Source organism: Ranitomeya imitator, chromosome 9 (genome assembly GCF_032444005.1).
Source record: "Ranitomeya imitator isolate aRanImi1 chromosome 9, aRanImi1.pri, whole genome shotgun sequence".
Classification (NCBI taxonomy): domain Eukaryota; kingdom Metazoa; phylum Chordata; class Amphibia; order Anura; family Dendrobatidae; genus Ranitomeya; species Ranitomeya imitator.
The window spans coordinates 157616728-157760906 of record NC_091290.1 but is presented as its reverse complement, the minus strand read 5'-3'; the positions used below and the strand labels follow the sequence as shown (position 1 = coordinate 157760906).

Sequence of the window (144179 nt, the reverse complement as noted above, 5' to 3'; positions counted from 1 at the left end):
ATTAAGGTACATGGCAGAAGTGTCCTCTGTCCCTTCTTTTATGTATTGATAATGAAACATCTGGCAATAGCCATTAGAAAGAACCCTAGCATTCATGGTATTCCAGTTGGGGTTGGGCAATGTAAATCAGCTTTATATGCAGATGACCTCTTCATGCTTAAGGCTAGGTTCACATTGCGTTAGGGCAGACCATTTAGTGCATAGTGATACGTACTGCGCTAACGCAATGTCCCAAAAGGGATCGCGTTTGCCGATCCCGCTAGCGCAGAATGGACCTTGGACGCTGCAAGCAGCGTGCGCAGTCTGTCCAAAACTATCGGGACATCGCTAGCGCGTGCCGAAAATGGCATGCGCTAGAGATCCGTTACATGGCGTTAATTGCGACAATTTCGCCATGTAACGGAGTCCGCTAGCGTTAACCCATTAACGCAATGTGAACCTAGCCTAAATCACAGCCTCGCATTTTCTTCCCCTCCATATTCAAAGAATGAGATATTTGGCTATCTTAGCAATTTTAAAGAGATGAAGTTCAACATCTTAAAGATAATTTTCCCTTTAAATGGCAGGAAAAAGCATTAAGCTACTTGGGGGTAACCGTCACGGCAAATCACACGTAACTATATTCTTAAAACTTCCAACCCCTTCTGGATAAGACTTTGATAGACATATAGCTATGATAAGCAGAAGCTCTCATGGTTCGGCCGTCTTAATGCGATAAAAATGGATGTACTGCCTCAATATTTTCCTGAGAGTTACTCCAATTCCTCCTCCTTTCTTTTCCAGAATCCAATAAGCCATCTCGAGATATGTGTAGTGGGGTGGTAGACCCCGGATTGCATGGGTATTTTATATAGGCACAAAGGCTCAGGGGGGCTGGTCTTCCAAATGGTATCAGAAAGCCACACTTGACACGCATGCTAGACTGGCAGTACCACAGTCCGGACAAACAATGGGTGGGAATAGAACAAGATAGCTCTAAAATTCCCCTCCATAACCTCCCCTGGATCAGCCCTAAAAGTAGGTCAATTAAATTCTGAAGCTGACCTCTTTAAAGATACACTTAGAGGATGGGAAACCAGCAGAGGCTCTCTGTCCTTAGACAGTGGACCACTTACATCTCTCTTCTCTAATCTGGAGTTTCCCCTGGGGGTGGAGAGGGATCATTTTCTTGGGTAGGACAGAAGGGACAAAAATAGATGCTTTCATGTCCTTAAGGGTTCGGCCATGCCTGCTTTCGAATCAGTGCAGCTGTTAGAGGGCGGGGGTCTTCTGATTGGTTGGAATACCTCAAACTAAAATCCTTCCTCTCTACAGAGGGAGCAGGCTCATACGCCTCCCTTACTACGCCGTTTGAAAAGCTTTTCCTGTTAGGGTCGCCGCCTGCACTAGCTGTCTCCTTAATATAGGCTCTTTTGAACCAAAATAAAGACGAGTTCCCCAAGTAGGTGGAGGGGTGAGTTGATACGTCAGAGGCGGAGTGGAGGAAGGCTTTCATATATACGCACATAAATTCTCCATTGCCTGTGCCGCACAGGAAAATTACAAAACTCTCACCAGGTGGTATCGCTGTCCTGATGTCTTACGTGCCGCTTTTCCCTCAGTCTCCGATAGGTGTTAACGTTGTGGAGTAGAGAGAGGTACCATGCTACACAATTGGTGAGGATGTAAGCATATTAAACCATTTTGGGATTGTCTTTTCTGCTTATCAAGCCATTAGCGGTCATTCGGTGACCAACTACCCCCAGGTGGCTTTATTATCTATCCTCCCGGGCTCGTTTCGCTTCCAGAAAAAGGGACTCCTAAGATTCTGCTTTACTGCTGCGCACGCTGTGATCTCAAGACATTAGAAATCCTCCCAATCTCCTAATGTGTTTGAATGGGTTAAGGAGATGACCAGCCTTCAAAGAAGGGAGGAATTGTCCGCTGAGGTTAATGGTTCAATGGAGAAATATCTGCAGGTTTGGAGTCCTTGGATGTTGTGTATGGACTCAGGATTTTCAGTCCCTCTGTTCTAAACCATAAGGAAGATAGATTGAAGAATATGGGTCAGACGGACCTCACAATAGGGGTGTAAGTTGTCTCCTTTCATAGCAGACTCTACGGTTAATCCTCAGTTTTCTTTCTCCCCTTATTCCTCTTCTTCGTCTCATTCTTTCGTGTTTATACATTACTTGCAGTGACCTAGCTCCTCTTGTTTGGGTCGCTCTCTTTCAGCGGATACTTCATATGTATTGACAAAAAGTCACACAGTCTCCCTGGAGAGGGGATACCTACATCAGCCTAGGATTTATTTTTCTTTTCAGATTTAGTTGGACTTGATTGTAAGTTACTTTTGACCGGAAGGTTCTATTATTTCGGGACTTGTTGGCTACAGGTCTTGATACACTGTTGTACATGAGATTTCTTTCTGTACTCCATAATTGTTATGTTGCTGAATCCTTTGTTACTTGATTGTTCTGATTTTCTTTTCAATGAAAACCAGATTAAACATAATGACAATGTTCTTTTGTTTGGAGGGAGATGTCGGGGCCCTGTTTTACTCATCCAAGTCCACAGCCCTTGGCAGCTTTTCAAAGTCTCGGAAATGAAGTAGCATTTCACAGTAACACAGTCCTGTCAGGTCCCCTATAAAGGGGTCATCCAGCAGTTTAGGGTTAATACTTTACCCCTGGTATATAAGCTTTGATTAGAGCAGCGGGGGTCCCACTATCGGCAGTGGATCAGCAGTTTGTGGTCCGCTTCCCTGAGCCATGTGTGTTTAGTAGCCTTATGAAGCCTCAGCACCGACACGTCGTCCGCTGCCTCTTCTCACTGGAGCCCCAGCCATAGTCAGACCCCCACAGCCTGTACTACAGGGAAGTCGGCAATTCCACAAGGACGGAGGACTCCTTTATATTTCTGTGTTAGTTACTTGTCGCCGATTCATCAAATCTACGAGATTTTATTTCCCCATTTCACTCATTTGTAAGAAAATCCATTAACCACCTTCTTATCAATAAGGCTATGTGCACACGTTGCGGATTAGCCTTAGTTATTTCTGCTGTGGATTTTGCCTCTCCTGGAAGAAAATGCAGCTGTGGATTTTGTGCGGATCCGCAGTGTTTTTGCTGCGTTTTTTTTGCGGATTTGCTGCGGTTGTTACCCCTGCGGATTTCTATAATGGAATGGGTACAAAAACGCTGCAGATTCGCAAAAAAAAGTGACATGCTATTACTTTTAAACCGCAGCGTTTCCGCAGTGGATTTTCCGCAAAGTGTGCACAGCTTTTTTTTCTCATTGATTTACATTGCACTGTAAATCAATTGCAGATCTGCAGCGTTTCTGCACAGCAAAAAACGCTGCGGATCCGCAGAGAATCCGCAACGTGTGCACATAGCCTTATACAGGAAAAGACGCTAGTGAACAACACTGGAGACCCCCAGACAGTGTCGGACTGCGGAAACAAGGGACCACCAGTAACATTGAATTTTGGGGGCCCCCCCATTTTTCATCTGCATGCAAATATTATTATACCTTTGTTCACAAATTTACCTATATAATAATAAGCTGGGTAGTGTGGTTAATGAATGATGAGATGCTGCTTTTCTCTGTACAGAGTGAATCAAGTGAATTATGCCAAGTACTGCCCATACAGTGGTGTTGGGGGCCCAGATCTACACAGAGGCCCACCGGGGATTCCCCTGTTACACTGTGGGCCAGTCCGAGCCTGCCCCCCAGATACAAAGTACGCAGGGGCTGAAGTATGGTGGGTGTCACACGGGCAGCAGTACAGGGCGCAGGGGGCCATTGCTATACGCTAAAGGGCTGCAGGGCCCATGGACTTGTCCGGTACAGGGGCCTCCTGAGACATCACTGCCCGCAGCCCTGTGACACGGAGAGACCTGCAGGCCAGGAGCACCCAGCCCGCCAGCAGCCCTGTGACACCCGCAGGCCAGGAGCACCCAGCCCGCCCGCGACCCTGTGACACTCGCAGGCCAGGAGCTCCCAGCCCTGTGACACCCGCAGGCCAGGAGCTCCCAGCCCTGTGACACCCGCAGGCCAGGAGCTCCCAGCCCGCCCTCAGCCCTGTGACACCCGCAGGCCAGGAGCTCCCAGCCCGCCCGCAGCCCTGTGACACCCTCAGGCCAGGAGCACCCAGCCCGCCCGCGACCCTTTGACACCCGCAGGCCAGGAGCACGCAGCCCGCCCTCAGCCCTGTGACATCCGCAGGCCAGGAGCCCTCAGCTCGCCCTCAGCCCTGTGACACCCGCAGGCCAGGAGCCCTCAGCCCTGTGACACCCGCAGGCCAGGAGCCCTCAGCTCGCCCTCAGCCCTGTGACACTCGCAGGCCAGGAGCACCCAGCCCGCCCTCAGCCCTGTGACACCCGCAGGCCAGGAGCACCCAGCCCGCCCTCAGCCCTGTGACACCCGCAGGCCAGGAGCACCCAGCCCGCCCTCAGCCCTGTGACACCCGCAGGCCAGGAGCCCTCAGCCCTGTGACACCCGCAAGCCAGGAGCCCTCAGCTCGCCCTCAGCCCTGTGACACCGCCGGCCAGGAGCACCCAGCCCGCCCTCAGCCCTATGACACCCGCAGGCCAGGAGCACCCAGCCCGCCCTCAGCCCTGTGACACCCGCAGGCCAGGAGCACCCAGCCCGCCCTCAGCCCTGTGACACCCGCAGGCCAGGAGCACCCAGCCCGCCCTCAGCCCTGTGACACCCGCAGGCCAGGAGCCCTCAGCCCTGTGACACCCGCAGCCCTGTGACACCCACAGGCCAGGAGCCCTCAGCCCTGTGACACCCGCAGGCCAGGAGCCCTCAGCTCGCCCTCAGCCCTGTGACACCCGCAGGCCAGGAGCCCTCAGCTCGCCCTCAGCCCTGTGACACCCGCAGGCCAGGAGCCCTCAGCCCTGTGACACCCGCAGCCCTGTGACACCCACAGGCCAGGAGCCCTCAGCCCTGTGACACCCGCAGGCCAGGAGCCCTCAGCTCGCCCTCAGCCCTGTGACACCCGCAGGCCAGGAGCCCTCAGCTCGCCCTCAGCCCTGTGACACCCGCAGGCCAGGAGCCCTCAGCCCTGTGACACCCGCAGGCCAGGAGCACCCAGCACGCCCTCAGCCCTGTGACACCCGCAGGCCAGGAGCCCTGTGACACCCGCAGGCCAGGAGCACCCAGCCCGCCCTCAGCCCTGTGACACCTGCAGGCCAGGAGCCCTCAGCCCTGTGACACCCGCAGGCCAGGAGCCCTCAGCTCGCCCGCAGCCCTGTGACACCCGCAGGCCAGGAGCCCTCAGCCCTGTGACACCCGCAGGCCAGGAGCACCCAGTCCGCCCGCAGCCCTGTGACACCCGCAGGCCAGGAGCCCTCAGCTCGCCCTCAGCCCTGTGACACCCGCAGGCCAGGAGCCCTCAGCTCGCCCTCAGCCCTGTGACACCCGCAGGCCAGGAGCCCTCAGCCCACCCTCAGCCCTGTGACACCCGCAGGCCAGGAGCACCCAGCCCGCCCTCAGCCCTGTGACACCCGCAGGCCAGGAGCCCTCAGCCCGCCCGCAGCCCTGTGACACCCGCAGGCCAGGAGCCCTCAGCCCGCCCTCAGCCCTGTGACACCCGCAGGCCAGGAGCCCTCAGCCCACCCTCAGCCCTGTGACACCCGCAGGCCAGGAGCACCCAGCCCGCCCGCAGCCCTGTGACACCCGCAGGCCAGGAGCCCTCAGCTCGCCCTCAGCCCTGTGACACCCGCAGGCCAGGAGCCCTCAGCCCGCCCTCAGCCCTGTGACACCCGCAGGCCAGGAGCCCTCAGCTCGCCCTCAGCCCTGTGACACCCGCAGGCCAGGAGCACCCAGCCCGCCCTCAGCCCTGTGACACCCGCAGGCCAGGAGCCCTCAGCTCGCCCTCAGCCCTGTGACACCCGCAGGCCAGGAGCCCTCAGCCCTGTGACACCCGCAGCCCTGTGACACCCGCAGGCCAGGAGCCCTCAGCCCTGTGACACCCGCAGCCCTGTGACACCCGCAGGCCAGGAGCCCTCAGCCCTGTGACACCCGCAGGCCAGGAGCCCTCAGCTCGCCCGCAGCCCTGTGACATCCGCAGGCCAGGAGCACCCAGCCCGCCCGCAGCCCTGTGACACCCGCAGGCCAGGAGCCCTCAGCCCTGTGACACCCGCAGGCCAGGAGCACCCAGCCCGCCCTCAGCCCTGTGACACCCGCAGGCCAGGAGCACCCAGCCCGCCCTCAGCCCTGTGACACCCGCAGGCCAGGAGCACCCAGCCCGCCCTCAGCCCTGTGACACCCGCAGGCCAGGAGCCCTCAGCCCTGTGACACCCGCAGCCCTGTGACACCCGCAGGCCAGGAGCCCTCAGCCCTGTGACACCCGCAGGCCAGGAGCCCTCAGCTCGCCCTCAGCCCTGTGACACCCGCAGGCCAGGAGCCCTCAGCTCGCCCTCAGCCCTGTGACACCCGCAGGCCAGGAGCCCTCAGCTCGCCCTCAGCCCTGTGACACCCGCAGGCCAGGAGCACCCAGCCCGCCCTCAGCCCTGTGACACCCGCAGGCCAGGAGCCCTGTGACACCCGCAGGCCAGGAGCACCCAGCCCGCCCTCAGCCCTGTGACACCTGCAGGCCAGGAGCCCTCAGCTCGCCCTCAGCCCTGTGACACCCGCAGGCCAAGAGCCCTCAGCTCGCCCTCAGCCCTGTGACACCCGCAGGCCAGGAGCACCCAGCCCGCCCTCAGCCCTGTGACACCCGCAGGCCAGGAGCCCTGTGACACCCGCAGGCCAGGAGCACCCAGCCCGCCCTCAGCCCTGTGACACCCGCAGGCCAGGAGCCCTCAGCTCGCCCGCAGCCCTGTGACACCCGCAGGCCAGGAGCCCTCAGCCCTGTGACACCCGCAGGCCAGGAGCACCCAGCCCGCCCGCAGCCCTGTGACACCCGCAGGCCAGGAGCCCTCAGCTCGCCCTCAGCCCTGTGACACCCGCAGGCCAGGAGCCCTCAGCTCGCCCTCAGCCCTGTGACACCCGCAGGCCAGGAGCACCCAGCCCGCCCTCAGCCCTGTGACACCCGCAGGCCAGGAGCCCTCAGCCCGCCCGCAGCCCTGTGACACCCGCAGGCCAGGAGCCCTCAGCCCTGTGACACCCGCAGGCCAGGAGCACCCAGCCCGCCCGCAGCCCTGTGACACCCGCAGGCCAGGAGCCCTCAGCTCGCCCTCAGCCCTGTGACACCCGCAGGCCAGGAGCCCTCAGCCCTGTGACACCCGCAGGCCAGGAGCCCTCAGCCCTGTGACACCCGCAGCCCTGTGACACCCGCAGGCCAGGAGCCCTCAGCCCTGTGACACCCGCAGCCCTGTGACACCCGCAGGCCAGGAGCCCTCAGCCCTGTGACACCCGCAGGCCAGGAGCCCTCAGCTCGGCCGCAGCCCTGTGACACCCGCAGGCCAGGAGCACCCAGCCCGCCCGCAGCCCTGTGACACCCGCAGGCCAGGAGCCCTCAGCCCTGTGACACCCGCAGGCCAGGAGCCCTCAGCCCTGTGACACCCGCAGGCCAGGAGCCCTCAGCCCTGTGACACCCGCAGGCCAGGAGCCCTCAGCCCTGTGACACCCGCAGGCCAGGAGCCCTCAGCCCTGTGACACCCGCAGGCCAGGAGCCCTCAGCCCTGTGACACCCGCAGGCCAGGAGCCCTCAGCCCTGTGACACCCGCAGGCCAGGAGCCCTCAGCCCTGTGACACCCGCAGGCCAGGACACGCACCCGCCCGCCGGTCCTCCGCACTGACAAGGAGCGGCAGAGCGACACTCACATTATGGCGGCGGTGCCGCACTTTCCGCCTCACAGTCCCTGCACCTCCCGCACTCACACCTCATACAGTGGGAGCCGCCGTCTAATTATTCCTCCAGTCCGCGACGGACTGTATAATGAGAGTAGGGGTGGCCAGGCTGTTGTCATGACGACAGCTGAGTTGTGGCGATCATCCACTAGAGCGAGTCAGAACCACAAGATTAGGTCTTTGAGCAGGAGCCATTTTGTTGAGGACCGTTATTTTTTTTTTACTTTTTTCTTCATTTTATAGGACAATTATTGATGAACTGAGACATTATTGCCCAGTATGGCCACAATCACTGCAATGTTCTCGTGCAAATGATGCAATAAGGACAAACTGAAATAGCAGATCCCGGCTGGTGTAAGCTAAAGCCCTGTTCACACGATCCCGTAGTTTCCATTCTGCGTTTCTGTTTTTCCATACTATCAGGACAATGGAATTAAAGGCATATTGCCAAGTGTGAAAGTTATCAGCTGGCCATGGAATAGGAGTTAACGTCCCTGTTGCTGGGGTCTGACCTCTGGGGTCCCACTATTCCGGAGATCAGGGCTCTGTGGTGGCCCATCAATGGCCCCTCCGCGCCCTTCATTCTTATGGGAGTGCCGATGATCAGCCCATAAGAATGAATGGAGGAGCAGTGCAGGTTACCAGAGCTCGGACTCTCAGCATCATGGGGGTCCCAGCTGTCAGACCCCCAGAGATCAGGTTAACTTCCAACCTTGACAATACCCAATTCAAAGGGTTAACCCTATGGGAGACATGTACGGCACATCCTCCATCATGGCCTGGCTCCAGCCTCTAGAGATGAGAAACAGCAGTACTATTAGAAAGCCAGGAGTGGGTGATAATGCAGAAGAGGGGACGGGTTTCTATTCTACTTTTCCTCTGATTGTTCCACTCCTGGTTTGGCTACAAATACTGAGGTAAAATACTGACCAAATACTGACCGTGTGAACATGGCCTTAGGCGTTTTTGCCACCTTGTGACTGGACAGTGAATAGTCCTGGTTTTGGCTACAAATACTGAGGTAAAATACTGACCAAATACTGACCGTGTGAACGTGGCCTTAGGCGTTTTTGCCACCTTGTGACTGGACAGTGAATAGTCCTGGTTTTGGCTACAAATACTGAGGTAAAATACTGACCAAATACTGACCGTGTGAACATGGCCTTAGGCGTTTTTGCCACCTTGTGACTGGACAGTGAATAGTCCTGGTTTTGGCTACAAATACTGAGGTAAAATACTGACCAAATACTGACCGTGTGAACGTGGCCTTAGGCGTTTTTGCCACCTTGTGACTGGACAGTGAATAGTCCTGGTTTTGGCTACAAATACTGAGGTAAAATACTGACCAAATACTGACCGTGTGAAAGTGGCCTTGGGCATTTTTGCCACCTTTTCACTGGACAGTGAATAGTCCTGGTTTTGGCTACAAGTACTGAGGTAAAATACTGACCAAATACTGACCGTGTGAACATGGCCTTAGGCGTACCTCCCAACCGTCCCTCATTGTGCGGGACTTTCCCGGATTTGACTCTTTGCCCCGCTGTCCAGCGCAGGACGCTCTCATCCTGGAGACAGCAGGAGAACTCAGTCACACCCCCTTTTGTTAGGCCACGCCCCTTCCCCATGTTCCTGCGTCTCCCAGCGTCACTGGTCAGAGAGGGGGAGAGAGGGGACACTTCTAGTTTGAGGTAACAGCCGAACAGCCTGGGTGCCGGCGGCAATGTGAGCAGCAGACCAGTGTGAGTGGACTGGAGCTGCTAATGCCTGGCTAGTGGAATGGTGCTTGGAATGAGTGGGGCTGAGCAGGGAGGGACGGACACCCTCACAGCCTCCCTCTGTTTGCCTCCACTGCTCAGTGCTCACTGCTGTGTTATCTGCAGATCAGTGTGAGTGAGATGGATGACTGACACGTCTGTCTCCCTGGGAGAGGGTGACAACACGACGCTATTGTGGCTGCTATTAACTTCATAAAACGGGCTAAACCAAAAGCCCCTGTGACAGTCTGACACTGTAATGTAGCAGAGCCGTGTGTGTACAAGGTGTATGAAACGGAGCAGCGTGTGAAAGGTGTATGGAGCAGAGTCGTGTGTGTAAGACGTGTACGGAGCCGTGTGTACGGAGCGGAGCAGCATGTGTACGAGGTGTGCGGAGCAGAGCCATGTGTGTACAAAGTATACGGAGTGGAGCAGCGTGTGCAATGTGTATGGAGTGGAGCCATGTGTGTATAAGGTGTATGGAGCTGAGCCGTGTGTGTGCAATGTGTACGGAGTGGAGCCGTGTGTGTGCGAGGTGTACGGAGTGGAGCCGTGTGTGTGCGAGGTGTACGGAGTGGAGCCGTGTGTGTGCGAGGTGTACGGAGTGGAGCCGTGTGTGTGCGAGGTGTACGGAGTGGAGCCGTGTGTGTGCGAGGTGTACGGAGTGGAGCCGTGTGTGTGCGAGGTGTACGGAGCAGAGCCGTGTGTGTGCGAGGTGTACGGAGCAGAGCCGTGTGTGTACGAGGTGTACGGAGTGGAGCCGTGTGTGTGCGAGGTGTACGGAGTGGAGCCGTGTGTGTGCAATGTGTACGGAGTGGAGCCGTGTGTGTGCAATGTGTACGGAGTGGAGCCGTGTGTGTGCGAGGTGTACGGAGCAGAGCCGTGTGTGTACGAGGTGTACGGAGTGGAGCCGTGTGTGTGCGAGGTGTACGGAGTGGAGCCGTGTGTGTATGAGGCGTACAGAGCGGAGCCGCATGTGCAAGGTGTATGGAATGGAGTAGTGTGTGTACGAGGTGTACGGAGCAGAGCCGCATGTGCAAGGTGTATTGAGCGGAGCCATGTGTGTACAAGATGTATGGAGAGGAGCCGTGTGTATGAGGTGTACGGAGCAGAGCTGTGTGTGTATAAGGTGAATGGAGCGGAGCCGTGTGTGTACGAAGTGTATGGAGTGGAACCGTGTGTGTACAAGGTGTATGGGGAGGAGCCGTATGTATGAGGTGTACAGAGCGGAGCCGTGTGTGTACGGAGCGGAGCTGCATATGCAAGGTGTATGGAGCGGAGTCGTGTGTGTACGAGGTGTATTGAGCGGAGTCGCATGTGTACGGAGCGGACGCTGGCTGTGTCAGATCGGAGCAGATATTGCTCCTCGCTCTGACACGGACCGGCACAGGAGACACGGAGGTCTTTATCAGTGGCATATCACAGCTGCAGCGACGTGAGCAGTCAGTGGCGCAGCTGGATGACACCATTCAGCGCCGTGGGTGTGGAAGCTGCCAGCTGCTGCGAGGGAGTGCGGTGAAAGGTGTCTGTGTGTAGTGATGGAGAAAGCAATGATGGGGGTGGGGTAACCATGTGTGGCCAGTATACTGTACCCAGCATTATGTGTGGCCATTATTCTATACCCAGCATCGTGTGGGGCCATTATACTGTATGGACCATCACGTGGGGCAAGTATGCTGTATGCAGCATCATGTGGGGCCGTTATACAGTATGGAGCATAATGTGGCCAATGGCCATTGTACAGTATGGAGCGTCATGTGTGGCCATTATACAGTATGGAGCGTCATGTGTGGCCATTATACAGTATGGAGCGTCGTGTGTGGCCATTGTACAGTATGGAGCATCCTGTGTGGCCATTGTACACTATGAAGCGTCGTGTGTGGGGCCATTGTACAGTATGGAGCGTCGTGTGTGGCCATTGTACACTATGGAGCGTCGTGTGTGGGGCCATTGTACAGTATGGAGCGTCGTGTGGAGCCATTGTACACTATGGAGCGTCGTGTGTGGCCATTGTACACTATGGAGCGTTGTGTGTGGCCATTGTACACTATGGACCGTCGTGTGTGGCCATTGTACACTATGGAGCGTCTTGTGTGGCCATTGTCCAGTATGGAGCGTCGTGTGTGGCCATTGTACAGTGTGGAGCGTTGTGGGTGTGGCCATTGTACAGTATGAAGCGTTGTGTGGCCGTTATACAGTATGGAGCGTAGTGTGGGGCCATTGTACAGTATGGAGCGTCGTGTGTGTGGCCATTGTACAGTATGGAGCGTTGTGTGTGGCCGTTATACAGTATGGAGCGTCGTGTGGGGCCATTGTACAGTATGGAGCGTCGTGTGTGTGGCCATTGTACAGTATGGAGCGTCGTGTGTGTGGCCATTGTCCAGTATGGAGCGTCGTGTGTGGCCATTGTCCAGTATGGAGCGTCGTGTGTGGGGCCATTGTACAGTATGGAGCGTCGTGTGGGGCCATTATACAGTATGGAGCGTCGTGTGGGGCCATTGTACAGTATGGAGCGTCGTGTGTGGCCATTGTCCAGTATGGAGCGTCGTGTGGGGCCATTGTACAGTATGGAGCATCATGTGTGTGGCTATTGTACAGTATGGAGCGTCGTGTGGGGCCATTGTACAGTATGGAGCGTCGTGTGTGTGGCTATTGTACAGTATGGAGCGTCGTGTGGGGCCATTGTACAGTATGGAGCGTCGTGTGTGGGGCCATTGTACAGTATGGAGCGTCGTGTGGGGCCATTGTACAGTATGGAGCGTCGTGTGTGTGGCCATTGTACAGTATGGAGCGTCGTGTGGGGCCATTGTACAGTATGGAGCGTCGTGTGGGGTCATTGTACAGTATGGAGCGTTGTGTGTGGGGCCATTGTACAGTATGGAGCGTCGTGTGTGTGGCCATTGTACAGTATGGAGCGTCGTGTGGGGCCATTGTACAGTATGGAGCGTCGTGTGGGGCCATTGTTCAGTATGGAGCGTCGTGTGTGTGGCCATTGTACAGTATGGAGCGTCTTGTGTGGCCATTGTCCAGTATGGAGCGTCGTGTGTGGCCATTGTCCAGTATGGAGCGTCGTGTGTGGCCATTGTACAGTATGGAGCGTCGTGTGTGGGGCCATTGTACAGTATGGAGCGTCGTGTGTGTGGCCATTGTCCAGTATGGAGCGTCGTGTGTGGCCATTGTCCAGTATGGAGCGTCGTGTGTGGCCATTGTACAGTATGGAGCGTCGTGTGTGGGGCCATTGTACAGTATGGAGCGTCGTGTGTGGGGCCATTGTACAGTATGGAGCGTCGTGTGTGGGGCCATTGTACAGTATGGAGCGTCGTGTGGGGCCATTGTACAGTATGGAGCGTCGTGTGTGTGGCCATTGTACAGTATGGAGCGTCGTGTGTGGGGCCATTGTACAGTATGGAGCGTCGTGTGTGTGGCCATTGTACAGTATGGAGCGTCGTGTGTGTGGCCATTGTACAGTATGGAGCATCATGTGTGTGGCCATTGTACAGTATGGAGCGTCGTGTGGGGCCATTGTATAGTATGGAGCATCGTGTGGGGCCATTGTCCAGTATGGAGCATCGTGTGTGGCCATTGTACAGTATGGAGCGTCGTGTATGGCCATATTTTTTTGTTTATAATTATTGTTTACGAAACATTGTGATCAGCAGTGCTAAATGGGTGTGGTTGGGGCGTGGCTAGTTGTGAAATGGGTGTGGTCAGGGGTGTGGCCTAAAATTTGCCGCTACGCGCTGACTTTGTCCCTCTTTCCCTTACTCGAAAGTTGGGAGGTATGCCTTAGGCGTTTTTGCCATCTTTTGACTGGACAGTGAATAGTCCTGGTTTTGGCTACAAGTACTGAGGTAAAATACTGACCAAATACTGACCGTGTGAACATGGCCTTGGGCGTTTTTGCCACCTTTTCACTGGACAGTGAATAGTCCTGGTTTTGGCTACAAATACTGAGGTAAAATACTGACCGTGTGAACATGGCCTTAGGCGTTTTTGCCACCTTGTGACTGGACAGTGAATAGTCCTGGTTTTGGCTACAAATACCGAGGTAAAATACTGACCAAATACGAAACGTGTGAACGTGGCCTTAGACTTTTTTGCCACCTTTTGACTGGACAGCGAATAGTCCTGGTTTTGGCTACAAAGGTAAAATACCGACCAAATACTGACCGTGTGAACGTGGCCTTGGGCGTTTTTGCCTCCTTTTCACTGGACAGTGAATAGTCCTGGTTTTGGCTACAAATACTGAGGTCAAATACTGACCGTGTGAACGTGGCCTTAGGCGTTTTTGCCTCCTTTTGACTGGACAGTGAATAGTTCTGGTTTTGGCTACAGAGGTAAAATACCGACCAAATACTGACCGTGTGAACGTGGCCTTAGGTGTTTTTGCCTCCTTTTGACTGGACAGTGAATAGTCCTGGTTTTGGCTACAAATACTGAAGTAAAATACTGACCGTGTGAACGTGGCCTTAGGCGTTTTTGCCTCCTTTTGACTGGACAGTGAATAGTCCTGGTTTTGGCTACAAAGGTAATATAACGACCAAATACTGACCGTGTGAACGTGGCCTTAGGCGTTTGTACCACCTTTTGACTGGACAGTGAATAGTCCTGGTTTTGGCTACAAATACCGAGGTAAAATACTGACCAAATACTTAATGTGTGAACGTGGCCTTAGGCGTTTTTGCCACCTTTTGACTGGACAGTGAATAGTCCTGGTTTTGGCTACAAGTACTGAGGTAAAATACTGACCAAATACTGACCGTGTGAACGTGGCCTTAGGCGGTTTTGCCACCTTTTGACTGGACAGTGAATAGTCCTGGTTTTGGCTACATATACTGAGGTAAAATACTGACCAAATACTGACCGTGTGAACGTGGCCTTGGGCGTTTTTGCCACCTTTTCACTGGATAGTGAATAGTCCTGGTTTTGGCTACAGATACTGAGGTAAAATACTGACCGTGTGAACGTGGCCTTAGGTGTTTTTGCCACCTTGTGACTGGACAGTGAATAGTCCTGGTTTTGGCTACAAATACTGAGGTAAAATACTGACCAAATACTGACCGTGTGAACGTGGCCTTAGGCGTTTTTGCCACCTTGTGACTGGACAGTGAATATTCCTGGTTTTGGCTACAAATACTGAGGGAAAATACTGACCGTGTGAACGTGGCCTTGGGAGTTTTTGCCACCTTTTCACTGGACAGTGAATAGTCCTGGTTTTGGCTACAAATACTGAGGTAAAATACTGACCAAATACTGACCGTGTGAACGTGGCCTTAGGCGTTTTTGCCACCTTTTGACTGGACAGTGAATAGTCCTGGTTTTGGCTACAAATACTGAGGTAAAATACTGACCAAATACTGACCATGTGAACATGGCCTTAGGTGTTTTTGCCACCTTTTGACTGGACAGTGAATAGTCCTGGTTTTGGCTACAAATACTAAGGTAAAATACTGACCAAATACTGACCGTGTGAACGTGGCCTTAGGCGTTTTTGCCACCTTTAGACTGGACAGTGAATAGTCCTGGTTTTGGCTACAAATACCGAGGTAAAATACTGACCAAATACGGAACGTGTGAACGTGGCCTTAGGCGTTTTTGTCACCTTTTGACTGGACAGTGAATAGTCCTGGTTTTGGCTACAAATACTGAGGTAAAATATTGACCAAATACTGACCGTGTGAACGTGGCCTTGGGCGTTTTTGCCACCTTTTCACTGGATAGTGAATAGTCCTGGTTTTGGCTACAGATACTGAGGTAAAATACTGACCAAATACTGACCGTGTGAACGTGGCCTTAGGTGTTTTTGCCACCTTGTGACTGGACAGTGAATAGTCCTGGTTTTGGCTACAAATACTGAGGTAAAATACTGACCAAATACTGACCGTGTGAACGTGGCCTTGGCCGTTTTTGCCACCTTTTCACTGGACAGTGAATAGTCCTGGTTTTGGCTACAGATACTGAGGTAAAATACTGACCAAATACTGACCGTGTGAACGTGGCCTTAGGTGTTTTTGCCACCTTGTGACTGGACAGTGAATAGTCCTGGTTTTGGCTACAAATACTGAAGTAAAATACTGACCAAATACTGACCGTGTGAACGTGGCCTTGGGCGTTTTTGCCACCTTTTCACTGGATATTGAATAGTCCTGGTTTTGGCTACAGATACTGAGGTAAAATACTGACCAAATACTGACCGTGTGAACGTGGCCTTAGGTGTTTTTGCCACCTTGTGACTGGACAGTGAATAGTCCTGGTTTTGGCTACAAATACTGAGGTAAAATACTGACCAAATACTGACCGTGTGAACGTGGCCTTGGCCGTTTTTGCCACCTTTTCACTGGACAGTGAATAGTCCTGGTTTGGGCTACAAATACTGAGGTAAAATACTGACGGTGTGAATATGGCCTTAGGCGTTTTTGCCTCCTTTTGACTGGATAGTGAATAGTCCTGGTTTTGGCTACAAATACTGAGGTAAAATACTGACCAAATACTGACCATGTGAACATGGCCTTAGGTGTTTTTGCCACCTTTTGACTGGACAGTGAATAGTCCTGGTTTTGGCTACAAATACTGAGGTAAAATACTGACCAAATACTGACCATGTGAACGAGCCTTAGGTGTTTTTGCCACCTTTTGACTGGACAGTGAATAGTCCTGCTTTTGGCTACAAATACTGAGGTAAAATTCTGACCAAATACTGACCTTGTGAACGTGGCCTTGGGCGTTTTTGCCACCTTTTCACTGGACAGTGAATAGTCCTGGTTTTGGCTACAAATACTGAGGTAAAATGCTGACGGTGTGAATATGGCCTTAGGCGTTTTTGCCTCCTTTTGACTGGACAGTGAATAGTCCTGGTTTTCGCTACAAATACCGAGGTAAAATACTGACCAAATACTGACCGTGTGAACGTGGCCTTGGGCGTTTTTGCCACCTTTTCACTGGACAGTGAATAGTCCTGGTTTTGGCTACAAATACTGAGGTAAAATACTGACCAAATACTGACCATGTGAACATGGCCTTAGGTGTTTTTGCCACCTTTTGACTGGACAGTGAATAGTCCTGGTTTTGGCTACAAATACTGAGGTAAAATACTGACCAAATACTGACCATGTGAACATGGCCTTAGGTATTTTTGCCACCTTTTGACTGGACAGTGAATAGTCCTGCTTTTGGCTACAAATACTGAGGTAAAATACTGACCAAATACTGACCTTGTGAACGTGGCCTTGGGCGTTTTTGCCACCTTTTCACTGGACAGTGAATAGTCCTGGTTTTGGCTACAAATACTGAGGTAAAATGCTGACGGTGTGAATATGGCCTTAGGCGTTTTTGCCTCCTTTTGACTGGACAGTGAATAGTCCTGGTTTTCGCTACAAATACCGAGGTAAAATACTGACCAAATACTGACCGTGTGAACGTGGCCTTAGGCGTTTTTGCCACCTTTTCACTGGACAGTGAATAGTCCTGGTTTTGGCTACAAATACTGAGGTAAAATACTGACCAAATACTGACCATGTGAACATGGCCTTAGGTGTTTTTGCCACCTTTTGACTGGACAGTGAATAGTCCTGGTTTTGGCTACAAATACTGAGGTAAAATACTGACCAAATACTGACCATGTGAACATGGCCTTAGGTATTTTTGCCACCTTTTGACTGGACAGTGAATAGTCCTGCTTTTGGCTACAAATACTGAGGTAAAATACTGGCCAAATACTGACCGTGTGAACGTGGCCTTGGGCGTTTTTGCCACCTTTTCACTGGACAGTGAATAGTCCTGGTTTTGGCTACAAATACTGAGGTAAAATACTGACCAACTACTGACCGTGTGAACGTGGCCTTAGGCGTTTGTGCCACCTTGTGACTGGACAGTGAATATTCTTGGTTTTGGCTACAAATACTGAGGGAAAATACTGACCGTGTGAACGTGGCCTTGGGCGTTTTTGCCACCTTTTCACTGGATAGTGAATAGTCCTGGTTTTGGCTACAGATACTGAGGTAAAATACTGACCAAATACTGACCGTGTGAACGTGGCCTTAGGTGTTTTTGCCACCTTGTGACTGGACAGTGAATAGTCCTGGTTTTGGCTACAAATACTGAGGTAAAATACTGACCAAATACTGACCGTGTGAACGTGGCCTTGGCCGTTTTTGCCACCTTTTCACTGGACAGTGAATAGTCCTGGTTTTGGCTACAGATACTGAGGTAAAATACTGACCAAATACTGACCGTGTGAACGTGGCCTTAGGTGTTTTTGCCACCTTGTGACTGGACAGTGAATAGTCCTGGTTTTGGCTACAAATACTGAAGTAAAATACTGACCAAATACTGACCGTGTGAACGTGGCCTTGGGCGTTTTTGCCACCTTTTCACTGGATATTGAATAGTCCTGGTTTTGACTACAGATACTGAGGTAAAATACTGACCAAATACTGACCGTGTGAACGTGGCCTTAGGTGTTTTTGCCACCTTGTGACTGGACAGTGAATAGTCCTGGTTTTGGCTACAAATACTGAGGTAAAATACTGACCAAATACTGACCGTGTGAACGTGGCCTTGGCCGTTTTTGCCACCTTTTCACTGGACAGTGAATAGTCCTGGTTTGGGCTACAAATACTGAGGTAAAATACTGACGGTGTGAATATGGCCTTAGGCGTTTTTGCCTCCTTTTGACTGGATAGTGAATAGTCCTGGTTTTGGCTACAAATACTGAGGTAAAATACTGACCAAATACTGACCATGTGAACATGGCCTTAGGTGTTTTTGCCACCTTTTGACTGGACAGTGAATAGTCCTGGTTTTGGCTACAAATACTGAGGTAAAATACTGACCAAATACTGACCATGTGAACATGGCCTTAGGTGTTTTTGCCACCTTTTGACTGGACAGTGAATAGTCCTGCTTTTGGCTACAAATACTGAGGTAAAATTCTGACCAAATACTGACCTTGTGAACGTGGCCTTGGGCGTTTTTGCCACCTTTTCACTGGACAGTGAATAGTCCTGGTTTTGGCTACAAATACTGAGGTAAAATGCTGACGGTGTGAATATGGCCTTAGGCGTTTTTGCCTCCTTTTGACTGGACAGTGAATAGTCCTGGTTTTCGCTACAAATACCGAGGTAAAATACTGACCAAATACTGACCGTGTGAACGTGGCCTTGGGCGTTTTTGCCACCTTTTCACTGGACAGTGAATAGTCCTGGTTTTGGCTACAAATACTGAGGTAAAATACTGACCAAATACTGACCATGTGAACATGGCCTTAGGTGTTTTTGCCACCTTTTGACTGGACAGTGAATAGTCCTGGTTTTGGCTACAAATACTGAGGTAAAATACTGACCAAATACTGACCATGTGAACATGGCCTTAGGTATTTTTGCCACCTTTTGACTGGACAGTGAATAGTCCTGCTTTTGGCTACAAATACTGAGGTAAAATACTGACCAAATACTGACCTTGTGAACGTGGCCTTGGGCGTTTTTGCCACCTTTTCACTGGACAGTGAATAGTCCTGGTTTTGGCTACAAATACTGAGGTAAAATGCTGACGGTGTGAATATGGCCTTAGGCGTTTTTGCCTCCTTTTGACTGGACAGTGAATAGTCCTGGTTTTCGCTACAAATACCGAGGTAAAATACTGACCAAATACTGACCGTGTGAACGTGGCCTTAGGCGTTTTTGCCACCTTTTCACTGGACATTGAATAGTCCTGGTTTTGGCTACAAATACTGAGGTAAAATACTGGCCAAATACTGACCGTGTGAACGTGGCCTTGGGCGTTTTTGCCACCTTTTCACTGGACAGTGAATAGTCCTGGTTTTGGCTACAAATACTGAGGTAAAATACTGACCAACTACTGACCGTGTGAACGTGGCCTTAGGCGTTTGTGCCACCTTGTGACTGGACAGTGAATATTCTTGGTTTTGGCTACAAATACTGAGGGAAAATACTGACCGTGTGAACGTGGCCTTGGGCGTTTTTGCCACCTTTTCACTGGACAGTGAATAGTCCTGGTTTTGTCTACAAATATCGAGGTAAAATACTGACCAAATACTGACCGTGTGAACGTGGCCTTAGGCGTTTTTGCCACCTTTTGACTGGACAGTGAATAGTCCTGGTTTTGGCTACAAATACTGAGGTAAAATACTGACCAAATACTGACCGTGTGAACATGGCCTTAGGCGTTTTTGCCACCTTTTGACTGGACAGTGAATAGTCCTGGTTTTGGCTACAAATACCGAGGTAAAATACTGACCAAATATGGAACGTGTGAATATGGCCTTAGGCGTTTTTGCCTCCTTTTGACTGGACAGTGAATAGTCCTGGTTTTGGCTACAAAGTTAAAATACCGACTAAATACTGACCGTGTGAACGTGGCCTTAGGCGTTTTTGCCTCCTTTTGACTGGACAGTGAATAGTCCTGGTTTTGGCTACAAATACTGAGGTAAAATACTGACCAAATACTGACCGTGTGAATATGGCCTTAGGCGTTTTTGCCTCCTTTTGACTGGACAGTGAATAGTCCTGGTTTTGGCTATAAATACCGAGGTAAAATACTGACCATATACAGAACGTGTCAACGTGGCCTTAGGCGTTTTTGCCACCTTTTGACTTGACAGTGAATAGTCCTGGTTTTGGCTACAAAGGTAAAATACTGACCAAATACTGACCGTGTGAACGTGGCCTTAGACGTTTTTGCCACCTTTTGACTGGACAGTGAATAGTCCTGGTTTTGGCTACAAATACTGAGGTAAAATACTGACCAAATACTGACCGTGTGAACATGGCCTTAGACGTTTTTGCCACCTTTTGACTGGACAGTGAATAGTCCTGGTTTTGGCTACAAATACTGAGGTGAAATACCGACCAAATACTGACCGTGTGAACGTGGCCTTAGACGTTTTTGCCACCTTTTGACTGGACAGTGAATAGTCCTGGTTTTGGCTACAAATACTGAGGTAAAATACTGACCAAATACTGACCATGTGAACATGGCCTTAGACGTTTTTGCCACCTTTTGACTGGACAGTGAATAGTCCTGGTTTTGTCTACAAATACTGAGGTAAAATACTGACCAAATACTGACCGTGTGAATATGGCCTTAGGCGTTTTTGCCTCCTTTTGACTGGACAGTGAATAGTCCTGGTTTTGGCTACAAATACCGAGGTAAAATACTGACCAAATACGGAACGTGTCAACGTGGCCTTAGACGTTTTTGCCACCTTTTGACTGGACAGTGAATAGTCCTGGTTTTGGCTACAAATACTGAGGTAAAATACTTTCCAAATACTGATTATGTGAACGTGGCCTTAGACATTTTTGCCACCTTTTGACTGGACAGTGAATAATCCTTGTTTTGTCTACAAATACTGAGGTAAAATACTGACCAAATACTGAACGTGTGAACATGGTCTTAGGTGTTTTTGCCTCCTTTTGACTGGACAGTGAATAGTCCTGGTTTGAAGCGGTTTTTTTTTATCAGTAGCCGCTTCTAACTAGTGACGTGCACTTGTCTCTTTTGCCCAACAAACGTTTTTCAAAACCTAAAGCAGAATAAAAATGCCGAGGACTTTTTACAATAGAATGGAATAAGAAGAGTCTTTCAAGGTTTTTTATGCAGCAATTTTTGAGCCATTTTTGTTCAGGAGCTTCAAAACACCCCTCAAAAACCGATGGCTCCCATTCATCAAAGTTTTTAGGCCAGAATTTTTTACATTTTCTCTTTACTTTATTCAAGCTCTGACAAAGGCTGAACAAAGCTGGGGGGGGCAGGGGCATGATAACCCTCGCTCATCAGACTCATGACAAGCAGTGACGTTAATTTCATCAGAAATCTTACTCCAGTCTGTGACTGGAGTAAGATTACTGGTGAGGAGTTTGAAAGCACATACCACTGGCACCTTACCTTACTCAATAACAGGCGTGCACCTCTTAAAGGGAACCTGTCATCCCCAAAATCGAAGGTGAGCTAAGCCCACCGGCATCAGGGGCTTATCTCCAGCATTCTGTAATGCATTCTGTAATGCTGTAGATAAGCCCCCGATGTATCCTGAAAGATGAGAAAAAGAGGTTAGATTATACTCACCCAGGGGCGGTCCCGCTGCGGTCCCGTCGGGTGGGTGTCGCGGTCCGGGCCCTCCCATCTTCTTACGATGACGTCCTCTTCTTGTCTTCATGCTCTGGCGCAGGCGTACTTTATCTCCCTGTTGAGGGCAGAGCAAAGTACTGCAGTGCGCAGGTGCTGGGCCTCTCTGACCTTTCCCGGCGCCTGCGCACTGCAGTACTTTGCTCTGCCCTCAACAGGGCAGACACAGTACACCTGCACCGGAACCTGAAGACAAGAAGAAGACGTCATCGTAAGAAGATGGGAGGGCCCGGACCGCGACACCCATCCGACCGGACCGCAGCGGACCGCCCCTGGGTGAGTATAATCTAACCTCTTTTTCTCCTCTTTCAGGATACATCGGCGGCTTATCTACAGCATTACAGAATGCATTACAGAATGCTGGAGATAAGCCCCTGATGCCGGTGGGCTTAGCTCACCTTCGATTTTTGGGGTGACAGGTTCCCTTTAATGCCTCTAACTCCAGCACATCCAGGCATAGAGACCGTGCATTAAAAGTCTGGAAGCATAGGTGACTGTGTGTGCATATACCCTTATCGCTCTGTATAAATTGTGTTACATGTGCATGAGCTCTATGACTGATTGGAAAAAAGTACTGCAATACATTAGAAGTAGAATAAAAAAATAAACCTTTTTTGTCAAAAAGTTCTTTTAATGTGCAAAAGTAGTAAAAATATAAAAATTCTTAAGTTTTTGATCAGGATTTCACATATCGAGTTCCTTCCACTAGGTGGTGCTGTGGTTCAGGTTATGGTTTGCGGTATTTTATAAGCTCCAGGGGCCTTCTAGTAATAATAATAATAATCTTTATTTTTATATAGCGCTAACATATTCCGCAGCGCTTTACAGTTTGCACACATTATCGTCGCTGTCCCCGTTGGGGCTCACAATCTAAATTCCCTATCAGTATGTCTTTACAATGTGGGAGGAAACCGGAGTACCCGGAGGAAACCCACGCAAACACGGAGAGAACATACAAACTCTTTACATAGTAACATAGTTAGTAAGGCCGAAAAAAGACATTTGTCCATCCAGTTCAGCCTATATTCCATCATAATAAATCCCCAGATCTACGTCCTTCTACAGAACCTAATTGTATGATACAATATTGTTCTGCTCCAGGAAGACATCCAGGCCTCTCTTGAGCCCCTCGACTGAGTTCGCCATCACCACCTCCTCAGGCAAGCAATTCCAGATTCTCACTGCCCTAACAGTAAAGAATCCTCTTCTATGTTGGTGGAAAAACCTTCTCTCCTCCAGACGCAAAGAATGCCCCCTTGTGCCCGTCACCTTTTTTGGTATAAACAGATCCTCAGCGAGATATTTGTACTGTCCCCTTATATACTTATACATGGTTATTAGATCGCCCCTCAGTCGTCTTTTTTCTAGACTAAATAATCCTAATTTCGCTAATCTATCTGGGTATTGTAGTTCTCCCATCCCCTTTATTAATTTTGTTGCCCTCCTTTGTACTCTCTCTAGTTCCATTATATCCTTCCTGAGCACCGGTGCCCAAAACTGGACACAGTACTCCATGTGCGGTCTAACTAGGGATTTGTACAGAGGCAGTATAATGCTCTCATCATGTGTATCCAGACCTCTTTTAATGCACCCCATGATCCTGTTTGCCTTGGCAGCTGCTGCCTGGCACTGGCTGCTCCAGGTAAGTTTATCATTAACTAGGATCCCCAAGTCCTTCTCCCTGTCAGATTTACCCAGTGGTTTCCCATTCAGTGTGTAATGGTGATATTGATTCCCTCTTCCCATGTGTATAACCTTACATTTATCATTGTTAAACCTCATCTGCCACCTTTCAGCCCAAGTTTCCAACTTATCCAGATCCATCTGTAGCAGAATACTATCTTCTCTTGTATTAACTGCTTTACATAGTTTTGTATCATCTGCAAATATCGATATTTTACTGTGTAAACCTTCTACCAGATCATTAATGAATATGTTGAAGAGAACAGGTCCCAATACTGACCCCTGCGGTACCCCACTGGTCACAGCGACCCAGTTAGAGACTATACCATTTATAACCACCCTCTGCTTTCTATCACTAAGCCAGTTACTAACCCATTTACACACATTTTCCCCCAGACCAAGCATTCTCATTTTGTGTACCAACCTCTTGTGCGGCACGGTATCAAACGCTTTGGAAAAATCGAGATATACCACGTCCAATGACTCACCGTGGTCCAGTCTATAGCTTACCTCTTCATAAAAACTGATTAGATTGGTTTGACAGGAGCGATTTCTCATAAACCCATGCTGATATGGAGTTAAACAGTTATTCTCATTGAGATAATCCAGAATAACATCCCTCAGAAACCCTTCAAATATTTTACCAACAATAGAGGTTAGACTTACTGGCCTATAATTTCCAGGTTCACTTTTAGAGCCCTTTTTGAATATTGGCACCACATTTGCTATGCGCCAATCCTGCGGAACAGACCCTGTCGCTATAGAGTCCCTAAAAATAAGAAATAATGGTTTATCTATTACATTACTTAGTTCTCTTAGTACTCGTGGGTGTATGCCATCTGGACCCGGAGATTTATCTATTTTAATCTTATTTAGCCGGTTTTGCACCTCTTCTTGGGTTAGATTGGTGACCCTTAATATAGGGTTTTCATTGTTTCTTGGGATTTCACCTAGCATTTCATTTTCCACCGTGAATACCGTGGAGAAGAAGGTGTTTAATATGTTAGCTTTTTCCTCGTCATCTACAACCATTCTTTCCTCACTATTTTTTAAGGGGCCTACATTTTCAGTTTTTATTCTTTTACTATTGATATAGTTGAAGAACAGTTTGGGATTAGTTGTACTCTCCTTAGCAATGTGCTTCTCTGTTTCCTTTTTGGCAGCTTTAATTAGTTTTTTAGATAAAGTATTTTTCTCCCTATAGTTTTTTAGAGCTTCAATGGTGCCATCCTGCTTTAGTAGTGCAAATGCTTTCTTTTTACTGTTAATTGCCTGTCTTACTTCTTTGTTTAGCCACATTGGGTTTTTCCTATTTCTAGTCCTTTTATTCCCACAAGGTATAAACCGCTTACACTGCCTATTTAGGATGTTCTTAAACATTTTCCATTTATTATCTGTATTCTTATTTCTGAGGATATTGTCCCAGTCTACCAGATTAAGGGCATCTCTAAGCTGGTCAAACTTTGCCTTCCTAAAGTTCAGTGTTTTTGTGACTCCCTGACAAGTCCCCCTAGTGAAAGACAGGTGAAACTGTACAATATTGTGGTCGCTATTTCCTAGATGCCCGACCACCTGCAGATTTGTTATTCTGTCAGGTCTATTAGATAGTATTAGGTCTAAAAGTGCTGCTCCTCTGGTTGGATTCTGCACCAATTGTGAAAGATAATTTTTGTTGGTTATTAACAGAAACCTGTTGCCTTTATGGGTTTCACAGGTTTCTGTTTCCCAGTTAATATCCGGGTAGTTAAAGTCCCCCATAACCAGGACCTCATTATGGGTTGCAGCTTCATCTATCTGCTTTAGAAGTAGACTTTCCATGCTTTCTGTTATATTTGGGGGTTTGTAACAGACCCCAATGAGAATTTTGTTACCATTTTTCCCTCCATGAATTTCGACCCATATGGACTCGACATCCTCATTTCCTTCGCTAATATCCTCCCTTAAAGTGGACTTTAGACAAGACTTTACATAGAGACAAACCCCTCCTCCTCTCCGATTTTTACGATCCTTTCTAAACAGACTGTAACCCTGTAAGTTAACTGCCCAGTCATAGCTTTCATCTAACCATGTCTCGGTTATTCCCACTATGTCAAAGTTACCTGTAGATATTTCTGCTTCTAGTTCTTCCATCTTGTTTGTCAGGCTTCTGGCGTTTGCGAGCATGCAGTTTAGAGGATTTTGTTTTGTTCCAATCTCCTCGCTGTGGATTGTTTTAGAAATGTTCTTACCTCCCTTCTGAGTATGTTTTCCTGGATCTTCTTTGTTCAAGTCTAATGTTTTTCTTCCCGTCCCCTCTTCTTCTAGTTTAACGCCCTCCTGATGAGTGTAGCGAGTCTTCTGGCGAATGTGTGTTTCCCAGGTTTGTTGAGGTGTAGTCCGTCTCTGGCGAGGAGTCCATCGTACAAGTAATTCACACCGTGGTCCAGGAATCCGAATCCTTGTTGTCTGCACCATCGTCTTAGCCAGTTGTTTGCATCAAGGATCCTGTTCCATCTCCTGGTGCCATGCCCGTCTACTGGAAGGATAGAAGAAAAAACTACCTGTGCATCCAGTTCCTTTACTTTCTTCCCCAACTCTTCAAAGTCTTTGCAGATTGTCGGTAGGTCCTTCCTTGCCGTGTCATTGGTGCCAACATGTATCAGAAGAAATGGGTGGACGTCCTTGGAGCTGAAGAGCTTTGGTATCCTATCGGTCACATCCTTGATCATCGCACCTGGAAGGCAGCATACTTCTCTTGCAGTTATGTCCGGTCTGCAGATGGCTGCTTCTGTGCCTCTCAGTAGTGAGTCTCCCACCACCACCACTCTTCGCACCACCACTCTTCTTTGCAGATGTTGTCCTGGGTGGGATTAGAACCCAGGACTCCAGCGCTGCAAGGCTGGAGAGGTCATTCTATCTGATAAACACCTCCCCATTACTAACACCAGGGCTTGATGCCAGTTGTGTTTTTGGACAATTCACAGCTGACATCAACTCCAAGAACCTTCATCCAGAATGCCAATGCACCAAGTCGTCGGGAAGAGCGAAGGTGAAGCTCCAGAATTGGATCATCTAATGTGATGTGCCAATTGTACAGTGGATTGTATTATAATATATGGAACACTATTGGGAGCATTATACTATATGGAGAGGTATGGGATGTATTATACTATATGGAGGACTAAGGGAAAAGTGTTATACTATATGGAAGACTACGGGGCACATTATACTATATGGATGACTTTGGGGTGTGCATTTTTCTATGTGGAGGATTATGGGGCACATTATACTACACAAAAGAATATGGGGTGTGCATTATTCTATGTGGAGGTCTATGGGGCACATTATACCATATGGAGGACTATGGGGTGTGCGTTATGCTATATGGAGGACAATGGGATGCATTATACTAAATTAGTAAAATGCTGCCTATTCATTGATTGATTGGATTGTTTAAGCAGCAACAGAAATCATTGTTCTCAGCAGCACATCGCCGGGGAAAAAAGCAGATATGCTGCTGATAACATGATACTGTATGGGGACAGATTGATCTACTAGTGATCGTTCTGTGCCCATCATTCTTCCTCTGCTGGTGTATGGAGGCTAGGAAACAAGTGTTGAATGACTTCAGTATTCTTGATCACACTAGTTTAGGCCGGTTTCACACGTCAGTGTCTCCGGTACGTAAGGTGACAGTTTCCTCACGTACCGGAGCCACTGACACACGTAGACACATAAAAATCAATGCATCTGTGCAGATGTCATTGATTTTTTGCGGACCGTGTCTCCGTGTGCCAAACACGGAGACATGTCAGTGTTCGTGGGAGCGCATGTATTACACGGACCCATTAAAGTCAATGGGTCCATGTAAAACACGTACCGCACACGGAGGTTGTTCGTGTGCAGTCCGTGTGTCGTGCAGGAGACAGCGCTACATTAAGCGCTGTCCCCCCCACTGGTACTGAAGCCGCGATTCATATCTTCCCTGCAGCAGCGTTTGATAGATCTTTATTTTAACCCCTTTCTGCCATTAGACGTACTATTCCGTCCATGTGGGGTGGGCTTTACTTCCCACGGACGGAATAGTACGTCATAGGCGATCGGCCGCGCTCACGGGGGGAGCGCGGCCGATCACGGCCGTGTGTCAGCTGCTTATCGCAGCTGACATACGGCACTATGTGCCAGGAGCGGTCACGGACCGCCCCCGGCACATTAACCCCCGGCACACCGCGATCAAACATGATCGCGATGTGCCGGCGGTGCAGGGAAGCATCGCACAGGGAGGGGGCTCCCTGCGGGCTTCCCTGAGACCCCCGCAGCAACGCGATGTGATCGCGTTGCTCCGGGGGTCTCCTACCTCCCTCCCTGCAGAAATTCCCGGATCCAAGATGGCCGCGGATCCGGGTCCTGCAGGGAGGGAGGTGGCTTACCAAGTGCCTGCTCAGAGCAGGCACTTGGTAACGCTGCACTGCTCTCGGACAGATCGGTGATCTGTCAGAGTGCTGTGCAAACTGGCAGATCACCAATCTGTATTGTCCCCCCCTGGGACAAAGTAAAAAAGTTAAAAAAAATTTGTACAAGTGTGTAAAAAAAAAAAAAATCCTAAATAATGAAAAAAAAAAAAAATATTATTCTATTATTATTATTATGCTGATTATGGGCAGCACGGTGGCACAGTGGTTAGCACTGCAGCCTTGCAGCGCTGGGGTCCTGGGTTCTAATCCCACCTTGGACAACATCTGCAAAGAGTTTGTATGTTCTCTCCGTGCTTGCGTGGGTTTCCTCCGGGCACTCCGGTTTCCTCCCACACTCCAAAGACATACTGATAGGGAATTTAGATTGTGAGCCCCATCGGGGACAGCGATGATAATGTGATAAACTGTGAAGCGCTGCGGAATATGTTAGCGCTATATAAAAATAAAGATTATTTATTATTATTATTATTATTCCCATAAATAGTAACATAGTAACATAGTTAGTAAGGCCGAAAAAAGACATTTGTCCATCCAGTTCAGCCTATATTCCATCATAATAAATCCCCAGATCTACGTCCTTCTACAGAACCTAATAATTGTATGATACAATATTGTTCTGCTCCAGGAAGACATCCAGGCCTCTCTTGAACCCCTCGACTGAGTTCGCCATCACCACCTCCTCAGGCAAGCAATTCCAGATTCTCACTGCCCTAACAGTAAAGAATCCTCTTCTATGTTGGTGGAAAAACCTTCTCTCCTCCAGACGCAAAGAATGCCCCCTTGTGCCCGTCACCTTCCTTGGTATAAACAGATCCTCAGCGAGATATTTGTATTGTCCCCTTATATACTTATACATGGTTATTAGATCGCCCCTCAGTCGTCTTTTTTCTAGACTAAATAATCCTAATTATACATTTCTTTATCTAAATAAAAAAAAAAAAAACAATAAAAGTACACATATTTAGTATCGCCGCGTCCGTAACGACCCGACCTATAAAACTGGCCCACTAGTTAACCCCTTCAGTAAACACCGTGAGAAAAAAAAAAAAAAACGAGACAAAAAACAATGCTTTATTATCATACCGCCGAACAAAAAGTGGAATAACACGCGATCAAAAAGACAGATATAAAAAACCAGGATACCGCTGAAAGCGTCATCTTGTCCCGCAAAAAACGAGCCGCCATACAGCAACATCAGCAAAAAAATAAAAAAGTTATAGTCCTCAGAATAAAGCGATGCAAAAATAATTATTTTTTCTATAAAATAGTTTTTATTGTATAAAAGCGCCAAAACATTAAAAAAATGATATAAATGAGGTGTCGCTGTAATCGTACTGACCCGAAGAATAAAACTGCTTTATCAATTTTACCAAACGCGGAACGGTATAAACGCCTCCCCCAAAAGAAATTCATGAATAGCTGGTTTTTGGTAATTCTGCCTCACAAAAATCGGAATAAAAAGCGATCAAAAAATGTCACGTGCCCGAAAATGTTACCAATAAAAATGTCAACTCGTCCCGCAAAAAACAAGACCTCACATGATTCTGTGGACCAAAATATGGAAAAATTATAGCTCTCGAAATGTGGTAACGCAAAAAATATTTTTTGCAATAAAAAGCGTCTTTCAGTGTGTGACGGCTGCCAATCATAAAAATCCGCTAAAAAACCCGCTATAAAAGTAAATCAAACCCCCATCATCACCCCCTTAGTTAGGGAAAAATAAAAAAAATTTAAAAAAATGTATTTATTTCCATTTTCCCATTAGGGTTAGGGTTAGGGCTAGGGTTAGGGCTAGGGTTAGGGCTAGGGTTAGGGCTAGGGTTAGGGCTAGGGTTAGGGCTATGGCTAGGGTTAGGGCTAGGGCTAGGGTTAGGGCTAAGGCTAGGGCTAGGGTTAAGGCTACAGTTAGGGTTAAGGCTACAGTTAGGGCTGGGGCTAAAGTTAGGGTTAGGGTTTGGATTACATTTGCGGTTGGGAATAGGGTTGGGATTAGGGTTAGGGGTGTGTCTGGGTTAGAGGTGTGGTTAGGGTTACCGTTGGAATTAGGGTTAGGGGTGTGTTTGGATTAGGGTTTCAGTTATAATTTGGAGGTTTCCACTGTTTAGACACATCAGGGGCTCTCCAAACGCGACATGGCGTCCGATCTCAATTCCAGCCAATTCTGCGTTGAAAAAGTAAAACAGTGCTCCTTCCCTTCCGAGCTCTCCCGTGTGTCCAAACAGGAGTTTACCCCAACATATGGGGTATCAGCGTACTCAGGACAAATTGGACAACAACTTTTGGGGTCCAATTTCTCCTGTTACCCTTGGGAAAATACAAAACTGGGGGCTAAAAAATAATTTTTGTAGGAAAAAAAAAGATTTTTTATTTTCACGGCTCGGCGTTATAAACTGTAGTGAAACACTTGGGGGCTCAAAGTTCTCACAACACATCTAGATAAGTTCGTGGGGGGGTCTAGTTTCCAATATGGGGTCACTTGTGGGGGGTTTCTACTGTTTAGGTACATTAGGGGCTCTGCAAACGCAATGTGACGCCTGCAGACCATTCCATCTAAGTCTGCATTCCAAATGGCGCTCCTTCCCTTCCGAGCCCTCCCATGCGCCCAAACGGTGGATCCCCCCCACATATGGGGCATCAGCGCACTCAGGACAAATTGGACAACAACTTTTGGGGTCCAATTTCTCCTGTTACCCTCGAGAAAATACAAAACTGGGGGCTAAAAAATAATTTTGGGGAGATTTTTTTTTTTTTCACGGCTCTGCGTTAGAAACTGTAGTGAAACACTTGGGGGCTCAAAGTTCTCACAACACATCTAGATAAGTTCCTTGGGGGGGTCTAGTTTCCAATATGGGGTCACTTGTGGGGGGTTTCTACTGTTTAGGTACATTAGGGGCTCTGCAAACGCAATGTGACGCCTGCAGACCATTCCATCTAAGTCTGTATTCCAAATGGCGCTCCTTCCCTTCCGAGCCCTCCCATGCGCCCAAACGGTGGTTCCCCCCCCACATATGGGGTATCAGCGCAGTCAGGACAAATTGCACAACAACTTTTGGGGTCCAATTTCGCCTGTTACCCTTGGGAAAATACAAAACTGGGGACTAAAAAATAATTTTTGTGGGAAAAATTTTTTGTTTTATTGTTACGGCTCTGCATTATAAACTTCTGTGAAGCTCTTGGTGGGTCAAAGTGCTCACCACACATCTAGATAAGTTCCTTAGGGGGTCTACTTTCCAAAATGGTGTCACTTGTGGGGGGTTTCAATGTTTAGGCACATCAGTGGCTCTCCAAACGCAACATGGCGTCTCATCTCAATTCCTGTGAATTTTGCATTGAAAAGTCAAACGGCGCTCCTTCCCTTCCGAGCTCTCCCATGCGCCCAAACAGTGGTTTAACCCCACATATGGGGTATCAGCGTATTCAGGACAAATTGTACAACAACTTTTTGGTTCCAATTTCTTCTCTTACCATTGGGAAAATAAAAAATTGGGGGCGAAAAGATAATTAATGTGAAAAAAAAATGATTTTTTATTTTTACGGTTCTGCACTATAAACTTCTGTGAAGCACTTGGTGGGTCAAAGTGCTCACCACACCTCTAGATCAGTTCCTTAGGGGGTCTACTTTCCAAAATGGTGTCACTTGTGGGGGGTTTCAATGTTTAGGCACATCAGTGGCTCTTCAAACGCAACATGGCGTCCCATCTCAATTCCTGTCAATTTTGCATTGAAAAGTCAAACGGCGCTCCTTCCCTTCCGAGCTCTCCCATGCGCCCAAACAGTGGTTTAACCCCACATATCGGGTATCAGCGTACTCAGGACAAATTGTGCAACAACTTTTTGGTTCCAATTTCTTCTCTTACCATTGGGAAAATAAAAAATTGGGGGCGAAAAGATAATTTTTGTGAAAAAAACTGATTTTTTATTTTTTACGGTTCTGCATTATAAACTTCTGTGAAGCACTTGGTGGGTCAAAGTGCTCACCACACCTCTAGATAAGTTCCTTAGGGGGTCTACTTTCCAAAATGGTGTCACTTGTGGGGGGTTTCAATGTTTAGGCACATCAGGGGCTCTCCAAACGCAACATGGCGTCCCATCTCAATTCTAGTCAATTTTGCATTAAAAAGTCAAATGGCACTCCTTCGCTTCCAAGATCTGTCATGCGCCCAAACAGTGGTTTACCCCCACATGTGGGGTATTGGCATACTCAGGACAAATTGTACAACAAGGTTTGGGGTCCATTTTCTCCTGTAACCCTTGGTAAAATAAAACAAATTGGAGCTGAAGTAAATTTTTTGTGAAAAAAAGTTAAATGTTAATTTTTATTTAAACATTCCAAAAATTCCTGTGAAACACCTGAAGGGTTAATAAACTTCCTGAATGTGGTTTTGAGCACCTTGAGGGGTGCAGTTTTTAGAATGGTGTCAGACTTGGGTATTTTCTATCATATAGACCCCTCAAAATGACTTCAAATGAGATGTGGTCCCTAAAACAAAATGGTGTTGTAAAAATGAGAAATTGCTGGTCAACTTTTAACCCTTATAACTCCCTAACAAAAAAAAATTTTGGTTCCAAAATTGTGCTGATATAAAGTAGACATGTGGGAAATGTTACTTATTAAGTATTTTGTGTGACATATCTCTGTGATTTAATTGCATAAAAATTCAAAGTTGGAAAATTGCGAAATTTTCAAAATTTTCGCCATAATTCCGTTTTTTTCACAAATAAACGGAAGGTAATAAACGCAAATAAACGCAGGTAATATCAAAGAAATTTTACCACTATCATGAAGTACAATATGTCACGAGAAAACAATGTCAGAATCACCGGGATCCGTTGAAGCGTTCCAGAGTTATAACCTCATAAAGGGACAGTGGTCAGAATTGTAAAAATTGGCCCGGTCCATAACATGCAAACCACCCTTGGGGGTAAAGGGGTTAAACACTATTATTCATATCTTCTCTGCAGCAAACGCTGCTGCAGGGAAGATGTGAATCGCGGCTTCAGCACCAGATGCTGGTACGTGTGGTACCCAGCACGGTGCGTGTGGTACCCAGTGGGCACACGGGCGGCAAACGTGTGCCGCCCGTGTGCCACACTGATGTGCCACAGAAACGTAGGGGATAATTCCGGTACACGTGGATAATTCCGGTACCGATTTTTTCCGGTACTGGAATTATGTGGACATGTGAAACCGGCCTTAAACGGCCTGAACTCAGCGCATGTAATCAAAATGTTTCTGTGAGATGGTGCAATATGTGAGTATTTGGGGCCCCGCTTTAAAAATTTGCCCAGGGCCCCACTTTGTCTAAAACAGGCCATGTCTGTAGATAAATTCCCAAAGGGGTATAATTTCCAAAATGTGGTCACTTGAGGGGGGATTCTGCTCTCCTACCACTTAGGGGCTCTTTATATGAAATCTGCAAACTATTCTAGGAAAATGCGCTCCAGGAGGCAAATTGCGCTCCGTCCCTCCTGAGTCACTCCGTATGGCAAAGTAGTACTGTACAGCTACATATGGGGTGCTTCTACCTTCAGCAGAAATTATGGGACAAATTTTGGTGCCATTTTTTACCAACTTCCCAGTGTGAAAATGTAACACACAATCTTGGTGGTAAAAATGTAAATTATTTTTTGTTCACTGCCCAATGGTATAACATTCTGTGACACACCTGTGGTGTCAATATGATCACTGCACCCCTAGATGAATTCATTGAGAGGTTTAATTGGTAAATGGGGTCACTTATGGGGGTTTTTGCTGGTCTGACACCTCAGGTGCTCTACCAATGTTACCAAGATAATAACCGTTTTTTTATCTGGTGTTATAATTGGGGAGATGGCACATGCCTGTCCATACTAATCCCCCATTGCTAAATATCACCAGTATCTATACTAGACCCCACAAAAGTAGATACGAAAAAGGTATACTTCCCAGATGTGCCATCTCCCCAATTATAACACCAGATAAAAAAACGGTTATTATCTTACCCATTATGATAATAGGGTGAGATTGTGCAGTTCTCTGTTTTACTTTCACGCATCGTCTAAGTGGTCATTTTTTTACCTAAGCCAGCAATATTTGTTTATCCATAGGACATACGTGGTTTAATGTAAATGACTTTTGAGGTGAAAGTTGATATTTTTCCGTACTGCTAAGAGGTCTAGGACCGTACATCTTGAGGCCTGCGGCAGGTCCGTTTACAGGAATCTCATGATTGGGAGGTCTGTAGCAGTCCGGTTCATTGATATTTTTGTATTTTGGCTTTTCTCTTCCTGAAAGGTGATATACTGTTTGTCCTATATGTATGTTTGTCTAAAAAAAAATTGGCATCTTATTTTAAATGAGTTTATTAAAAGTTAATTTTTAACTAAATAATCACACCCTGCTTTTCACGACAAATGACACCACAAGAAACGACCCAGAAACCATCTGCAGAGACTTGGAAAACTTAGGTAAGAAAGTGAAAGAACTGGGAGTGCAGGTGGTCTTCTCTTCCATCCTTCCAGTGGATGGCCATGGAACAAGGAGATGGAATAAGATTCTGCAGGTGAACAACTTGCTACATCTATGGTGCCGTCAGCAAGGATTTGGATTTCTGGATCATGGAGTGACTTACCTATATGATGGACTGCTTGCTAGAGATGGGGTGCACCTTAAGAAGACTGGTAAAATATGTTTTTGGAAGTCGCCTTGCTACACTGATCAGGAGAGCTTTAAACTAGAACAATGTGGGAAGGGAAGCAAAAGGCCAGAAAAAGCCATACACCTGAGAAATACTATTGAGAACTCTGCTATTAGAAGTTGAAGGGAAAAAGACAAAAAAAATATAAATTATAAAAATATTAGAGAAACAGAAACCAATCACAAACTAAAATGTTTCTATACGAATGCACAAAGCATGGGCAACAAACAAAGAGAATTGGAACTACTAACAAAGGAGAAGAAATATGTAATTGGAATCACGGAAACTTGGTGGGACGATACACATGATTGGAATACAAGGCTAGAAGGATACAACTTATTTGGAAGAAAGAGACTTGATAAATGAGGAGGAGGTATCACATTGTATGTTAGAAAAGCATATATCTGCACAGAGATCCAAGCTTCAGAGACTGGGAGTTCTGTGGAAACTGGGTAGGAATACAATGACAGAACAACGGAAAGGACACTAGTGTAGGCATTTACTACAGGCCGCCTGTACAAGCTGAAGATATGGATGAACTCTTTATGCATCAAATGGCCAAGTTCTCCAAAAAATATGACAGTTGTCATGGGAGATTTCAACTATCCAGACATTTGTTGGGAATCTCTCTCAGGCACAATTAACAGGACAAGAAAATTCTTATCCTCTTGCTGACAACTTTATCTCCCAAAAGGTAGGGGAGAAAACAAGGGGATCTGCTACCTTGGATCTAATCCTTATAAACAGGGAGGAAATGGTTGAGGAGGTAAGAGTGGCTGGATCCTAGGAGGTAGCGACCATGCTATTTTAGAATTTTGGATAACTAGAGGAGGAAGACCTGTGAAGACTCAGACTTCAAGGATAGATTTCAGAAAGGCAGATTTTAAGGGACTCCGAAAGAGAATTGGAGGGATCCAATGGCTGGATATCCTTAAGGACAAAAATGTCCAGGAAGGATGGGAAATCTTGAAAAATGAGATTCTCAAAGCACAATTGTTAACAATTCCGAAAAGAGGGAAGAAAAGGAAGCATTTAAGGAAACCAGGATGGATGAACACAGAACTTAAACACATGCTAAAAAGGATGAAATAAATGTTTATCAAAAGGGAGGCATATTTAAAGAAGAATATAATGCTGTCGGCAGAACCTGCAGGGCACGAATCAGATTATCTAAAGCTGACAATGAATTAAGGCTTGCAAGAGATGTCAAAAGCAGTAAAAAAGGATTTTGGGGATATGTCAAGAGTAAAAGAAAAGTCAAAGATGCTATAGAATTTTTACAGGATGGAACTGATGAAATGGTAAGAAAGGATGTTGAGAAGGCCGAACTATTAAATTCCTATTTTGCCTCTGTTTTCTCACAGAAAGGAAATGCAACATCAACTGATTTTCACTGTTATATTAAGGGAGTAGAAGAATCCAGGATATCTATAAACAGAAAGATAGTGAGAAAACACTTAGCTATAATAAATGAATTCAAGTCTCCAGGTCCAGATGAATTACACCCCAGAATACTGAAGGAGATAGCAGAAGAAATTTTTGAACCACTCTCCATAATCTTTGAAAATTCTTGGAGAACAAAAGTCCCAGAATAGAGAAGAGCAAATGTTGTTCCTATCTTCAAAAAGGGGAAGAAGGTGGACCCAGGAAACTATAGGCCGGTGAGTCTGATGTCTATACCAGGAAAGATCTTTGAACAAATTATTAAACAACATGTATGTAAGTACCTGGATAAGAATGAAGTGATTAAACGGAGTCAGTATGGGTTTGTAACTAATAAGTCATATTAGACTAAGGGTACCGTCACACTATACCATTTCGATCGCTACGACGGTACGATTTGTGACGTTCCAGCGATATCGTTACGATATCGCTGTGTCTGACACGCAGCAGCGATCAGGGATCCTGCTGAGAATCGTACGTCGTAGCAGATCGTATGGAACTTTCTTTCATCGCTGGATCTCCCGCTGTCATCGCTAGATCGGTATGTGTGACACCGATCTAGCGATGCGATCCAGCGATGCGTTCGCTTGTAACCAGGGTAAACATCGGGTAACTAAGCGCAGGACCGCGCTTAGTTACCCGATGTTTACCCTGGTTACAAGCATTAAACTAAAAAAAAAAAAACAGCACATACTTACATTCTGGTGTCCGTCAGGTCCCTTGCCGTCTCTGCTTCCCGCACTGTGACTGCCGGCCGTAAAGTGAAAGCAGAGCATAGCGGCTGTGCTTTCACTTTCACTTTACGGCCGGCAGTCACTGAGTGCGGGAAGCAGACTGCAAGGGACCTGACGGACACCAGAATGTAAGTATGTGCTGTTTGTTTTTTTTTTAGTTTAACGCTTGTAACCAGGGTAAACATCGGGTAACTAAGCGCGGTCCTGCGCTTAGTTACCCGATGTTTACCCTGGTTACCCAGGGACCTCGGCATCGTTGGTCGCTGGAGAGCTGTCTGTGTGACAGCTCCCCAGCGACCACACTAAGATTTACCTACGATCACGGCCAGGTCATATCGCTGGTCGTGATCGTAGGTAAATCGTATAGTGTGACGGTACCCTAACTTAATTTCCTTCTTTGACAGAATCACTGACTGGTTGGATCAGGGAAATGATGTAGATATAGTATATCTTGAATTCTGCAAAGCATTTGACAAAGTATCTCACACCATCCTTATTGAAAAAGTGACTACCGTATATACTCGAGTATAAGCCGAGATTTTCTGCCCAAATTTTTGGGCTGAAAGTGCCCCTCTTGGCTTATACTCAAGTCAAGGTGGGTGGCAGGGTCGGCGGGTGAGGGGGTGAGGGCGCTGAGGCATACTTACCTGCTTCCAGCGATCCTGACGCTCCCCGCCTGTCCCATGATCTTTGGTGCTGCAGTTCTTCCACTGTTCAGCGGTCACGTGGGACCGCTTATTAGAGAAATGAATAAGCGGCTCCACCTCCCATAGGGGTGGAGCCGTCTATTCATTTCTCTAATCAGCGGTGCCGGTGACCGCTGATAGAGGAAGAAGCTGCGGCACCGAAGACCAGCTGTATGGGAGAAGGAGCCGGACGCCGGGACCAGGTAAGTATCGCATAGTTACCTGTCCACGTTCCAGCCGCCGGGCGCCGCTCCATCTTCCCGGCGTCTCTCTGCACTGACTGCAGGTCAGAGGGCGCGATGACACATATAGTGTGCGCGCCGCCCTCTGCCTCATCAGTCAGAGCGGAGAGACGCCGGGACCGGACGCTGAGAGCTGTAAGCAAGAGAGGTGAGTATGGCATTTTTTTTTTTATTGCAGCAGCAGCAGCAATGGCACAGATATATGTGGAGCATCTATGGGGAAATATGAACGGTGCAGAGCTGTTGTGAATTCTGTGGCAGAGCTCCCTCCTGTGGTCACAAGTGGTACTTCGGCTGATTCTCTCTGTGAGCTTCTGTTGGTGGAGGGAAGTGGTACTACGGCTTCTGAGTTTCCTCCCTCAGGTGATCTGGTGAGGTCGTTAGGTGCTTCTCTACTTAACTCCACCTAATGCTTTGATCCTGGCTTCCTGTCAATGTTCCAGTGTTGGACTTGCTTTTCCCTGGATCATTCCTGTGGCCTGCTGCTCTGCATAGCTAAGTTCTTCTTTGCTATTTGTTTGCTATTTTTTCTGTCCAGCTTGTCTAATTTGTTGCTGGAAGCTCTGGGACGCAAAGGGTGTACCTCCGTGCCGTTAGTTCGGTACAGAGGGTCTTTTTGCCCCCTTTGCGTGGTTTTCTTTAGGGTTTTGTGTAGACCGCAAAGTTACCTTTTCTATCCTCGATCTGTTAAGAAAGTCGGGCCTCACTTTGCTGTATCTATTTCATCTCTACGTTTGTCTTTTCATCTTACTCACAGTCATTATATGTGGGGGGCTGCCTTTTCCTTTGGGGTATTTCTCTGAGGCAAGGTAGGCTTATTTTCTATCTTCAGGCTAGTTAGTTTCTCAGGCTGTGCCGAGTTGCATAGGCAGAGTTAGGCGCAATCCACGGCTGCCTCTAGTGTTGTTTGGAGAGGATTAGGGATTGCGGTCTGCAGAGTTCCCACGTCTCAGAGCTCGTTCTATGATTTTGGGTTATTGTCAGATCACTGTATGTGCTCTGACCGCTATGTCCATTGTAGTACTGAATTGCCTTTCATAACAGTACAGGAAGCCAAAAGTACTAATGATTCTCAATAGAGGGAAAAAAGAAGTTCTGAGACCATTTTTTTTTCTTTGCACTGTGTTTTGCCTTTTTTTTTTCCCCTAGACATTTGGGTGGTTCAGTACACAGGTGTAGCGATGGACATTAGAAGTCTGTCTTCATCTGTGGATCAGCTCTCGGCAAGAGTACAAAAGATTCAAGACACTATTGATCAGAAAGCTATGTTGGAACCAAGAATTCCTATTCCTGATTTGTTTTTTGGAGATAGAACTAAGTTTCTGAGTTTCAAAAATAATTGTAAATTATTTCTGGCCTTGAAACCTCGCTCCTCTGGTGATCCAGTTCAACAGGTTTTGATTGTTATTTCTTTTTTGCGCGGCGACCCTCAGGACTGGGCATTTTCTCTTGCGCCAGGAGATCCTGCATTGAGTAATATCGATGCGTTTTTCCTGGCGCTAGGATTGCTGTACGATGAACCTAATTCAGTGGATCAGGCAGAGAAAAATTTGCTGGCTCTTTGTCAGGGTCAGGATGAGATAGAGGTATATTGTCAGAAATTTAGAAAGTGGTCCGTGCTCACTCAATGGAATGAATCTGCGCTGGCAGCTATGTTCAGAAAGGGTCTCTCTGAAGCCCTTAAGGATGTCATGGTGGGATTTCCTATGCCTGCTGGTTTGAATGAGTCTGTCTTTGGCCATTCAGATCGGTCGACGCTTGCGTGAGCGTAAATCTGTGCACCATTTGGCGGTATTACCTGAGCTTAAACCTGAGCCTATGCAGTGCGATAGGACTTTGACCAGAGTTAAATGGCAAGAACACAGACGTCTGAATGGGCTGTGTTTCTACTGTGGTGATTCCACTCATGCTATCTCTGATTGTCCTAAGCGCACTAAGCGGTTCGCTAGGTCTGCCACCATTGGTACGGTACAGTCAAAATTTCTTCTGTCCGTTACCTTGATCTGCTCTTTGTCATCGTATTCTGTCATGGCATTTGTGGATTCAGGCGCTGCCCTGAATTTGATGGACTTGGAGTATGCTAAGCGTTGTGGGTTTCTCTTAGAGCCCTTGCAGTGTCCTATTCCATTGAGAGGAATTGATGCCACGCCTTTGGCCAAGAATAAGCCTCAATACTGGACCCAGCTGACCATGTGCATGGCTCCTGCACATCAGGAGGTTATTCGCTTTCTGGTGTTGCATAATCTGCATGATGTGGTCGTGTTGGGGTTGCCATGGCTACAAGCCCATAATCCAGTATTAGATTGGAAATCCATGTCGGTGTCCAGCTGGGGTTGTCAGGGGGTACATGGTGATGTTCCATTTCTGTCAATTTCGTCATCCACCCCTTCTAAGGTTCCAGAGTTCTTGTCTGATTACCGGGATGTATTTGATGAGCCCAAGTCTGATGCCCTACCTCCGCATAGGGATTGTGATTGTGCTATCAATTTGATTCCTGGTAGTAAATTCCCAAAAGGTCGACTGTTTAATTTATCCGTGCCTGAGCACGCCGCTATGCACAGTTATGTGAAGGAATCCCTGGAGAAGGGGCATATTCGCCCGTCATCGTCACCATTAGGAGCAGGGGTTTTTTTTGTAGCCAAGAAGGATGGTTCGCTGAGACCTTGTATAGATTACCGCCTTCTAAATAAGATCACGGTTAAATTTCAGTACCCCTTGCCATTGTTATCTGATTTGTTTGCTCGGATTAAGGGGGCTAGTTGGTTCACCAAGATAGATCTTCGTGGTGCGTATAATCTGGTGCGAATCAGGCGAGGAGATGAATGGAAAACTGCATTTAATACGCCCGAGGGTCATTTTGAGTATCTAGTGATGCCATTCGGACTTGCCAATGCTCCATCAGTGTTTCAGTCCTTTATGCATGACATCTTCCGAGAGTACCTGGATAAATTCCTGATTGTGTACTTGGATGACATTTTGATCTTCTCAGATGATTGGGAGTCTCATGTGAAGCAGGTCAGAACAGTTTTTCAGGTCCTGCGTGCTAATTCTTTGTTTGTGAAGGGATCAAAGTGTCTCTTTGGTGTGCAGAAGGTTTCATTTTTGGGGTTCATCTTTTCCCCTTCTACTATCGAGATGGATCCTGTTAAGGTCCAAGCCATCCATGATTGGACTCAGCCGACATCTCTGAAAAGTCTGCAAAAGTTCCTGGGCTTTGCTAATTTTTATCGTCGCTTCATCTGCAATTTTTCTAGTATTGCCAAACCATTGACCGATTTGACCAAGAAGGGTGCTGATTTGGTCAATTGGTCTTCTGCTGCTGTGGAAGCTTTTCAAGACTTGAAGCGTCGTTTTTCTTCTGCCCCTGTGTTGCGTCAACCAGATGTTTCTATTCCGTTCCAGGTCGAGGTTGATGCTTCTGAGATTGGAGCAGGGGCTGTTTTGTCGCAGAGAGGTTCTGATTGCTCAGTGATGAAACCATGCGCTTTTTTTTCCAGGAAGTTTTAGCCTGCTGAGCGAAATTATAATGTGGGCAACCGAGAGTTGCTGGCCATGAAGTGGGCATTCGAGGAGTGGCGTCATTGGCTTGAAGGAGCTAAGCATCGCGTGGTGGTATTGACTGATCATAAGAACTTGACTTATCTTGAGTCTGCTAAGCGGTTGAATCCTAGACAGGCTCGTTGGTCGCTGTTTTTTGCCCGTTTTGACTTTGTGATTTCGTACCTTCCGGGCTCTAAAAATGTGAAGGCGGATGCTCTGTCTAGGAGTTTTGTGCCCGACTCTCCGGGTTTGTCTGAGCCGGCGGGTATCCTCAAGGAAGGAGTAATTGTGTCTGCCATCTCCCCTGATTTGCGGCGGGTGCTGCAAAAATTTCAGGCTAATAAACCTGATCGTTGTCCAGCGGAGAGACTGTTTGTCCCTGATAGGTGGACCAATAAAGTTATCTCTGAGGTTCATTGTTCGGTGTTGGCTGGTCATCCTGGAATCTTTGGTACCAGAGAGTTGGTGGCTAGATCCTTTTGGTGGCCGTCTCTGTCGCGGGATGTGCGTGTTTTTGTGCAGTCCTGTGGGATTTGTGCTCGGGCTAAGCCCTGCTGTTCTCGTGCCAGTGGGTTGCTTTTGCCCTTGCCGGTCCCGAAGAGGCCTTTGACACATATCTCTATGGATTTTATTTCTGATCTTCCCGTTTCTCAAAAGATGTCATTTGGGTGGTCTGTGATCGCTTTTCTAAGATGGTCCATCTGGTACCCTTGTCTAAATTGCCTTCCTCCTCTGATTTGGTGCCATTGTTCTTCCAGCATGTGGTTCGTTTACATGGCATTCCAGAGAATATCGTTTCTGACAGAGGTTCCCAGTTTGTTTCAAGGTTTTGGCGAGCCTTTTGTGGTAGGATGGGCATTGACTTGTCTTTTTCCTCGGCTTTCCATCCTCAGACTAATGGCCAGACCGAACGAACTAATCAGACCTTGGAAACATATCTGAGATGCTTTGTTTCTGCCGATCAGGATGACTGGGTGTCCTTTTTGCCTTTGGCTGAGTTCGCCCTTAATAATCGGGCCAGCTCGGCTACCTTGGTTTCGCCATTTTTCTGCAATTCTGGGTTCCATCCTCGTTTCTCTTCAGGACAGGTTGAGTCTTCGGACTGTCCTGGTGTGGATACTGTGGTGGACAGGTTGCAGCAGATTTGGACTCATGTAGTGGACAATTTGACCTTGTCCCAGGAGAAGGCTCAACGTTTCGCTAATCGCAGACGCCGTGTGGGTCCCCGACTTCGTGTTGGGGATCTGGTTTGGTTATCTTCTCGTCATATTCCTATGAAGGTTTCCTCTCCTAAGTTTAAACCTCGTTTCATTGGTCCATATAGGATTTCTGAGGTTCTTAATCCTGTGTCTTTTCGTCTGACCCTTCCAGATTCTTTTTCCATACATAACGTATTCCATAGGTCATTGTTGCGGAGATACGTGGCACCTATGGTTCCATCTGTTGATCCTCCTGCCCCGGTGTTGGTGGAGGGGGAATTGGAGTATATTGTGGAGAAGATTTTGGATTCTCGTGTTTCTAGACGGAAACTCCAGTATCTGGTTAAATGGAAGGGTTATGCTCAGGAAGATAATTCCTGGGTTTTTGCCTCTGATGTCCATGCTCCCGATCTTGTTCGTGCCTTTCATGTGGCTCATCCTGGTCGGCCTGGGGGCTCTGGTGAGGGTTCGGTGACCCCTCCTCAAGAAGGGGGTACTGTTGTGAATTCTGTGGCAGAGCTCCCTCCTGTGGTCACAAGTGGTACTTCGGCTGATTCTCTCTGTGAGCTTCTGTTGGTGGAGGGAAGTGGTACTGCGGCTTCTGAGTTTCCTCCCTCAGGTGATCTGGTGAGGTCGTTAGGTGCTTCTCTACTTAACTCTACCTAATGCTTTGATCCTGGCTTCCTGACAATGTTCCAGTGTTGGACTTGCTTTTCCCTGGATCATTCCTGTGGCCTGCTGCTCTGCATAGCTAAGTTCTTCTTTGCTATTTGTTTGCTATTTTTTCTGTCCAGCTTGTCTAATTTGTTGCTGGAAGCTCTGGGACGCAAAGGGTGTACCTCCGTGCCGTTAGTTCGGTACGGAGGGTCTTTTTGCCCCCTTTGCGTGGTGTTCTTTAGGGTTTTGTGTAGACCGCAAAATTACCTTTTCTATCCTCGATCTGTTAAGAAAGTCGGGCCTCCCTTTGCTGTATCTATTTCATCTCTACGTTTGTCTTTTCATCTTAACTCACAGTCATTATATGTGGGGGGCTGCCTTTTCCTTTGGGGTATTTCTCTGAGGCAAGGTAGGCTTATTTTCTATCTTCAGGCTAGTTAGTTTCTCAGGCTGTGCCGAGTTGCATAGGCAGAGTTAGGCGCAATCCACGGCTGCCTCTAGTGTTGTTTGGAGAGGATTAGGGATTGCGGTCTGCAGAGTTCCCACGTCTCAGAGCTCGTTCTATGATTTTGGGTTATTGTCAGATCACTGTATGTGCTCTGACCGCTATGTCCATTGTAGTACTGAATTGCCTTTCATAACACAGAGCACTATATGGCACAGCTATGGGGAAATATGAACGGTGCAGAGCACTATATGGCAGAACTATGGGGCAATATGAACGGTGCAGAGCACTATATGGCACAGCTATGGGGAAATATGAACGGTGCAGAGCACTATATGGCACAGCTATGGGGCAATATGAACGGTGCAGAGCACTATGTGGCACAGCTATGGGGCAATATGAACGGTGCAGAGCACTATGTGGCAGAGCTATGGGGCAATATGAACGGTGCAGAGCACTATATGGGGCAGAGCTATGGGGAAATATGAACGGTGCAGAGCACTATATGGCAGAGTTATGGGGCAATATGAACGGTGCAGAGCACTATGTGGCAGAGCTATGGGGCAATATGAACGGTGCAGAGCACTATATGGCACAGCTATGGGGCAATATGAACGGTGCAGAGCACTATATGGCACAGCTATGGGGAAATATGAACGGTGCAGAGAACCTGGGAAACACACATTCGCCAGAAGACTCGCTACACTCATCAGGAGGGCGTTAAACTAGAAGAAGAGGGGACGGGAAGAAAAACATTAGACTCGAACAAAGACGACCCAGGAAAACATACTCAGAAGGGAGGTAAGAACATTTCTAAAACAATCCACAGTGAGGAGATTGGAACAAAACAAAATCCTCTAAACTGCATGCTCGCAAACGCCAGAAGCCTGACAAACAAGATGGAAGAACTAGAAGCAGAAATATCTACAGGTAACTTTGACATAGTGGGAATAACCGAGACATGGTTAGATGAAAGCTATGACTGGGCAGTTAACTTACAGGGTTACAGTCTGTTTAGAAAGGATCGTAAAAATCGGAGAGGAGGAGGGGTTTGTCTCTATGTAAAGTCTTGTCTAAAGTCCACTTTAAGGGAGGATATTAGCGAAGGGAATGAGGATGTCGAGTCCATATGGGTCGAAATTCATGGAGGGAAAAATGGTAACAAAATTCTCATTGGGGTCTGTTACAAACCCCCAAATATAACATAAACCATGGAAAGTCTACTTCTAAAGCAGATAGATGAAGCTGCAACCCATAATGAGGTCCTGGTTATGGGGGACTTTAACTACCCGGATATTAACTGGGAAACAGAAACCTGTGAAACCCATAAAGGCAACAGGTTTCTGCTAATAACCAAGAAAAATTATCTTTCACAATTGGTGCAGAATCCAACCAGAGGAGCAGCACTTTTAGACCTAATACTATCTAATAGACCTGACAGAATAACAAATCTGCAGGTGGTTGGGCATTTAGGAAATAGCGACCACAATATTGTGCAGTTTCACCTGTCTTTCACTGGGGGGACTTGTCAGGGAGTCACAAAAACACTGAACTTTAGGAAGGCAAAGTTTGAACAGCTTAGAGATGCCCTTAATCTGGTAGACTGGGACAATATCCTCAGAAATGAGAATACAGATAATAAATGGGAAATGTTTAAGAACATCCTAAATAGGCAGTGTAAGCGGTTTATACCTTGTGGGAATAAAAGGACTAGAAATAGGAAAAACCCAATGTGGCTAAACAAAGAAGTAAGACAGGCAATTAACAGTAAAAAGAAAGCATTTGCACTACTAAAGCAGGATGGCACCATTGAAGCTCTAAAAAACTATAGGGAGAAAAATACTTTATCTAAAAAACTAATTAAAGCTGCCAAAAAGGAAACAGAGAAGCACATTGCTAAGGAGAGTAAAACTAATCCCAAACTGTTCTTCAACTATATCAATAGTAAAAGAATAAAAACTGAAAATGTAGGCCCCTTAAAAAATAGTGAGGAAAGAATGGTTGTAGATGACGAGGAAAAAGCTAACATATTAAACACCTTCTTCTCCACGGTATTCACGGTGGAAAATGAAATGCTAGGTGAAATCCCAAGAAACAATGAAAACCCTATATTAAGGGTCACCAATCTAACCCAAGAAGAGGTGCGAAACCGGCTAAATAAGATTAAAATAGATAAATCTCCGGGTCCGGATGGCATACACCCACGAGTACTAAGAGAACTAAGTAATGTAATAGATAAACCATTATTTCTTATTTTTAGTGACTCTATAGCGACAGGGTCTGTTCCGCAGGACTGGCGCATAGCAAATGTGGTGCCAATATTCAAAAAGGGCTCTAAAAGTGAACCTGGAAATTATAGGCCAGTAAGTCTAACCTCTATTGTTGGTAAAATATTTGAAGGGTTTCTGAGGGATGTTATTCTGGATTATCTCAATGAGAATAACTGTTTAACTCCATATCAGCATGGGTTTATGAGAAATCGCTCCTGTCAAACCAATCTAATCAGTTTTTATGAAGAGGTAAGCTATAGGCTGGACCACGGTGAGTCATTGGACGTGGTATATCTCGATTTTTCCAAAGCGTTTGATACCGTGCCGCACAAGAGGTTGGTACACAAAATGAGAATGCTTGGTCTGGGGGAAAATGTGTGTAAATGGGTTAGTAACTGGCTTAGTGATAGAAAGCAGAGGGTGGTTATAAATGGTATAGTCTCTAACTGGGTCGCTGTGACCAGTGGGGTACCGCAGGGGTCAGTATTGGGACCTGTTCTCTTCAACATATTCATTAATGATCTGGTAGAAGGTTTACACAGTAAAATATCGATATTTGCAGATGATACAAAACTATGTAAAGCAGTTAATACAAGAGAAGATAGTATTCTGCTACAGATGGATCTGGATAAGTTGGAAACTTGGGCTGAAAGGTGGCAGATGAGGTTTAACAATGATAAATGTAAGGTTATACACATGGGAAGAGGGAATCAATATCACCATTACACACTGAACAGGAAACCACTGGGTAAATCTGACAGGGAGAAGGACTTGGGGATCCTAGTTAATGATAAACTTACCTGGAGCAGCCAGTGCCAGGCAGCAGCTGCCAAGGCAAACAGGATCATGGGGTGCATTAAAAGAGGTCTGGATACACATGATGAGAGCATTATACTGCCTCTGTACAAATCCCTAGTTAGACCGCACATGGAGTTCTGTGTCCAGTTTTGGGCACCGGTGCTCAGGAAGGATATAATGGAACTAGAGAGAGTACAAAGGAGGGCAACAAAATTAATAAAGGGGATGGGAGAACTACAATACCCCGATAGATTAGCGAAATTAGGATTATTTAGTCTAGAAAAAAGACGACTGAGGGGCGATCTAATAACCATGTATAAGTATATAAGGGGACAATACAAATATCTCGCTGAGGATCTGTTTATACCAAGGAAGGTGACGGGCACAAGGGGGCATTCTTTGCGTCTGGAGGAGAGAAGGTTTTTCCACCAACATAGAAGAGGATTCTTTACTGTTAGGGCAGTGAGAATCTGGAATTGCTTGCCTGAGGAGGTGGTGATGGCGAACTCAGTCGAGGGGTTCAAGAGAGGCCTGGATGTCTTCCTGGAGCAGAACAATATTGTATCATACAATTATTAGGTTCTGTAGAAGGACGTAGATCTGGGTATTTATTATGATGGAATATAGGCTGAACTGGATGGACAAATGTCTTTTTTCGGCCTTACTAACTATGTTACTATGTTACTATATGGCACAGCTATGGGGAAATATGAACGGTGCAGAGCACTATATGGCACAGCTATGGGGAAATATGAACGGTGCAGAGCACTATATGGCAGAGCTATGGGGAAATATGAATGGTGCAGAGCACTATATGGCACAGCTATGGGGAAATATGAACGGTGCAGAGCACTATATGGCACAGCTATGGGGCAATATGAACGGTGTAGAGCACTATATGGCACAGCTATGGGGAAATATGAACGGTGCAGAGCACTATATGGCAGAGCTATGGGGAAATATGAACGGTGCAGAGCACTATATGGCAGAGCTATGGGGCAATATGAACGGTGCAGAGCACTATATGGCAGAGCTATGGGGAAATATGAACGGTGCAGAGCACTATATGGCACAGCTATGGGGCAATATGAATGGTGCAGAGCACTATATGGCAGAGCTATGGGACAATATGAACGGTGCAGAGCACTATATGGCACAGCTATGGGGAAATATGAACGGTGCAGAGCACTATATGGCAGAGCTATGGGGAAATATGAACGGTGCAGAGCACTATATGGCACAGCTATGGGGCAATATGAACGGTGCAGAGCACTATGTGGCAGAGCTATGGGGCAATATGAACGGTGCAGAGCACTATGTGGCACAGCTATGGGGCAATATGAACGGTGCACAGCACTATATGGCAGAGCTATGGGGAAATATGAACGGTGCAGAGCACTATATGGCACAGCTATGGGGCAATATGAACGGTGCAGAGCACTATATGGCAGAGCTATGGGGAAATATGAACGGTGCAGAGCACTATATGGCACAGCTATGGGGCAATATGAACGGTGCAGAGCACTATGTGGCAGAGCTATGGGGCAATATGAACGGTGCAGAGCACTATGTGGCACAGCTATGGGGCAATATGAACGGTGCAGAGCACTGTGGCACAGCTATGGGGAAATATGAACGGTGCAGAGCACTATATGGCAGAGCTATGGGGAAATATGAATGGTGCAGAGCACTATATGGCAGAGCTATGGGGCAATATGAACGGTGCAGAGCACTATATGGCACAGCTATGGGGCAATAATGAACGGTGCAGAGCACAATATGGCACAGCTATGCGGAAATATGAATGGTGCAGAGCACTATATGGCAGAGCTATGGGGCAATATGAACGGTGCAGAGCACTATATGGCACAGCTATGGGGAAATATGAGCGGTGCAGAGCACTATATGGCACAGCTATGGGGAAATATGAATGGTGCAGAGCACTATATGGCACAGCTATGGGGAAATATGAATGGTGCAGAGCACTATATGGCAGAGCTATGGGGCAATATGAACGGTGCAGAGCACTATATGGCACAGCTATGGGGAAATATGAACGGTGCAGAGCACTATATGGCACAGCTATGGGGCAATAATGAACGGTGCAGAGCACTATATGGCACAGCTATGGTGAAATATGAACGGTGCAGAGCACTATATGGCACAGCTATGGGGCAAGAATGATCTATTTTTATTTTTTAAATTCACCGGTAAATGCTGCATTTCCACCCTAGGCTTATACTCGAGTCAATAAGTTTTCCCAGTTTTTTGTGGCAAAATTAGGGGGTCGGCTTATACTCGGGTCGGCTTATACTCGAGTATATACGGTAAGTATGGAATGGACAAGGCAACTGTTAGGTGGATTCATAACTGACTTAGTGATCGGACCCAAAGAGTGGTCGTAAATGGCTGCACATCCAGTTGGAAGAATGTCTCAAGTGGGGTACCACAGGGTTCTGTCCTGGGCCCTATATTGTTCAACATCTTTATCAATTATTTAGATGATGGAATTGAGGATAAACTGATTAAATTTGCTGATGACACAAAGCTAGGAGGGATAGCTAATACTAGAGAAGAGAGAGGAGGATTCAAAAGGATATAAATACACTGGAGCAGTGGGCAGCAACTAACAATGGTTTTTAACAGGGATAAATGTAAAGTAGTACATCTGGGCAATAAAAATGAAAAAAAGCCTATACAGAATGGGAGGAATAGGGCTAAGCAACAGCACTTGTGAAAAAGACTTGGGTATACTAATAGATCACAGACTGAACATGAGTCAACAATGTGTTGCAGCAGCGAAAAAGGTAAATACAATTCTGGGATGTATTAACAGAAGCACACAGTCTAGATCACGTGAAGTCATTATTGCCCTCTACTCCTCTTTGGTCAGACCTCATCTGGAATACTGTGTCCAGTTTCGGGCACCATACTTTAATAAAGACATCAACAAACTGGAGCAAGTTCAGATAAGAGCGACCAGAATGGTGACCGGTCTGCAAACCCATGCCCTATGAGGAACGGTTACAGGATTAGGGAATGTTTAGCTTGCAAAAAAAAAGACTGAGAGGAGACTTAATAGCTGTCTACAAATATCTCCAGGGCTGTCACATTGTAGAAGGATCATCATTATTCTCATTTGCACAAGGAAAGACTAGGAGCAATGGGATGAAAGTGAATGGAAGGAGACACAGATTAGATATTAGAAAAAACTATTTGACAGGGTGATCAATGAGTGGAACCGGAGACCACGAGAGGTGGTGAGTTCTCATTCCATGGAAGTCTTCACACGGAGGCTGGACAGACATCTGTCAGATGATTTAGTGAATCCTGCTGTGAGCAGAGGGGGTTGGACCAGATGACCCAGGAGGTCCCTTCCAACTCTATCATTCCATAATTCTAAAAGTTCGAAAATTTCGACATTGTCAAAATTTTCACTAAATGTCTGTTTTTTTGCACAAACAAACACAAGTCATATCACACAAATGTTACCACTAACATGAAGTACAATATGTCACGAGAAAACAGTCTCAGAATTACTGGGATCCTTTGAAGCGTTCCAGAGTTATGACAGGAAGGTGAAAACAGGCTTCAGGGTGAAGGGGTTAAAAGATCAACATCTGAGGACTCCTAATCTTTAATATTTTTCTATGTACTGGCTAAAATGGTACAAAAGATTTTCCACACCATATAAATGTATATGCCCGGAGGTCCCACCTCTGAGGGCCACACATTCGCATTTCCTTTTGTTGCACTATGCAAATCTCATAGACATCTCATTATTTAATTGTTAAATCATGTACATGGAGACCAATCAGTAATGTCCAGGTTGGTTCTTTATTCAATGTGTGTGATTTATTAGTAAGACTTCTCACAATGCTCAGCTTGGCTTACTTCTTGGAGACTTCCTTTCCAGTTACATGCTTGGGTGTTGAGGATCTAAGGTTTGTATTTACACACATAAGGATGAGCCAGGTTACAGTTAGCATCATTCCACATTAGAAAATCTGAAAAAGACAAGCGTGATGGACACATGAGGAACTCATGATACTACTGACCCTATTGTGCTTATGAAGATATAGCAGATCCATCAGAACATAGGAAGTGCTTACATCTAATGCAGAAGGCAGCTAACATGAAGATGCAAAATGTCCACAAACAAGAGGGAACAGGTTACACATCACACCCCATATCCAACATGGGAACTTGGGAGTTTCATGTAATATCACATGCACTTGTAGATCAGGGTTAGCCCCAGACTGCGGTCTGTATCTCCATAATCCTATGGACCGGTGTCTCTCTACAGTGCAGTACGTGGCTCGGGGGTCCTTCTACAGTACTGTCCATGGACCACTATACAGTGCGATCCTTGGTCTTTCTACAGTGCGGTCTGTGGACTGGGGTCACTGCACAATGTGGTCTAGGGATCCTTTACAAGTGCAGTCTGTAAAATAGGGTTCTGCTGCTGCAATGGCAATCATGGACCAGAGTCATTCTACAGTGCTGTTTGTTGTCCCTCTACAATGCAGTGTGTGGATTGAGTTAACTCTACAGTGCGGTCTGTGGAATGGGGTCACTCTAGAGTGCAATATGTTTTCTCTTTACAGCTCAGGCTGTGAACCAGGGTCCCTCTACATTTCGGACCTGGGTCACTCTACAGTAGACCTACAGAGCTTTCTAAAAGTATTCATATCACGTGAATTTTTTCATATTACACCCACAAACTTGAACGTTTTGGGGGGGATTTGATATGATACCAACACAAAGTAGCTCTATGAATTACCGTAAAATCAACTTTTATTGTAAAAATATAAAAAATTCTAGCAAAAGCAACTATATATATAAAATTGTCTAAGCTCCACTTCCGTCTATTTGACTGTCACGGAAATCCCACGTCACTGATTGGTCGCAGCCGGCTGGGCGCGACCAATCGGCGACAGGCACAGTCTGGCCGCGAATTGGCCCCGCCCTACTCCCCTCCAGTCAGTGTCCCCTCCATACTCCCCTCCAGTCAGCGCCCACATAGCGTTTTAGCAGTCCTTTAAACGGACTGCATTACACCTCGGCATAATGCGGTGTAACGCAGTCCGTTAACGCTGCAATTAACCCTGTAAGTGTGACCACAACTTTTTACTATTGATGCTGCCTATGCAGCATCAATAGTAAAAACATAAAATGTTAAAAATAATTTTAAAAAAATCATTACATTCTCACCTTCCGGCATCCACGGCAGCCTTTCCCGCTCTTCGCGACGCTCTGGTCTCAAGAATGCATTGCGGCAATGACACCAGATGGCCGCTATATCATCACAGGTTATTGCCACAAGGCATTACTGGGAACGGAGCGTCGCGAGGAGCATTGCTAAAGGCCTGGGCTGGATCCGGGGGCCGCTGGAAGGTGAGTATATTACTATTTTTGATTTTAATTCTTTTTTTTAACAGGGATATGGTGCCCACATTGCTATATACTACGTGGGCTGTGTTATATACTGCGTGGGCTGTGTTATATACTATGTCGCTGTGCAATATACTATGTGGCTGTGCAATATACTACGTGGCTGTGCTATATACTATGTGGCTGTGTTATATATTGCGTGGGCTGTGTTATATACTGCGTGGGCTAGGCTATATACTACGTGGGTTGTGCTATATACTACGTGTGTTGTGTTATATACTGCATGGGCTGTGTTATATACTGCTTGGGCTGTGCTATATACTGCGTGTGCCAGGCTATATACTACGTGTGTTGTGTTATATACTGCATGGGCTGTGTTATATACTGCTTGGGCTGTGCTATATACTACGTGGGCTGTGCTATATACTACGTGGTTGGGCAATATACTATGTGACTGGGCTATATACTAAGTGGCTGTGCAATATACTACGTGGGCTGTGCTATATACTACGTGGCTGTGCAATATACTACGTGACTGGGCAATATACTACGTGGTTGGGCAATATACTACGTGACTGGGCAATATACTACGTGGCTGGGCAATATACTATGTAGCTGGGCAATATACTACATAGCTGGGCAATATACTACGTGACTGGGCAATATACTACGTAGCTGGGCAATATACTACGTGACTGGGCAATATACTACGTGACTGGGCAATATACTATGTAGCTGGGCAATATACTACATAGCTGGGCAATATACTACGTGACTGGGCAATATACTACATAGCTGGGCAATATACTACATGACTGGGCAATATACTACGTAGCTGGGCAATATACTACGTGGCTGGGCAATATACTACGTAGCTGAGCAATATACTACGTGACTGGGCAATATACTACATAGCTGGGCAATATACTACGTGACTGGGCAATATACTACGTGACTGGGCAATATACTACGTGGCTGGGCAATATACTACGTAGCTGAGCAATATACTACGTGACTGGGCAATATACTACGTGGCTGGGCAAGATACTACGTAGCTGGGCAATACACTACGTAGCTGGGCAATATACTACGGGACTGGGCAATATACTACGTGGGTTGGGCAATATACTACGTGGCTGGGCAATATACTACGTGGGCTGGGCAATATACTACGTGACTGGGCAATATACTACATAGCTGGGCAATATACTACGTGACTGGGCAATATACTACGTGACTGGGCAATATACTACGTGGACTGGGCAATATACTACGTGGCTGGGCAATATACTACGTGACTGGGCAATATACTACGTGGCTGGGCAATATACTATGTGTCTGGGCAATATACTATGTGTCTGGGCAATACACTACGTGGGCTGGGCAATATACTACGTGGCTGGGCAATATACTACGTGGCTGGGCAATATACTACGTGGCTGGGCAATATACTACGTGACTGGCGAATATACTACGTGGACATGAATATTCTAGAATACCCGATGCGTTAGAATCGGGCCACCATCTAGTGTATAAGAAACAGTCTTTTTTTCCTTGAACCAACTGCCAAAATATGTGGCAAAATTAACTTGGCTGTCCACGTGATGCACCTCAACGCTTTTTCCCTTTAAGTTATTGGTTCATCAGGAGGCCACCTTGAAGGACGCTGTATGAAGAAGTGTTTGTCCTGCTCTGGGTGACAAACCTCAAATGACCAACACATCATCAGACCAAGTTTAAGAATGGAGTAGTCATTTGAAACACGTCCAGTTTCACCTCATTGCATCCCTTACCGCAGAATTGCCTATGCCTAAGCATACTGTAGTGTTGCCATATCTATTTTAATCAAGAAATACATTATTTGAGTTTATGGATTGAAGCTGGACTTACATGAAGATGTGTTTATCCTCCTCTGGTGTGAAAAGCCCCAAACGATCAACAGAAAATAGCGAGTATTTGTGAAGTGTAAAAGAAATTATACATGATTTTCTAATTATTTTTAAAACATAAATCGGAAAATTGTGAGGTGCATTTGTATTCAGCCCCCATAATCAGATCCCCTAAATAAAACCTTGATTGACCTATTGCCTCCAGAAGTAGTAAAATAATTAATACATTGCGTCCAACTGTGTGTGATTTCTTCTCAATATAACTACAGTTGTTCTGCGAAGGCCTCAGAGGTAACATAGTTAGTAAGGCCGAAAAAAGACATTTGTCCATCCAGTTCAGCCTATATTCCATGATAACAAATCCCCAGATCTACGTCCTTCTACAGAACCTAATAATTGTATGATACAATATTGTTCTGCTCCAGGAAGACATCCAGGCCTCTCTTGAACCCCTCGACTGAGTTCGCCATCACCACCTCCTCAGGCAAGCAATTCCAGATTCTCACTGCCCTAACAGTAAAGAATCCTCTTCTATGTTGGTGGAAAAACCTTCTCTCCTCCAGACGCAAAGAATGCCCCCTTGTGCTCGTCACCTTCCTTGGTATAAACAGATCCTCAGCGAGATATTTGTATTGTCCCCTTATATACTTATACATGGTTATTAGATCGCCCCTCAGTCGTCTTTTTTCTAGACTAAATAATCCTAATTTCGCTAATCTATCTGGGTATTGTAGTTCTCCCATCCCCTTTATTAATTTTGTTGCCCTCCTTTGTACTCTCTCTAGTTCCATTATATCCTTCCTGAGCACCGGTGCCCAAAACTGGACACAGTACTCCATGTGCGGTCTAACTAGGGATTTGTACAGAGGCAGTATAATGCTCTCATCATGTGTATCCAGACCTCTTTTAATGCACCCCATGATCCTGTTTGCCTTGGCAGCTGCTGCCTGGCACTGGCTGCTCCAGGTAAGTTTATCATTAACTAGGATCCCCAAGTCCTTCTCCCTGTCAGATTTACCCAGTGGTTTCCCGTTCAGTGTGTAATGGTGATATTGATTCCTTCTTCCCATGTGTATAACCTTACATTTATCATTGTTAAACCTCATCTGCCACCTTTCAGCCCAAGTTTCCAATTTATCCAGATCCATCTGTAGCAGAATACTATCTTCTCTTGTATTAACTGCTTTACATAGTTTTGTATCATCTGCAAATATCGATATTTTACTGTGTAAACCTTCTACCAGATCATTAATGAATATGTTGAAGAGAACAGGTCCCAATACTGACCCCTGCGGTACCCCACCGGTCACAGCGACCCAGTTAGAGACTATACCATTTATAACCACCCTCTGCTTTCTATCACTAAGCCAGTTACTAACCCATTTACACACATTTTCCCCCAGACCAAGCATTCTCATTTTGTGTACCAACCTCTTGTGCGGCACGGTATCAAACGCTTTGGAAAAATCGAGATATACCACGTCCAATGACTCACCGTGGTCCAGCCTATAGCTTACCTCTTCATAAAAACTGATTAGATTGGTTTGACAGGAGCGATTTTTCATAAACCCATGCTGATATGGAGTTAAACAGTTATTCTCATTGAGATAATCCAGAATAACATCCCTCAGAAACCCTTCAAATATTTTACCAACAATAGAGGTTAGACTTACTGGCCTATAATTTCCAGGTTCACTTTTAGAGCCCTTTTTGAATATTGGCACCACATTTGCTATGCGCCAATCCTGCGGAACAGACCCTGTCGCTATAGAGTCCCTAAAAATAAGAATTAATGGTTTATCTATTACATTACTTAGTTCTCTTAGTACTCGTGGGTGTATGCCATCCGGACCCGGAGATTTATCTATTTTAATCTTATTTAGCCGGTTTCGCACCTCTTCTTGGGTTAGATTGGTGACCCTTAATATAGGGTTTTCATTGTTTCTTGGGATTTCACCTAGCATTTCATTTTCCACCGTGAATACCGTGGAGAAGAAGGTGTTTAATATGTTAGCTTTTTCCTCGTCATCTACAACCATTCTTTCCTCACTATTTTCTAAGGGGCCTACATTTTCAGTTTTTATTCTTTTACTATTGATATAGTTGAAGAACAGTTTGGGATTAGTTTTACTCTCCTTAGCAATGTGCTTCTCTGTTTCCTTTTTGGCAGCTTTAATTAGTTTTTTAGATAAAGTATTTTTCTCCCTATAGTTTTTTAGAGCTTCAATGGTGCCATCCTGCTTTAGTAGTGCAAATGCTTTCTTTTTACTGTTAATTGCCTGTCTTACTTCTTTGTTTAGCCACATTGGGTTTTTCCTATTTCTAGTCCTTTTATTCCCACAAGGTATAAACCGCTTACACTGCCTATTTAGGATGTTCTTAAACATTTCCCATTTATTATCTGTATTCTTAGTTCTGAGGATATTGTCCCAGTCTACCAGATTAAGGGCATCTCTAAGCTGGTCAAACTTTGCCTTCCTAACGTTCAGTGTTTTTGTGACTCCCTGACAAGTCCCCCTAGTGAAAGACAGGTGAAACTGTACAATATTGTGGTCGCTATTTCCTAGATGCCCGACCACCTGCAGATTTGTTATTCTGTCAGGTCTATTAGATAGTATTAGGTCTAAAAGTGCTGCTCCTCTGGTTGGATTCTGCACCAATTGTGAAAGATAATTTTTCTTGGTTATTAGCAGAAACCTGTTGCCTTTATGGGTTTCACAGGTTTCTGTTTCCCAGTTAATATCCGGGTAGTTAAAGTCCCCCATAACCAGGACCTCATTATGGGTTGCAGCTTCATCTATCTGCTTTAGAAGTAGACTTTCCATGGTTTCTGTTATATTTGGGGGTTTGTAACAGACCCCAATGAGAATTTTGTTACCATTTTTCCCTCCATGAATTTCGACCCATATGGACTCGACATCCTCATTTCCTTCGCTAATATCCTCCCTTAAAGTGGACTTTAGACAAGACTTTACATAGAGACAAACCCCTCCTCCTCTCCGATTTTTACGATCCTTTCTAAACAGACTGTAACCCTGTAAGTTAACTGCCCAGTCATAGCTTTCATCTAACCATGTCTCGGTTATTCCCACTATGTCAAAGTTACCTGTAGATATTTCTGCTTCTAGTTCTTCCATCTTGTTTGTCAGGCTTCTGGCGTTTGCGAGCATGCAGTTTAGAGGATTTTGTTTTGTTCCAATCTCCTCGCTGTGGATTGTTTTAGAAATGTTCTTACCTCCCTTCTGAGTATGTTTTTCTGGATCTTCTTTGTTCAAGTCTAATGTTTTTCTTCCCGTCCCCTCTTCTTCTAGTTTAACGCCCTCCTGATGAGTGTAGCGAGTCTTCTGGCGAATGTGTGTTTCCCAGGTTTGTTGAGGTGTAGTCCGTCTCTGGCGAGGAGTCCATCGTACAAGTAATTCACACCGTGGTCCAGGAATCCGAATCCTTGTTGTCTGCACCATCGTCTTAGCCAGTTGTTTGCATCAAGGATCCTGTTCCATCTCCTGGTGCCATGCCCGTCTACTGGAAGGATAGAAGAAAAAACTACCTGTGCATCCAGTTCCTTTACTTTCTTCCCCAACTCTTCAAAGTCTTTGCAGATTGTCGGTAGGTCCTTCCTTGCCGTGTCATTGGTGCCAACATGTATCAGAAGAAATGGGTGGACGTCCTTGGAGTTGAAGAGCTTTGGTATCCTATCGGTCACATCCTTGATCATCGCACCTGGAAGGCAGCATACTTCTCTTGCAGTTATGTCCGGTCTGCAGATGGCTGCTTCTGTGCCTCTCAGTAGTGAGTCTCCCACCACCACCACTCTTCGTTGCTTCTTGGCTGTACTTTTTGCTGTCACTTGTTGCTGTGTGCCCTTTTCTTATTTGCTTGCTGGTATTGCTTCATCCTTAGGTGTGCCATCTTCATCCTCTACAAAGATTTGATATCGGTTCTTCAGTTGTGTGATTGGTGATTTCTCCATGGTCTTCTTGCTTCTTTTGGTCACATGCTTCCACTCATCTGCTTTTGGAGGTTCTCTGACACTTTTTTCACCTTCTGTGACCAGTAGAGATGCTTCTGTTCTGTCTAGAAAGTCTTCATTCTCTTTGATGAGTTTCAAAGTTGCTATTCTTTCTTCCAGACCCCGCACCTTTTCTTCTAAAAGGGCCACTAGTCTACACTTCTGACAGGTGAAATTGGATTCTTCTTCTGGTCGATCTGTGAACATGTAGCACATGCTGCAGCTGACCATGTAGGTTGTCACATCTGCCATGTTGCTCCTAGATCCTGCTGACTTGCTGTGTGCTTTCCTTCTTGTGTAATCTACTCAGCCAAGCTCTCTTGCATTAATGTCCTACAGGCAAAAATTTGCGCGCCGTAAGGCGCGCGGTTTGGTGATTCTTTCCAAGCAGCTGGTCCCGGCTGTACCCAACGATCTTCTAGCTTAGGGAGACTCTTCGCTTTTCCCAGAAGGCACCTGGAATATGCAAATTAGCCTCCTCAAGCTTGAATCCCTGGTTTGGTGATCCTTTCCAAGCAGCTGGTCCCGGCTGTACCCAACGATCTTCTAGCTTAGGGAGACTCTTTGCTTTTCCCAGAAGGCACCTGGAATATGCAAATTAGCCTCCTCAAGCTTGAATCCCTGGTTTGAGAACATTAGGAATCAAACAGCATCACAAGAACCAATGAACACACCAGACAAGTCAGGGATAACGCTGTGGAGAAGAGTAAAGCAGGGTCAGATTATAAAAAATAGCCCAAGCTCTGAACATCTCATGGAGCACTGTTCAATCCATCATCCACAAATGGAAGGAGTATGGCACAACTGCAAACCTACCAAGCCATGGCCGTCCACCTAACCTGACATCCCAAGCAAGGCGAGCACTAATTAGAGAAGCAGCCGAGAGGCCTATGGTCACTGGAGGAGCTGAAGATCTACAGCTCGGGGGAAAAGTATTTGTCCCCAGGACGACTATTAGGCTGCCGTCACACTCGCAGTATTTGGTCAGTATTTTACATCAGTATTTGTAGCCAAAACCATGAGTGGGACAATTAGAGGAAAAGTATAATAGAAACATATGCACCACTTCTGCATTTATCACCCACTCCTGGTTTTGGCTTCCAAATACTGATGTAAAATACTGACCAAATACTGCTAGTGTGACGGCAACCTTGGTCGTATACTCCACAAGTCCGGCCTTTAAGGCCTTTTAGTATGAAATCACACTTTAGTATGTTTAATAACATTTTAAAAGAAATTTTGCATATATTATAATTATATTTATAGTGTTTTTAGAAAGGAAAAATACTTTTGAGTGAAACATTTGTGTGTAAAAAATTTTTGTGTGAAATATTTTATTTTATTTTTTTGTGTATGAAAAAAAACTTATTTATATCAAAATTTATTTGGTATATGAATTATGTTAGATTCCTCAAAGTGCAAAGTCCTGCATATCTGAGAATTTGGGTGTGTCTGAAAAATTCAGCCCCCACCCACATTGACCTGCAGGAATATCTGCTATAAAATGTGCTCAGATAGACCTGTTTATATGCATGACATTATACCTGAGGAAGACTCTAAGAAGTCAAAACCGGTTGCGTTCTAGTTTGAAATAAAAATCATCCTTGAATCAGAATATCGAGTTCCAACATCATCCTTCAGGAGCGCATATTGCTGGGATAAATATTTACACAGTGTTATGGCCTGCGAAAGCACGGTCCAGTGCGCTCATCAGTTCCCAGATCTCTGCAGCAAACTGAATGGAAAGAGGAATGGAGTGATCCATGGTTTGGATCTATACGCAGTATATCAAGACACCACTCGAGCAGAAGGAGCAGCTCAGGCACATTTGTGTCAGCATCTCCCACTTAGGCCTCTTTCACACTTGCGTCAGTACGGGTCCGTCGCTAAGCGTCGGCGCGACGTACCGACGCACGTTGTGAAAATTCGGCACAACGTGGGCAGCGGATGCAGTTTTTCAACGCATCCGCTGCCCATTGTAAAGACCTCCGGGGAGGAGGGGGCGGAGTTCTGGCCGCGCATGCGCGGTAGGAAATGGCGGACCTGACGTACGAAAAAACGTTCCCTTGAACGTTTTTTCGTGCCGATGGTCCGCCAAAACACAACGCATCCAGTGCACAATGGACGCGATGCATACGTCGCGATCCATCGGCAATACAAGTCTATGAGCAAAAAATGCATCCTGTGGGCACATTTGCAGGATCTGTTTTTTTCCCAAACACGACGCATTGCGACGGATTCAAAACGACGCAAGTGTGAAAGAGGCCTTAGCCACCAACGCTGGCTCCTGCAGCAACTCTAGGGAAACTGCCTGATCTGCAGGCACAGCTGCGCCACCAACAGACTTGTTTCCAAACCCTCTAAAAATTCTCCTTGCCTGGATAAATATATCTCAGCATTTCCACTGTATCACCAACGCCGGCCAGCACAGTAACTCCATTCAAACACGGACGTGTCTTTTTTTCAGAACCAAATACCAATGATTTTATGTATACACCCTCATATTTATCTATCTCAACGATACTACATGTTCAAATTCTAGAAAAGAACCTACGAAAGGCGACATTGTGATCAAGGCCATTGTGCAGTGCCCCAGAGTCCTGGTCGTTGCAGTAATGTTATTCTTCCACCAGTGGAGTGATGTTACGTCTGAAGGCAATGAAGGAGATCTTCTGTCCAGGTATCACAACCACAAAACACACTTCACACTCCAGTCCGCCAGGGGGGCCATGCTTCTTTCTATTAGGGCACTTCTCACACTTAGGTAAAACTGGTGGGCTGGTTAGGAAGTGAGAACGAAGCTGACTAGAGGGAGTAGAAGATAGTCAGTGAGTCCCGACCGAGTTTGGCAGAAGCTGGATGGAGTGGGTTCCAGCCAGCTCCAGACTGCGGCCTGCGGAAGTCGAGGGTACAAGGAGCTGCACCTGCATCCCATACGGCAGCATTCCAAGGAAGAGACATTGAAAGGAATTGTGTTGCAGTGAGTGAGAAACGAAGTCATAGCAACAGGAGAGGAATATCAGCGGGAGACCAGCTAGAAGCAGGCTGCCTCCTTCTGAAGCGCAGTACCAGTAGCCAGAACACAGAGGGAGTAAGGATCTTTATGCCGTTACTTCAGAGACTGGCAGGACAGTTGATTCCACGTTGGCTGCCCGACCATATACCCAGGAGGCAGGGTGGCAACTTGTGGGGGCTGGGGCGTCTCTAGGGTCCCTATAAAAAGCCTCAAGCCACCAGTCATACAAGTTTGTCCTATCCATCAGGGGGACAGAGAGAAAGAGACTTAACATCTACAATAGTTGTGAGGACCTCACCGAGTTGCTCAGCAGAGAGGGACTACAAACCCCAGGCGCTAGAGGAAGGCTATTGAATTCCACCTGGATAAGGGGACTCTGGATTTGCCTTCAGACCGGCCGGACTCTGCCTACCCTGTGGTCCCTACTCTGGACTGTGGATGCTGAAGCCTTCAGTAAAGGTAAAGAGACTGCAACCTTGAGTCCTCGTTAGTCACTGTGCCTTACATCATCCACTATCCACCATCTACACTCTGGGAAGCCCTGGGGACATACTTGACCTGTGGGAAGGTATACCATCTAGCTGCTATAACATCACCCCAGCGGACCCCTAAGCAGCGTCGGTCATCCTGACCGAAGACCACAGGTGGTGTCACAAACATTATCCCTTTAAAAACCTTTCCCTCATTTTCAACGGACGTCCCCCTTGGGCCACGGACCGGGTCAGCCACTGTGACATCCCCACTGAGTACAGAAGAAGGGCCCGGATCCGAGTACCCCATTGCCCTACAGGGGGGGGCGATCCACTTGATTAACCGAAATGTTAATTTTTTTATCCTGTCGCCTCACTCTTCACCAATAAATTATTCATTTGAAGCAAACCTCCTGTACGAGTGCAGTGATTATATATTTTACTATCGATGGGACTACTGGCTCCGTTCACTAGCACCGTCACCTCCACAGAAGTCGAGTGCTAGCCTTCTTCTTCTTATACACATCATATAGTCACACATAAACGCACATCATACATGTCCTTAGTACACACAAAGCGGTTTATACCTTGTGGGAATAAAAGGACAAGAAATAGGAAAAACCCAATGTGGCTAAACAAAGAACTAAGAGGGGCAATTAACAGTAGAAAGAAAGCATTTGCACTACTAAAGCAGGATGGCACCGCTGAAGCTCTAAAAACCATAGGGAGAAAAATACTTTATCTAAAAAACTAATTAAAGCTGCCAAAAAGGACACTGAGAAGCACATTGCTAAGGAGAGTAAAACTAATCCCAAACTGTTCTTCAACTATATCAATAGTAAAAGAATCATAAGTGAAAGTGTAGGAAAGAGTGGTTGTAGATGACGAGGAAAAAGCTAATATATTAAACACCTTCTTCTCCACAGTGGAAAATGAAATGCTAGGTGAAGTGCCGAGAGACAAAGAAAACCCTATATTAAGGGTCACCAATCTAACCCAAGAAGAGGTGCGAAACCGGCTAAATATGAATAAAATAGATAAATCTCCGGGTCCGGATGGCATACACCCACGAGTACTAAGAGAACTAAGTAATGTAATAGATAAACCATTATTTCTTATATTTATTATTATTATTTATTTATATAGCACCATTAATTCCATGGTGCTGTACATGTGAAAGGGTTACATACAGGGTTATAGATGTCGTTTACAGTACATAAATTTACAGTGACAGACTGGTACAGAGGGGAGAGGACCGTGTAAATGCGGACTTAAATTCTTCTTATGGACGGGGTCTGTTCCACAGGACTGGCGCATAGCAAATGTGGTACCAATATTCACAAAGGGCTCTAAAAGTGACCCTGGAAATTTTAGGCCAGTAAGTCTAACCTCTATTGTTGGTAAAATATTTGAAGGGTTTCTGAGGGATGTTATTCTGGATTATCTCAATGAGTATAAGGCTGCCGTCATACTAGCAGTATTTGGTCAGTATTTTACATCAGTATTTGTAAGCCAAAACCAGGAGTGGATGATAAATGCAGAAGTGGTGCATATGTTTCTATTATACTTTTCCTCTAATTGTTCCACCCCTGGTTTTGGCTTACAAATACTGATGTAAAATACTGACCAAATACTGATAGTGTGACGGCAGCCTAACTGTGTAACTCCATATCAGCATGGGTTTATGAGGAATCGCTTCTGTTAAACCAATCTAATCAGTTTTTATGAAGAGGTAAGCTATAGACTGGACCAAGGTGAGTAATTGGACGTGGTATATCTTGATTTTTCCAAAGCATTTGATACCGTGTCACACAAGAGGTTGGTACACAAAATGAGAATGCTGGGTCTGGGGGAAAATGTGTGTAAATGGGTAAGTAACTGGCTCAGTGATAGAAAGCAGAGGGTGGTTATAAATGGTATATTCTTGGTATATATACAATATGGTATATTGCCTCATTTTTCAAGCAGAAGATTGATGGCATCAGAGACAGTTTCGGTCAACAACCTCCAGAGCCCTTCCTCCCGACTTCCCAGCCCTCCACCTCCAAAACCAACTTCTCCACCATTACAGAAGATCGACTCTCCACTCTACTCTCAAGATCGCATCTCACCACCTGTGCACTTGACCCACTCCCATCCCACTTCATCCCAAACCTCACCACAGTCTTCATCCCAACCCTAACCCATCTCTTCAACCTATCAATAACAACTGGTGTTTTCCCCTCAAGCTTTAAACATGCCTCCATCACACCTATCCTCAAAAAGCCTTCTCTTGACCCATCCTCTGTATCTAGCTATCGCCCTATATCACTTCTCCCTTATGCCTCCAAACTACTGGAACAACACGTTTACCTTGAACTGTCCTCCCATCTCTCTTCTTGCTCCCTCTTCGACCACTTACAATCTGGCTTCTGGTCACACCATTCCACTGAAACTGCCCTAACCAAGGTCACCAATGACCTCTTAACCACCAAGAGCAAGCGACACTACTCTGTCCTCCTCCTCCTCCTGGACCTGTCGGCTGCCTTTGACACAGTGGACCATTCCCTATTATTACAGACCCTCTCATCCCTTGGCATCACAGACTTGGCCCTATCCTGGATCTCATCATACCTAACAGACCGGACATTCAGCGTCTCCCACTCACACACCACCTCCTCACCGCGCCCCCTATCTGTCAGAGTCCCACAAGGTTCAGTTCTAGGACCCCTGCTCTTCTCCATTTACACCTTTGGCCTGGGACAGCTCATAGAATCTCATGGCTTTCAGTATCATCTCTATGCTGATGACACACAGATCTACATCTCTTGACCAGATATCACCTCCCTACTAACCAGAATCCCTCAATGTCTGTCCGCTGTTTCATCCTTCTTCACCGCTAGATTTCTCAAACTTAACATGGACAAAACAGAATTCATCATCTTTCCCCCATCTCACGCGACCCCCCCCCCCATGACACTATCCATTACAGTAAATGGCTGCCCACTCTCCCCAGTCCCACAAGCTCGCTGCCTCGGGGTAATCCTTGACGCTGATTTCTCTTTTAAACCACATATCCAAGCCCTTTGCACTTCCTGCCAACTTCAACTCAAAAATATTTCACGAATCCGTTCATTCCTCAACCAAGAATCTGCAAAAACCCTAGTCCATGCCCTCATCATCTCTCGCCTTGACTACTGCAACCTCCTGCTCTGTGGCCTCCCCTCTAACACTCTCGCACCCCTCCAATCTATTCTAAACTCTGCTGCCCGACTAATCCACCTGTCCCCCCGCTATTCCCCGGCCTCTCCCCTCTGTCAATCCCTTCACTGGCTCCCCATTGCCCAGAGACTCCACTACAAAACCCTAACCATGACGTACAAAGCCATCCACAACCTGTCTCCTCCATACATCTGTGACCTCATCTCCAGGTACTTACCTACACGCAACCTCCGATCCTCACAAGATCTCCTTCTCCACTCCCCTCTTATCTCCTCTTCCCACAATCGTATACAAGATTTCTCTCGCGCATCACCCCTTGTCAGGAATCCCCTGACCGCTGCCACCAATTTGTCACAATTCACACCGTGACCGTCACCCCTACGTCACGGGTCGGGGTGGCTTTGGGCCAACAGACGGCTATCACATGTGCAGGGGGTTTTATCTTAGTTATCCCTCCACTGCTAACAATGTGATGAGAAAACACACACAAGGCTATTGACCTCTTAGTTTACAGCAGGGGTTTATTCTAGGTATCCCACTGCTTTCAATATACCACAAACTGCAGGGATTTATGTATATCCCGCTTACAGTTCCACTTAACACTTGCAGCTCTCTGGCGCCCCCTTACTCTCATGTCAGATTAGGTACTGCACCCTGGGTAACTAGTCGTCAGAAAGACTGCCTGCTATGTTCTGGCTATTGGGCACGCTGCAGCGACGCGATAAACTACTCCCACTCAGGCAGGAACAATAATTATCAACGCCGCAGTCGCTTCAGCATAACCCAAAAGTCAGCACACTCTCGCTGCCACCAGCTTCGATTAAACGGGTCCGAAGCTAACCCAACACAACAGTAGCATATTTCCCTTCAGAAGACTTAGGGTACGGTTTAGAACAGGAGAACGAACTAATATTAAATATTATATTCCATAAAAATTAGGCAGTGCTTTATCAAAAATATTTTATAAAGATGTTACAAATGAGACAATTGCAAATATGTGCACGGGTAATTATAACATAAAGGGAATAAAGGAGAAAAGATAACACTCACATGTTCAAAGCATGGCAGGCACCCAGGCTAGTGCAGTTTTCCATACGTCCCAGCTCATGGGATGTGCTCAGCTCTTCCAGGAAAATAGGACAAAGAAAAAGCTGGGGATGTGTGCAGACAGTTATAGCTAAGCCTGTAACATCCCAGAAAGGGGTTGGATCACCTCGTCCCTCCTACCTCTTCAGTTAACTCATTTTATTCTAATCTATATCTAATTTCTATAACTCCGCTACAAAACATGTCATAGTCCTAACAAACCCATCATTCATCTCGGATTAACGTGAGCATTCTAATGAGATCAAATATGTCCTATCTTGGATACATATTTAAAGAGACATCCCTACTTCTTTACCAGATGGAGTTAGAGGCCCGAGTTTCAAGGGATGAGTAGATACACCGAGTGGGAATACGAATATATATTTTCGTGTTCTTAACGTAAACATTGTGCATAATATCGTACAAAAACCAAACAAAGAATCTTTCATGGATCCTAGAAACTTCTAGACACTTCTCTGCTAGAGGAAGATTTGAGCCTAGTCGTAAATACCTCTCAGCCATAAAACTCCCCAGTACATTGGCAAAGCAGCTCTTGGCTGAATGAAAGGGAAGGGGGGCTTGGGAGTTGAAAGCCAGGAATTTGAAGCTACAAACTGTTGCAGCATCACTCCAAGAAGGGGGGCTTAGCCCACGCAGGCTAGCAAGAGAACTACTTATGATAATTCATACCATATCGTGACAGCCCTATTCTGGAACCCTCTACCACAACACATCAGACTCTCACCTACCATCGAAACCTTCAAAAAGAACCTGAAGACCCACCTCTTCCGACAAGCCTACAACCTGCAGTAACCACTGATCGACCAAACCGCTGCACGACCAGCTCTACCCTTGCCTACTGTATACTCACCCATCCCTTGTAGATTGTGAGCCCTCGCGAGCAGGGTCCTCTCTCCTCCTGTATCCTCACCCATCCCTTGTAGATTGTGAGCCCTCGCGGGCAGGGTCCTCCCTCCTCCTGTATCCTCACCCTTCCCTTGTAGATTGTGAGCCCTCGCAGGCAGGGTCCTCACTCCTCCTGTATCCTCACCCATCCCTTGTAGATTGTGAGCCCTCGCGGGCAGGGTCTTCTCTCCTCCTGTATCCCCACCCATCTCTTGTAGATTGTGAGCCTTCGCGGGCAGGGTCCTCTCTCCTCCTGTATCCTCACCCATCCCTTGTAGATTGTGAGCCCTCGCGGGCAGGGTCCTCTCTCCTCCTGTATCCCCACCCATCTCTTGTAGATTGTGAGCCTTCGCGGGCAGGGTCCTCTCTCCTCCTGTACCAGTTATGACTTGTATTGTTCAAGATTATTGTACTTGTTTTTATTATGTATACCCCTCCTCACATGTAAAGTGCCATGGAATAAAGAGCGCTATAACAATAAATAATAATAATATTCTCTAACTGGGTCGCTGTGATCAGTGGGGTACCGCAGGGGTCGGTGTTTGGACCTGTTCTCTTCAACATATTTATCAACAATCTGGTAGAAGGTTTAGGCTGTGTGCACACGTTCTGGATTTTTCGCATTTTTTTCGCTATAAAAACGTGATAAAACCGCGAAAAAAAACACCTCCATTAAGCATCCTATTAATAGAATGCAATCAGCAATTTTTGTGCACATGTTGCGTTTTTTTCCGCAAAAAAAAAATAATCGTGTAAAAAACGCAGCATGTTCATTAATTTTGTGGATTGTTTGCGGATTTCCCGCTATTTAATGCGTTGTGAAGCTACTGGAAAAAAACGCAAAAAATCCGCACAAAAAAACGCGCTAAAAATGTGAGAAAAACGCTATAAAAATGCATGCGGATTTCCTGCGGAAAAGTCAAATTTTGTTCAGGAAATTTCAGCAAAGAATCCTGACGTGTGCACATAGACTATCACAGTAAAATATCAATATTTGCAGATGATGCACAACTATGAAAAGCAGTCAATACAAGAGAAGATAGTATTCTGCTACAGATGGATCTGGATAAGTTGGAAACTTGGAGATCCTAGTTAATGATAAGCGTACCTGGAGCAGCCAGTGCCAGGCAGGGGCTGCCAAGGCAAACAGGATCATGGGGTGCATTAAAAGAGGTCTGGATACACATGATGAGAACATTATACTGCCTCTGTACAAATCCCTAGTTAGACCGCACATGGAGTACTGTGTCCAGTTTTGGGCACCGATGCTCAGGAAGGATATAATGGAACTAGAGCGAGTACAAAGGAGGGCAACAAAATTAATAAAGGGGATGGGTGAACTACAATACTCAGAGAGATTAGCAAAATTAGGATTATTTAGTCTAGAAAAAAGACGACCGAGGGGTGATCTACTAACCATGTATAAGTATATAAGGGGACAATACAAATATCTCGCTGAGGATCTGTTTATACCAAGGAAGGTGACGGGCACAAGGGGGCATTCTCTGCGTCTGGAGGAGAGAAGGTTTTTCCACCAACATAGAAGAGGATTCTTTACTGTTAGGGCAGTGAGAATCTGGAATTCCTCGCCTGAGGAGGAGGTGATGGCGAACTCAGTCGAGTTCAAGAGAGGCCTGGATGTCTTCGTGGAGCAGAACAATATTGTATCATACAATTATTAGGTTCTGTAGAAGGACGTAGATCTGGGGATTTATTATGATGGAATATAGGCTGAACTGGATGGACAAATGTCTTTTTTAGGCCTTGCTAACTATGTTACTATGTTATATAACAGATGCACAGCAGGTACAAATCATATACACAGAACATGCATGCAGGACAAGTGTATATACACACACTTCAGTATACTCAAAACATATCTAAACACACAAGCAGACACAGCCCCCACACACACACACAACTCCCACACACGCAGACACAACCCACAAACAGACAGAACCCACACCGACACACACACACAATACACCACAGAGAGACACAACCCACACACGTACACAACCCACACACAGACACACAACCCACACAGAGAGAAACAACCCATACACATACACAACCCATACACACACAACTCACATATAGAAATACAACCCACACACACACAACCCACAGACACCCAACCTCCCCCCCACACACAGACACATGGAGACACACACTCATCTGTGCTACAGGGGTGAGGGCTGGTGTACATGTGCAGCTTCCACTGCTCACAGCAGCTGAGCCCCACACCCACTCTCTGTGCTGGGACTGCCCAGCAGGAGATCTGTCGCCTTGTCGATTGGAGCTGCTTCTCCTCTGTATCTTCAAGCACAGGTGACTGCTCTGATCTTATTTCCTGGCTCTCACCTCTTCCCTTCAAAGACGCGCCATGCCGTAGGACAGGAGCACTGGCTAATCAGCTTTTCTGTCAGTGATGTGAGAGCGTTCATTGGCGAGCGTTCTTCTCCTGCAGGAAGACACCTCCCCTCTCTGAGTTGCTGAACCCGGAGGGTAAAAGCTGCCGCACACCCATAATCATTTAAGTGCATATTCCCCCAGTATGAAGTGGGCAGCGGCACAGCAGGAGACAGCAGAATGTCAGGGAGAGAAGAGCGGCCAAATGCCGGCACAAGCCGGCATCTGAAAAAATGGCCCCCTGCAGATGCTGCCCCCCTTTTTATCAGCAGGTGGCGCCGCCTGAGGCAACCGACTCAAGTTGCCTCATGATAGGTGCGCCCCTGAGGGTATGCCATAAAGAGAAGGAAGAGACAAAGGCGTAGTCAGGTAACATTCTGAGGTCAGAGTACTGGGAGAATAGCGGATCAGGGCTGAAGGGGTAAACATATGGTTGGACAGAATGAGGTCCAAGGTCAGGCAGTGAAAGATGTACTAACAGAATGCAAGGGGCCGAGAGACAAACCACAAAGTAGCTGAATGTTCATCTGGCAGAGGTCTGGAAGTAACAGCACAGTTATCTAAGTAAGTAGCACGGCAATCACCTGGGATAATTAACACCTGGAGAAAGCCAGAGCCTCCCAGTCTCAGGTTTTACAGCCATCAATCAATATAGTGAAAGTTCAGCAAGCCCCTCCACCAGACTGGCCAACTGAGCTGTCAATCAAAATACTGCATTCCAGACACACTGAGGGGTGGAACCATGATACTATCTCCGTATATTTTTGTATATATGTGTTTATCTGTGTATATACAATATATATCTACCATCAGAAGAAAACTCTACCAGCTCCACCGCCAGTCTATGTTTGGATACAATCCTTTGATTTAACCATTGGCTCTCATGGTTCCACATTGCTTATGGCTGGAAGTGTTCGGTGTCATTCTTGAATTGTCACCATCTATTCACATGTAATTGCTGATATTTGGTTAGCAGCCATCAATTATGGACTACCTTTGCTTGAGTACCTCACATTTCGTGCTCTCTGGTACCTCTGAGGAGTGTGATTTTTGGGTTATAATCTCTTGCAAGTGTGACTGTATTGCACAACACAACTGAATTGTAGTAATTTATCGTCAGCCTCCCACATCTGTACTTTTTTATGTGTTTTAATGTGGTAGGGTGTTTATTTGTGTTGTTTGTGAGCATTGTGTTCAGTTTGGGATTTTTGAAGGTTATTGTTCGACAAAAATATTTGATGGGGAATTGTGCAAGCGTTTTCTCCATCAGAACTCCTCCAACATGTCCTGCTGAGCGAGATAGCTCTCCAGAAGAAGGTGCTACTCACAGCCTACGTACGTAGTACTAGTCCAAGACCATATCATTATAGAAGGGGACTAAGGAATAACTGCTAAAGCCAGTTTGACCCAAACTCAGAATACTCACTTCTCTTCCTAGATCTGCTCCACGGAGCGAGAGAAACTCTACATTCTGCTGGGTGAAGTCACAAACACAGTGGGCATAGGGGCACACTATGTGCGGAATACATGGTGCAATGGACTTCTAGGGTGCCCCAATCCCTCCCCTCTTGATTAAGCATAATACTTTGGATGGACAGATGGCTTCTATGAGCTCGTTAGTTTCAGTGGACATTTTCCACTGCTGCTTAAGCTTTGTTTTACTGATCTTCTCCAGAGTAACTTACGTAGAAGACACAGCGGGATGGGAATGGTAGATAACATATCTATGAGGTTTGGGGTCACTTACTTTCTCTACATGACAGCTCTCCACAATATTCTATTCCATTATTGTTATCTGGTTGGTTGGGTTGCCATGAGCGGAAGTTGTACATGGATCCATCATTCCACTTCCAGCGACGATTCTGAAAATGATAAAGCTTGTACATTAAAGTGTCCTGCCTGTATTGTAGTCTGCTGGGCACTGATACATATAATCATCACTTCTTACAGAGAAGACCCCCACCCACCACACCACCCACAGAGTGCCATATGCTATCACCTGCTCGGGGTCGTGAAGTCCTATCCACACTGGCTGGTTCTTCTGGTAGGCAGATATGTGGGAGGCAATGATATCGGCTTCTGCAGAATCCATGATCGATGCCAGATGAGCCCCGTGGCCATAGGCTTGGCAGTCAAACTGTGGGTAGATGGTGGATACAAGATTTCTGCTGAGATGTGGAGAGCTTGAGAGGACAGGAGCAAGGTGTCTGCAATGGGCCGGCACTGGGACTGGACTATAGGCAGATGGATGGGACTACCATCCATCAGCCATGTGTTCTGCTTCACGCAAATCCTACACCATAAATCTCCCCATGTCACAATTAAAGGGGAGGGTCATCCAGCTTCTCCATATCTGTAAATAATGATCTTATCTGGACGTCCAGACCCTGATCCTGAAATGTATGCCATCATGTGTCAGTCTATAAAGAAATCACAGAGAATATAGACTACAAGTAACTAAACTGTCAGTATGGAAGGAAGGCCTGGAAAGCAGTTAATATTGACCGGGGCGGGGCCTCAGTATGGGAGGAACTATTCACACTGCTGGAGGCTGTCCCTGAGGCGCCAGCTCATATCACTCACTGGAGGGAGTCGGCTCTGTGTGTCAGATCAGTCGCGATGATTTATCAGTAAATACAACTAAATATACCTAGGAATACTGATGATTGACAATTAGCCTCATTTACATATTGGCTGCGAAAACATGAATGAATGTAGGGGTCCAGAAACATTTCAGAGCTCGGTAAGTCGTCTTCAAGAACCTGACACTGTGGTGACCTTAGGCAGACATGGCTTAGCTTTTAGCCCTTTCATTGTATTTCTGTACTCCTATTACTCATTTTTATGTTAGAGTTATACAGCCATTTTGACATGGATTTTCAAAGTAAATATACCAATCTCATTAGGTCTGAGACCTACTTATAATGTATACAGTGTAAAAAGGTTCAGGACCCACTGAAAGGTTATGTGGCAGAGGCTACATACAGTCTCATCGAATGGTAAACTAAGAACCTCATGTTCCGCTTTGGTATTTTTGAATTGCGGCATTAGGTCACCGACAGAAGTACCCGGCAGCTGGGCAGCAGGACACACATCCATCCGCTCATCTCAGACTGGACCCTAGAAATCTATTCCTTTCAGTCCAAACATCTGATGTGCAGGAGCACAACTCCCAACAGATGGGTCTTGTGTCTTCTTCTTACCTCGGCCTCAGACCAAGTTAATGGATAGCGGAAGTAGCCATAGCAGTTTGCCTTGTAGTAGAACCAGCCATTTGGGCAGCTGGACCGTGTCTTACCTAAAAAAAAAACAGTGTCGTGAAATAGTGAACTTCCAGCATGGACCATACCTGCCCAACACATATGGCATATCGGCAGGGTTTGCCCCAGACCACAAGGAGGACACAAGGTCCCTTCCTCAGCCCCTGATTAGCTGGATGTGACCTTGTCTCCATCTTTATTATTGTGTATAAGAGAAGGCTAGCACAGTGTCATGTTCTGGACACATGGGAGGACCTGTAGAAGAAGCAAATGCGGAGAACCCAGTGGCAGAACATGGGCTGGGAGATGACGGGTTGTGCTGATTGAAGGCAGAATATTGGCCGCTACAGGAGCGTCGCTTTGAACCTTCTTGACAGGGTTACTTTAGATGCAGCTTTTACAATGCTGACACTCTTCATGTCTCCTGGCATCTCGGAGAGATCTGATATTTTACCTTCAGCGACCTGTGTGACAGCCAGGGATCCCAGGAGAAGAATGAGGGCGCACCAGGAGACGGCCATGATACCTGCAGAACAGCATTGAGCAGCATTAGACTCCAGATATTGGACTGTTCTATGGGCCATGATTAGGGCCCACTAACCTCCAGCTTTACACTTTCACTATTTCCAGTCTATAACCCTCTATCCGCTTCCACATAATATCAGCCACGCGTGGCAGTTGCGAGGGGAGATAACCTTCCTGCCTATGGACATCAGTTCAGGATGTGATACATGCACTTTCTATGAAAATCTAAGGTGGGCTTCTACACTTTGAGGCTAGGTCCTTGCAGGTCCGACATTCTGCTCTCAAACATTCTAGTATATATTTAGACCGATCGGAGGTCCATTTTTAACCCTTTACAGACATATGATGTAAATGTAAATCCTATGTTGGGTCCTCATCTTTGAAGTATGCTCAGTTCATGAGCCCAGCAGATGATGGTTGTGTTGTTCAGCCATCATCTGCTTCTAATAGCGGACCTACAACTGCAGGTGTTAACTTGTTAAATACCACTGTCAGTATGAGACAGCAACATTTACACTAGGCGGCCTGGGGGTGCACCTTCTTAAATAGATGCCTAGATGTGCCTAGATGGCAGAGTGCCAGTGGGTCGCCATGTCAGTTGGACGTTCCTGTGCCTGCCATGAGGGTGCTCCTTTGAAGCCCAGCGTGCGGTGGTGATTTCTGCTAGATACTGCTCTACCATAGCATCGCATTGCTCAGTACAGGGGAACAGACAATCGCAGATTCAGCTCCTATTGTACATCGCAAGGTTTTAAAAGCATAAAAAACTAAATGCTCAAATCACTTTCCTTTTCCTCCTTTAGAAATAAACAAAATAAACAGTAAAAACGTAACATATTTTTATTGCTGCATCTGTAAAAGCCTGATCGATCAAAATCTAATCGGTAACAGCGTAACTAGAAAAAAATATCAAATTGTCAGAATTGTGATTTTTTTTTTTTTTGCTGCTGCAATACCACAAAAAAATGCAGTAGCAAGTGACCAAAAGGTTATATCTAACCTAGAATGTTACCAATAAAACCAGCAGCTCGTGGCGCAAACATCAAGCCTTCATATGGCACCATTACATGAGAATGAAAACATTATGGGTCTCAGAAAATAGCAACGCGGGAGATATATTTTATTTTACAAATTTCAGAATTTATTTTCAATAGTTAAATTGCAAACAAAAGTATTCAGATTTGGTATCGCAGCAATTGTGCTGACCCGGAGAATCGGCTTTCCAAGTCCCTTTGTGCACTATAAAAGCAAAACCCTAAAATTAATGGTGTGCTTGAGCAATTTGACTGTGCTTGAATTTTTTTTCCACTTTTCAGTATATTGAATAGCAAAATAAATGGTGTAATTCAAACTACAACTCCGCCTGCAAAAAAATAAGACTTCTGGCAGCAGACGGTCCCTCGCCTCTGGCAGCAGACTGTCCTTCACCTCTGGCAGCGGATTCTCCCTCGCCACTGGCAGCAGATTGTCCCTCGCCTCTGGCAGCGGATTGTCCCTCGCCTCTGGCAGCAGACTGTCCCTCGCTTCTGGCAGCAGATTGTCCCTCGCCTCTGGCAGCAGACGGTCCTTCGCCTCTGGCAGCGGATTCTCCCTCGCCTCTGGCAGCAGACTGTCCCTCGCCTCTGGCAGCAGACTGTCCCTCGCCTCTGGCAGCAGACTGTCCTTCGCCTCTGGCAGCGGATTCTCCCTCGCCTCTGGCAGCAGACTGTCCCTCGCTTCTGGCAGCAGATTGTCCCTCGCCTCTGGCAGCAGACTGTCCTTCGCTTCTGGCAGCAGATTGTCCCTCGCCTCTGGCAGCAGATTGTCCCTCGCCTCTGGCAGCAGACTGTCCCTCGCCTCTGGCAGCAGACTGTCCCTCGCCTCTGGCAGCAGACTGTCCCTCGCCTCTGGCAGCAGACTGTCCCTCGCCTCTGGCAGCAGACTGTCCCTCGCCTCTGGCAGCAGATTGTCCCTCCCCCCGGGCACCGGATTGTCCCTCGCCTCTGGCAGCAGATTGTCCCTCGCCTCTGGCAGCAGACTGTCCCTCGTCTCTGGCAGCAGACGGTCCCTCGCCTCTGGCAGCGGATTGTCCCTCGCCTCTGGCAGCGGATTGTCCCTCGCCTCTGGCAGCAGATTGTCCCTCGCCTCTGGCAGCAGATTGTCCCTCGTCTCTGGCAGCAGATTGTCCCTCGCCTCTGGCAGCAGATTGTCCCTCGCCTCTGCAGCAGATTCTCCCTCGCCTCTGGCAGCAGATTCTCCCTCGCCTCTGGCAGCAGATTCTCCCTCGCCTCTGGCAGCAGATTCTCCCTCGCCTCTGGCAGCAGACTGTCCCTCGCTTCTGGCAGCAGATTCTCCCTCGCCTCTGGCAGCAGATTGTCCCTCGTCTCTGGCAGCGGATTCTCCCTCGCCTCTGGCAGCAGACTGTCCCTCGCCTCTGGCAGCAGACTGTCCCTCGCCTCTGGCAGCAGACTGTCCTTCGCCTCTGGCAGCGGATTCTCCCTCGCCTCTGGCAGCAGACTGTCCCTCGCTTCTGGCAGCAGATTGTCCCTCGCCTCTGGCAGCAGACTGTCCTTCGCTTCTGGCAGCGGATTCTCCCTCGCCACTGGCAGCAGACTCTCCCTCGCTTCTGGCAGCAGATTGTCCCTCGCCTCTGGCAGCAGATTGTCCCTCGCCTCTGGCAGCAGACTGTCCCTCGCCTCTGGCAGCAGACTGTCCCTCGCCTCTGGCAGCAGACTGTCCCTCGCCTCTGGCAGCAGACTGTCCCTCCCCTCTGGCAGCAGACTGTCCCTCACCTCTGGCACCGGATTGTCCCTCGCCTCTGGCAGCAGATTGTCCCTCGCCTCTGGCAGCAGACTGTCCCTCGTCTCTGGCAGCAGACGGTCCCTCGCCTCTGGCAGCGGATTGTCCCTCGCCTCTGGCAGCAGATTGTCCCTCGCCTCTGGCAGCAGATTGTCCCTCGTCTCTGGCAGCAGATTGTCCCTCGCCTCTGGCAGCAGATTGTCCCTCGCCTCTGGCAGCAGATTCTCCCTCGCCTCTGGCAGCAGATTCTCCCTCGCCTCTGGCAGCAGATTCTCCCTCGCCTCTGGCAGCAGATTCTCCCTCGCCTCTGGCAGCAGATTCTCCCTCGCCTCTGGCAGCAGACTGTCCCTCGCTTCTGGCAGCAGATTCTCCCTCGCCTCTGGCAGCAGATTGTCCCTCGCCTCTGGCAGCGGATTCTCCCTCGCCTCTGGCAGCAGACTGTCCCTCGCTTCTGGCAGCAGATTCTCCCTCGCCTCTGGCAGCAGACTGTCCCTCGCTTCTGGCAGCAGATTGTCCCTCACCTCTGGCAGCAGATTGTCCCTCGCCTCTGGCACCGGATTGTCCCTCACCTCTGGCAGCGGATTGTCCCTCGCCTCTGGCAGAAGATTGTCCCTCGCCTCTGGCAGCGGATTGTCCTGTTATGTTTGCTAATGACAGGTGTTATGAAGGCAATCCAGAAACACTGTGTGCTTAGCGATCAGAGCGCACACAGTGATCTGACAAATACCCAAAAATACAAGAACGAGCTCTGAGACGTGGAAACTCTGTAGACTGCACACCTGATCCTATCCTAAACACAACTAAAAGCGGCTGTGGATTGCGCCTAACAACTACCTAGGCAACTCGGCACAGCCTAAGAAACTAGCTAGCCTGAAGATAGAAAAATAGGCCTGACTTGCCCCAGAGAAATTCCCCAAAGGAAAAGGCAGCCCCCCACATATAATGACTGTGAGTAAGATGAAAAGACAAAACGTAGGGATGAAATAGATTCAGCAAAGTGGGGCCCGATATTCTAGGACAGAGCGAGGACAGTAAAGCGAACTTTGCAGTCTACAAAAAACCCTAAAGCAAAACCACGCAAAGGGGGCAAAAAAAACCCACCGTGCCGAACTAACGGCACGGCGGTACACCCTTTGCGTCTCAGAGCTTCCAGCAAAACAAAAGACAAGCTGGACAGAAAAAAAGCAACAAAAAAGCAAAAAGCACTTAGCTATACAGAGCAGCAGGTCACAGGAACAATCAGGAGAAGCTCAGATCCAACACTGAAACATTGACAAGGAGCAAGGATAGCAGCATCAGGCGGAGTTAAGTAATGAAGCAGTTAACAAGCTCACCAGAACACCTGAGGGAGGAAGCTCAGAAGCTGCAGTACCACTTGTGACCACAGGAGTGAATTCAGCCACAGAATTCACAACATTGTCCCTCGCCGCTGGCAGCAGATTGTCCCTCGCCTCTGGCAGAAGATTGTCCCTCACCTCTGGCAGAAGATTGTCCCTCGCCTCTGGCAGCGGATTGTCCCTCGCCTCTGGCAGAAGATTGTCCCTCGCCTCTGGCAGCGGATTGTCCCTCGCCTCTGGCAGCAGACTGTCCCTCGCCTCTGGCAGCGGATTGTCCCTCGCCTCTGGCAGCGGATTCTCCCTCGCCTCTGGCAGCAGACTCTCCCTCGCTTCTGACAGCAGATTGTCCCTCGCCTCTGGCAGCAGATTGTCCCTCGCCTCTGGCAGCAGACTGTCCCTCGCCTCTGGCAGCAGACTGTCCCTCGCCTCTGCAGCAGATTCTCCCTCGCCTCTGGCAGCAGATTCTCCCTCGCCTCTGGCAGCAGATTCTCCCTCGCCTCTGGCAGCAGATTCTCCCTCGCCTCTGGCAGCAGACTGTCCCTCGCTTCTGGCAGCAGATTCTCCCTCGCCTCTGGCAGCAGATTGTCCCTCGCCTCTGGCAGCGGATTCTCCCTCGCCTCTGGCAGCAGACTGTCCCTCGCCTCTGGCAGCAGACTGTCCCTCGCCTCTGGCAGCAGACTGTCCTTCGCCTCTGGCAGCGGATTCTCCCTCGCCTCTGGCAGCAGACTGTCCCTCGCTTCTGGCAGCAGATTGTCCCTCGCCTCTGGCAGCAGACTGTCCTTCGCTTCTGGCAGCGGATTCTCCCTCGCCACTGGCAGCAGACTCTCCCTCGCTTCTGGCAGCAGATTGTCCCTCGCCTCTGGCAGCAGATTGTCCCTCGCCTCTGGCAGCAGACTGTCCCTCGCCTCTGGCAGCAGACTGTCCCTCGCCTCTGGCAGCAGACTGTCCCTCGCCTCTGGCAGCAGACTGTCCCTCACCTCTGGCAGCAGACTGTCCCTCACCTCTGGCACCGGATTGTCCCTCGCCTCTGGCAGCAGATTGTCCCTCGCCTCTGGCAGCAGACTGTCCCTCGTCTCTGGCAGCAGACGGTCCCTCGCCTCTGGCAGCGGATTGTCCCTCGCCTCTGGCAGCAGATTGTCCCTCGCCTCTGGCAGCAGATTGTCCCTCGTCTCTGGCAGCAGATTGTCCCTCGCCTCTGGCAGCAGATTGTCCCTCGCCTCTGGCAGCAGATTCTCCCTCGCCTCTGGCAGCAGATTCTCCCTCGCCTCTGGCAGCAGATTCTCCCTCGCCTCTGGTAGCAGATTCTCCCTCGCCTCTGGCAGCAGATTCTCCCTCGCCTCTGGCAGCAGACTGTCCCTCGCTTCTGGCAGCAGATTCTCCCTCGCCTCTGGCAGCAGATTATCCCTCGCCTCTGGCAGCGGATTCTCCCTCGCCTCTGGCAGCAGACTGTCCCTCGCTTCTGGCAGCAGATTCTCCCTCGCCTCTGGCAGCAGACTGTCCCTCGCTTCTGGCAGCAGATTGTCCCTCACCTCTGGCAGCAGATTGTCCCTCGCCTCTGGCACCGGATTGTCCCTCACCTCTGGCAGCGGATTGTCCCTCGCCTCTGGCAGAAGATTGTCCCTCGCCTCTGGCAGCGGATTGTCCTGTTATGTTTGCTAATGACAGGTGTTATGAAGGCAATCCAGAAACACTGTGTGCTTAGCGATCAGAGCGCACACAGTGATCTGACAAATACCCAAAAATACAAGAACGAGCTCTGAGACGTGGAAACTCTGTAGACTGCACACCTGATCCTATCCTAAACACAACTAAAAGCGGCTGTGGATTGCGCCTAACAACTACCTAGGCAACTCGGCACAGCCTAAGAAACTAGCTAGCCTGAAGATAGAAAAATAGGCCTGACTTGCCCCAGAGAAATTCCCCAAAGGAAAAGGCAGCCCCCCACATATAATGACTGTGAGTAAGATGAAAAGACAAAACGTAGGGATGAAATAGATTCAGCAAAGTGGGGCCCGATATTCTAGGACAGAGCGAGGACAGTAAAGCGAACTTTGCAGTCTACAAAAAACCCTAAAGCAAAACCACGCAAAGGGGGCAAAAAAAAACCACCGTGCCGAACTAACGGCACGGCGGTACACCCTTTGCGTCTCAGAGCTTCCAGCAAAACAAAAGACAAGCTGGACAGAAAAAAAGCAACAAAAAAGCAAAAAGCACTTAGCTATACAGAGCAGCAGGTCACAGGAACAATCAGGAGAAGCTCAGATCCAACACTGAAACATTGACAAGGAGCAAGGATAGCAGCATCAGGCGGAGTTAAGTAATGAAGCAGCTAACGAGCTCACCAGAACACCTGAGAGAGGAAGCTCAGAAGCTGCAGTACCACTTGTGACCACAGGAGTGAATTCAGCCACAGAATTCACAACAGTACCCCCCCCTTGAGGAGGGGTCACCGAACCCTCACCAGAGCCCCCAGGCCGACCAGGATGAGCCGCATGAAAGGCACGAACAAGATCGGAAGCATGAACATCAGAGGCAAAAACCCAGGAATTATCTTCCTGAGCATAACCCTTCCATTTAACCAGATACTGGAGTTTCCGTCTAGAAACACGAGAATCCAAAATCTTCTCCACAATATACTCCAATTCCCCCTCCACCAAAACCGGGGCAGGAGGCTCAAAAGATGGAACCATAGGTGCCACGTATCTCCGCAACAACGACCTATGGAATACATTATGTATGGAAAAGGAGTCTGGGAGGGTCAAACGAAAAGACACAGGATTGAGAACCTCAGAAATCCTATACGGACCAATAAAACGAGGTTTAAATTTAGGAGAGGAAACCTTCATAGGAATATGACGAGAAGATAACCAAACCAGATCCCCAACACGAAGTCGGGGACCCACAAGGCGTCTGCGATTAGCTAAAAGTTGAGCTTTCTCCTGGGACAAGATCAAATTGTCCACTACCTGAGTCCAGATCTGCTGCAACCTATCCACCACAGAATCCACACCAGGACAGTCCGAAGACTCTACCTGTCCTGAAGAGAAACGAGGATGGAACCCAGAATTGCAAAAAAAAGGAGAAACCAAGGTAGCCGAGCTGGCCCGATTATTAAGGGCGAACTCAGCCAACGGCAAAAAGGACACCCAATCATCCTGGTCTGCAGAAACAAAACATCTCAGATATGTTTCCAAGGTCTGATTGGTTCGTTCGGTCTGACCATTAGTCTGAGGATGGAAAGCCGAGGAAAAGGATAGGTCAATGCCCATCCTACCACAAAAGGCTCGCCAAAACCTTGAAACAAACTGGGAACCTCTGTCAGAAACAATATTCTCAGGAATGCCATGCAACCGAACCACATGCTGAAAGAACAAAGGTACCAAATCAGAGGAGGAAGGCAATTTAGCCAAGGGCACCAGATGGACCATTTTAGAAAAGCGATCACAGACCACCCAAATGACTGACATCTTTTGAGAAACGGGAAGGTCAGAAATGAAATCCATCGAAATATGTGTCCAAGGCCTCTTTGGGACCGGCAAGGGTAAAAGCAACCCACTGGCACGAGAACAGCAGGGCTTAGCCCTAGCACAAATCCCACAGGACTGCACAAAAGTACGTACATCCCGTGACAGAGATGGCCACCAGAAGGATCTAGCCACTAACTCTCTGGTACCAAAGATTCCAGGATGACCAGCCAACACCGAACAATGAAGTTCAGAGATAAGTTTATTAGTCCACCTATCAGGGACGAACAGTTTCTCTGCTGGACAACGATCAGGTTTACTCCGCCTGAAATTTTTGCAGCACCCGCCGCAAATCAGGGGAGATGGCAGACACAATGACTCCTTCCTTGAGGATACCCGCTGGCTCAGATAAACCCGGAGAGTCGGGCACAAAACTCCTAGACAGAGCATCCGCCTTCACATTTTTAGAGCCCGGAAGGTACGAAATCACAAAGTCGAAGCGGGCAAAAAATAACGACCAACGGGCCTGTCTAGGATTCAAGCGCTTGGCAGACTCGAGATAAGTCAAGTTCTTATGATCAGTCAATACCACCACCAGATGCTTAGCTCCTTCAAGCCAATGACGCCACTCCTCGAATGCCCACTTCATGGCCAGCAACTCTCGGTTGCCCACATCATAATTACGCTCAGCGGGCGAAAACTTCCTGGAAAAGAAAGCACATGGTTTCATCACTGAGCAATCAGAACCTCTCTGTGACAAAACCGCCCCTGCTCCAATCTCAGAAGCATCAACCTCGACCTGGAACGGAAGAGAAACATCTGGCTGACACAACACAGGGGCAGAACAAAAACGACGCTTCAACTCCTGAAAAGCTTCCACAGCAGCAGAAGACCAATTAACCAAATCAGCACCCTTCTTGGTCAAATCGGTCAATGGTTTGGCAATGCTAGAAAAATTACAGATGAAGCGACGATAAAAATTAGCAAAGCCCAGGAACTTTTGCAGACTTTTCAGAGATGTCGGCTGAATCCAATCCTGGATGGCTTGGACCTTAACTGGATCCATCTCGATAGTAGAAGGGGTAAAGATGAACCCCAAAAATGAAACTTTCTGCACACCGAAGAGACACTTTGATCCCTTCACAAACAAAGAGTTAGCACGCAGGACCTGAAAAACCATTCTGACCTGCTTCACATGAGACTCCCAATCATCTGAGAAGATCAAAATGTCATCCAAGTAAACAATCAGGAATTTATCCAGATACTCACGGAAGATGTCATGCATAAAAGACTGAAACACAGATGGAGCATTGGCAAGTCCGAACGGCATCACTAGATACTCAAAATGACCCTCGGGCGTATTGAATGCAGTTTTCCATTCATCTCCTTGCCTGATTCTCACCAGATTATACGCACTACGAAGATCTATCTTAGTGAACCAACTAGCCCCCTTAATCCGAGCAAACAAGTCAGATAACAATGGCAAGGGATACTGAAATTTAACAGTGATCTTATTAAGAAGGCGGTAATCAATACACGGTCTCAGCGAACCATCCTTCTTGGCTACAAAGAAGAACCCTGCTCCCAGTGGTGATGACGATGGGCGAATATGTCCCTTCTCCAGGGATTCCTTCACATAACTGCGCATAGCGGCGTGTTCGGGCACGGATAAATTAAATAATCGACCTTTAGGGAATTTACTACCAGGAATCAAATTGATAGCACAATCACAATCCCTATGCGGAGGTAGAGCATCGGACTTGGGCTCTTCAAATACATCCTGATAATCAGACAAGAACTCTGGGACCTCAGAAGGGGTGGATGACGAAATCGACAAAAATGGAACATCACCATGTACCCCCTGACAACCCCAGCTGGATACCGACATGGAATTCCAATCCAATACTGGATTATGGGTTTGTAGCCATGGCAACCCCAACACGACCACATCATGCAGATTATGCAACACCAGAAAGCGAATAACTTCCTGATGTGCAGGAGCCATGCACATGGTCAGCTGGGCCCAGTATAGAGGTTTATTCTTGGCCAAAGGTGTAGCATCAATTCCTCTCAATGGAATAGGACACCGCAAAGACTCCAAGAAAAACCCACAACGTTTAGCATAATCCAAATCCATCAGATTCAGGGCAGCGCCCGAATCCACAAACGCCATGACAGAAAACGACGACAAAGAGCATATCAAGGTAATGGACAGAAGGAATTTGGACTGTACAGTACCAATGACGGCAGACCTAGCGGACCGCTTAGTGCGCTTAGGACAATCAGAAATAGCATGAGTGGAATCACCACAGTAGAAACACAGACCATTCAGACGTCTGTATTCCTGCCGTTCAACTCTAGTCATAGTCCTATCGCACTGCATAGGCTCAGGTTTAACCTCAGGCAGCCTCAGAGAGACCCTTTCTGAACAAAGCTGCAAGCGCAGATTCATTCCACTGAGTGAGTACTGACCATTTCCTAAATTTCTGACAATATACTTCTATATCATCCTGACCCTGGCACAAAGCCAGCAAATTTTTCTCAGCCTGATCCACTGAATTAGGCTCATCGTACAGCAATCCGAGCGCCAGGAAAAACGCATCGACACTACTCAATGCAGGGTCTCCTGGCGCAAGAGAAAATGCCCAGTCTTGAGGGTCGCCGCGCAAAAAAGAAATAATAATCAAAACCTGTTGAATAGGATTACCAGAAGAATGAGGTTTCAAGGCCAGAAATAGCTTACAATTATTTTTGAAACTTAGAAACTTAGTTCTATCTCCAAAAAACAAATCAGGAATAGGAATTCTTGGTTCTAACATAGATTTCTGATCCATCTGCTACAGATGGATCTGGATAAGTTGGAAACTTGGGCTGAAAGGTGGCAGATGAGGTTTAACAATGATAAATGTAAGGTTATACACATGGGAAGAGGGAATCAATATCACCATTACACACTGAACTGGAAACCACTGGGTAAATCTGACAGGGAGAAGGACTTGGGGATCCTAGTTAATGATAAACTTACCTGGAGCAGCCAGTGCCAGGCAACAGCTGCCAAGGCAAACAGGATCATGGGGTGCATTAAAAGAGGTCTGGATACACATGATGAGAGCATTATACTGCCTCTGTACAAATCCCTAGTTAGACCGCACATGGAGTACTGTGTCCAGTTTTGGGCACCGGTGCTCAGGAAGGATATAATGGAACTAGAGAGAGTACAAAGGAGGGCAACAAAATTAATAAAGGGGATGGGAGAACTACAATACCCAGATAGATTAGCGAAATTAGGATTATTTAGTCTAGAAAAAAGACGACTGAGGGGCGATCTAATAACCATGTATAAGTATATAAGGGGACAATACAAATATCTCGCTGAGGATCTGTTTATACCAAGGAAGGTGACGGGCACAAGGGGGCATTCTTTGCGTCTGGAGGAGAGAAGGTTTTTCCACCAACATAGAAGAGGATTCTTTACTGTTAGGGCAGTGAGAATCTGGAATTGCTTGCCTGAGGAGGTGGTGATGGCGAACTCAGTCGAGGGGTTCAAGAGAGGCCTGGATGTCTTCCTGGAGCAGAACAATATTGTATCATACAATTATTAGGTTCTGTAGAAGGACGTAGATCTGGGTATTTATTATGATGGAATATAGGCTGAACTGGATGGACAAATGTCTTTTTTCGGCCTTACTAACTATGTTACTATGTTACTATGTATGTTAATAGTATCTTGAATTTTTTGTACATTTATAACGAGATTATCTATTGAAGAGCACAGACCCTGAATATCCATGTCCACACCTGTGTCCAGAATCACCCAAATGTCTAGGGGAAAAAAAAAAAAAGTGAACACAGAGCAGAAAAAAAAAAAAATGATGTCAGAACTTTTTCTTTCCCTCTATTGAGAATCATTAGTTAGGCTCCTTGTACTGTTATGTTTGCTAATGACAGGTGTTATGAGGGCAATCCAGAAACACTGTGTGCTTAGCGATCAGAGCGCACACAGTGATCTGACAAATACCCAAAAATACAAGAACGAGCTCTGAGACGTGGAAACTCTGTAGACTGCACACCTGATCCTATCCTAAACACAACTAAAAGCGGCTGTGGATTGCGCCTAACAACTACCTAGGCAACTCGGCACAGCCTAAGAAACTAGCTAGCCTGAAGATAGAAAAATAGGCCTGACTTGCCCCAGAGAAATTCCCCAAAGGAAAAGGCAGCCCCCCACATATAATGACTGTGAGTAAGATGAAAAGACAAAACGTAGGGATGAAATAGATTCAGCAAAGTGGGGCCCGATATTCTAGGACAGAGCGAGGACAGTAAAGCGAACTTTGCAGTCTACAAAAAACCCTAAAGCAAAACCACGCAAAGGGGGCAAAAAAAAACCACCGTGCCGAACTAACGGCACGGCGGTACACCCTTTGCGTCTCAGAGCTTCCAGCAAAACAAAAGACAAGCTGGACAGAAAAAAAAGCAACAAAAAAGCAAAAAGCACTTAGCTATACAGAGCAGCAGGTCACAGGAACAATCAGGAGAAGCTCAGATCCAACACTGAAACATTGACAAGGAGCAAGGATAGCAGCATCAGGCGGAGTTAAGTAATGAAGCAGTTAACGAGCTCACCAGAACACCTGAGGGAGGAAGCTCAGAAGCTGCAGTACCACTTGTGACCACAGGAGTGAATTCAGCCACAGAATTCACAACATTGTCCCTCGCCGCTGGCAGCAGATTGTCCCTCGCCTCTGGCAGAAGATTGTCCCTCACCTCTGGCAGAAGATTGTCCCTCGCCTCTGGCAGCGGATTGTCCCTCGCCTCTGGCAGAAGATTGTCCCTCGCCTCTGGCAGCGGATTGTCCCTCGCCTCTGGCAGCAGACTGTCCCTCGCCTCTGGCAGCGGATTGTCCCTCGCCTCTGGCAGCGGATTCTCCCTCGCCTCTGGCAGCAGACTCTCCCTCGCTTCTGACAGCAGATTGTCCCTCGCCTCTGGCAGCAGATTGTCCCTCGCCTCTGGCAGCAGACTGTCCCTCGCCTCTGGCAGCAGACTGTCCCTCGCCTCTGGCAGCAGACTGTCCCTCGCCTCTGGCAGCAGACTGTCCCTCGCCTCTGGCAGCAGATTGTCCCTCACCTCTGGCACCGGATTGTCCCTCGCCTCTGGCAGCAGATTGTCCCTCGCCTCTGGCAGCAGACTGTCCCTCGTCTCTGGCAGCAGACGGTCCCTCGCCTCTGGCAGCGGATTGTCCCTCGCCTCTGGCAGCGGATTGTCCCTCGCCTCTGGCAGCAGATTGTCCCTCGCCTCTGGCAGCAGATTGTCCCTCGTCTCTGGCAGCAGATTGTCCCTCGCCTCTGGCAGCAGATTGTCCCTCGCCTCTGGCAGCAGATTCTCCCTCGCCTCTGGCAGCAGATTCTCCCTCGCCTCTGGCAGCAGATTGTCCCTCACCTCTGGCAGCAGACTGTCCCTCGCCTCTGGCAGCAGATTGTCCCTCGCCTCTGGCAGCAGATTGTCCCTCGCCTCTGGCAGAAGATTGTCCCTCGCCTCTGGCAGAAGATTGTCCCTCGCCTCTGGCAGAAGATTGTCCCTCGCCTCTGGCAGCGGATTGTCCCTCGCCTCTGGCAGCAGACTGTCCCTCGCCTCTGGCAGCAGATTGTCCCTCGCCTCTGGCAGCAGATTGTCCCTCGTCTCTGGCAGCAGACTGTCCCTCGCCTCTGGCAGCAGATTGTCCCTCAGCTCTGGCAGCAGATTGTCCCTCGCCTCTGGCAGCAGATTGTCCCTCGCCTCTGGCAGAAGCTTGTCTCTCGTCTCTGGCAGCAGACTGTCCCTCGCCTCTGGCAGCGGATTGTCCCTCGTCTCTGGCAGCAGACTGTCCCTCGTCTCTGGCAGCAGACTGTCCCTCGCCTCTGGCAGCAGATTGTCCCTCGCCTCTGGCAGAAGATTATCCCTTGCCTCTGGCAGCAGATTGTCCCTTTCCTCTTACATGATCGCTCACTGCCTGTGTACAGTAACTTCTCACACTTTCTGTAAATTGGTGGTGGGCCAGGTCTTCTGTCCCTCAGCAATCACTCAAAAGACCTCACAGAAGTGCTAAACTTTCTTTGGGCTTCATTGGTGATTACCGGAACCACCACCGATCACAGCACGTTTTGGGCTGCAGCGTTTCCAATGTTGTCAAAGAAAATATTAAAATTCTCAGAACTCACTCATATCCCCCCTCCCTCCCTTTTTCTTCCCTCTCACATTTGCCATAACAGGAGCTAGCACTCAAAGTTCCCTTTATGCAAAATGGCAATGCACAAAGAGATGTGAACCATCTTAATTGACATACAAGGAGTCCTCATTATATCCAGGGGACTGAACGAGGATGTGTATTATACACAAGGATAGGGTTAGGAAAAGGCTGGTTATGAGTGGATTAAAGGAAAATCTCACACCCTTTAGAAATAGCCATGGTCACTGAATTTACCCGTAAACAAGACAGCGGAAGCCTTTTTGACTACAAGAATTGCATGTTGATTTCAGGTGACGCCGAGTCGCTGCAGTTACAATAAGTCAGCTCAGACAGTATGTTTCAAGGAGTAAATAAATTATAGTGGAATTTCTATACATCCGATATTAATGAGATGTACATTTTCAGCAGTAGGCTAACTAGGGAAAAATATGCATATTTTCTGGTTACCATAATCCCCACCAAAAGGCCCCAAATCCATAGGGCCATATAAGCACCAGAAGCTAGGCCATGCTTGGTCACTAAGTATAGATAAAATCCCGATGTAAAATATGGCATCAGTCTCAAACTTCTACAGTCGTCCTATGATTCCTTGTTGGGTAAAGAGAATGGGGCATCAGACTGCGCTGCTCGCCTGTCAGAATGATGAACCAGAGGAGTCCAAGTGGATGCAATGGAGAAATAGACATTATTTCTATGCGTTTCGTGGTGATCACACCACTTCCTCAGGACAGTCTACACCAAGGTTCATCATTCTGACAGGCGAGCAGCGCAGTCTGATGCCCCATCCTCTTTACCCAACAAGGAATCATCGCTCCGGGGTTTGCAGCAGCCGCCAATGTTAAGCACAGTGGTTGTGTCTCACATAACCGCAATAGGTGAGTGAATTTGAATTATCTTACATTCCTTTTCTCTTGGATAAGACCCTATGTGCGCTCTATATTCCTTCCTGCTATACGGTCGTCCTATGAGGAGTTATTGCATAAGTTGGGATCTCATGAAATCATGAAGGGCCTGAGACCAGCCCACAACCGGGCCCATGTGAGGTCATCATAGAGGGCTGTGCGGGTGGGACTCTGGGTCTGATGAAAGATCAAGCTCATCTATGTTCCTGTAGAGAGTTACACATCCGTGTATGCAGGGACCCCGCTACTGACGGCCTCCAGCGCTCGCCTTCGGCTAAACTGAATCGTCTCTGCAATTGATGTAGTAAGTTCTTCTATTAATCCCTTTTATTTTAAGTACCTGTATATGCTGTATTGTTTAGTCCCCTTTGTAAAATCTTTTGTATATTTTTCATAAACACTGCCTCCCTTTGGATTAAATATAACATATAATAATTTAGTTCCTTATTTTCTGAAAACTACGCCTTGAAGCCACAAGCTACCTTAATCGGCGACCAATTGGCAGAAAATGGGTTGCTGGTGGCAGCAAGAAGTCTGGGGTATATACAGATATGCCATGTGTTGGAATCTGGGGTTGTATATACCGTACACTCATAGTTAGTTTCCTGATAACTGGCCTACTGGTGCGAACAGTCTGCGGCCTTCTCCGTTCATCGTCAGTATAGAGTGTAATTGTCTGGACGATAAGGGGCAGAAGAGATCTGATCGCTTCAAAGATCACATCGGGTGGTACTTGTGACCTTCCCAGCCAGTGATATCAGGAATATGTGTGATTAAGAAAATCCTGACATATTATTCCTGACAAATGTAAAAAGACAGTTCAACATTAAAGGCAAATTATAGAAAAATGGAATTATAAATAGAGGAAAACGTTCAGGGTGTCAGTGATAGATGTGTAGATGGAAGAGACGATCGGCGTGTCAGTAATAGATGTGTAGATGGAAGAGACGATCGGCGTGTCAGTAATAGATGTGTAGATGGAGGAGACGATCGGGGTGTCAGTAATAGATGTGCAGATGGAGGAGACGATCGGCGTGTCAGTAATAGATGTGTAGATGGAGGAGACGATCGACGTGTCAGTAATAGATGTGTAGATGGAGGAGACGATCGGCGTGTCAGTAATAGATGTGTAGATGGAGGAGACGATCGGCGTGTCAGTAATAGATGTGTAGATGGAGGAGACGATCGGCGTGTCAGTAATAGATGTGTAGATAGAGGAGATGATCGACGTGTCAGTAAGAGATGTGCAGATGGAGAAGACGATCGGCGTGTCAGTAATAGATGTGTAGATGGAGGAGACGATCGACGTGTCAGTAATAGATGTGTAGATGGAGGAGACGATCGGCATGTCAGTAATAGATGTGTAGATGGAGAAGACGATCGGCGTGTCAGTAATAGATGTGTAGATGGAGTAGACGATCGGCGTGTTAGTAAGAGATGTGTAGATGGAGGAGACGATCGGCGTGTTAGTAAGAGATGTGTAGATGGAGGAGACGATCGGCGTGTCAGTAATAGATGTGTAGATGGAGGAGACGATCGACGTGTCAGTAATAGATGTGTAGATGGAGGAGACGATCGGCGTGTTAGTAAGAGATGTGTAGATGGAGGAGACGATCGGCGTGTCAGTAATAGATGTGTAGATGGAGGAGACGATCGGCGTGTCAGTAATAGATGTGTAGATGCAGGAGACGATCGGCGTGTCAGTAATAGATGTGTAGATAGAGGAGACGATCGGGGTGTCAGTAATAGATGTGTAGATGGAGGAGACGATCGATGTGTCAGTAAGAGATGTGTAGATGGAGGAGACGATCGGCGTGTCAGTAATAGATGTGTAGATGGAGGAGACGATCGGCGTGTCAGTAATAGATGTGTAGATGGAGGAGACGATCGGCGTGTCAGTAATAGATGTGTAGATGGAGGAGACGATCGGGGTGTCAGTAATAGATGTGTAGATGGAGGAGACGATCGGCGTGTCAGTAATAGATGTGTAGATGGAGGAGACGATCGACGTGTTAGTAACAGATGTGTAGATGGAGGAGACGATCGGCGTGTCAGTAATAGATGTGTAGATGGAGGAGACGATCGGCGTGTCAGTAATAGATGTGTAGATAGAGGAGACGATCGGGGTGTCAGTAATAGATGTGTAGATGGAGGAGACGATCGGCGTGTCAGTAATAGATGTGTAGATGGAGGAGACGATCGGTGTGTCAGTAATAGATGTGTAGATGGAGGAGACGATCGACGTGTCAGTAATAGATGTGTAGATGGAGAAGACGATCGGCGTGTCAGTAATAGATATGTAGATGGAGGAGACGATCGGCGTGTCAGTAATAGATGTGTAGATGGAGTAGACGATCGACATGTCAGTAATAGATGTGTAGATGGAGGAGACGATCGGCGTGTCAGTAATAGATGTGTAGATGGAGGAGACGATCGGCGTGTCAGTAATAGATGTGTAGATAGAGGAGACGATCGACGTGTCAGTAATAGATGTGTAGATGGAGGAGACGATCGGCGTGTCAGTAATAGATGTGTAGATAGAGGAGACGATCGACGTGTCAGTAATAGATGTGTAGATGGAGGAGACGATCGGCGTGTCAGTAATAGATGTGTAGATGGAGGAGACGATCGGCGTGTCAGTAATAGATGTGTAGATAGAGGAGACGATCGGGGTGTCAGTAATAGTTATGTAGATGGAGGAGACGATCGATGTGTCAGTAAGAGATGTGTAGATGGAGGAGACGATCGGCGTGTCAGTAATAGATGTGTAGATGGAGGAGACGATCGGCGTGTCAGTAATAGATGTGTAGATGGAGGAGACGATCGGGGTGTCAGTAATAGATGTGTAGATGGAGGAGACGATCGGCGTGTCAGTAATAGATGTGTAGATGGAGGAGACGATCGACGTGTTAGTAACAGATGTGTAGATGGAGGAGACGATCGGCGTGTCAGTAATAGATGTGTAGATGGAGGAGACGATCGGCGTGTCAGTAATAGATGTGTAGATAGAGGAGACGATCGGGGTGTCAGTAATAGATGTGTAGATGGAGGAGACGATCGGCGTGTCAGTAATAGATGTGTAGATAGAGGAGACGATCGGCGTGTCAGTAATAGATGTGTAGATGGAGGAGACGATTGGCGTGTCAGTAATAGATGTGTAGATGGAGGAGACGATCGGCGTGTCAGTAAGAGATGTGTAGATGGAGGAGACGATCGGCGTGTCAGTAATAGATGTGTAGATGGAGGAGACGATCGGCGTGTTAGTAAGAGATGTGTAGATGGAGGAGACGATCGGCGTGTCAGTAATAGATGTGTAGATGGAGGAGACGATCGGCGTGTCAGTAATAGATGTGTAGATGGAGTAGACGATCGGCGTGTTAGTAAGAGATGTGTAGATGGAGGAGACGATCGGCGTGTCAGTAATAGATGTGTAGATGGAGGAGACGATCGGCGTGTTAGTAAGAGATGTGTAGATGGAGGAGACGATCGACGTGTCAGTAATAGATGTGTAGATGGAGGAGACGATCGGCGTGTTAGTAAGAGATGTGTAGATGGAGGAGACGATCGGCGTGTCAGTAATAGATGTGTAGATGGAGGAGACGATCGGCGTGTCAGTAATAGATGTGTAGATGGAGGAGACGAATGATGTGTCAGTAATAGATGTGTAGATGGAGGAGACGATCGGCGTGTCAGTAATAGATGTGTAGATGGAGGAGACGATCGGCGTGTCAGTAATAGATGTGTAGATGGAGGAGACGATCGATGTGTCAGTAATAGATGTGTAGATGGAGGAGACGATCGGCGTGTCAGTAATAGATGTGTAGATGGAGGAGACGATCGGCCTGTCAGTAATAGATGTGTAGATGGAGTAGACGATCGGCGTGTTAGTAAGAGATGTGTAGATGGAGGAGACGATCGGCGTGTCAGTAATAGATGTGTAGATGGAGGAGACGATCGGCGTGTCAGTAATAGATGTGTAGATGGAGGAGACGATCGGCGTGTCAGTAATAGATGTGTAGATGGAGGAGACGATCTGCGTGTCAGTAATAGATGTGTAGATGGAGTAGACAATCGGCGTGTTAGTAAGAGATGTGTAGATGGAGGAGATGATCGGCGTGTCAGTAATAGATGTGTAGATGGAGTAGACGATCGGGGTGTCAGTAGTAGATATGTAGATGGAGGAGACGATCGGCGTGTCAGTAATAGATGTGTAGATGGAGGAGACGATCAGCGTGTCAGTAATAGATGTGTAGATGGAGTAGACGATCGGCGTGTTAGTAAGAGATGTGTAGATGGAGGAGACGATCGGCGTGTCAGTAATAGATGTGTAGATGGAGGAGACGATCGGCGTGTCAGTAATAGATGTGTAGATGGAGGAGACGATCAGCGTGTCAGTAATAGATGTGTAGATGGAGTAGACGATCGGCGTGTTAGTAAGAGATGTGTAGATGGAGGAGACGATCGGCGTGTCAGTAATAGATGTGTAGATGGAGTAGACGATCGGGGTGTCAGTAATAGATATGTAGATGGAGGAGACGATCGGCGTGTCAGTAATAGATGTGTAGATGGAGGAGACGATCAGCGTGTCAGTAATAGATGTGTAGATGGAGTAGACGATCGGCGTGTTAGTAAGAGATGTGTAGATGGAGGAGACGATCGGGGTGTCAGTAATAGATGTGTAGATGGAGGAGACGATCGACGTGTCAGTAATAGATGTCTAGATGGAGGAGACGATCGACGTGTCAGTAATAGATGTGTAGATGGAGGAGACGATCGACGTGTCAGAAATAGATGTGTAGATGGAGGAGACGATCAGCGTGTCAGTAATAGATGTGTAGATGGAGGAAACGATCGGGGTGTCAGTAATAGATGTGTAGATGGAGGAGACGATCGGCGTGTTAGTAAGAGATGTGTAGATGGAGGAGACGATCGGCGTGTCAGTAATAGATGTCTAGATGGAGGAGACGATCGACGTGTCAGTAATAGATGTGTAGATGGAGGAGACGATCGATGTGTCAGTAATAGATGTGTAGATGGAGGAGACGATCGGCGTGTCAGTGATAGATGTGTAGATGGAGGAGACGATCGGCGTGTCAGTAATAGATGTGTAGATGGAGGAGACGATCGGGGTGTCAGTAATAGATGTGTAGATGGAGTAGACGATCGGGGTGTCAGTAATAGATATGTAGATGGAGGAGACGATCGGCGTGTCAGTAATAGATGTGTAGATGGAGGAGACGATCAGCGTGTCAGTAATAGATGTGTAGATGGAGGAGACGATCGGCGTGTCAGTAATAGATGTGTAGATGGAGGAGTCGATCGATGTGTCAGTAATAGATGTGTAGATGGAGGAGACGATCGGCGTGTCAGTAATAGATGTGTAGACGGAGGAGAAGATCAGTGTGTCAGTAAAGGAAGGATGTGAGAGTCTGAGCATGGGATTTGTAGGTTAATATGAGAATGTGTCAGTAAATTGAGGACGTATTGAGATGCAGAAAAAAAGACAGTAATAGTTTGGTGCTGCCATCTTACCAGACTCACGGGCGAGCAGGCAGAATGCTGGGTATAGGTGGTCCCGCTTTCCTTTATAATCATTTCCAGGGTGAGGACTTGTTTACTGTCATCATAAAACGTTATCATTGTGGGACCCGTGTGACAGCTGGAGGATTCCACACCCATTTATAGCCTATACCCAATGCTGACGTTTCACCGCCCAATAGTTTATTTGCTTTAACATAGTAACATAGTTAGTAAGGCCGAAAAAAGACATTTGTCCATCCAGTTCAGCCTATATTCCATCATAATAAATCCCCAGATCTACGTCCTTCTACAGAACCTAATAATTGTATGATACAATATTGTTCTGCTCCAGGAAGACATCCAGGCCTCTCTTGAACCCCTCGACTGAGTTCGCCATCACCACCTCCTTTAATATTATCTATTGATAAGTGAATATCAGAAGGGACTGTGGTGAAGGGTCTTGGACCCAGATCCTGCTATTATGGGAGTCCTACAATTATATTCACCCTTTCTGCATTTCTTAGAGCTCTGGGCTTTCTGATCCTCCATCACTGCCATTAGGTGGTCTCTTAGATGTTAGTATCTGTCTCTGACAACCTCCTTTCTGCTTTATCATCAACAGGGCTTGTATCTGGTCACCGGCTCACGGTCATCTTCGCAGACCTGATCATCTGCTGTCCACATTTTATCATAAAGTCAAGGAGGAGGCACTTCATGTTCCTGTTATCAGATGAATCCTGGCCACCCATCATTCCATAGCTCCGAGTTCTCCCACTTCCTTCCCAAGAGCTCAGGTCGAAGCAGATTTTCCCTGCTGTGGTGGTGCAAGATTCTGAGGTCTGATCAATGTCAGACTGGTGTACCGACTACCCACAGGTAGAATGGTCTCTAGAGGCTCATACCATAACCATATTCAAATACCAGTTAGGGGTTATTCCTGTTAGAGTGGACCGTTGGATGTCAAATGTAGGATTGATAGGTAGTGTGAATACATATCTAAAGGTACCTTCACACATAACGATATTGTTAACGATATCGTTGCATTTTGTGACGTAGCAACGATATCGTTAATGAAATCGTTATGTGTGACAGCGACCAACGATCAGGCCCCTGCTGGGAGATCGTTGGTCGCTGAACAAAGTCCAGAACTTTATTTCGTCGCTGGATCTCCCGCGGACATCGCTGGATCGGCGTGTGTGACACCGATCCAGCGATGTCTTCACTGGTAACCAGGGTAAACATTGGGTAACTAAGCGCAGGGCCGCGCTTAGTAACCCGATGTTTACCCTGGTTACCATCCTAAAAGTAAAAAAACAAACAGTACATACTTACCTACCGCTGTCTGTCCCCGGCGCTGTGCTCTGCTCTCCTCCTGCACTGGCTGTGAGCGTCGGTCAGCCGGAAAGCAGAACGGTGATGTCACCGCTCTGCTTTCCAGCCGCTGTGCTCACACAGACAGTACAGGAGGAGTGCAGAGCAGAGCGCCGGGGACAGACAGCGGTAGGTAAGTATGTACTGTTTGTTTTTTTTACTTTTAGGATGTAACCAGGGTAAACATCGGGTTACTAAGCGCGGCCCTGCGCTTAGTTACCCGATGTTTACCCTGGTTACCGGCATCGTTGGTCGCTGGAGAGCGGTCTGTGTGACAGCTCTCCAGCGACCAAACAGCGACGCTGCAGCGATCCGGATCGTTGTCGGTATCGCTGCAGCGTCGCTTAATGTGAAGGGGCCTTAAGGCTAGTGTCACACTAGCGTATTGCATCCATTGCGAGACCATCAGATACGATATACTAATAACCCTCGGCTCCTGCTCTGGGAGCCGAGTGTCATGCGTCTGTCCTCCGAGCCTCTCACACAGAGAGAATCAGAGCACAGCTGCGGAGGAGGCGGAGAAATTAATTTTTCCATTGCCGGGGTCAGCGTATAACACACATCACTTGGATGATACCAGAGTGATGTGCGTTGTCTCACTCACACCCATAGGCTTGAGACTCGGCCGAGTGTAGGTGACAATCCCAGCATGCTGCAATTTCACTCGGATCCTGAAAACGGCCGAGAAAAAATACGGCGATGTGAACTGCCCCATAGATGAATACTGGTCTGAGTGCTATGAGATTTTTTATCAAATAGCACTCGTCCATATTCAACGGTAGTGTGACCCTGGCCTAAGACTGAAGTCTGGACTCCTGAGATGTGTAGACAGATCTGTTTTCAGGTCCTGAAACACATATATATATATGGCTATGTGAAATAAAGAATAACACTTCGGGCTACATAACAGTGACACGCCACCTAGGTGACACATACCTCCCGTCGACTACACACCCTTTAGCCATGCTACATACCTCCCCCCTCTGCCTAAAGCCGTGGGGTTTGGCACTTTCACCCACTAAACAAGGGATTCTTGATAGGGCATCCGCATTACCGTGCAGCTTTCCGGCCCTATGTTCCACATGGAAACTGAAGTCCTGCAGGGCTAAGAACCAACGGGTGACCCTAGCATTTCTACCTTTTGTTTCCCTCATCCACTTAAGTGGGGCATGGTCAGATATTAGTCTGAATTTACGTCCCAGCAGATAGTACCGTAACGTGTCCACCACCCACTTTATGGCCAAACACTCTTTTTCTACAACTGAGTAGTTCTTCTCAGATGAAGACAGAGAATAGGATGTTCCTCCCCATATAGCTCTTGGGAAAGGACTGCTCCTACCCCAACATGTGAGGCATCTGTCTGAAGAATAAATTCTTTCTTGAAATCTGGGGCCATCAGAACGGGTTGCTTACATAGAGCCCCTTTCATTTCTTGGAAGGCTGACTGTCTCTTCGGACCATGTAACCATCACTGATTTTGTCCCCTTTAGCAGATCAGTCAGAGGTGCAGCCACTGTAGCGAAGTTTGGGATGAACCTCCTGTAATATCCCATGATTCCCAGACAGGCTTTAACTTGCTTTTTGGAGAGTGGTTTTGGCCATGTTTGGATTGCCTCCACTTTCCTTATTTGAGGCTTTATTTCTCCACGACCCACTATATAGCCTAGGTACTTAGCTTCTTCCTTACCCAAGTCACATTTCTTCGGGTTTATTGTAAACCCCGCCTCTCTTAAAGCATCAAACACCGCTTGGACTATTTCCAGATGACTCTCCCAGTCCGGGTTAAAGATGAAGATATCAAGAGAGGCCTGGATGTCTTCCTGGAGCAGAACAATATTGTATCATACAATTATTAGGTTCTGTAGAAGGACGTAGATCTGGGTATTTATTATGATGGAATATAGGCTGAACTGGATGGACAAATGTCTTTTTTCGGCCTTACTAACTATGTTACTATGTTACTATGTATATCATTCAGGTACGCAGCAGCGTATGGCTTATGGGGTGCAAGGACTCTATCCATAGCCCTCTGGAAGGTCGCCGGAGCTCCCTGTAGGCCAAACGGCATCCGGACATACTGGAAGCATCCATCTGGTGTAGAAAACGCCGTCTTCTCCTTGGCTTGTGCCATGGGGATCTGCCAATACCCCTTTGTCAAATCCAAGGTGGTTATATATCTGGTGTGCCCAAGTCTTTCGATGAGCTCATCAACGCGGGGCATGGGATAAGCGTCGAACTTGGAGACCTCATTCAACTTCCGATAATCGTTGCAAAACCTCCACTCTCCATCAGGTTTTGGGACCAGGACAATTGCACTCGACCAACCGCTCTTGGATTCCTCAATGACTCCAAGCTCCACCTCCTTGGAGATCACTTCTCGACGAGCCTCAGAAATACGTCAGGGCTTCACGTTCACCCGCACATGTGGCTCTGTTAGGACCTCGTGCTCTATGACCTTCGTGTGTCCTGGCAACTCTGAAAACAGGTCCCTGTTTTTCTGGAGTAACTCCCGGCACTGCTGTTTCTGGGTCTTCGATAGCGTCTCCGCTATAGTAACCGCTCCAACCTCACCTTCTGGGTTGCTTAACAAAGATGGAGTTACTGCCGGCTCTCCATCTTGCCATGGCTTGTGTTATGTAGGCAATCTAGTAACACAGTGTGCCAGCAGTCAGAGCACATGCAGTGATCTGACAATAACCCAAAAACAATAGAACGAGCTCTGAGACGTGGAATCTCTGTAGACCGCAATACCTGAACCTATCCTAAACACAACTAAAGGCAGCTGTGGATTGCGCCTGACACTACCTATGCAACTCGGCACAGCCTGAGGAACTGACTAGCCTGAAGATAGAAATACAAGCCTGACTTGCCTCAGAGAAATACCCCAAAGGAAAAGGCAGCCCCCCACATATAATGACTGTTAGCAAGATGAAAAGACAAAACGTAGGGATGAAATAGATTCAGCAAAGTGAGGCCCGATATTCTAGATAGAGCGAGGATAGCAAAGAGAACTTTGCAGTCTACAAAAAACCCTAAAGCAAAAAACCACGCAAAGGGGGCAAAAAGACCCACCGTGCCGAACTAACGGCACGGCGGTACACCCTTTGCGTCTCAGAGCTTCCAGCAAAACGAATAGACAAGCTGGACAGAAAAAATAGCAACAAAAGCAAAGAAGCACTTATCTAAGCAGAGCAGCAGGCCACAGGAAAGATCCAGAAGCTCAGATCCAACACTGGAACATTGACAAGGAGCAAGGAAGACAGAATCAGGTGGGGTTAAATAACAAAGCAGCCAACGAGCTCACCAGAACACCTGAGGGAGGAAGCTCAGAAGCTGCAGTACCACTTGTGACCACAGGAGTGAATTCAGCCACAGAATTCACAACAGTACCCCCCCCCTTGAAGAGGGGTCACCGAACCCTCACCAGAGCCCCCAGGCCGACCAGGATGAGCCACATGAAAGGCACGAACAAGATCTGGAGCATGGACATCAGAGGCAAAAACCCAGGAATTATCTTCCTGAACATAACCCTTCCATTTAACCAGATACTGGAGTTTCCGTCCAGAAACACGAGAATCCAAAATTTTCTCCACAATATACTCCAATTCCCCCTCCACCAAAACCGGGGCAGGAGGCTCAACAGATGGAACCATAGGTGCCACGTATCTCCGCAACAACGACCTATGGAATACATTATGTATGGAAAAGGAGTCTGGGAGGGTCAGACGAAAAGATACAGGATTGAGAATCTCAGAAATCCTATACGGACCAATAAAACGAGGTTTAAATTTAGGAGAGGAAACCTTCATAGGAATATGACGAGAAGATAACCAAACCAGATCCCCAACACGAAGTCGGGGACCCACACGGCGTCTGCGATTAGCGAAAAGTTGAGCCTTCTCCTGGGACAAGGTCAAATTGTCCACTACATGAGTCCAAATCTGCTGCAACCTGTCCACCACAGTATCCACACCAGGACAGTCCGAAGACTCAACCTGTCCTGAAGAGAAACGAGGATGAAACCCAGAATTGCAGAAAAATGGCGAAACCAAGGTAGCCGAGCTGGCCCGATTATTAAGGGCGAACTCAGCCAACGGCAAAAAGGACACCCAATCATCCTGGTCTGCAGAAACAAAACATCTCAGATATGTTTCCAAGGTCTGATTGGTTCGTTCGGTCTGGCCATTAGTCTGAGGATGTAAAGCCGAGGAAAAAGATAGGTCAATGCCCATCCTACCACAAAAGGCTCGCCAAAACCTTGAAACAAACTGGGAACCTCTGTCAGAAACAATATTCTCAGGAATGCCATGCAAACGAACCACATGCTGGAAGAACAAAGGCACCAAATCAGAGGAGGAAGGCAATTTAACCAAGGGCACCAGATGGACCATTTTAGAAAAGCGATCACAGACCACCCAAATGACTGACATCTTTTGAGAAACGGGAAGGTCAGAAATGAAATCCATCGAAATATGTGTCCAAGGCCTCTTTGGGACCGGCAAGGGCAAAAGCAACCCACTGGCACGTGAACAGCAGGGCTTAGCCCTAGCACAAATCCCACAGGACTGCACAAAAGTACGTACATCCCGTGACAGAGATGGCCACCAGAAGGATCTAGCCACTAACTCTCTGGTACCAAAGATTCCAGGATGACCAGCCAACACCGAACAATGAAGTTCAGAGATAACTTTACTAGTCCACCTATCAGGGACGAACAATTTCTCCGCCGGACAACGATCAGGTTTATTCACCTGAAATTTTTGCAACACTCGCCGCAAATCAGGGGAGATGGCAGACACAATGACTCCTTCCTTGAGGATACTCGCCGGCTCAGATGAACCCGGAGAGTCGGGCACAAAACTCCTAGACAGAGCATCCGCCTTCACATTTTTAGAGCCCGGAAGGTACGAAATCACAAAATCGAAGCGGGCAAAAAATAACGACCAACGGGCCTGTCTAGGATTCAAGCGCTTGGCAGACTCGAGATAAGTAAGGTTCTTATGATCAGTCAATACCACCACGCGATGCTTAGCTCCTTCAAGCCAATGACGCCACTCCTCGAATTCCCACTTCATGGCCAGCAACTCTCGGTTGCCCACATCATAATTACGCTCAGCAGCCGAAAACTTCCTGGAAAAGAAAGCACATGGTTTCAACACTGAGCAACCAGAACCTCTCTGTGACAAAACCGCCCCTGCTCCAATCTCAGAAGCATCAACCTCGACCTGGAACGGAAGAGAAACATCTGGTTGACACAACACAGGGGCAGAACAAAAACGACGCTTCAACTCCTGAAAAGCTTCCACAGCAGCAGAAGACCAATTAACCAAATCAGCACCCTTCTTGGTCAAATCGGTCAATGGTTTGGCAATGCTAGAAAAATTACAGATGAAGCGACGATAAAAATTAGCAAAGCCCAAGAATTTTTGCAGACTTTTCAGAGATGTCGGCTGAGTCCAATCCTGGATGGCTTGGACCTTAACCGGATCCATCTCGATAGTAGAAGGGAAAAAGATGAACCCCAAAAATGAAACTTTCTGCACACCGAAGAGACACTTTGATCCCTTCACAAACAAAGAATTAGCACGCAGGACCTGGAAAACCATTCTGACCTGCTTCACATGAGACTCCCAATCATCTGAGAAGATCAAAATGTCATCCTAGTAAACAATCAGGAATTTATCCAGATACTCACGGAAGATGTCATGCATAAAGGACTGAAACACTGATGGAGCATTGGCAAGTCCGAACGGCATCACTAGATACTCAAAATGACCCTCGGGCGTATTAAATGCAGTTTTCCATTCATCTCCTTGCCTGATTCTCACCAGATTATACGCACCACGAAGATCTATTTTAGTGAACCAACTAGCCCCCTTAATCCAAGCAAACAAGTCAGATAACAATGGCAAGGGATACTGAAATTTAACAGTGATCTTATTAAGAAGGTGGTAATCAATACACGGTCTCAGCGAACCATCCTTCTTGGCTACAAAAAAGAACCCTGCTCCCAGTGGTGATGACGATGGGCGAATATGTCCCTTCTCCAGGGATTCCTTCACATAACTGCGCATAGCGGCGTGTTCAGGCACGGATAAATTAAATAATCGACCTTTAGGGAATTTACTACCAGGAATCAAATTGATAGCACAATCACAATCCCTATGCGGAGGTAGGGCATCGGACTTGGGCTCTTCAAATACATCCTGATAATCAGACAAGAACTCTGGGACCTCAGAAGGAGTGGATGACGAAATAGACAAAAATGGAACATCACCATGTACCCCCTGACAACCCCAGCTGGATACCGACATAGAGTTCCAATCCAATACTGGATTATGGGTTTGCAGCCATGGCAACCCCAACACGACCACATCATGCAGATTATGTAGCACCAGGAAGCGAATAACTTCCTGATGTGCAGGAGCCATGCACATGGTCAGCTGGGTCCAGTACTGAGGTTTATTCTTGGCCAAAGGTGTAGCATCAATTCCTCTCAACGGAATAGGACACCGCAAAGGCTCCAAGAAAAACCCACAACGTTTAGCATAATCCAAATCCATCAGATTCAGGGCAGCGCCTGAATCCACAAACGCCATGACAGAATACGATGACAAAGAGCATATCAAGGTAATGGACAGAAGGAATTTGGATTGTACAGTACCAATGACGGCAGACCTATCGAACCGCTTAGTGCGCTTAGGACAACCAGAAATAGCATGAGTGGAATCACCACAGTAGAAACACAGCCCATTCAGACGTCTGTGTTCTTGCCGTTCAACTCTGGTCATAGTCCTATGCATAGGCTCAGGTTTAATCTTAGACAATACCGCCAAATGGTGCACAGATTTACGCTCGCGCAAGCGTCGACCAATCTGAATAGCCAAAGACATAGACTCATTCAAACCAGCAGGCATAGGAAAACCCACCATGACATCCTTAAGAGCCTCAGAGAGACCCTTTCTGAACAAAGCTGCCAGCGCAGATTCATTCCACAGAGTGAGTACTGACCACTTCCTAAATTTCTGACAATATACTGCTATATCATCCTGACCCTGGCACAAAGCCAGCAAATTTTTCTCAGCCTGATCCACTGAATTAGGCTCATCGTACAGTAATCCGAGCGCCAGGAAAAACGCATTGACATCACTCAATGCAGGGTCTCCTGGCGCAAGGGAAAATGCCCAGTCCTGAGGGTCGCCGCGCAAAAAAGAAATAATAATCAAAACCTGTTGCACAGGATTACCAGAAGAATGAGGTTTCAAGGTCAGAAATATCTTACAATTATTTTTGAAATTAAGAAACTTAGTTCTATCACCAAAAAACAAATCAGGAATAGGAATTCTTGGTTCTAACATAGATTTCTGATCAATAGTATCTTGAATCCTTTGTACATTTGTAAAGAGATTATCCATTGAAGAGCACAGACCCTGAATATCCATGTCCACACCTGTGTCCTGAAACACCCAAATGTCTAGGGGAAAAAAAAGACTGAACACAGAGCTGAGAAAAAAAAATGATGTCAGAACTTCTTTTTTCCCTCTATTGAGAATCATTAGTTAGGCTCCTTGTACTGTTATGTAGGCAATCTAGTAACACAGTGTGCCAGCAGTCAGAGCACATGCAGTGATCTGACAATAACCCAAAAACAATAGAACGAGCTCTGAGACGTGGAATCTCTGTAGACCGCAATACCTGAACCTATCCTAAACACAACTAAAGGCAGCTGTGGATTGCGCCTGACACTACCTATGCAACTCGGCACAGCCTGAGGAACTGACTAGCCTGAAGATAGAAATACAAGCCTGACTTGCCTCAGAGAAATACCCCAAAGGAAAAGGCAGCCCCCCACATATAATGACTGTTAGCAAGATGAAAAGACAAAACGTAGGGATGAAATAGATTCAGCAAAGTGAGGCCCGATATTCTAGATAGAGCGAGGATAGCAAAGAGAACTTTGCAGTCTACAAAAAAACCCTGAAGCAAAAAACCCACGCAAAGGGGGCAAAAAGACCCACCGTGCCGAACTAACGGCACGGCGGTACACCCTTTGCGTCTCAGAGCTTCCAGCAAAACGAATAGACAAGCTGGACAGAAAAAATAGCAACAAAAGCAAAGAAGCACTTATCTAAGCAGAGCAGCAGGCCACAGGAAAGATCCAGAAGCTCAGATCCAACACTGGAACATTGACAAGGAGCAAGGAATACAGAATCAGGTGGGGTTAAATAAAGCAGCCAACGAGCTCACCAGAACACCTGAGGGAGGAAGCTCAGAAGCTGCAGTACCACTTGTAACCACAGGAGTGAATTCAGCCACAGAATTCACAACAGGCTTGATGAGGTTGACATGGTAAACTTGGAATGGTTTCCATCTTCCTGGTTGGTGAATTTTATAATTTACCTCACCAAGTTTCTCGACGACCTCATATGGCCCTTGCCATTTGGCCAAGAACTTGCTTTCCACCGTCGGAACTAACACAAGAACTCTGTCTCCCGGATTGAACTGCCTAACTCTTGCAGACCGGTTGTAGACCCTGGCCTAAGCTTCTTGTGCCTGGAGGTGTTCTTTCACGACAGGCATCACCTTTGCAATCCTCTGCTGCATCAGGGCCACATGCTCAATGACGCTTCTGTGGGGCGTGACTTTGGCCTCCCAGGTTTCCTTGGCTATATCCAGGAGTCCTTGTGGATGTCAGCCATATAGAAGCTCAAACGGTGAGAACCCTGTGGAGGCCTGTGGAACTTCACGAATGGAAAACATCAGATATGGTAAGAGACAATCCCAGTCTCTACCGTCTTTCTCTATAATGTTTCTCAGCATGCTCTTCAGTGTCTTGTTAAATCTCTCAACAAGACCATCTGACTGGGAAAGGTACACCGAGGTCCTCAACTGGGAGATTTTCAGGACTTTGCATAACTCCCTCATCACCTTGCTCATGAAAGGTGTCCCCTGGTCAGTCAGGATCTCCTTCGGCAGACCTGTCCGGGAAAACACATGGACCAACTCGCGGGCTATACTCTTCGAGGGTGAATTTCTCAAGGGAATTGCCTCAGGATAGCGTGTAGCATAGTCCAGGATGACTAATATATACTGATGGCCCCGGGCTGATTTAACTAAGGGACCGACCAAGTCCATGGCAATTCTCTCGAACGGCACCTCAATAATGGGCAATGGCACAAGGGGGTTCCGGAAATGAGGAGTGGGAGCAGTTAGCTGACATGTAGGGCAGGACCTGCAATAGTTCACTATTTCCCGGTGACATCCAGGCCAATAGAACCTCTGCACAACCCGTTCCTGCATTTTTTCACCCCTAGGTGTCCACCCAAGATGTGTGAATGGGCCATGACCAACACCTTCCATCTATATGGACCCGGCACTACCAACTGCTTTACCAACTCCTCCCTTATTTTCGTGACCCGGTACAACAACTCCCCACTCATCAGAAAATGGGGAAATCTTGTGTCTGCCCCCGGCTCCTGTACCACCCCGTTAATAACTGTGACATTATTAAAGGCTTCCCTCAGAGTGGGGTCCATATGTTGGGCAGTCCCAAAATTTCCACCGGTTACCTCTAACTCCAGAATATCAGATGCAGGGGACACCTCCTCCTCATCCCCAACCAGAACACAAAAAGGAAACCTGTCTGTCTCTGGGTGTGGCGACACCGTTCCAGGGTTCATTGGTTCCCTACTCTTGCTAGGGAGCGCAGAACCTTTCCCCCACAATTCCCAAAACAAACAGAAATCCCAGCCAATAATTATAGGGTGCAACAAGTCCTGAACAACGCTGACTATATGGGACTCAGTGCCGCATGCCGTTTCAATGTCCACCCTGGCCATAGGATAGTCCTTTGCATCTCCATGTATGTATCGCACTCCGACCTTCTTTCCCGGGAGCAGGTGAAGAGGAAAAGTGGCGCTCACCAGGGTCACTAAGCTCCCCGAGTCTAACAGCGCCGTTACCGCTCGACCGTTCACCTTTACGGGACACGCTTGAGGTCCTTCGTTGGGCGGAGCGTTCACACTGCAGGCTGGATACGCATAGTATGAACTACGGCGTCCCATGCTGCAGTCCATCTGCTCAGTGGTCTGGGAACAACAAGCAGCTATATGTCCTGGCTTGTGGCACCTCCAGCAAATAATATCACCCGTAGGGACCTTGGGCACCACCTCCCCCGCCCTTTGTGACCTTGGACGCCCCACCCCTTTTTGGGACTCAATTCCCTTCTGGTACCCCCAGTATGGCATGGGTTGTCTCCCGGAGGTGCCTTCCAGCCTTTGGTATCTCTCAACCAGTCCGATCAGCTCGTCGGCATTCTGGGGATCACCCTGGGCAACCCAAGACTGTATAGGCCTCAGGAGGGAATGGACAAACTGATCCATCATCACCCGTTCTACCATCTGTTGTTATGACCTGGTGGTTAGGACAATAATGGACCTGGTGGTTAAGAGCACACGGAAAGACCTGATAGTTACAATAATACAGGACCAGCTCTGGGACGTGGGAACTCTGCTGACCGCAATCCCTAATCCTATCACACACACTAGAAATAGCCGTGGATTGCTCCTAACACTCCCTATGCAACTCGACACAGCCTAAGAACTAGCTAGCCCTAAAGATAGAAAAATAAAGCCTACCTTGCCTCAGAGAAATTCCCCAAAGGAAAAGGCAGCCCCCCACATATAATGACTGTGAGTTAAGATGAAAATCACAAACACAGAGATGAAATAGACATTAGCAAAGAGAGGCCAGACTTACTGAACAGACCGAGGATAGGAAAGGTAACTCTGCGATCAGCACAAAAACCTACAAAAGACCACGCAGAGGGCGCAAAAAGACCCTCCGCACCGACTCACGGTGCGGAGTTTCCCCTCTGCATCCCAGAGCTTCCAGCAAGCAAGACAAAAATCAAAATAGCAAGCTGGACAGAAAAATAGCAAACAAGAGAAAAACAAGCAGGAACTTAGCTTCTGCTGGAGAAGACAGGTCACCAGAACGATCCAGGAGCGAACTAGACCAATACTAGAACATTGACAGGTGGCAAGGAGCAATGATCTAAGTGGAGTTAAATAGAGCAGCCAGCTAATGAATTAACCTCGTCATCTGTGGAAGGAAACTCAGAAGCCGCAGCCCCACTCACAACCACCAGAGGAAGCCCATGGACAGAACCAGCCGAAGTACCATTCATGACCACAGGAGGGAGCTTGACAACAGAATTCACAACAATCTATGCAGGTGTAGATGACTCTGGCTGCAGTCATTTCTGGACCAGGTGCAACAGATCAAACATTTGGGAGCGAGATGGTTTGTCCCGGTGATAGGCCCATCAGTGAACTCGCTGTGCCCTGACAGTCAGTGTCACCCCCAAACGTGCGAGAACCTCGGCTTTCAATTTGTGATACTCCTTGGCATCCTGAAAGGTCAAGTCATAGTACGCCTTCTGGGGTTCTCCCGTCAGATATGGCTCCAGTACCTCTGCCCACTGCTCTGGCGGAAGTTTATCCCTCTCAGGACCCTCTGAAACACCGACAGGAAGGCCTCAACATCATCCCCGGGGGTCATTTTCTGCATTGCGCGTCTTACTGTCTTCCGGACATGGGTGTCTGTTATGACCTGGTGGTCAGGACATTAATGGACCTGGAGGTTAAGAGCACACGGAATGACCTGATAGTTACTGATAATATAGGACGAGCTCTGGGACGTGGGAACTCTGCTGACCGCAATCCCTAATCCTATCAACCACACTAGAAATAGCCGTGGATTGCTCCTAACGCTCCCTATGCAACTCGGCACAGCCTAAGAACTAGCTAGCCCTAAAGATAGAAAAATAAAGCCTACCTTGCCTCAGAGAAATTCCCCAAAGGAAAAGGCAGCCCCCCACATATAATGACTGTGAGTAAAGATGAAAACACAAACACAGAGATGAAATAGATTTAGCAAAGTGAGGCCCGACTAACTAAACAGACCGAGGATAGGAAAGGTTGCTTTGCGGTCAGCACAAAAACCTACAAAAAACCACGCAGAGGGCGCAAAAAGACCTTCCGCACCGACTCACGGTGCGGAGGCGCTCCCTCTGCGTCCCAGAGCTTCCAGCAAGCAAGACAACAATAAAAATAGCAAGCTGGACAGAAAAATAGCAAACCAAAGAAATACAAGCAGGAACTTAGCTTCTGCTGGGAAGACAGGTCACAAGAACGATCCAGGAGTGAACTAGACCAATACTGGAACATTGACAGGTGGCATGGAGCAAAGATCTAAGTGGAGTTAAATAGAGGAGCCAGCTAACGAATTAACCTCGTCACATGTGGAAGGAAACTCAGAAACACCCACCAGAGAAAGTCCATGGACAGAACCAGCCGAAGTACCATTCATGACCACAGGAGGGAGCCCGACAACAGAATTCACAACAGGTGTCATCAGCCAGACCTGGGGTTGGGGCGCTCGTCTTGCCCTGGATGGCGGTTGCCAGAAGCTGCATCTGCTGCTGATGTTCCTGCTGGCACTGTTGTATCAGCTGCCGTTGCTCCTGCTGGCTCTGTTGTAACTGCTGCTGTTGCTCCTGCCGGTTCTGTTGTATCAGCTGCCGTTGCTCCTGCTGGCTCTGTTGTATCAGCTGCCGTTGCTCCTGCTGGCTCTGCCGTTGCTCCTGCTGGCTCTGTTGTATCTGCTGCATCAACAGCTTGTTGGTCTCTTCCTGTATCTGGACCAAGTGTTTCAGCAGGTCCTCCATTTTCCCCGGCAATGCTTGTTGGCTTGCAACAGACTTGACCCAGGACATTCAAAAAATTGACTTATGTCTCCGCTGGGAACGCTGCCCGCACGTCTACCACCAATTGTGGTAGGGATTTCACTCACTCAGGTGCGACGGTTGATACTCAGAAGACACGTTCCTTTAAAAGTTCACAGGGTTTATTGCTTCATAAACCACATGGCAAAAAATAACAGAAAACAAATAGCCTTTGGCTCAGGAAAGAAAAGCAAGTGTCCAGTCCTTCAGACTCAGTCCTGGAGCCTTAACACACCTCCACACATATCTCCTGTGTAAAGCATTAGCCTGTCATATATAGAGCTAACCACACCCAGTATCCCATCACATGATTAGACATGTGGTCTGAGATCACCACAGGTCCTGAAACGCATATATACATGGCTATGTGAAATAAAGAAAACACTCCGGGCTACATAACAGCGACACATACCTCCCGTCGACTACACACCCTTTAGCCATGCTACAATACATACATACATACTACATACAGTACATTCATACATTACATAAAATACATACATACAGTACATATAACATAGAGTACATACTCACCATTACTTGTCACTTTGTTCCCCGAAGCCAGTGTCATCTGTAAAAAATATGAAAATAACAAACAACCAATATACTCCCTGTCCGTAGAAATCCACGAGTGTCCCACGACTATCTTCTGCGAAGAACGGCAGCATCAGCTGATGCGACCGCTCTCCAGGGGCTCCAGGAACACAATGACGGGAGGAAGGTACCCTTCCACACTGTATTCCTCCACCTTTACCGGTTATTAAAATAGGGGGACCCACAAAAAGTGACGTGGGGTCCCCCTATATTTTATAGCCAGAAAGGCTACGCATACAGCTGCGGGCTGATATTCATAGCCTAGAGAGGGGCCATGGATATTGGCCCCTCTCTTCCCACTCCCATCTAGCGGTGAGATATGGGGTAATAAGGGGTTAATGTCACCTTGCTATTGTAAGGTGACATTAAGTCGGGTTAATAATGGAGAGGCGTCAATAAGACGCCTATCCATTATTAATCCAATAGTAATAAAGGGTTAATAAAACACGCACACATTAGGAAAAAAGTATTTTAATATTCTTCATTTAACCATACTTACCATACTTCAGCGCCTTCAAAAAAACGTAAAATAATAAACTGTATACTGTTGTGAATTCTGTTGTCGGGCTCCCTCCTGTGGTCATGAATGGTACTTCGGCTGGTTCTGTCCATGGACTTCCTCTGGTGGGTGTTTCTGAGTTTCCTTCCACAGGTGACGAGGTTAATTCGTTAGCTGGGTGCTCTATTTAACTGCACTTAGATCTTTGCTCCATGCCACCTGTCAATGTTCCAGTATTGGTTTAGTTCACTCCTGGATCGTTCTTGTGACCTGTCTTCCCAGCAGAAGCTAAGTTCCTGCTTGTATTTCTTTGGTTTGCTATTTTTCTGTCCAGCTTGTTATTTTTATTGTTGTCTTGCTTGCTGGAAGCTCTGGGACGCAGAGGGAGCGCCTCCGCACCGTGAGTCGGTGCGGAGGGTCTTTTTGCGCCCTCTGCGTGGTTTTTTTGTAGGTTTTTGTGCTGACAGCAAAGCAACCTTTCCTATCCTCGGTCTGTTTAGTTAGTCGGGCCTCACTTTGCTAAATCTATTTCATCTCTGTGTTTGTGTTTTCATCTTTACTCACAGTCATTATATGTGGGGGGCTGCCTTTTCCTTTGGGGAATTTCTCTGAGGCAAGGTAGGCTTTATTTTTCTATCTTCAGGGCTAGCTAGTTCCTTAGGCTGTGCCGAGTTGCATAGGGAGCGTTAGGAGCAATCCACGGCTATTTCTAGTGTGTTTGATAGGATTAGGGATTGCGGTCAGCAGAGTTCCCACGTCCCAGAGCTCGTCCTTTGTTATCAGTAACTATCAGGTCATTCCGTGTGCTCTTAACCACCAGGTCCATTATTGTCTTGACCACCAGGTCATAACAGTACAGGTGGCCCAAAGTACTAATGCATCTCAATAGAGGGATAAGAGAAGTTCTGAGACCATTTTTTTTTCTTTGCAGTGTGTTTTGTCTCTTTTCCCCTTTACCTCTGGGTGGTTCAGGACACTGGTGTAAACATGGACATTCAAGGTCTGTCCTCTTGGATGGATAATCTCACTACAAGGATACAAAACATTCAAGATTTTGTGGTTCAGAATCCGATGTCAGAGCCTAGGATTCCAATTCCTGATTTGCTTTTTGGTGATAGATCTAAGTTCTTGAATTTCAAAAATAATTGTAAATTGTTTCTTGCCTTGAAACCTCGCTCCTCAGGTGACCCTGTTCAACAAGTAAAGATCATTATTTCTTTGTTACGTGGTGACCCTCAAGACTGGGCATTTTCCCTTGCGCCAGGAGATCCGGCATTGCGTGATGTTGATGCGTTTTTCCTGGCGCTTGGATTGCTTTATGACGAACCTAATTCAATGGATCAGGCAGAGAAAATCTTGCTGGCTCTGTGTCAGGGTCAGGATGAAGCGGAGATATATTGTCAGAAGTTTAGAAAGTGGTCTGTGCTCACTCAGTGGAATGAATGTGCCCTGGCAGCAATCTTCAGAAAGGGTCTCTCTGAAGCCCTTAAGGATGTCATGGTGGGATTTCCCATGCCTGCTGGTCTGAATGAGTCTATGTCTTTGGCCATTCAGATCGATCGACGCTTGCGTGAGCGTAAAGCTGTGCACCATTTGGCGGTACTCTCTGAGCATGGGCCTGAGCCTATGCAATGTGATAGGACTTTAACCAGAGCTGAACGGCAAGAACACAGACGTCGGAATGGGCTATGTTTTCACTGTGGTGATTCCACTCATGCTATCTCTGATTGTCCTAAGCGCACTAAGCAGTTCGCTAGGTCTGCCACCATTGGTACGGTACAGTCTAAATTTCTATTGTCCGTTACTCTGATTTGCTCTTTGTCGTCCTATTCTGTTATGGCATTTGTGGATTCAGGCGCTGCCCTGAATTTGATGGATTTGGAGTCTGCTAGGCGCTGTGGTTTTTTCTTGGAGCCCTTGCAGTATCCTATTCCATTGAGAGGAATTGATGCTACGCCTTTGGCCAAGAATAATCCTCAGTACTGGACCCAATCGACCATGTGCATGGCTCCTGCACATCAGGAGGATATCCGCTTTCTGGTGTTGCATAATCTGCATGATGTGGTCGTTTTGGGGTTGCCATGGCTACAGGTTCATAATCCAGTATTGGACTGGAAATCTATGTCTATGTCCAGCTGGGGTTGCCAGGGGGTACATGGTGATGTTCCATTTTTGTCTATTTCGTCTTCCACTCCTTCTGAAGTTCCAGAGTTTTTGTCGGATTATCGGGATGTATTTGATGAGCCCAAAGCCAGTGCCCTACCTCCTCATAGGGATTGCGATTGTGCAATTAATTTGATTCCTGGTAGTAAGTTTCCTAAGGGCCGATTGGTCAATTTATCTGTGCCAGAACACGCCGCTATGCGGAGTTATATAAAGGAATCCTTGGAGAAAGGCCATATTCGCCCGTCGTCATCACCGTTAGGAGCAGGGTTCTTTTTTGTGGCCAAGAAGGATGGTTCTTTGAGACCTTGTATTGATTACCGCCTTCTTAATAAAATTACAGTCAAATTTCAGTATCCTTTGCCGTTGCTGTCTGATTTGTTTGCTCAAATTAAAGGGACTAGTTGGTTCACCAAGATAGATCTTCGAGGGGCGTATAATCTTGTGCGTATTAAACAAGGCGATGAATGGAAAACAGCATTTAATACGCCCGAGGGCCATTTTGAGTACCTGGTTATGCCATTCGGGCTTTCCAATGCTCCATCAGTATTTCAGTCCTTTATGCATGACATCTTCCGAGAGTACCTGGATAAATCCTGATTGTGTATTTGGATGATATTTTGGTCTTTTCGGATGATTGGGAGTCTCATGTGAAGCAGGTCAGAATGGTGTTCCAGGTCCTTCGTGCGAATTCCTTGTTTGTGAAGGGGTCAAAGTGTCTCTTTGGTGTTCAGAAGGTTTAATTTTTGGGGTTCATTTTTTCCCCTTCTACTATCGAGATGGACCCTGTTAAAGTCCAGGCCATTTACGATTGGACTCAGCCGACATCTGTGAAGAGCCTGCAGAAGTTCCTGGGCTTTGCTAATTTTTATCGGCGCTTCATCGCTAATTTTTCTACTGTTGCTAAACCGTTGACTGATTTGACCAAGAAGGGTGCTGATGTGGTCAATTGGTCTTCTGCAGCTGTAGAGGCTTTTCAGGAGTTGAAGCATCATTTTTCTTCTGCCCCTGTGTTGTGCCAGCCAGATGTTTCGCTCCCGTTTCAGGTTGAGGTTGATGCTTCTGAGATTGGAGCAGGGGCTGTTTTGTCGCAAAGAAGTTCTGATGGCTCGGTGATGAAGCCATGTGCTTTCTTTTCTAGAAAGTTTTCGCCTGCTGAGCGTAATTATGATGTTGGTAATCGTGAGTTGTTGGCCATGAAGTGGGCATTCGAGGAGTGGCGTCATTGGCTTGAAGGAGCCAAGCATCGCGTGGTGGTCTTGACAGATCACAAGAATTTGACTTATCTGGAGTCTGCCAAACGGTTGAATCCGAGACAGGCTCGATGGTCGTTATTTTTCTCCTGTTTTGATTTTGTGATTTCGTACCTTCCGGGCTCTAAGAATGTGAAGGCTGATGCCCTGTCAAGGAGTTTTGTGCCTGACTCTCCGGATGTTCCTGAGCCGGCGGGTATTCTCAAAGAGGGTGTAATTTTGTCTGCCATCTCCCCTGATTTGCGGCATGTGCTGCAAAAATTTCAGGCTGATAGACCTGACCGTTGCCCAGCGGAGAAACTGTTTGTCCCTGATAGATGGACTAGTAGAGTTATCTCTGAGATTCATTGTTCAGTGTTGGCTGGGCATCCTGGAATCTTTGGTACCAGAGATTTGGTGGCTAGATTCTTTTGGTGGCCGTCTTTGTCACGGGATGTGCGTTCTTTTGTGCAGTCCTGTGGGACTTGTGCTCGGGCTAAGCCCTGCTGTTATCGTGCCAGTGGGTTGCTTTTGCCCTTGCCGGTCCCGAAGAGGCCCTGGACGCATATTTCTATGGATTTTATTTCGGATCTCCCCGTCTCTCAAAAGATGTCGGTCATTTGGGTGGTTTGTGATCGCTTTTCTAAGATGGTCCATTTGGTACCCTTATCTAAACTGCCTTCCTCCTCTGATTTGGTGTCATTATTTTTCCAGCATGTGGTTCGTTTACATGGTATCCAGGAGAACATCGTTTCTGACAGAGGTTCCCAGTTTGTTTCGAGGTTTTGGCGATCCTTTTGTGCAAGGATGGGCATTGATTTGTCTTTTTCCTCGGCTTTCCATCCTCAGACAAATGGCCAAACCGAACGAACTAATCAAACTTTGGAAACATATCTGAGATGCTTTGTTTCTGCTGATCAGGATGATTGGGTGTCCTTTTTGCCGTTGGCTGAGTTCGCCCTTAATAATCGGGCCAGCTCGGCTACTTTGGTTTCGCCGTTTTTCTGCAATTCTGGTTTCCATCCTCGTTTCTCTTCAGGGCAGGTTGAGTCTTCGGACTGTCCTGGTGTAGATACTGTGGTGGATAGGTTGCAGCAGATTTGGACTCATGTGGTGGACAATTTGACATTGTCCCAGGAGAAGGCTCAACGTTTCGCTAACAGCCGGCGCTGTGTGGGTCCCCGACTTCGTGTTGGGGATTTGGTTTGGTTGTCGTCTCGTTATGTTCCTCTGAAGGTTTCCTCTCCTAAGTTTAAGCCTCGTTTCATTGGTCCGTATAGGATTTCTGAGGTTATCAATCCTGTGTAATTTCGTTTGGCCCTTCCTGCTTCTTTTGCCATCCATAATGTGTTCCATAGGTCGTTATTGCGGAGATACGTGGCGCCTGTGGTTCCATCCGTTGATCCTCCTGCCCCGGTGTTGGTTGAGGGGGAGTTGGAGTATGTGGTGGAGAAGATTTTGGATTCTCGTGTTTCGAGACGGAAACTCCAGTACCTGGTCAAGTGGAAGGGTTATGGTCAGGAAGATAATTCCTGGGTTTTTGCCTCTGATGTTCATGCTGTCGATCTGGTTCGTGCCTTTCATTTGGCTCATCCTGGTCGGCCTGGGGGCTCTAGTGAGGGTTCGGTGACCCCTCCTCAAGGGGGGGGGTACTGTTGTGAATTCTGTTGTCGGGCTCCCTCCTGTGGTCATGAATGGTACTTCGGCTGGTTCTGTCCATGGACTTCCTCTGGTGGGTGTTTCTGAGTTTCCTTCCACAGGTGACGAGGTTAATTCGTTAGCTGGGTGCTCTATTTAACTCCACTTAGATCTTTGCTCCATGCCACCTGTCAATGTTCCAGTATTGGTCTAGTTCACTCCTGGATCGTTCTTGTGACCTGTCTTCCCAGCAGAAGCTAAGTTCCTGCTTGTATTTCTTTGGTTTGCTATTTTTCTGTCCAGCTTGCTATTTTTATTGTTGTCTTGCTTGCTGGAAGCTCTGGGACGCAGAGGGAGCGCCTCCGCACCGTGAGTCGGTGCGGAAGGTCTTTTTGCGCCCTCTGCGTGGTTTTTTGTAGGTTTTTGTGCTGACCGCAAAGCAACCTTTCCTATCCTCGGTCTGTTTAGTTAGTCGGGCCTCACTTTGCTAAATCTATTTCATCTCTGTGTTTGTGTTTTCATCTTTACTCACAGTCATTATATGTGGGGGGCTGCCTTTTCCTTTGGGGAATTTCTCTGAGGCAAGGTAGGCTTTATTTTTCTATCTTCAGGGCTAGCTAGTTCCTTAGGCTGTGCCGAGTTGCATAGGGAGCGTTAGGAGCAATCCACGGCTATTTCTAGTGTGTTTGATAGGAGTAGGGATTGCGGTCAGCAGAGTTCCCACGTCCCAGAGCTCGTCCTTTGTTATCAGTAACTATCAGGTCATTCCGTGTGCTCTTAACCACCAGGTCCATTATTGTCCTGACCACCAGGTCATAACAGTATACTACCTGTCCGCCGTAGTCCAATTAATAACGAGTGTCCCACGACAATCTCCCCTATAGAACAGTGACATCGGGTAATGTCATTGCTCTATAGGACCCTCAGTGACACACTGACAGGAGACAATGGCTCCTGCAGTGCATCACTGAGAGGTTACCTTAGGACAAAGTCTCACTTTATGGCAATTGCTGCATGGGAAAATTTCTCACACAGCAATGCCAAAAGTGAGACTAGGGACTATTTTTTTTACAGTGGTGGAGGAATACAGTGCGGAAGGATACCTTCCTGCCATCATTGTGTTGCCGGAGCCCCTGGAGAGCGGTCGCATCAGCTGATGCTGCCGTTCTCCACAGGAGATCGTCGTGGGACACTCGTGGGTTTCTACGGACAGGGAGTATATTGGTTGTTTGTTATTTTCATATTTATTATAGATGACACTGGCTTGGGGGAACAAAGTGACAAGTAATGGTGAGTATGTACTCTATGTTATATGTACTGTATGTTTGTATGTATTGTATGTAATGTATGAATGTACTGTATGTAGTATGTATGTTGTATGTATGTTTTTTTTTTACATTCAACACATTAGTCGGATGATGGGACTACTACTGTCCCATCATTGGCTAATGTGTCAATCACTGTCACTGTTGCAGGCATCGTCCGATGGGTCTTGTAGTCCCATCGGACGATGCCTGCACAGACCCCTGGCAAGCCCGCACAGAGCCCCGGCAGCCCGCACAGACCTCCGGCAAGCCCACACAGAGCCTGGGCAAGCTCGCACAGAGCCCCGGCAAGCCCGCACAGAGCCCCGGCAAGCCCGCACAGAGCCCTGGCAGCCCGCACAGAGCCCCGGCAAGCCCGCACAGAGCCCCGGCAAGCCCGCACAGAGCCCCGGCAAGCCCGCACAGAGCCCCGGCAAGCCCGCACAGAGCCCCAACAGGCAGCACAGAGCCCCGGCAAGCCCGCACAGAGCCCCGGCAATCTCGCACAGAGCCCCGGCAAGCCCGCACAGAGCCCCGGTAAGCCCGCACAGAGCCCTGGCAAGCCCGCACAGAGCCCCGGCAAGCCCAAACAGAGCCCCGGCAAGCCCAAACAGAGCCCTGGCAGGCCGCACAAAGCCCCGGCAGGCACACACAGAGCCCGGCAGGCACGCACAGAGCCCCGGCAGGCATGCACAGACCCCCGAGACACCCGTACAGATCCCCGGCAGGCCCTCACAGACCCCGCCCGCACACAGACACGCACAGTGATGGCCCACACACCGCCCACACTCTTCCCCCCTCCAGAACAGGATGTAGAAGGACAGAAAGGGCTTATTTACATTCCAATATTTGTGTCCCATTGACTTGCATTGGTATCTGGTATCGGTATCGGCTATATCCGATATTTTTTTAATATCGGCCAATACAATCCAATACCGATACTTCTTGATATCGGAAGGTATCGCTCAACACTACCCATAACAGTACCCCCACTTCTAAGAGGGACCTCTGGAACCTCAGGACTGGGTTTTCAGTGTGTGCCATGTGAAAAGAACTGATCAGTCTGGCTGGATGGACGTCAGATGCTGGTACCCACATCCTCTCTTCAGGACCGTATCACCTCCAATGTACCAGATACTGAAGCGACCGACGAACTATACGAGAATACATGATTTTCGCTATCTGAAATTCTAAGTTTCCATCCACAATGACAAGAGATGGTGGTAGCAGTGATGGTACAAAAGATGCAACTTATTTTCTGAAGACAGATCGATTAATCACTCCCATCAGCCTACCCCTGCTGCTGCCAATAACCGTGACAGCAGGAGCAGCTGATGGGAGTGTTTTTTAAAAATTATTTAAATAATTTAAAAAACAGCGTGAAATTCCCCCCATTTTTGACAACCAGCCTTGCTAAAGCTCACAGCTGCAGGCTGGTATTCTCAGGCTGGTAAGGGACCATGATATTGACCCCTCAGCCTAAAAATAGTAGCCCGCAGCTGCCCAGGCGCTTTGCCTGGCTCTTCCCATTTGTCCTGTAGCGGTGGCGAGCAGGGTTCATATTTGTGGGGTTGATGTCACCTTTGTATTGTAAGGTGATGTCTAGCCCAGGGTTTAGCAATGGAGAAACGTCTATAAGGTGCTGTAAGACTCATGCTGGTGTGGTAGATGGAGGCAGGTATATCTCGCCCAGGTGTTTGTCCTATGTGAATTAGGCCACTCAGTATCTTCAGGGTGCTAATGGGTTAATGATTGCAGGAATAAAAGATGACCAGCTGGGTGGTTCCAGTGTCTGCCTGGGGCACACAGATTGCCTGCCTGTGTGAGACAAACGTGAGTGAAGAGCTCTGCTCAAGATCTGTATGATGTTAGCTGGGTGGGAGAAGCCCCCCCAGTTGTTGAGATAGCAACGTATTTGTTTAGTTAGTGCCGGACAGGCTAGGGTTTATTTTTATGTTTTGTTTTTTGTGTTGCTTTCACGTTAATAAATCTGACCTGAGGTCAGCCTGCTCAGAAACCTGCTGTACGCCTCAGATTCAATGCACAAACCACGTGTCCTTTGACCCCAGCAAAGGCGATCCCAGAGTGTTTTGTCACATTGTGGTGGAGAACGCGGGCATACCGTGGCACAGGCGACAGCATGGAAGACGTGGTGAAAGCCTTAGTACAGTCCACTGCCGTACAGCAGCAGGCCACTGCCGCACAGCACAAAGCTAATCGCTTGATGGCCGCACAGCTGAAGGAGTTACTGGACATGACGGTTGCAGACCGCCAACTTCTCCAACAGGTGGCGCAGCGCCTGGTGAGCATGCCTGACGCTGACCCGGAAGCAGAGTCCAGAAGGATCCATGTGAGTCGATACTGGCAAAAGCTGACTGCAGAAGATGACGTCGAGGCATATCTGACAACTTTTGAGCGGACGGCATTGAGAGAGAAGTGGCCGAAGGCACGATGGGCCGATTTGATTGCCCCGTTTCTCTCCGGCGAGGCCCAAAAAGCTTACCATGATTTGGACCCGGAGGTCGCTCAGGACTTTGAGAAGCTGAAAGCTGAGATCCTGGCCCGGCTGGGTGTGACGACGGCTGTCCGTGCACAGAGGGTACATCAGTGGACATACCAGCAAGATAAACCAGCGCGGTCTCAGATGTTCGACCTGATCTACTTGACAAAGAAATGGCTGCAACCCGAGGTACTGACAATACCCGAAATAATCCAGCGGGTTGTCCTGGACAAGTACCTGAGAGTACTACCCCCAGCGCTGAAAAGGTGGGTAAGCCAAGGAAATCCCACGACAGCGGATCAACTTGTGGAGTTGGTCGAGCGTTATTCCGTGGCAGAAGGACTTCCCGACGACACCGCCAAACCCCGGACTGTGCCTCCTCCTCGTGGAACCGGTAAGACTGTTCCAGGGACCACGGGTGAAGGAAAATCGCTTAAAACTGTGGGGGAGGAGTCCGGGACTGCTCGCACTCCGAGACCAAGAGTATTGGACGGTGGTCTCAGTAGGGGACCTGTTAGGTGTTTCCGCTGCCATGAGAAGGGTCATGTTTCTGCGAACTGTCCTGTTACCGCTGAACCCATGCAGTGCGACGTTATAGACTCTAGAAAACGCATGTCTTTGGTTACACAGCTAGTGAGTGTGAATGCGGGTCAAAATGATACAGTGAAACACCTGTGTGAATTATCTGTTGATGGGAAAAATGTTGTGGCATTACTAGACTCTGGAAGTGTGGTGACTCTGGTGAAAGCTAGTCTGGTGGCACTTCCGTCTGGTCCGTCTGACAAGTTTTCTGTGACGTGTGTGCATGGTGACACCCGCTCGTACTTAACAGCGGTCATATGGATTTCTACTCCCTATGGGTCAGTGCAGCACAAAGTGGGACTCGTTCCCGCATTGTTACATGATGTAATCCTGGGCAGGGATCTTCCCTATTTCTGGCAGTTGTGGGAGAATCAGTTACTCCTTCACGGTAGCTGTACCCGTGAATCTTCTCCCATGCCATCTGGAGGTCCCGAGTCCCTAGAGGAGACCCCACAGGAAGATGTTGCTGGGGAGGTTAGTGAATCTAACCTTCAGTACCCCTTCTCCGTCATGGCGGGGGAAACAGAGGAAACTGAAGAACCTCAGCGAGAGGCGGAGGCAGACAGCCATCCGGCACCCTGCCTGCCAGATTTGGCAGTCCAGGTGGATGACTTCCACAGCGAGCAAATTAAAGATCCTACCCTGACTCCGGCTAGGAAAAATGTAAAAATGATAGATGGGGTACCCGTAGAACCTGACACTAGGCTAGCGTACCCGTATATGGTTCTTGAAAATGATTTGCTCTACCAGGTAGAAAAAAAAGGGGAAGACACAGTGCAACGGTTAGTGGTACCCAAACCTTATCGGCGGAAGGTACTGGATTTGGCCCACGGACATATAATGGGGGGACATCTGGGGGTACAGAAAACCACAGAAAGGATATTGCATTGTTTTGTGTGGCCTGGAATACATTGTGATGTGCGTAACTATTGTGAGTCCTGTCCAGAGTGCCAAATCGCGGCCCCTAAATCTCAGTTCCGTAGCCCTTTGGTACCCCTTCCTATCATCGGGGTCCCTTTTGAGAGAATTGGGATGGATTTGGTTGGGCCCCTTCCCCGATCCGCACGTGGGCACCAACATATCCTCGTCATCGTGGACTATGCCACTCGTTACCCGGAAGCCGTCCCTTTGCGTAACACAGCTACCAAGACGATCGCCAAGGAATTGGTACAAGTGTTTAGTCGGGTGGGAATTCCAAAACAGATACTCACCGACCAGGGGACTCCCTTTATGTCGAGGGTAATGAAGGAGCTCTGCAGGCTCTTACAAATAGACTCGTTGCGTACGTCTGTCTATCACCCTCTAACAGATGGCCTGGTTGAGCGCTTCAACAAAACCTTAAAACAGATGCTCCGGAAGGCGATAGACAAAGATGGGAAGAACTGGGATTACTTGTTACCCTATTTGCTGTTTGCCATTAGGGAAGTTCCCCAGTCTTCCACAGGATTTTCGCCTTTCGAACTGTTGTACGCCCGTCGTCCCCGGGGACTGCTGGACGTCGCAAAAGAAACCTGGGAAGGTCAAGTCACTCCCTTTAAAACGGTGATCGACCATGTAACACAAATGCAGGATCGTATTGCCGCTGTCATGCCCATTGTTAGGGACCATATGTTACAGGCCCAGGGAGCCCAGAGGCAAAGTTATGATAGAGGCGCTAAGGTCCGTACATTTGCACCCGGCGATAGGGTGTTGGTCCTAATCCCTACGGTGGATAGTAAATTCCTGGCGAAATGGCAGGGCCCATTTGAGGTCCGAGAAAGAGTTGGTGAAGTGAACTATAAAGTGTACCAGCCGGGTAAGAGAAAACCGGAACAGATTTATCATGTGAATCTGATAAAATCCTGGAAAGACCGCTCTGCCCTAACGGCGGATCTGCCCCGTCCGGTTTGTTCACCTACTGTACCAGAGGTGCAGGTTGCTGAGACTCTCTCAGAACGACAAAAATCTGAGGTTAAGCAATTTTTGTTACAGAACCGACAGTTTTTCTCCGAAAAACCTGGCCGGACGAAGTTGGTGAAACATGAGATTGTCACAGAGCCTGGCGTCACTGTTCATGTGAAGCCCTACCGGATTCCGGAAGCCCGCCGTGAAGCCGTCTCCCGGGAAGTGATGGCAATGTTGGACTTAGGAGTCATTGAGGAGTCACACAGCGCCTGATCCAGTCCAATTGTGTTGATACCTAAACCGGATGGCTCCATCCGGTTTTGTAATGACTTTAGGAAACTGAATGCAGTTTCTAAATTTGATGCGTACCCTATGCCCCGGGTCGATGAGTTGATCGACCGGCTTGGTAAAGCCCGATACATTACGACCCTGGATTTAACAAAGGGGTACTGGCAGATTCCTCTGGCCGAGGCGGCCAGAGAGAAGACGGCATTTGCTACACCGGAAGGTCTGTTCCAGTATGTCTATATGCCGTTTGGACTTCACGGAGCTCCCGCAACGTTCCAGAGATTGATGGATCGAGTCTTGAGGCCTCACAGACAGTACGCTTCTGCCTACCTGGATGACATCGTAATTTACAGCATGGACTGGGAAACTCATCTCCAGAAGGTACAAGCCGTGATTGATGACCTGCGAGATGCAGGTTTAACGGCAAACCCCAAGAAATGCCACATCGGGCTTGAAGAAGCCCGATACTTGGGCTACGTGATTGGCCGATGAGTGGTTAAACCCCAGATCGACAAAATACAGGCAATTCAGGGCTGGCCACAACCAGTGAACAAGAAACAAGTGCAGGCTTTCCTGGGGATTGCCGGCTATTATCGCCGGTTCATACCCAATTTTGCAGCCATGGCTACTCCCTTGACGGATCTTACCAAAGGGAAGGGTTCCGTCATGGTAAAATGGACCTCAGCTGCTGAAGAGGCCTTCCACAGCCTGAAACGGGCTTTGTGCTCTCAGCCCGTACTAGTGACTCCTGATTTCAGCAGCGAGTTTGTGGTACAAACTGATGCCTCTGATACTGGTGTCGGAGCTGTACTTTCCCAGGTGAGGGACGGAGTCGAACACCCGGTCCTCTATCTCAGTCGGAAACTGAATGTACATGAGCAGAGGTATGCCGTGGTTGAAAAAGAGTGCCTAGCCATTAAATGGGCTCTCGACTCCCTCAAGTATTACCTGGCTGGTAGGAAGTTTAGGCTGGTCACAGACCATGCCCCTCTCAAGTGGATGCACCTCCACAAGGACCGTAATAGTCGGGTAACCAGGTGGTTCCTTGCCCTGCAGGCTTACTCTTTTACGGTGGAGCACCGACCTGGGGTGCAGATGGGGAACGCCGATGCCCTATCCCGAGTGAACTGTTTCAAAAGTGTTCTTGCTCGACCGGAGTGGTCTGAGCAAAGGGGGGGGGGGGATATGTAAGACTCATGCTGGTGTGGTAGATGGAGGCAGGTATATCTCGCCCAGGTGTTTGTCCTATGTGAATTAGGCCACTCAGTATCTTCAGGGTGCTAATGGGTTAATGATTGCAGGAATAAAAGATGACCAGCTGGGTGGTTTCAGTGTCTGCCTGGGGCACACAGATTGCCTGCCTGTGTGAGACAAACGTGAGTGAAGAGCTCTGCTCAAGATCTGTATGATGTTAGCTGGGTGGGAGAAGCCCCCCAGTTGTTGAGATAGCAACGTATTTGTTTAGTTAGTGCCGGACAGGCTAGGGTTTATTTTTATGTTTTGTTTTTTGTGTTGCTTTCACGTTAATAAATCTGACCTGAGGTCAGCCTGCTCAGAAACCTGCTGTACGCCTCAGATTCAATGCACAAACCACGTGTCCTTTGACCCCAGCAAAGGCGATCCCAGAGTGTTTTGTCACAGTGCCTATCCATTACTAATCCTAAAGTTGCATTGTAAATAAACACACAACCAGAATAAAGTCCTTTAATTGAAAAAATGACAGACTACTTTATTAATATTAAATAAACCATACTTACAACCTCGCCTAATTCCATCGAAGCCATCGTCCCATAATTTCCCACGGGATCAATAAAGTGTATCGTATCGTATCGTATCGTATCTCTTGTAATAAAAGTAAAATTAAAAAAAACAACAACAATATACCATACTTGTCTGTTGTTCTGTCCTACACTGTAATCCATGTCTGGGGGATAATTAGTTTTCAAGCTGGACGGTGCCAAGATGCGACTGTCCACGCTGAGAACCACTGGTGAATGAGCTGCTGGGATCGCAGCGTCAGTGACCGGGGGTGATGTCATAGAGGTTACTGCCAGTCACTGGGATCCGTTCCCAACTGGGCTGAGCTGCGGTGAGATCCTCGCAAGCACCATGAGCACTCAGTAGGGCCGGTGTCAGCACCCGGCGTACCCGGGCAAGTGCCAGGGCTCTGATGAGAAAGGGGGGCCCATTCAAGGCCGGCATTAAGGGCAGGCAGCTGACCGTGCCTAGGACCACCGCTCCCCCAGGGGCCCTTAGCTAGCGGCACATCACGGAGCTGACTCAGCAGGGGTGGGGGAGCGGCCGGGGGCTGTCTAATTATACTCACCTACTCCTGGCGGCTGGCGTGGTCCCTGCAGGTCCCTGGCTCCCCAGCTTCTTCCTGTACTGAGCGGTCACATGGTACCGCTCATTACAGTAATGAATATGCGGCTCCACCTACCATAAGGGTGGAGCCGCATATTCATTACTGTAATGATCGGTAACGGTGACCGCTCAATAAGGAAGAAGCTTCCGGCGCCGGGAAGCAGGGACTGCACAGCGCCAGGAGCCGGTGAGTATAACGGGGAGGGGAGCGCTGCGCGATATCCACCTGCTCCTCGTTACAGCCGCCGCTCCGTCTTCCACGTCCTCTGCAGTGATGCTGAGGTCAGAGGGCGCGGTTACATGGTTAGTGCGCACCCTCTGCCTGAGCATCAGTGCAGAAGACGCTGAAGAAGATGGAGTGGCGGCTAGAACGAGGACAGGTGAATATTGAAAGTGCCGGGGGCCTGAGCGACGGAGAGGTGAGTATGTGATTTTTTTTTTATCGCAGCAACAGCAAATGGGGCAAGTGTCTGTATGGAGCATCTATGGGGCCATAACTTTTGTGCAGCACTATATGGGGCAAGTGTCTCTATATACTACATGGCTGTTCTATATACTATGCGGGCTGTGTTATATACTACGTGGGCTGTGCTATATACTAGATGGCTGTTCTATAAACTACGTGGGTCGTGTTATATACTATGTGGCTGTGCTATATACTATATGGGCTGTGCTATATACTACATGGCTGTGTTATATGCTACGTGGCTGTGCTATATACTATACTACTATACTGCCTGGATCCCCTTCCCTGCCACACCTCAAGCTCACTAGACATCTTTGAGCCTGTTTCAGAAGAAGAAGTTTTCAAGCTACTCGCTTCTGCTCGGCCTACAACCTGCAATAGTGACCCCATTCCTTCACCTCTCCTGCAGTCTCTCTCACCAGTGGTCACCACTCACCTGACTAAAATATTTAACCTCTCTCTTTCCTCAGGCATCTTTCCTGAGGAAACATGCCATCATTACCCCTTTACTTAAAAAGCCATCCTTGGATCAGAACTGCACGGCTAACTACAGACCTGTCTCTAACCTTTCCTTCATCACTAAACTCCTCGAGCGCCTGGTCCACTCCCGTCTAATCCGCTATCTCTCGGATAACTCTCTTCTCGACCCCTTACAATCTGGTTTCCGCTCTTTACACTCAACTGAAACTGCCCTCACTAAAGTCTCTAATGATCTAATAACAACTAAATCCAAAGGTCATTGCTCTCTGCTGATTCTCCTGGATCTCTCTGCCGCATTTGACACTGTGGATCACCAGCTCCTTCTCACCATGCTCCGCTCTCCATAGGCCTCAAGGACACAGCCCTCTCCTGGTTCTCCTCCTACCTCTCTGACCGCTCCTTCACTGTATCTTTTGCCGGCTCCTCTTCCTCTCCTTGTCCCCTTACTATGGGGGTTCCGCAGGGCTCTGTCCTGGGCCCCCTCCTCTTCTCTCTATACACTGCCCCTATTGGACAAACAATCAGCAGATTTGGGTTCCAGTACCATCTCTATGCTGACGACACCCAATTATACACTTCTTCCCCCGACATCACCCCTACCCTAATTCAAAATACCAAGGATTGTCTGTCTGCTGTCTCTAACATCATGTCCTCCCTCTATCTGAAACTAAATCTCTCCAAAACTGAACTACTTGTGTTTCTCCCTTCTACTAACCTCACTCTACCCAACATCGAAATTACCCTGGAGGGTTCAACTATAACTCCCAAGCAGCATGCCCGCTGTCTTGGGGTGATATTCGACACTGAACTTTCGTTTACTCCCTATATCCGATCACTCACTCGCTCCTGTCACCTGCATCTTAAAAACATCTCCAGAATCCGACCTTTTCTCACCTTTGAAACTGCTAAGACTCTTACTGTCGCTCTTATTCATTCTCGTCTGGACTACTGCAACTTTCTTCTGATCAGTCTCCCTCTTTCCAAACTTTCTCCTCTCCAATCCATCTTAAATGCGGCAGCCAGGGTCATATTTCTGTCCAGCCGCTTCACTGATGCCTCCATCTTGTGCCAGTCATTACACTGGCTACCCATTCGCTACAGGGTCCAGTATAAACTCTTCTCTCTCAGCCACAAAGCTCTCCACAGTTCTGCACCGCCTTATATCTCCTCTCTCATCTCCGTCTATCGCCCTACACGTGCCCTCTGTTCTACAAATGACCTAAGACTAACATCCCCCGTAATCCGAACCTCGCACCTCCGTCTCCAAGACTTCTCTCGTGCTGCGCCAGCTCTCTGGAATGCACTTCCCCAGATGATCAGACTGATACCTAGCCCCGACCTATTCAAGCGCGCTTTAAAAACCCATCTCTTCAAACAAGCCTACCAAATCAACTACTCGGAAAACTAACTTTGTCCTGTTCCCTCCTTCCAAATATTATCTGCATGTGAATCTGCACCCTACTACTCATCTGTCTCCACACCCTCCATGCACATGATAACTGCACCTGATACTTGACTATTGCACTTAAACACACGGGCTGATGACCGGATCATGCAGCTTTATATGAAAATCCCGATTTATTATAATTGCCAGACCTGAAATAACGAGCACTTTTCACCTATTGTGTCCCCCCATTTCCTTGTAGATTGTAAGCTTGCGAGCAGGGACCTCACCCCTAATGTCACTGTTTAAATTGTCTTAACTTGTACTGAATTTGTTGTCTGTACATGTCCCCGCTTATTGTAAAGTGCTGCGGAATTTGTTGGCGCTATATAAATAAAAATTATTATTATTATTATTATTAAATAAAAAATTATGTGTTATATACTACATGGCTGTGTTTATATGCGATCATGAATCGTATGTATTAAAGGGGGGCCCACTGAGACTCTTTCGCCTGGGGCCCTCAAAAACCTGGAGCCGGCCCTGGCGCTCAGTGACCAGGGATGACGTTGTAGAGGTTACCTCCAGTCACTGGGCTCTGTTCCCAGCCGGGTTGAGCTCCGGTGAGATCTCCGCAAGCACCGTGAGTGGTCCGTGCTGACATTAAAAAACAGACATATCAGCATGTTTTTCCCACAGACAAACGGTCCGTAGAAACACACTGACATGTTCACAGACCCATTCACTTCAATAGGCAAATAGTGCTCCGTTCCGCCCGAGTCTCTCTGTATGGCTAAATAGTACTGTACAGCCACATATGGGGTATATCCACGTTCAGTTGAAATTGTGAGACAAATTTGGTGCCATTTTTACCCACTTTTTGCGTGAAACTGTAAAATCTTTTGCTAAAACAAAATCTTGGTGGTTAAAATGTAGTTATTTTGTCTTCACTGCCCAATGGTATAAAATTCTGTGACATACCCATGGTGTCAATATGATCACGGCACGCCTAGATGAATTAATTGACAGGTGTTGTTCATAAAATGGGGTCACTTATGTGGGGTTCTGCTGTTCTGGCACCTCATGGGATCTCCCAGTGGGTCATGGGTAGCTGAGCCACAAGAGAACATGATTGGGGTCGGTTTTTACCAACCCCAGTGTTGCAATCGCCGTTATTAACAGTATAACAGCGACCGGAAAAAAAGTCATATTTTCCATTTAATTTATTTCTCCTCTGATGTGATTGCACCTCAGAGGAGAGAAATAGGGTCTCCCAATTCTCCTACGGTACCTCCGGTGTCCCTGCAACACCCTGTGAAGTCGCCTGGGCGGCTGGCATCTTCTTCTGGGAGAAAATGATGCACAGTGTGCCCGCCGAGATCTGCCGGCCAGCACCCGGCAGTAATAGGAAATTTTTCCTATTGGTTCATTTTGATCACTGTGATAGACCCTATAACAGTGGTCAAAATTTAAAAAAAAAATAGTAAATCAAACCCCACTTCATCACCCCCTTATTTAGGTAAAAATAATGAAATAAAAAAGTATTTATTTCCATTTTCCATTAGGGTTAGAGTTGAGTTAAAGTGGGTTGGGCTAAAGTTAGGGTTGGCATAAGTTAGGGTTGTGGTTATGGTTGGGATTATGGTTAGGGTTGGGATTAGGGATATGGGGTTTGTTAGTGTTAGGGTAATGGCTAGGGTTGGAGTTAGAATTGTGAGGTTCCACTGTTTAGGTACATCAGGGGGTCTCAAAACGCGACATGGCACGACCATTGATTCCAGGCAATTTTGCGTTCAAAAAGTTAAACGGTGCTTCCTCCCTTATGAGCGCTGCCGTGCACACAAACAACTTTTCCCCACATATGGGGTATCGGTGTACTCAGGAGAAATTGTGCAACAAATTTTGAGGTCCATTACCTCCTGATACTCTTGTGAAAATAAAAAAAAATGGTTCAACATTTTTATGAAAAAAGTAAAGCGTTCATTTATTCCTTCCACATTGCTTTAGTTCTCATGAAGCACCTGAAGGGTTAATAAAATTATTGAATGAGGTTTTGCGCACCTTGAGGGGTGCAGTTTTTACAATGGTGTCACTTTTGGGTATTTTCTTTTAGATAGACCCCCCAAATTCACTCAAATGTGCGGTGGTCCCTAAAAAAAGGTTTTGTAAATTTTGTTGGAAAAATGAGAAATTGCTGGTCAACTTTTAACCCTTACAACTTCCTAACAAAAAAAAAAATTTCCAAAATTGTGCTGAGGTAACGTAGACATTTGGGAAATGTTATTTATTACCTATTTTTTTGCAATATGACTCTCTGATTTACTTGTACAAAAACTAAAAGTTTGAAAATTGCAAAATATTCGCCAAATTTCCTTTTCTTCATAAATAAACGCAAGTTATATCGAAGAAATTTTACGACTAACATGAAGTACAATATGTAACAAAAAAACTGTGTCAGAATCAGTGGGATATGTTGAAGCGTTTAGAGCTATAACCTCAAAGTGACAGTGGTCAGAATTGTAAAAATTGGTTTGGTCATTAAGTACTAAATTGGCTGTCACTAAAGGGTTAATTCAACGTTTGTTGTTTTCGTTCTTTATTTCCACTTCTAATATCAGGTTCTCAAAATACTTAATTAGCTGCATATTTCTTGCAGGCCGTATATTTCCCATCCCATATTGCTCTAGTTTAAAGCTCTCCTGAGTGTAGCAAGGCGTCTACCAAATATGTGTTTTTCTGTTTTTGTAAGATGCAACCCATCTCTAGCAAGGAATCCATCACACAGGTAATTCACTACATGGTCAAGAAACCAAAAACGTTGCTCACGGCACCATCGACGTAGCCAGTTGTTCACCTGCAGAATCCTGTTCAAGCTCCTTGGTCCATGTCCATCCACTGGGAGGATGGAAGAGAAGTCGAAAAATACCAATTATGTCAAAAAACGGAGCATAAGTAAATATATCAACCAAAAACACAAAAAATGCCCCTAAAATGTAACTTTTAATATTCTTGGGTAAAATTACCCTTAAATTAGGGTCAGGAGACAAATGGTTAATCTTAACAATATAATCTTAACACTAAAAGGATAGAGGTAAAAATGGTGAGGGGGTGACCTTTCCCTTACTCACCCTACCTTACCGCAGAGGATGGCACCCTAAGTTCGACATGGCGCCCCCACTCAACGACGGCTCTCCCTTGAGACCCCAAGGGGGACTAACAAATTAACACCTTCACCAACACCAGTATATCTAAAGTGCTAAATCAATAAAACCTGCATAGGTACCGGTATATTCTTTTTGGTTAAATATAACAAATTATTTCAGGATTCTTAATTATGTAGATCCTGATAGTTTGTAGCTGAGGTGCAATTGTGAGCATAAGACTGAAGAAGGGGACGTATTCCTCCAAATTAACAAGTGGTTACAGTGAATGCCATATCCTCATGGATTAGTTTTCATTCAGACATAACCACCGTTGTTTACGATTTTAACTGCCAATAATTAACAACCGCAATATGTCCAAAGTCCAAATGACAGAAATATGCTCCAAAAAATAAATATACTCCTCAGTCTTGTAACGGAGGTGCAATTATGAGCAATATTATAGACTGAAAAAGGGAATGCATTCCTCTAAATTACCAGGTAGTTACAATTATATCCTCATGGGATAGTTTTCATTCAGACACAACCACAATTATTTAAGTCTTTAACTGCCAAGAATTAGCAGCAGCAACATGTCCAAAGTCCAAATGACACAATATATGCTACAAATGCTCACAATGAAGGGCTACCCGTCCATCCGACTTCCTCTTTAAGTATCCATTGCCACCATAGAGAGCGTATCTCCGGACCGGATATGACGTATCGTAAATCCAATGACGTCACCGGATCTGTGGCACATATGCGTTCCAGTCGGAAAGAAAATACTAGGGGCGGCGCCATGCAAACATGGGGTGGGACGCTATGCGTTACATCGTGCGCAATTGCACTAGCCTGCCTGAAGGAGTCTATTCGAGAAAACACTAGGGGCGGCGCCATACTAACATGCAATGGGACGCAAATGCGTTCCGTCATGCGCAGCCGCAATAGATGATATGTGCCAAAAAAAAATATATCCTCGTTACCAGAGGATTTCAAAAACATTAGGTGGCACGATATTGTATTTTCATCATTGATAACCTATTTATAGGCACAGGCCAGAAAGAGTTTAAAGACAGCATATGCAAAACATATAATTTTAAATGACAGGAATATGTTGTGCAGTTATACTGTATGTATGTATAATAGGTTCCATGTGAGATGCATGTCCCTAATGCATCAGCCCACAGGCTGCGCCCTGGGCAGAGGGGACCCTTTTGTCCGCCCCCCACCTTTGTAATTCCCACAGTAAATATCGGCAGGCTCCGGCCACCTGCAGCTATTGTAATGTATGTCTGGCCTGCCGCTTTTCTATTGGCCTGCCCTCTGTATCTGTGTGATATATTCTGTGTCCTGGGAGTAAAGTATTGTCAGACTGGAAATACGTGGAGAAACAGTGATCTTTTATATGCGCCCATGTAACCAGCCAGCGTCCTTCATTCAGACTCCAGCCGGAACAAAGTGGACCTCCGGAAACACGGGTGGTACTTAAAGAGGTACCAAAGATTGGTTACAACAGGAATTAGTGGCGACTGTGGCGCCCCAGGGTCCTGGTTGTCACAGTGGTATTGCTTTCCTCCAGGGGAGAGTGATGCTACGTTTGGAGGCAAGGAAGGATAACTGCATCCAGGTATCACAAACATGCAACACATTCATACTCCAGGCCACCAGGGGGAGCTTCTGATCCTATTTACTAGGTTACTCCCCATATATATATATAACTGGTAGTCTGTAGGGAAAGTTAGTCAGTCCTTCAAAAAAGCTGTTCCTGGCAGGAGCGAATTCCTGTCAGAGGATAGAGGAGAGGGTCCACGGAGCTGTGCATGCCCTCAGAGCTGCAGCTCCCAGAACGAGACATTTCAGAAAGGCGAATTGTATTGCAGCGAGCGTGAAGGAAGGCAAAGCAAAGGAGAGAGTACCATAGAAGGGGACCAGCCCCGAGCAGGCTGCCTTCTTCTGAGGTGCAGAACACCGGTAGCCGGAACACCAAGGTAGTAAGGACCTCTATGCCTTACTTCAGATACCGGCAGGACAGCTAATTGCATGTTACCTGTCCGCACCTACACCCAGGGGGCACGGTGGCACCCCTCAGAGGCCAGGGCATGCTAGAATCCCTATAAACAGCCTCAAGCCACCAGTCATATGGATTTTGTCCTATCCGACTACGGGGGACAGAGAGAGAGACACCACATCTGTGAGGACCTTATTTGAAGCTTATGCAGTAAGGGACTACACCACTACAGCGCATGGGATGGCTATTGATTTCCACCTGGACAAGGGGACTCAGGACTTGCCTCCAAACCGGCCGGACTCTGCCTGCCCTGTGATCTGGTGCTCTGGACTGTGGATGCTGAAGTCTTCAGTAAAGGTAAAGAGACTCCAACCTTGTGTCTTCGTCCTTCTCTGCGCCTCTCACCATTCTACCAACTACACACTGGGAAGCCCTGGGGATATGCTTCTCCTGTCGGAAGGTATACCATCTAGCTGCCATAACATCACCCCAGCAGACCCCTTAAAGCAGCGTCGGTCACCCTGACCGAATACCACAAGTGGCATCATGAACATAAACTTTATCCCCTTTAAAGATATTCCCCTTTTATACGGATGTCCTAGGGCCACGGACCGGGTCAGCCACCGTGACATCCCCCTGTGAACCGCAGGACCCGGTACCGAGTACCCCCTTGCCCTGACGGGGCGCTCCATGACAAATTGGCAACACCTCTATGCGAGGGTCTATATTACATCACAAAATAGTACATTTTTTCTCTCACCACTGCTAGGTCAGTGGGGTTAACGCTGTAAGAACCATATTAATATTGTTCCACTAAATGAGTGGAAACCACACTGTGGTCTTATGAATGACGTATACAGACCACCAGTTATTTCTTATCATTTTGGACCCTGTGAATACATAGTAACATAGTTATTAAGGTTGAAGGAAGACTTTAAGTCCATCTAGTTCAACCCATAGCCTTAGGGTACCGTCACACAGTGCAATTTTGATCGCTACGACGGCACGATTCGTGACGTTCGAGCAATATAGTTACGAGATCGCAGTGTCTGACATGCTCCTGCGATCAGGGACCCCGCTGAGAATCGTACGTCGTAGCAGATCGTTTGAAACTTTCTTTCGTCGTCTAGTGTCCCGCTGTGGCGGCATGATTGCATGGTGTAACATATATCGTATACGATGTGCGCATAGTAACCAACGGCTTCTACATCGCACATACGTCATGAAATTATCGCTCCAGCATCGTAGATTGCAAAGTGTGACAGCAGTCTACGACGCTGGAGCGATATTGTTACGACGCTGGAGCGTCACGGATCGTACCGTTGTAGCGATGAAAATTGCACTGTGTGACGGTACCCTAACCTAACATGCCCTAACATACAACTACATAATAAATGAAACCCTTGAAATTGAGTTGCTCATTCAAACCAGAAGGGGACATGGATTCCAAGAGAAAAACCCACCTTGTCTCACGTTGGAGTATCTTCCTGTCCCAGTGGAAAAGTCTGGCAGATTGCGGAACAGTCTCTATAACCAGGAACGAGAATGATTTTGTTTTAAGATCTGAATAAGGGCCTTCCCCGATGCCACGACTTCCCTCCACGGCCAGTCCAGCCAGCATTCTCACATCTGCCAACGAGTCAGTTGTTATTCCAAGTGACTGGCATTGTGATTTGTCATTATTAATGAAGAACTTTTTCCATTTCAATTTTCTCAACAATAGATTAATATTTTTAACCCAGAGAGACGGATCAAACTTAGTAGTAGATACAAATGATAATCCCCAACTTAGTACCAATAATTCGGACTGAGATAGTTCATGTGAGGATAGATTAATAATTCGTTCTGCCCCTCCATCCTCATGTTTAAAGGGACACTGTCACCTGAATTTGGAGGGAACAATCTTCAGCCATGGAGGCGGGGTTTTTGATTCACCCTTTCCTTACCCGCTGACTGCATGCTGGCTGCAATATTGGATTGAAGTTCATTCTCTGTCCTCCATAGCACACGCCTGCACAAGGTGCAATCTTGCCTTGAGCAGGTGTGTACTATGGAGGACAAAGAATGAACTTCAATCCAATATTGCAGCCAGCATGCAGTCAGCGGGTAAGGAAAGGGTGAATCAAAAACCCCACCTCCATGGCTGAAGATTGTTCCCTCCAAATTCAGGTGACAGTTTCCCTTTAATCCCTATCTTTTCTGACCTTGAGGGAGTTGTGTACGCAATGGGTAAGGAAGCATTTCTCTGTTCTCTAAAAAAGAGGCAGATAAAGAAGACGAGAAGGACACTGGCACTAAAGAATCTGATGGACCTTGTGTAGGGGATACTGACTGCTAGTATGACCCCCGTTTCTCCCTGTAATCCCCTCTTTGCCATCTTTTCTGAGACCCTCTGTTAGTGGGACCTCTCCCTCTCCCAATATCCTGTTGATGTTGATTTTTGGATTCAGTGTCCGATAAATCAACGTCAGATGAAGAGATATCCTGTTCGAGTAGTATTGTCTCCCAAAAATGAATAGGCTCTCTTTTCTTTGAAGTCAGACAAGTCCCTGACAAACCTTTTATGTTTCCTGTCCCTCAAAGTACTCTGATAACGTTCCACTGTTGTCTTTAACCCCTTTACCCCCAAGGGTGGTTTGCACGTTATGGACCGGGCCAATTTTTACAATTCTGACCACTGTCCCTTTATGAGGTTATAACTCTGGAACGCTTCAACGGATCCCGGTGATTCTGACATTGTTTTCTCGTGACATATTGTACTTCATGATAGTGGTAAAATTTCTTTGATATTACCTGCGTTTATTTGTGAAAAAAACGGAAATTTGGCGAAAATTTTGAAAATTTCGCAATTTTCCAACTTTGAATTTTTATGCAATTAAATCACAGAGATATGTCACACAAAATACTTAATAAGTAACATTTCCCACATGTCTACTTTACATCAGCACAATTTTGGAACCAAAATTTTTTTTTGTTAGGGAGTTATAAGGGTTAAAAGTTGACCAGCAATTTCTCATTTTTACAACACCATTTTATTTTAGGGACCACATCTAATTTGAAGTCATTTTGAGGGGTCTATATGATAGAAAATACCCAAGTGTGACACCATTCTAAAAACTGCACCCCTCAAGGTTCTCAAAACCACATTCAAGAAGTTTATTAACCCTTCAGGTGTTTCACAGGAATTTTTGGAATGTTTAAATAAAAATTAACATTTAACTTTTTTTCACAAAAAATTTACTTCAGCTCCAATTTGTTTTATTTTACCAAGGGTAACAGGAGAAAATGGACCCCAAACGTTGTTGTACAATTTGTCCTGAGTACTCTGATACCCCATATGTGGGGGTAAACCATTGTTTGGGCGCATGGGAGAGCTCGGAAGGGAAGGAGTGCCGTTTGACCTTTCAATGCAAAATTGACAGGAATTGAGATTGGACGCCATGTTGCGTTTGGAGAGCCACTGATGTACCTAAACATTGAAACCCCCCACAAGTGACACCATTTTGAAAAGTAGACCCCCTAAGGAACTTATCTAGATGTGTGGTGAGCACTTTGACCCAATAAGAGCTTCACAGAAGTTTATAATGCAAAGCCGTAAAAATAAAACAAAATTTTTTTCCCACAAAAATAATTTTTTAGCCCCCAGTTTTGTATTTTCCTGAGGGTAACAGGAGAAATTGGACCCCAAAAGTGGTTGTGCAATTTGTCCTGAGTGCGCTGATACCCTATATGTGGGGGAGAACCAGCGTTTGGGCGCATGGGAGGGCTCGGAAGGGAAGGAGCGCCATTTGGAATACAGACTTAGATGGAATGGTCTGCAGGCGTCACATTGTGTTTGCAGAGCCCCTAATGTACCTAAACAGTAGAAACCCCCCACAAGTGACCCCATATTGGAAACTAGACCCCCCAAGGAACTTATCTAGATGTGTTGTGAGAACTTTGAGCCCCCAAGTATTTCACTACAGTTTATAACGCAGAGCCGTGAAAATAATAAAAAAAAATTCCCCTCAAAATTATTTTTTAGCCCCCAGTTTTGTATTTTCTCGAGGGTAAAAGGAGAAAGTGGACCCCAATAGTTGTTGTCCAATTTGTCCTGAGTGCGTTGATACCCCATATGTGGGGGGGAACCAGCGTTTGGGCGCATGGGAGGGCTCGGAAGGGAAGGAGCGCCATTTGGAATGCAGACTTAAATGGAATGGTCTGCAGGCGTCACATTGCGTTTGCAGAGCTCCTAATATACCTAAACAGTAGAAACCCCCACAAGTGACCCCATATTGGAAACTAGACCCCCCCACGAACTTATCTAGATGTGTTGTGAGAACTTTGAGCCCCCAAGTGTTTCACTACAGTTTATAACGCAGAGCCGTGAAAATAAAAAATCTCTTTTTTTCCCACAAAAATTATTTTTTAGCCCCCAGTTTTGTATTTTCCCAAGGGTAACAGGAGAAATTGGACCCCAAAAGTTGTTGTCCAATTTGTCCTGAGTACGCTGATACCCCATATGTTGGGGTAAACTCCTGTTTGGGCACACGGGAGAGCTCGGAAGGGAAGGAGCACTGTTTTACTTTTTCATTGCAGAATTGGATGGAATTGAGATCGGTCGCCATGTCGCGTTTGGAGATCCCCCTGATGTGCCTAAACAGTGGAAACCCCCCAATTATAACTGAAACCCTAATCCAAACACACCCCTAACCCTAATCCCAACGGTAACCCTAACCACACCTCTAACCCAGACACACCCCTAATCCTAATCCCAATCGCAAATGTAATCCAAACCCTAACTTTAGCCCCAACCCTAACTGTAGCCCTAACCCTAGCCCCAACCCTAACCCTAACCCTAGCCCTAGCCCTAACCCTAGTCCCAACCCTAGCCCTAGCCCTAACCCTAGCCCTAACCCTAGCCCTAACACTAGCCCTAACCCTAGCCCTAACACTAGCCCTAACCCTAATGGGAAAATGGAAATAAATACATTTTTTTCATTTACTTTTATAGCGGGTTTTTTAGCGGATTTTTATGATTGGCAGCCGTCACACACTGAAAAACGCTTTTTATTGCAAAAAATATTTTTTGCGTTACCACATTTTGAGAGCTATAATTTTTCCATATTTGAGTCCACAGAGTCATGTGAGGTTTTGTTTTTTGCGGGACGAGTTGACGTTTTTATTGGTAACATTTTCGGGCATGTGACATTTTTTGATCGCTTTTTATTCCGATTTTTGTGAGGCAGAATGACCAAAAACCAGCTATTCATGAATTTCTTTTGGGGGAGGCGTTTATACCGTTCCGCGTTTGGTAAAATTGATAAAGCAGTTTTATTCTTCAGGTCAGTACGATTACAGCGACACCTCATTTATATCATTTTTTTTATGTTTTGGCGCTTTTATACGATAAAAACTATTTTATAGAAAAAAATAATTATTTTTGCATCGCTTTATTCTGAGGACTATAACTTTTTTATTTTTTTGCTGATGTTGCTGTATGGCGGCTCATTTTTTGTGGGACAAGATGACGCTTTCAGCGGTACCATGGTTATTTATATCCGTCTTTTTGATCGCGTGTTATTCCACTTTTTGTTTGGCGGTATGATAATAAAGCGTTGTTTTTTGCCTCGGTTTTTTTTTTTTCTCTTACGGTGTTTACTGAAGGGGTTAACTAGTGGGCCAGTTTTATAGGTCGGGTCGTTACGGACGTGGCGATACTAAATATGTGTACTTTTATTGTTTTTTTTTTTTTATTTAGATAAAGAAATGTATTTATGGGAATAATATTTTTTTTTTTTCATTATTTAGGAATTTTTTTTTTTATTTTTTTTTTACACACTTGGAAAAATTTTTTTTTACTTTTTTACTTTGTCCCAGGGGGGGGACAATACAGATCGGTGATCTGCCAGTTTGCACAGCACTCTGACAGATCACCGATCTGTCTGAGAGCAGTGCAGCGTTACCAAGTGCCTGCTCTGAGCAGGCACTTGGTAAGCCACCTCCCTCCTTGCAGCACCCGGATCCGCGGCCATTTTGGATCCGGGACTTACTGCAGGGAGGGAGGTAGGAGACCCCCGGAGCAACGCGATCACATCGCGTTGCTGCGGGGGTCTCAGGGAAGCCCGCAGGGAGCCCCCTCCCTGTGCGATGCTTCCCTGCACCGCCGGCACATCGCGATCATGTTTGATCGCGGTGTGCCGGGGGTTAATGTGCCGGGGGCGGTCCGTGACCGCTCCTGGCACATAGTGCCGGATGTCAGCTGCGATAAGCAGCTGACACCCGGCCGCGATCGGCGGCGCTCCCCCCGTGAGCGCGGCCGATCGCGCTGGACGTAATATTCCGTCCTTGGGAATTAAGGCCCACCCCACATGGACGGAATATTACGTCCAATGGCAGAAAGGGGTTAAGGTAGTTTCTTTATTACAGAAATCAGGATCAGATTTAAACTTTAGAGCTTCCTCTATTCGCTCCTGTAGTCTTTTTGTTATATGATCTAGAGTGTTTCTCAACTCCAGTCCTCAAGACCCCATAACAGGTCATGCTTTCAGGATTTCCTTAGTATTGCATAGGCGATGGAATTAATGCTTGAGCAGGTGATGAAATTATCACCTGTGCAATACTAAGGAAATCCTGAAAACTTGACCTGAATTTTTTCTTCCTCCAAGAGTAAGTTCATAAGACGTATTGAGGAAGCTATTGATTCTTTTTCCCATTTAGCTCACAGTGTCGGTGTCTGATACCTTATTGCAGGGACTATTGGGATCCTGAGGCCTTTAGGTACAATATTCTGTTTTATATAATGCTCTATTGACTGCACCTTCCACCAAGACTTAATATTGTTCTTATATGCCAATAACAAATCAGCAAAAATAGATTTAAGTGTTGGTTTATCTAGATTCAGATTGGTCGAGGGAGTAGCAAAAAAAAAAAAGATTCTACAAAACTAAAATTTTGAAAATTGCAAAATATTCGCCAAATTTCCTTTTTTTTCATAAATAAACGTAAGTTATATCGAAGGAATTTTACGACTAACATGAAGTACAATATGTAACAAAAAAACTGTCAGAATCAGTGGGATACGTTGAAGTGTTCAGAGCTATAACCTCAAAGTGACAGTGGTCAGAATTGTAAAAATTGGTTTGGTCATTAAGTACCAAATTGGCTGTCACTAAAGGGTTAATTCAACGTTTGTTGTTTTCTTTCTTTATTTCCACTTCTAATGTCAGGTTCTCAAAATAATTAATTAGCTGCATATTTCTTCCAGGCCGTATATTTCCCATCCCATATTGCTCTAGTTTAACCCCTTCATGACCCAGCCTATTTTGACCTTAATGACCTTGCCGTTTTTTGCAATTCTGACCAGTGTCCCTTTATGAGGTAATAACTCAGGAACGCTTCAATGGATCCTAGCGGTTCTGAGATTGTTTTTTCGTGACATATTGGGCTTCATGTTAGTGGTAAATTTAGGTCAATAAATTCTGTGTTTGTTTGTGATAAAAACGGAAATTTGGCGAAAATTTTGAAAATTTCGCAATTTTCACATTTTGAATTTTTATTCTGTTAAACCAGAAAGTTATGTGACATTTTCCACACGTCTACTTTACATCAGCACAATTTTGGAAACAAAATTTTTTTTTGCTAGGAAGTTATAAGGGTTAAAATTTGACCAGCGATTTCTCATTTTTACAACAAAATTTACAAAGCCATTTTTTTTAGGGACCACCTCACATTTGAAGTCAGTTTGAGGGGTCTATATGGCTGAAAATACCCAAAAGTGACACCATTCTAAAAACTGCACCCCTCAAGGTACTCAAAACCACATTCAAGAAGTTTATTAACCCTTCAGGTGCTTCACAGCAGCAGAAGCAACATGGAAGGAAAAAATGAACATTTAACTTTTTAGTCACAAAAATGATTTTTCAGCAACAATTTTTTTATTTTCCCAATGGTAAAAGGAGAAACTGAACCACGAAAGTTGTTGTCCAATTTCTCCTGAGTACGCTGATACCTCATATGTGGGGGTAAACCACTGTTTGGGCGCACGGCAGGGCTTGGAAGGGAAGGAGCGCTATTTGACTTTTTTAATCAAAAATTGGCTGCACTCTTTAGCGGACACCATGTCACGTTTGAAAAGCCCCCGTGTGCCTAAAAATTGGAGCTCCCCCACAAGTGACCCCATTTTGGAAACTAGACGCCCCAAGGAACTTATCTACATGCATAGTGAGCCCTTTAAACCCCCAGGTGCTTCACAAATTGATCCGTAAAAATGAAAAAGTACTTTTTTTTCACAAAAAAATTCTTTTAGCCTCAATTTTTTCATTTTCACATGGACAACAGGATAAAATGGATCCTAAAATGTGTTGGGCAATTTCTCCTGAGTACACTGATACCTCACATGTGGAGGTAAACCACTGTTTGGGCACATGGTAAGGCTCGGAAGGGAAGGAGCGCCATTTGACTTTTTGAATGAAAAATTATCTCCATCGTTAGCGGACACCATGTCGCGTTTGGAGAGACCCTGTGTGCCTAAACATTGGAGCTCCCCCACAAGTGACCCCATTTTGGAAACTGGACCCCCAAGGAACTTATCTAGATGCCTAGTGAGCACTTTAAACCCTCAGGTGCTTCACAAATTGATCCGTAAAAATGAAAAAGTACTTTTTTTTTCACAAAAAATTTCTTTTCGCCGCAATTTTTTCATTTTCACATGGGCAATAGGATAAAATGGATCCTAAAATTTGTTGGGCAATTTCTCCCGAGTACACCAATACCTCATATGTGGGGGTAAACCACTGTTTGGGCACACGGCAGGGATCGGAAGGGAAGGCGCGCCTTTTGACTTTTTGAATGGAAAATTAGCTCCAATTGTTAGCGGACACCATGTCGCATTTGGAGAGCCCCTGTGTGCCTATGCATTGGAGCTCCCCCACAAGTGACCCCATTTTGGAAACTAGACCCCCCAAGGAACTTATCTAGATGAATACTGAGCACTTTAAACCCCCAGGTGCTTCACAGAAGTTTATAATGCAGAGCCATGAAAATAAAAAATAATTTTTCTTTTCTCAAAAATGATTTTTTAGCCTGGAATTTCCTATTTTGCCAATGGTAATAGGAGAAATTGGACCACAAATGTTGTTGTCCAGTTTGTCCTGAGTACGCTGATACCCCATATGTGGGGGTAAACCACTGTTTGGGCACACGGCAGGGCTCAGAAGGGAAGGCACGCCATTTGGCTTTTTAAATAGAAAATTAGCTCCAATCATTAGCGGACACCATGTCGCGTTTGGAGAGCCCCTGTGTGCCTAAACATTGGAGATCCCCCACAAATGACCCCATTTTGGAAACTAGACCCCCAAAGGAACTAATCTAGATGTGTGGTGAGCACTTTGAACCCTCAAGTGCTTCACAGAAGTTTTTAACGCAGAGCCATGAAAATTAAAAAAAAAAATTCTTTTCTCAAAAATGATTTTTTAGCCCGCAATTTTTTATTTTCCCAAAGGTAGCAGGAGAAATTTGACCCCAAAAGTTGTTGTCCAGTTTCTCCTGAGTACGCTGATACCCCATATGTGGGGGTAAACCACTGTTTAGGCACATGCTGGGGCTCGGAAGTGAAGTAGTGACGTTTTGAAATGCAGACTTTGATGGAATGCTCTGCGGGCGTCACGTTGCGCTTGCAGAGCCCCTGGTGTGCCTAAACAGTAGAAACCCCCCACAAGTGACCCCATTTTGGAAACTAGACACCGAAAGGAACTTATCTAGATGTGAGGTGAGCACTTTGAACCCCCAAGTGCTTCACAGAAGTTTATAACACAGAGCCGTGAAAATAATAAATACGTTTTCTTTCCTCAAAAATAATTATTTAGGCCAGAATTTTTTATTTTCACAAAGGTTATAGGAGAAATTGGACCCCAAAAGTTGTTGTCCAGTTTCTCCTGAGTACGCTGATACCCCATGTGTGGGGGTAAACCACTGTTTGGGCACACGTCGGGGCTCAGAAGGGAAGTAGTGACTTTTGAAATGCAGACTTTGATGGAATGGTCTGCGGACGTCACGTTGCGTTTGCAGAGCCCCTGGTGTGCCTAAACAGTAGAAACCCCCCACAAGTGACCCCATTTTAGAAACTAGACCCCCCAAGGAACTTATCTAGATATGTGGTGAGCACTTTGAACCCCCAAGTGCTTCACAGACGTTTACAACGCAGAGCCGTGAAAATAAAAAATCATTTTTCTTTCCTCAAAAATGATGTTTTAGCAAGCATTTTTTTATTTTCACAAGGATAACAGGAGAAATTGAACCCCAGTAATTGTTGCGCAGTTTATCCTGAGTATGCTGGTACCCCATATGTGGGGGTAAACCACTGTTTGGGCACACGTCGGGGCTCAGAAGTGAGGGAGCACCATTTGACTTTATGAATACAAGATTGGCTGGAATCAATGGTGGCGCCATGTTGCGTTTGGAGACCCCTGATGTGCCTAAACAGTGGAAACCCCTCAATTCTACCTCCAACACTAACCCCAACACAACCCTAACCCTAATCCCAACTGTAGCCATAACCCTAATCACAACCCTAATTCCAACCCTAACCCTAAGGCTATGTGCCCACGTTGCGGATTCGTGTGAGATTTTTCAGCATCATTTTTGAAAAATCCGCGGGTAAAGGGCACTGCGTTTTACCTGCGGATTTACCGTGGATTTCCAGTGTTTTTTTGTGCGGATTTCACCTGTGGATTCCTATTGAGGAACAGGTGTAAAACGCTGCGGAATCCGCACAAAGAATTGACATGCTGCAGAAAATACAACGCAGCATTTCCGCGTGGTATTTTCCGCACCATGGGCACAGCGGATTTGGTTTTCCATATGTTTACATGGAACTGTAAACCTGATGGAACACTGCTGCGAATCCGCAGCGGCCAATCCGCTGCGGATCTGCAACCAAATCCGCACCGTATGCACATAGCCTAATTCTAAAGGTATGTGCACACGCTGCAGAAAACGCTGCGGATCCGCAGCAGTTTCCCATGAGTTTACAGTTCAATGTAAACCTATGGGAAACAAAAATTGCTGTACACATGCTGCGGAAAAACTGCACGGGAACGCAGCGGTTTACATTCCGCAGCATGTCACTTCTTTCTGCGGATTCCGCAGCGGTTTTACAACTGCTCCAATAGAAAATCGCAGTTGTAAAACCGCAGTGAAATGCGCAGAAAAACCGCGGTAAATCCGCGATAAATCCACAGCGGTTTAGCACTGCGGATTTATCAAATCCGCAGCGGAAAAATCCGCAGAGAAACAGAATACGTGTGCACATACCGAAACCCTAACCCTAACCCTACCCCTAACCCTACCCATAACCCTAACCCTAACTCTAACCCTACCCCTACCCCTACCCCTAGTTCTTACCCCAACCTTAGTGGAAAAAAAATTTTTTTATTGTCCCTACCTATGGGGGTGACAAGGGGGGGGGGGCATGTACTATTTTTTTTATTTTGATCACTGAGAGGTTATATCTCAGTGATCAAAACTCACTTTGGAACGAATCTGCCGGCCGATTCGGCGGGCGCACTGTACATGCGCCCGCCATTTTGGAAGATGGCGGCGCCCAGGAAAGAAGACGGACAGATCCCGGGAGGCTAGGTAAGTATAAGGGTATGTGTCCACGTTCAGGATTGCATCAGGATTTGGTCAGGATTTTTCATCAGTATTTGTAAGCCAAAACCAGGAGTGGAACAATTAGAGGAAAAGTATACTAGAAACATATGCACCACTTCTGTATTTATCATGCACTCCTGGTTTTGGCTTACAAAAACTGATGGAAAATCCTGACCAAATCCTGATGCAATCCTGAACGTGGACACATACCCTAAGGGGGGGGGGGGGGGGGAAGATCAGGGCACGGGGGGGCGTCGGAGCACGGGGGGGGGGGGGGTGGTGGAAAGGAACACGGGGGGTGGATTGGAGCACGGGGTGGGGGATCGCTGTGCAGGGGGGTGGATCGGAGCACGGTGGGGGATCGCTGTGCGGGGGGTTTGATTGGAGCACGGGGGGTGTGATTGGAGCACGGGGGGAGCGGACAGGAGGACCGGGGAGCGGAGCACAGGACAGAGGGGAGTGGACCACAGATCGGAGGGCTGGGGGGGCGATCGGTGGGGTGGGGTGGGTGCACATAAGTGCTTCCAGCCATGGCCGATGATATTGCAGCATCGGCCATGGCTGGATTGTAATATTTCACCAGTTTTTTAGGTGAAATATTGCAAATCGCTCTGATTGGCAGTTTCACTTTCAACAGCCAATCAGAGCGATCGTAGCCACGGGAGGGGGGGGGGGGGGGTGAAGCCACCCCCCCTGGGCTAAACTACCACTCCCCCTGTCCCTGCAGGCCGGGTGAAATTGGAGTTAACCCTTTCACCCGGCCTGCAGGGACGCGATCTTTCTGTGACACAGCATATGCGTCACAGGTCGGATTGGCACCGACTTTCATGACGCATACGCTGTGTCACAGGTCAGGAAGGGGTTAAAGCTCTCCTGAGTGTAGCAAGGCGTCTACCAAATATGTGTTTTCCTGTTTTTGTAAGATGCAACCCATCTCTAGCAAGGAGTCCATCACACAGGTAATTCACTACATGGTCAAGAAACCAAAAAGGTTGCTCACGGCACCATCGACGTAGCCAGTTGTTCACCTGTAGAATCCTGTTCAAGCTCCTTGGTCCATGTCCATCCACTGGGAGGATGGAAGAGAAGTCGATCTGAGGCGCTAAATATCTCCTTATCACCAACTGATATACAATCGGCCACACAATTTAAAATTCAGGTGGCAATATCAAACACCTTGGTATCCATATTCCCTCTAAACTTATTAAGCTTTACTGTCTAAATTACCTTTGCCTACTAGAAAAAACACTCAAAGACCTCGCTGCATACAACAAAAAAGCAATTTTGTGGTTCGGGCGCATAAATGTGTTTAACCCCTTTACCCCCAAGGGTGGTTTGCACGTCAATGACCAGGCCAATTTTTACTATTCTGACCACTGTCCCTTTATGAGGTTATAACTCTGGAACGCTTCAACGGATCCCAGTGATTCTGACATTGTTTTCTCGTGACATATTGTACTTCATGATAGTGGTAAAATATATTTGATATTACCTGTGTTTATTTGTGAAAAAAAGGAAATTTGGCGAAAATGTTGAAAATTTCGCAATTTTCCAACTTTGAATTTTTATGCAATTAAATCACAGAGATATGTCACACAAAATACTTAATAAATAACATTTCCCACATGTCTACTTTACATCAGCACAATTTTGGAACCAACATTTTTTTGTTTGTTAGGGAGTTATAAGGGTTAAAATTTGACCAGCAATTTCTCATTTTTACAACACCATTTTTTTTTTTTAGGGACCACATCTCATTTGAAGTCATTTTGAGGGGTCTATATGATAGAAAATACCCAAGTATGACACCATTATAAAAACTGCACCCCTCAAGGTGCTCAAAACCATATTCAAGGAGTTTATTAACCCTTCTGGTGCTTCACAGGAATTTTTGGAATGTTTAAATAAAAATGCCTTGCGCAGGCATGTACTATGGAGGACAGAGAATGAACTTCAATCCAATATTGCAGCCAGCATGCAGACAGCGGGTAAGGAAAGGGTGAATCAAACACCCAAAAACCCCGCCTCCATGGCTGAAGATTGTTCCCTCCAAATTCAGGTGACAGTGTCCCTTTAACTTTTTTTTCACAAAAACTTTACTTCAGCTCCAATTTGTTTTATTTTACCAAGGGTAACATGAGAAAATGGACCCCAAAAGTTGTTGTACAATTTGTCCTGAGTACGCCGATACCCCACATGTGGGGGTAAACCACTGTTTGGGCGCATGACAGAGCTCGGAAGTGAAGGAGCGCCGTTTGACTTTTCAATGCAAAATTTACTGGAATCGAGATGGGACACCATGTTGCGTTTGGAGAGCCCCTGATGTGCCTAAACATTGAAACCCCCCACAAGTGACACCATTTTGGAAAGTAGACCCCCTAAGGAACTTATCTAGAGGTGTGGTGAGCACTTTGACCCACCAAGTGCTTCACAGAAGTTTATAATGCAGAACCATAAAAATAAAAAATCATATTTTTTCACAAAAATTATTTTTCGCCCCCAATTTTTTATTTTCCCAAGGGTAAGAGAAGAAATTGGACCCCAAAAGTTGTTGTACAATTTGTCCTGAGTACGCTGATACCCCGTATGTGGGGGTAAACCACGGTTTGGGCACATGGGATAGCTCGGAAGGGAAGGAGCGCCATTTGACTTTTCAATGCAAAATTGACAGGAATTGAGATGGGACGCCAGGTTGCCTTTGGAGAGCCCCTGATGTGCCTAAACATTGAACCCCCCCAAAAGTGACACCATTTTGGAAAGTAGACCCCCTAAGGAACTTATCTAGATGTGTTGTGAGCACTTTGACCCACCAAGGGCTTCACAGAAGTTTATAATGCAGAGCCGTAAAAATAAAACAAAAATATTTTCCCGCAAACATTTTTTTTAAGCCCCCAGTTTTGTATTTTCCCAAGGGTAACAGGAGAAATTGGCCCCAGAAGTTGTTGTCCTATTTGTCCT

At 46.9% G+C, this 144179-nt stretch overlaps 1 protein-coding gene across 3 annotated transcripts; it reads right to left on the bottom strand.

The window, feature by feature from the left end:
* Nucleotides 1–50329: 50329 nt before the first annotated feature.
* Nucleotides 50330–128286, bottom strand: REG4 (regenerating family member 4). Of its 3 annotated transcripts, none has more exons than XM_069739681.1 (6): nucleotides 128220–128286; nucleotides 72609–72680; nucleotides 72098–72192; nucleotides 70894–71031; nucleotides 70642–70756; nucleotides 50330–50518 (listed from the first exon to the last, which is right to left on the bottom strand). In XM_069739681.1, the coding sequence occupies exons 2-6, from the start codon at nucleotides 72673–72675 to the stop codon at nucleotides 50451–50453; spliced, it is 483 nt and encodes a 160-aa protein (XP_069595782.1). In that variant the 5' UTR covers nucleotides 72676–72680; nucleotides 128220–128286; the 3' UTR covers nucleotides 50330–50450. The 3 variants fall into 3 exon arrangements, with proteins under 3 accessions (XP_069595782.1, XP_069595783.1, XP_069595781.1); XM_069739682.1 differs by having other exon boundaries at nucleotides 128233–128286; XM_069739680.1 differs by lacking the exon at nucleotides 128220–128286 and adding an exon at nucleotides 92919–92986.
* Between the last annotated feature and the right edge of the window lie 15893 nt (nucleotides 128287–144179).

Excerpts from the sequence above, each read along its gene's own strand:
- REG4 (XM_069739681.1), bottom strand. The coding sequence starts at position 72,675 with ATGGCCGTCTCCTGGTGCGCCCTCATTCTTCTCCTGGGATCCCTGGCT. Across the intron at positions 70,757-70,893 it reads GACTTCACGACCCCGAGCAG|AATCGTCGCTGGAAGTGGAA; the intron begins GTGATAGCATAT and ends TATCATTTTCAG. Across the intron at positions 50,519-70,641 it reads AGAGCTGTCATGTAGAGAAA|ATTTTCTAATGTGGAATGAT; the intron begins GTAAGTGACCCC and ends TGTCTTTTTCAG.